This window comes from Mustela putorius, unplaced genomic scaffold (assembly GCF_011764305.1).
Source record: "Mustela putorius furo isolate JIRA1106 unplaced genomic scaffold, ASM1176430v1.1 tig00003913_pilon_pilon_pilon, whole genome shotgun sequence".
Classification (NCBI taxonomy): Eukaryota; Metazoa; Chordata; class Mammalia; order Carnivora; family Mustelidae; genus Mustela; species Mustela putorius.
The window spans coordinates 8,407,850-8,524,425 of NW_025422060.1; the positions used below are offsets into that span (position 1 = coordinate 8,407,850).

A 116,576-nucleotide genomic window follows, 5' to 3' on the forward strand; every position below is an offset into this window, starting at 1 on the left:
TTGTGGGGCCAGGAGAAACGTCTGGAATGTGCTCCCTGGTTACGTGTGTACGTGCAGGCTTGGCCTCAGTCGTTACCCTCCACCTCACAGAAAGAAAATGAAGCTCAGAAGGATTGGATGACAGTCCCACAGAGTGTCAGGAATTCAGTTTCCACCGCCAGGAAAAATACCCTACAGGACGACTTAAACTTCCCGGCGCTAGGGGTCGCCAGAACACTTGAGTTTATCTAAAGGAACCCAAGTCTTCACCGGCCGGAAGTTCCTTTACCCCCAACAAAGAGGGAACGCCGTCACGTGGACCAATCAGATTGCCCTACGCAAGGCCGGCATTTCGCTAACTCATCCCGGTTGTCCTCGCCAAGAACGCTGATGTTAGCCAATCAGCGCGGCCTGAAGCCGGCGTGCGTCTGGCGTCAGAGGTGGGGTGGAGCCAAGTTGGAATTTTGGCGGGTCCGGCTGTAGGACGCGAACCGGCTCGGAAGAGGGTGAGAGAAGTCGGAGTCTGGGTGTGGGGGTGACCCTCCGGCAGCTGGGAAGGGCGGCCGCCACGCGGGTCTGTGGGAAGGTTGAAGAGCTCCGAGGGCGAGCAGCGTGGAGCCCGGGGAGGTCAGGCGGGCGAGACTGGAATTGGGCGAGCTCGGTGTCCGAGCGGCCGGGTGGGCGCCGGCTGAGGAGCGACCGAAAGGTAGGGAGGGGCCCCTCTCAGAAGCACTCGGGAGGTGCCAGGCGTCGGGCCGTCGTCTATACTTAAGGGGCCGGATTTGGTTTTTTCCTGAAGAAGGCTTTTAAAATGCCTGCGAAATGCGTGCCGTGTGGACTTAACATTCATTTTTTTAAAAATTCATGATTTGCTAATAGTCCTTGAATGTGTGCCTCTGCCGGCCTCCAGACATAAATTATTTATGAATTATTTATGCCCGCACGAAGCTTAGAATCTCAAGAGAGTAACATAACAAACAGGCACCCCGCAGTGGAAAGTGTAGTAAAGTCGCGAAAAGGCTGAGGTGTGAGAGGGTGCCAACGGGGCCGCTCGGGTAGGGTGGTGTGGAAGGCTCAGAAAATCGAAGCCTACGGGGGAGCCGAAGGGATGAGAAGGAGCTAGGGGAGCGCTTTCTAAAGAGCCGGAGACCTGAGAGCGCTCAGTGTGTTCGGGAAGATGAAGGCAGTCTAGTCTGAGGAGAAATAGGCAAGGGACAGACTATCCATTTCCTCATAGACTTTTAAATTTGGTTCAACCAATGAAAAATCACTAAAGAGGTCTTTGGGGGGTTTTGTTTTGTTTTGTTTTAATTAGAGAGAGAGAGCTCCTGCAGGAGAAGGAAAAGCAGATTCCCCACTGAGTGGGGAGCCCCCCATGGAGCTGGATCCCAGGACCCAGAGATCATGACCTGAGCCAAGCCAGACGCTTGAGGGACTGAACCACCCAGGCCGCCCCTTTAAAGACTTTTTATTGAAGGAATACCAGGATCCAATGTACGTTCCTAGAAAATTACTAAGAAAAGAAAAGATTATGGTGGCTGCTGTTTGGAGAAGAGATAACAAAGAGACCAATACCAGAAGCCCAGGCAGTAGGTTCAGGGAAAAGATAGAGCAGTATTTTGGAGACAGACCTGATGGCAGTGTTGGGTGGTCCTGAATGTGAGGGTGAGGTAGAGTACACAGCTTTGAGGGGGAAAGGGCGGTTGGTTATAGAGATAATACAACGGTTGGATAACCCTCAGAAAGCTTATAGTCCAGCAGGTTTCCCAGGAGACTCTCAACACAGTGTGGTGCACATGGTACTTCCATAGAAATATTTGTTGAATAAAAAGAAAGCATCATAATTAATACTTGATATTAGACATACCAAGGTTAGCTGTAAAGCTCATCAGTTAAATAATAGCTTGGGAAATTTGTACTTTTTTCTTGCAGTTATTAAAATTAATTTAATGGGGGTGCCTGGGTCGCTCAGTCATTTAAGTATCTGCCTTTGTGTCAGGTCATTGATCTCAGAGACCTGGGATGGAGCATGTTTCGAACCTGCTCAGCAGGGAGGCTGCTTCTTCTTCTCCCTTTCCTGCCCCCACTCCCCTTGTGCATGCTCTCTCTCTCAAATAAATAAAATCTTTTTTTTTTAAAAAGTCAATTAAATGAAAGAAGGGCAATGCACAGAATAATATGATTTTACCCTTCTTTTAGCTCTGCCAACACTGAGTTTTGCTGAGTAGTATTGAATTGAAATCCTGATGTGACTAAGGCTGCAGTTGAGTAGAACCATCCACTAGACTGCCATGGATAAGGTTGCCGTCACATGTGTCATAGTAAATAAAATGGGATCGTAGCCCTAATATTTAGACCACTCTCAATAATACTTGTTCACAATCCGTCCCATCGGTGTAATCTAGTACCCTACAAAGGGTACATCAACTGAGTTTCTAAAACCATAGTTGAAAGTCAAGGTGAAGGGAGATGGTGTTGGTAGGTGGAGATGAGAAGTGGTCAGATTCTGGATGAATTCTGAGCTTCAAGCCTGTAGGATTTGTGAGATCCTAGATTTGTTGCCTATGAGTTGTGAGAGGGGACAATCAAGGGTGACTTTTCCCGTGTTGATTTCATAGCCTAGCCAAGATTTGACATTACTGCCATCTTCTGGGCACCTGAGTCTCCTTGGAAGCTCTCAATCACAACTCCTCTTGACAGCATGGATGGTAAGTTCTCTTTATTTCATGGAAAACCACCCTTTTGTCCACAGTCTTATTTATTTTACTTGCAAAATAGTGAAAATAGGTATACCCCACCCTCAAGTATTTTCTCAGTGGTTCAGAGAAGATCTCACTTTAGTCAGTGAATGTTATTTGTTTCAATCAGGTGGGATTTTTATCTCCTGGCAGCATTGATTGTCTTTCATAATAATGATAGTTGGCATGTACTTACAATGTGCCAAGCACTATTCTAAGGTCCCTACTTATATTAACTTCCTTAGTCCTCTGAGCAACTGTATTTTTTAGACTGGAAGACAGATGGTTAGTAATTTGTCACGGGTGAGATTGCCAGAGCAGGGATTGGAACCCAGTTTGACTTCAGAGTTCACAATTAATAATGAAGTCTGTTGAAATGGTTTTATCTAGCTCTGGGTTAAACTCTTATAGTCCTTTCTAATTTTATACCCTGCCCTTTTCAAAAAAGTAGAACCAAATGTTGAAATTCCTCACGCTATAATAACATGTGACATTGATTGTACCTTTGGTAAAATAATAGTGTCCTGTTTCCAAAAATCATCAAAATGCCTTCTGGGCAGTTAATTTAATATAAAGTATAATTATTTGCTGGGAGACAGTTATGAGAGTAAGTGGTGAATGGTATGTGTTCTCTAAGAAATCATTGTATCTAATAAACATTGATTTGATTAGCATGGTGTTAATAATTTGGTTCAGTACAGATGGAATCAAAGCATTTACTGGTTCTGGGCATACATGGTTGAACAAAATCCTTGCTTCTATTCTAGTACAGAGAGCAAGATTGTAACAAATAAGTAGGAAAATATCAGGTAGTTGGTACAATGGAAGGTACTAGAATGAATTTGTATGCTGAGAGAAATGCTCCAAAAGACAGGAAATAATGGGTGATGTGGAGATGAGAGCTGGTGCTTATAGGCTTAAGTCCTTGAGGAGCTAAAAGGAAGAGGGTCCGGTGTATAAATGGAATGAGGAAACACGGAGATTAGGTCAACATAACATGGAAAAGACAGGATTTTCTGTGCTGACTGAGTTAAACCAGGGTGGGCGGTATCACGGGATTAGACCTGGTGCTCTCATGAAAGAAAATGGGTTCAAGGAAGGGTATGGAGCCACTTGGCCACATTTGTCACCTGGGACTCCCAGTGGTATGAGCCAAGGCCTCTTGGGGTGTGCTGTCTTCCATAGCTGGTAGCCAGACAGAGGGGGGCCTCTTGGCTCTATTGAGGGAATGTGGCTGTCTCACCCAGAGCACAGGGAGCCAGATTGCCTCTTCTCTCTTCCTGCACCCTGCAGTTGGAGTGTTGACTCAGCAATTCAGATAAATCATTATGCAACCTCTGACTTTAAGCTTTAGACCCTTTTATCAGATTCTAGGCCACGAGTTTGGCTACTGGCTGTTTTCCATCTGCTAAGAGTGCAGAGTAGTGGAAAGAATATTGGTTTGCTGGTCTAGAGATCTCCATCCTTTTTTTTTTTTTTAAGATTTTATTTATTTATTTGACAGAGATCACAAGCAGGCAGAGAGGCAGGTGGACAGAGAGGAAGGGAAGCAGGTTCCCCGCTGAGCAGAGAGCCCGATGTGGGGCTCGATTCCAGGACCCTGGGATCATGACCTGAGCTGAAGGCAGAAACTTTAACCCACTGAGCCACCGCCCAGGCACCCCTAGAGATCTCCATCCTAAGTCAGGCTCCTGTGCTGACCTGTTTCACCATATGGTCCTGAACAGGCCTTTGACCTCTCTGTACTTCAGCCCTTATCTTTGAGGTGAAGAGGGTGTGTGAAATAGCCTTAATGTCTCTGCTTTAAAATGGCTCAGATTTATTAAGGACTAATGCCCAAATAGGGGGGAAAAGGAGGGGCACAGAAAATAAACAAATCAAGAAAGAAGAAATCCAAAGGGCCAATAAACATAATTCTTTGCCTTCCGAGAATTCCGGAAATGCAAATCAGAACAGTGAGATGCCTTTTAAAATCATCCATCAGACTAGCAAGAAATTTTAAGTGACATATCAGATATTGGTGAGATGGTAGGAAGAAATGGTACTTGCATGCAGTGCTAGTGAGGGTATAACCACTTTGGGACTAGTTTGTCAGTATCTAGGAAAGTTGAAAAATGTGCATATGCAATAGTCCAGCAATTCCACTTCTGATAGGTATTTCCAGGAAACTCACACATATTGCAGGACACATTCGTGGTTGCTGGATAGTTTGTGATGGGAAAGAATTGGAAATGGCCCATATATTGGATTGGATTAAAAATATGGAGTGGATTGGATTAAAAATATGAGTTAATAAAATGTGATAGTTTTACTATAGAATGCCCTCTAGTCATTGAAAGAAGTAAACTAGAACTCTATGTTTTGATTTAGATTAATTATACATGCAATGTTGAATGAAAAAGTGAAAAGTAGACTAGAAAGATATACCAAAATTACAACACTTAATTGCAGTGGGGCATGGAGGCAGTGGAAGGAATTGGCCAAGATTTGGCACAATAAACTTCATAAACTTTTTTTTTTCTTAAGTCATGCAGTGTAAAGGCAAGCAAACATGACAATGGCCAATTCCGGGTGATGAAATATAAGTACATTTTATGTAATTCTTTGTGTTTTCCCTACACTTGAAATTTTTTTTCCTCAAATAATTGAAAAGAGCCTAAATGTATGTTTAGTGTGTTTTTGAATTATTCCCATTATTATGGATTGGGTTTCTTGGAAGTTGGCATGCAGGCAGGTGCTTATCAGCTGAAGTAGCACAGGTGAAAGGACACAGCCCTGTGCATGGTGCACTGGGTTCACTAAGCAGATACCAACCTCTTCCTCCTTAGCCCGGTGCCCTCTAAGCACCTGGGGAGATGAAAGATGGACACAAGAACAAGAGTTTTACCAGGCAAAATGGTGAATCAGCAGAGTCATTTCAATTGCCTTATTAATGGTGTATGTTTTAATTCATTGTGCTTGTCATTGTTGGTTTTTCTCAGGTACGTTTACATTCTGTCATTCTTCTTTCTGCACAGGGGAGGAAGATGATTTGTCTCTGCTGACTGCGCTGCTAGAGGAGAATGAGTCTGCCTTAGATTGTAATCCAGAAGAGGGTCACCCCTTGACCCAGGGGGATGGCGAACCCGACGCATATGATGAGCTCTTTGATGCAGATGGTGATGGTGAATCTTACTCCGAGGAGGCTGCTGATGGAGACCTGGAAGAGACTGAAGAGCGAAAGGAAAATTTGGCCACTCTCTTTGGAGATATGGGGGACTTAACAGATGAAGAAGAAGTTTCCACACAGCAATCACCTAAAAATAGAGTCCTTTCCGCTCCTGCTCCCAATCAGGGAAAAACTAATCAAGAGTTGCAAGGTGCCCTAACTACTTGCTCTTCTAATTTCAGAATACACTAGATGGGAGCCAACAGTTTTCATCAAAATAGCTGCTGAGTCAGGGTGGTGATAAATGATTTGGCCAAAAAAAGGGTGGGAATTAGTAGATGAGACATTTCAGGCTGCAGAGGCCCCTGTCCCAGTGTCAGCCAGCTATAACTAGTCCTTCCCATAATGGCTCCACCAGCTTTCGTGCCTATTACAGAAAAATCTTCACTTAGAGGTTTATATGCGTGTAGAGCCAGGGGTAGGACTGTAGGCTTCTCCTTCTATTTGGGCAGGAGGCCATTTATGAACAGAAGCTTTGAGGAGTGCCCTTTTCTAATTTGTGACATTGTCTCACATATTTTGAAATTGTAATCAAATTCATTGGTTGTCTATTTCTTCTAATAGAGGAGCCGCATTTATTGCATTAATTATGGTATTCACTTTATGATATAATAATCATTCCCTGACACCTAAAAACTTGTTGGGAATATGCTTCTGTGATATTTGTTAGTAGTACCAGTTTGTAACTAGCTTAGGTATTAGAGGCTTGATTACTGAAAATACGAAGTTTATTTCCCTGAAGAACCTCTTTGAAGTACCAAAGTTAATGGTAGTTCTCAATATGTGACTATATTGTGGGTCTCAGGGTTTTAAGGTGGGGAGTGGACACCAAAAATCATTCCAACATTTTGATCATGTATAGTATTTCTTCTGCTGTGGATCTTAAATCAATACATTTTTTCTTCCCTAGATGAATTAAGGAAGTTACAAGAACAGATGAAATCCTTACAGGAACAGCTAAAAATAGCAACACTTAAGCAGCCTGCAAGTCCTTCCCTTCTGCCTAAATCTGGTAATCAAACTGTAATTCTAGGAATAGTGTGCAATTCTGTTGTTAAGAAATTATAGCATTTTTTCTGCATTCAGCTGCTGGTAAAATAGACTTTGAGCCCCTTTCTAAATTTTCTTTGTGAATTTCTTTTTCTTTTAATAAAGTAGAGAAGTCTCCACGCTCCCCTCTTAAAGAGAAGAAAGTTCAGAGAATTCAGGAGTCAACATGCTTCTCTGCAGAGCTCGATGTCCCTACTCTACCAAAAACCAAGCGAGTGGCTCGGACACCAAAGATTTCACCTGCAGGTATAGTAGTCAAGGCCTCTCTGGTTTTTCACTACTCTTGCTCTATTTAAAAGTCAATTTGACACTGTCATATCTGTGTGCCGGGGGCACTGTCATACCTTTCTGGTTGGGGAGGGCCAGGGGTCTATCTTATCTGCCCATTGAGAAAATTAAATTTGTTGGGAATGAGAGCCATGTGGTATATTTTGTGATCTTTCCTTACATCTCAGAGTGCTTAGAAATTCCTTAGATAAAGAGTAGCTATATTTACTAAAAGAGTGAATTGAATTTTTTTAAACTCTATAGTCTTCAGTTGACTTGAATTATAGTTAAGTATAACCACTGGATTTAGTTCCCAGGCAATCCAGAGATTGACTCTTTGGGCCCCTGAGTTCAAGCACAGATTCCTTTTAAAATGGCTAAGTTTTATTTGAAGCCAGATTGTATTAAAGCAGAATACATTCTTTAGAAAAGACTTCTTTGCCCAGAGTAGAGACATGTACTCAAGTATAATTCTGGTTCAGCCCACATGTAAGCAAGCACAGATAAAATGAAAAATATCTATGACCCCCATGTATTGATTTTGTTGCACTGCCTCAGTTTGCACATGGTAATACTTTGAAAGATCTAAGACAAAATGGTCTGGTTACTCAGAGTAAACAGCATATTATTGATCACTCATGTTCAAAAAGGCCCTTTTAAATAGCAGTGGCATAAGACACAATAGCAGAGAATAACAGCTTCTCCATATTCACATTTGAAACAAATTATATATTCCATGTATCCATTTATGAATGGCATCCTTCCCTTTAGGACCTTTGACATTAATAAGGTGTTTCATTAAGTAGTATCCAAAGTTAAGTTTTGAGGGGGTGAGGCATGGGCAGGCTTTCTAGAGATTCTAAAGTTCTAGGGTTGTCCTGACCCTGGAAGCTTATGATGATGACCCAAAGTCTCTTTGAGGATAAAACAATACAGTGTTATTTCAGAGAAAATACATTTATTAAGGAAAATATCCAAAATATCCTGACTTTCAGGAACATTATCAAACACTTCTGAAGTAAGAAAACTAACTATATTGGGGATATTTAATGCAACCAAGTCAGTAGAATTCCCTGGTCCCCCTAGTTCCCCACCCCCTTCCCCACCACCACCACAAATGAAATGAAATGGAATAGAATGGGATGAGATGAAACCAGAGACAAAGAAAGGGAAGCTAACATTGGGTTTTCTTTAGGTCACAGTTGATCTACACACAAATCACTAATTGATCCCTGAAGGAGGGCTCTTACTCCCTCGTGGAGTCTACCACAGCAATCTGTATATGGGGAATACTCAGTCAATGTCATTGCACAAAGGATTTGTATTTGAGAGCAGCACTATAATATAGGCGCCACCTGTTACATGTGACTTTTTAAGTTTAAATTAGATTAAATAAAATTAGACCTTCATTTCTTTGGAAACACTATTCCATTTTAAGTGCTCAGTGGCCCCATATCAGACTGCATCAGTGTATAACCTTTCCATTGTCACAGGAAGTTCTTTCGGGCTACACTGCAGAAGTTTGGAGGATAGTACAGAAATGGTCTTGTGGGCGTCCTTTGTTCTCAAGATTTTATTATTGTATATGTTGATTTTAAAAGAAGCAATTCTATAAAAACAAATTTTGTAAGGATCAGTGGGATATTTTTTCTTTTAACTTTTATGTTAATTTTCTAGAGCCCAAAAGCACATCTTCAAAGATGACAAATACACCTCCCCAACCACTCCGAACTACTCCTGGAAACAAACCTAGTGGGTTGGCCAGAGATCACAGCACAGGAACCCCCAGGAGTTCAGGGGAACCGGCTCAGGCAGTGGTCTCCGTGGAAGCCTTCTCAGGCCTGAGGCTCAGGTCAGTAACTGTAGAGCCCTCACATTTGGTTCTTATGGCATCACTAGATGCTTTGTCTTCCTTCCCAAGGATTAAGCCTTTTTGAAATAATGTGTTTGTACAGCAGATCCACTTAACACCAATATCTCTTGAATTTGGCAAAATTTGGTGTTAAGATGAGCCATAGCATTCAGTACAGTTTGATTGTGAAGTGTTTAAAGAATGTATTTTCATTTATTCATTTAATATGAATATCTGTAAAAAGGAAGTGGACAAATAAATAATAGTTTATTTAATCAGAAACAGTGATGGAGACTATATTTAAGCCCGTAAAGGTATATACAATTTAACCAGAATAGTAGTACCTTCTTGTAACTAATGTTAAGAAAAGTATCTGTGCTCTTTTTCCTACAATGCCAGGTAATCTCTTAATTAGAATAATAATCGAATCCTTGCTGGTTTCTTGACCCAGGCGGCCCCGAGTGTCTTCCACAGAGATGAACAAGAAAATGGTTGGCAGAAAACTGATCAGACTATCTCAGCTCAAGGAAAAGATGGCAAATGAGCAGCTAGAAGAAGTAGACTGGGTGACTTTCGGGGTTATATTGAAGAAAATCACTCCACAGAGTTCTAATAGTGTAAGCCTACTGATTTCTTAACTGCTCCATCACAAGCTGACCATGGGTGCTCATGTTCATGATTTCTCTACCTTAAGCCTGTCAGTATTTTATTTTGAGAATGCTGCTAGTAAGTTCGCAGATTGCCTCACCATAGTTGGATTGCTGTCTAAAGGTTAAATTTGTAAAGAATGCCCTGCAATAATAAGACCTGGTTGTACAGAGTCCTTGGGCTTTTCATTGTATTATTACTGCTGCATTTCACTTGTCATTGTTTTGGGGGTACATGTGGTGGCCCCTGTGACACTGTCATCCCTCTTGTGGGAGAGAAGCTGAGTTTCTAGATGCTCCAGCCTAGAAGGAAGAGGTCAATCTCAGAAGTTCTGAAATTGCCATCCTGTGGCAGCACAGTGGATCTTAGAAAAGTTCTAACAGGTTTTAAAATCGCACTTGACTGAGAGGTAACGGGAAGATGAGTTTGTGGCCTGGCAACTCAGAAAACCTGGGGCCTGAGCCTCAATCTCCCTAGCTATGTGAACTTAGGTTGATCTTTAATCTTTGAGAACGTCCATTTCCTTCTTTGTAAAAGGAAAGAATTGGCTTTTGGTTAGACCAGAATTCTCACTGAGCTCTCAAATACTATGCTTAATCATATTCAATCCTGATTTCATTCTCTAATTGAGATCTTGGTCAACCTTAGATTGTTATGTGGGTCTTGATCTAGCCCTCTAACTGTCAAGGTGAATGTGAACACATCTGGTTCATTTGATTAAGTTCTTCATTGTGTCACAAGTGGCTATAATGAATTTGAAATGACAGGTGTGAAATTTTATCTGAACCCTTCCAAGAAAGACCTTGTACAAATTCATGGAAACATAATTATAACACTTGTATCCAGTCAATAGCTCACCATAACCTAGGAGCACACCTGTTCTGGGATACCTGTGTGAAATAGTTTGATTCAATATTCAGATTTATTTGTTTAAGTAATAACTGTGAAAGTAGAAATTTTTATATAAATGGTTAGCATTTTGAGTTGCATTTCTTCAGATATGTAATGCTGCTGAAATTTTACAGTTAAACGTAACCAGCTGTCTTTAAATGATACTTTTGTTTTTCTTCTAAACTAGGCAAAGATTGAATAGCACAGAGCTGACATCTTTTTATTAATATTAATAATATAATTAAGCAGTGGTAAATAATAGATCCTTTAAATTTATATCAGTAAATTATTAAATGGTAGTGCCACAACCTCCTCTGATCCTTTTAATACTCCGTGTGTGTGTGTGCGTGCGCGCATGTGTGTATAGTTAGAAAGGTCATACTATCCCATTGACTATTTAGACCTGAGAATTAGAGACTTCACTAACATTGCTACTGACTTGCCTTACTTCACCTTCATTTCTAAAATGAGAAAGGTAATAAATACTAAAGCCTAGAGAGAGGTTTAATTTATAATGAACAGACATTCTCAAGATTTTATAGTCAGGGTGGTTTATATTTATATATGCTTTCACAGTAGAGCATTTGGACCATAAATGGAGACAGTATAGCCCATTGTGCAAAATTTATTAAAAATAAGAATAAATATTTGTTCCAGGGGAAAACTTTTAGTATCTGGCGACTGAATGATCTTTGTGACCTGACACGGTGTGTGTCATTGTTCTTGTTTGGAGAAGTTCACAAAGAGCTCTGGAAGACTGAACAGGGTACTGTCATAGGGCTGCTCAATGCAAACCCCATGAAGCCCAAGGATGGTTCAGAGGAGGTAAGAGTCTGTTTCCATGGCTTCTTTCATCCTTCCTTCTTTACCTCCTTTCTTCCTTCTTTCCTTCTTTCATTTTTTTCTTTCTTTCCATCCTTCCGTCTGTCCTTCCTTCCTTCCATCTTTCTTTCTGTCCTTTCCTTCCTTCCTTCTTCCTTTCTCTCTTTCCCCCTTCCTTCTTTCCTTCCTTCCTTCTTCCTCCTTCCCTCCCTCTCTTCCTTCCTTCCATCCTTCCTTGTCTTTATAGCTTAGCCAAGTTCTGTTAAAAACTTGTCTACCTCCAGATACTGAATCAGGTTTTTATATATCTCCACTAATTTGACTTTTTGTTTGTTCCTCACCCACCAATATTCTGAATTTCCACCTACTCTTAAGTGTTTCATAACAGCTTCTTTTGTTAAATCTTTCCACATCAGCTCCAAGTTTCTTGGAGTGTTTTGAACTATTCTGCTCAGATCTCCTTACATCTCTCTCACAGATCTCCATTGGGAGCATCAAGCAGGCAGGATTTTCTAGTTGACAGGACTTCACTCCATTAGTTGTACAGCTGTAGCTGCAACTTAGAATCAGAATGATTTTATCTTCTTAAGCAGCAGTAGAGTTTTCTCTGCTATTGCAGACAGAGATCTGTGAGAGGCAGAGTTATTTCTCTTCTTCCTTTCACCATAGAATGGCAACAAATCATCTGTTGGTTCAAAATGTGTTTAGAAACAATAGAGAAAAACTTCCCTACAGGGTTTTTTGTTTTTGTTTTTGTTTTTGTTTTTGTTTTAAGAGTTATTTATTTATTTTAAAGAGAGAGAGAGCCCAAGCCAGAGGGGCAGAGGGAGAGGATTTTAACCCGAGCTGGATGCAGGGCTCAAGCTCATCTCCCTGAGATCACAACCTGAGCCAAAACCAAGGGTCAGATGCTTAACTGACCAGTCAGGCGCCCACACTACAGTTTGTTTTAATGGTAAACATTGGGGTGTGGTTTTCTCCCATAATAAATAATCCCAGTGTAGACAATGTAGTGATGTCAGGACCAGTGTCTGTGAGCCTCTCAGCCTTCTCCTCTTCCACTGGATGGCTTTGAAACTCTTTCCCTTACATCGCCATTCAAGGCAGGAGTGAGCCAGCACCACCGTCTGCTTTTGTTGGGAACTCCTGTGTCGGTCTCTTTGGCCAGAACACAGTCCCATGACCACTGCTAGCTTCAAGGGATGCTGGGGAAATGAACAGGATCCGTCACCTGCAGCTGAGCATTGGTCAGCCCAAGTGAGATCCAGATTCTATAGCAGAGGTACAGGAGAGAATGGATATTGGGGACAGAATTGAACATGTCTTCTATTCCTCCTATTCCTACAGCTGTTTTGCAATGTCTGGTTTCTAATTCCTGTAGACTGCTAAAGTCTTGCTAACTCCCACCAGCCAGCCTCTTACTTATTCTTGCCAATGAAAGGCATACCTTTGTGGGCTTTTAACTCCCGCCCTGTGTCTTCTCTGCAGGTGTGTTTGTCTATTGATCATCCTCAGAAGGTCTTGATCATGGGTGAAGCTCTTGATCTGGGAACCTGTAAAGCAAAGAAGAAGAATGGACAGCCGTGTACACAGACTGTCAATTTGGTTGGTTTCCACCCTGTTGGGATGGTTTCTCCTGGAGATGGGATCTAATGGGTGTAGATTGTAGATAGCCTAGTGGTAATAATCTGTTTGCAACAGAGTTTCCTACATAACAAGAAGCACCAAAGTAAGAAAAATTCAGTGTGTAGTGAGTAACTGCCAGTTTGAAAAACTGAGGACAAGGGAAGGGTTTAATAAGGTGATCTTTTACTGCCAACTGCCTAGGAAGTATAAAGAAGATGGAATTTGAGTTTGCCCTCAATTCTGAGCAGTGCCAGAGACCAAACACTGTAATGAAATGCACTGAAAATCTTATTTTAATCTCTGAACTCCAACATGTATTTTCTTAGAGCTTTTTAAAAAATAATAGTCATGATAACTTGAGATATAATTCCTGTATCGTACAGGTCACCCTTTTAAAGTGTACAGTATAGTAGTTTTAATACTGAGATGTGCAGCTATCATCACTATGTAATTTCAGACCCCTTCTCAGTACCCCCAAAAAACCCCCATACTCATTAGCAGTCATCTCCCATCACCCTCTTCCCCCAGCCCCTGGTGAGCACTACTCTGCTTTCTGTCTGGATTTGCCTTCTCTGGACATTTCATATAATGGAATTGTACAGTCAATAATGACCTTTTGTGTCTGGCTTTCACGTAGCATGATGTTTACAAGATTTGTTCACGTTGTCACATGTGTCAATACTTCATTCTTTTTTGTGGTTGAGTAATATTGCATCATATGCACAGACTGCTTTTGTTTATTCTTTAGTCAGTGGTCCTATTATAAATACTGCTGCTATCAGCAATCTTTTTTTTTTTTTTTTTTTTTTTTTTTTTTAAGATTTATTTGTCAGAGAGAGAGAAAGAGAGCACAAACAGGGGGAACAGTAGAGGAGGGGGAAGCAGGCTCTTTGCTGAATAAGGAACCCAGTGTGGGACTTGATCCCAGGATTCCAGGATTATGACCTGAACCGAAGGCAGACACTTAACTGACTGAGCCACCCAGGTGTCCCTGCTCTCAGCATTCTTGCACAGGTTATTATGTGGACGGATGGATGGATGTTTCCAGTTTCCTTGGGTATATAACCTGGAATTTCTGGGTTGCGCCATAACCCCATGTTTCAGCTTTTGAGAAGCTCCCAGACTGGCTTCCAAAGTGGCTTTTACATTCTCACCAGCAGAGAGGAGGGTTCGGTTTTTTTCATATCCCCGGCCAACACTTGTTTTTGTCTTGTCACTGATGACAGCCATCCTAGTGGGTGCGAAGTGGTGCTAATTAGAGCTCTTTGAACAGATTAAATGGCAAGTTTTTGTTTTGTCTCCTTGTAGTTCCCTCATTCCTGCCTCACAGATGAGCTAGTGAGCAGGAAATAGCAGGAGGGAAATAGTTGGAAAAAGAGGTATCAGCAGGAAGTGCCTGACATATTTCTACATAGCAGTGCAATCATTAAAAGCCCGTTTTTGCTGCTTCTAAGAGCCACCCAATGAAACATTAGCACGTTTCCCTTTTTTCCTTCACCGAAGGGGTAACATTGTCCAGGAGGCAGCCAGAGGAAAATAGAAAAATTTCACTAGAACCTAATGTTTATTTATTTATTTTTTTAAGAGAGCTAGAGGGAGCTCTTAGGGGTTGAGGAGTAGGAGGAGAGCCAGAGAATATTAAGCAGACTCCACCCTCAGTGCCAGCCCGGAAGCGGGGCTTGATTTCACGATCCTGAGATCATGACCTGAGCCAAAATCAGGAGTCAGACACCTAACAGACCGAGTCACCCAGGCACCCCAATGTTCTTTTATTCTTAAATCAGTTTGTATTGAAGTAAACTTCATATAACCTACAATTAGCCATTTTTAAATATACACCTGAGTGATATTTAATATATTTACTCTCATGTAAACACCAGCTCTCTACTTCTGAAATCTTTCATTATCCCACAGAAACACACCATACCCATTAAGTAACCACTCCCTACCTCTCACCTCCATCCCTTGGTTATGTCGCCTTTTGTGTCTGACTTCTTTCACTTAGCATAATGTTTTCAAGGTTCACTCTAGAAGCTGATTTTATTTCCATAGTAGCAAAAGGGCATATGCGGTGAACAGTATCACTTTTTCTTTCACCCAACTAGAGTTTTTAAGTGGAATTTCATGGAAGTCGCTGCATAGCTGTACACTCATTAGTGCCCCTGAAGCAGGGAGAAAGGAATAGTGTTTTTTTTTTTTTTTTAAGATTTTATTTATTTATTTGAGAGAGAGAGAGAGATCACAGGTAGGCAGAGAGGCAGGCAGAGAGAGATGGGGGGGAAGCAGGCTCCCTGCTGAGCAAAGAGCCCCATGCGGGGCTTGATCCCAGTACTGCGGGATCACGACCTGAACCAAAGGCAGAGGCTCAACCCACTGAGCCACCCAGGCACCCCAGGAATAGTGTTTATTGACACTGTCCGCTGATGTGTCACCGTAGCCCTGAGACAGCTGCTCTTCCTTTTGCAGAATGACTGTGAGTACTGTCAGTATCACATCCAAGCCCAGTACAAGAAGCTCAGTGCCAGGCGAGCCGACCTGCAGTCCACCTTCTCTGGAGGACGAATTCCAAAGAAGTTTGCCCGCAAAGGCACCAGCCTACGAGAACGACTGTGTCAGGATGGTTTCTACTATGGAGGGGTTTCTTCTGCATCGTATGCAGCCTCAATGTAAGACATTCTCTGGGGAATCTTTCAGGACAGAGATCTTGCTTCTCTACTTGTGAGAATAAACCCAATGGTTGTACTTTTCTGTAATGGTCCTAGAAGACTTGTACAGGTTTTATCTTTCATAAATTCATGGGCTAGAATAAGGTAGACAAGGATCTCCTTTATTTCCAGGTAGAGAGGAAAACATGGAGGCACAGATATTAGTTAAATTTTGTCATGATAGTCTTTAACACAGCCCACACTTCTTATTTTGCTACTAAAGTAAGTAGTACAACTTTGTCAGGTCTGATTGTATGGCCATTAAAAGTATGTTAATTCCAGTGTTGGCGTCCATTAAGTAAGTCATTCCCCTCCTGACTATTACAGTGAGGTGGCAGATCTCTTGGAAGCCACATTTAACTCTGAATTAATAGCAGTAAAACCTTAAATAGAGTGGAATGCTGTTGAGTCAGACATTCATGGCCATGTTCTGGGGATCTTGGGCCCTCCACAGAGTCCCCAAAGTAGGTGATCAATGGCCTTGCCACTGTAGGGTAGAAAGCATATCTGAGGACATGACCGGTGGGAACCTGTCTCAAAGGAGCTACCCCTGGTCCAAGAACAAAATAGTTTGTTCCCAGGCAAACAGAAATTGGGCAAGAAGACTCTCACCTCCTACCTGACTTGTTATATCAAACCCATTTTTAAGATTTAAAGTAATGTCTATATTTTTCCGAACTGCAGAAACCAATAGTCCTACATTATAAGAATGTATCTGTATATATGCAGTTCAGCCAAAAGGAGATGATAAAAACTAGGTGTAATTCTGCTACTGAGATAATGATTAGTTCCTTGCTATATGTGAACACATGCATACACACTCACACACACACAGAGCTGTATATGCTTCTAGATGTTTTTTTCCCATGTGTATAAAATTCCAGTAATATAAAGTGAGATAATACTGGACCTATACTTTGCAACTTCTCTGCCCCCATAAAATAATTAATACTTTCCTTTTTGAATATGCACTTACAGCATTATTTTTGATGACCACATAGTCTTTTACATGGCTGTGTGATAAAACTATTCCCATAATGCTTAATGGATAAACATTAATCGTGCTTCTAACTTTTAACATTGCAAACAATATTTTAGCCCATTAATATTCTAAGTTTTTACCTATTCCTTAATTTCTTTAAGATAAATTCCAGACCACTTGATCAAAGTGGTGTCATATTTTTTAAATTTCTTTTGCCATCTTGCTCTTCCGGAATGGCCTCCACCAAATTTGCAGGTTGCCTGACATAATGCATTCACCAGCTATGCTGTAGGATTGTGGTATTAAGACAGTTCTACAGTGCTTTGAGAAACTTTGATAGTTTGTAATAAATGAATACTTCTGTGCCTTTACCTCATCAGAGCATTGAATTTAAGTGACTTTCCTTTTGGGGGGTGACTCTTGTCATTCCAGTGCAGCTGCTGTTGCTCCTAAAAAGAAGATTCAAACCACTCTGACTGATCTGGTCGTTAAGGGGGCAGACTTGATCATTCAGGAAACCCAACAAAAACTTGGTAACTGTTTCTTGATACTGTATTTCTTTCTGCAGATTAAATATGTAGTCTTTAGCATTGAAATGAAAATGGTCACAGTTTTTCATGCCCTAAGTTATAAATATCCACTCATCACTATAGCTAGTGAGTGATGTGGCCTAAGCTGAAACAATCTGCCTTGCTTTGCAGCATGTTAAGGGAAAACATCATATTAATCATGGCCGAGTCTTTGAGTAGATGCTTTATAGATTTTCTTGATGTATCTGCTCTAACTCTTAATGGCCAATATTAAAATTGGTAGTATCAGGTTCCTGGTGATACTCATCAGTTACCTTCTCATTAAAAAAGGTGTAAGTCAAAGAATGGCACCTCTGCCCTTTTCACTGGGAACTTTGTTCCTAACAGTGGCGAGGGCCTAGGACAGACCCTACCCATAGCAAACGTTCTGGATGTAGTGTAGGAAATGACTATACAGATACTGGTGTCCTAATCATCACTTGAAATAAGATTTATTTGTCACACCTTTGCAGTCCTACTAGTCTACTTGAGGCTAAGGATTCTTTTTTTCTTGGCATTATATCTACTACATTTACAAATGACTAAGTTGTGAATGTAGAGTTTTAAAAGTAATGTCACATAATCTCAAACTGCCAAAACTTTGAATCCTCTAAAGCTGATATTTGTATATTCCAGGAATACCCCAGAAGAGCTTGTCTTGCTCTGAGGAATTCAGGGAACTAATGGACTTGCCTACGTTTGGAGCCAGAAACTTAAAACAACATTTAGCCAAAACCAGGTTATCAGGTAGAGTCACCTGTCCCTGCTCTAGCCCCACGTCTGTGCTCTCCTGGCCCCTCAGAGCCACTCAATCTGTAGCTTGTGTTTCAGGGGTGATGGGGAGCTCGAAACCTCCTTTCCAGTCTGTCTCAGCATCAGCCCTCTTGAAGCAGCAGAAGCAGCACATGCTGGAGATGAGAAAGAAGAGGTCAGAAGAAATACAGAAACGGTAAGAATAACTATTTTAATATCCCATATTTAGATCTCCGGGATCCTCAGAATGTCTTAATGGGTTTCCATTTTTGAAAGTTCAAAAGTAATTTTAACTTAACCTAAGAAGATAGCCTTTTGAGTTCTATGTTTCTGACCATCGAACCTGAGACCAGGTGGGACAGGTTACAGTAATTAACACTCCAGGGAAAAAGAGAAAGAAGGAACCCTCGAAGAAGGTTTTGGAAAAGGGGAAAGCGCATGTTGACCTGTTTCCTTTCATTTCTTAGTTCTACCACAATTCATTTGTAACTTACAGGCTAAGCCAATAATTTGCAGTTGTTCAGGTAGATGGTAAAATGAGGCACTGAAAGTGGAGAGTCATTTTAGAAGCAGAAACAAGTGGGAAACAGTGCAGAAGGTAGATGAATCAAAGATTCTTGCACTCAAGTTACCAGAATAGTGATAAGAGTAACTATCTACAGACGTGTCACGTGTGTGAAGATGTGTACTGCACAAAGACAGTGTCTCACTCAGGCCTTAGCGTAATCTGTGAAGGGCTATTATCCTTGTTTTATGAGTCATGTAACTGAGCGCCAGAGAACTGGTTGGTGATGGAGTCCGGTTTGGACTCTGACCTGTTCTGCCCCCATTAAAACGGTTATCCCAAATCTGGGCCACTGAAAGATAGATGGTCAATAAACAGGAAAGTCAACTTTAAGTCACCAGGAAACTCTTTGGAAAAGTCCAGAACATAGATTTGGCCTCAGGCAGGTGAATTTGAGGTGCTGATGGAATATCTCTAGAGGTGTTCTTCATGTCACTACAGATGATGTAAACAGATAATACTTGGAATTGTGGCCTTGTGTGAAATAGGGGTCACCTGCTCATTTGAAGGTATTACAGTTGGAAGTTTTTCAGAATTTTACTAGCCAAAAAAACATCTCTTTGGTCAGGGTCTCACAGGGAGGTTACAGGAGTGGGCATGTGGTAGTGAAAACAATCCTGGTCTGGGATTACCCCGTGCTAGACCTCAGCCAGTCACTTAAAAGCAATAGGGTCTTGGGCCTTAATTTCTTCATTTATTAAATGAGAGTTCCGGACTGCATAGTTTGTGGCAACTGTTGTTTTTTAATAGGCTTTAAGACTATTTACCAAATTAATCACCATGCAAATTATAGGTTCTTTCTGTGAAGGACTTTCAGATGTATCCCAGTAAACTAAAATACAGAGAAATTCCATGAGTTCCTGAAGGTCCCAGCTAACCAGAGAGCTAGGAATACAGCCCACATCTCACCTTCAGGGCTGTGTTCTATAGAGAGGCACCCACTAGAAAGCCAGTTAGCAAAAATAGTGATCAGTTCTAAACTGGTGAAATTAGAACTTATCAATGAATAATCCATTAACCAGAGTTAGTAAAGCCAGCATGTTCTCAGTGTGTGCTAATCTGAATTCTTGACCAAGAAGCAGCAACTATTTTATTAATGACTACTTATCAGCTGGTGGCCTAGCCTACAGTGTTCTAGTCTGCATATCTGTGGCTGTGTATTTCTTTAAAGATTTCTCCAAAGCTCAAGTGGGGTCAAGAGCCCAGCTGTGCCACCCTCCTCTCAACGGGCCTCTTCTCAGTCTTTGCGAATGGGGGCTGCGTTGCCCAGCCTGGAAGGAATGCCAGCAACACAGATGCCCAAGCTTGGGCGAGGCATCTCAGAAGGAGATGATATTCTCTTTTTTGATGAGTCACCACCACCAAGACCAAAACTGAGTGCTTTAGCAGAAGCCAAAAAGGTAAGTGGCATCTATTTTCAACATTTGAATTTGCATCCTGTAGGACATAGCTGGAGTTGCAAACTTTTTGTATCTTTGATCAGGAAAGATAAACAGTAACAGCTATTTCTTGACAATGATAATTAGAGTCAAAGGAATTTCAAGTGATAATGGTATCAACATTGATTTAATCCAAGCATGTTATCTGTTCTCAACACTGTTCCTTGTGAGGCTGAGGGAGATGGCCTAAATGCTGGCTAAACCAAAGGAAACAAATTCTGGGACTTGTTAAGGCAAGATTGTAAAATGGTTGTTAAAGAATCCTTCTTTAAAAGAAACCTTACAAAATAATATCTTGGGGTATCTGGGTGGCTCAGTCGTTAAATGTCTATTTTTGGCTCAGGTCATGATCTCAGGGTCCTGGGATCCAGCCCTACTTTGGGCTCCCTGCTTGGCGGAAAGCCTGATTCTCTCTCACCCAGTCCCTCATTTGTGTTCCCTCTCTTGCTGTGTCTCCCTCTGTCAAATCTTTTAAAATAAATAAAAGAAGTCTTACACAGGAGCTAAATTACTCTGATTGACATGGAAGCTGGGAGTGCTCAGAACCCCCCTCTCCTCTTCCTCAGCCACTCTAAGCCCTAATTCGAGCCTGTCTTCTCTTTGTTCTAGTTAGCCGCTGCACCACGTGAAGGGCCAAGGCTTGTTATAAGCCAAAGCTGCACCTGCAGTAATGATAGTGATAACAAGAGCACATGTGATCTTGGGGTAATGAGTTTGAGCCCCATGTCAGGTATAGAGATTACTGAACAAATAAACTGTAAAACAGAACAATTGCACATGTACCCGTGATATAGACACACATGTTTAATTGTAAAACAAACTTCCACAGTGTTTATGTGATTCCTCTGTCGGTCCTGAAAGCCCACACAGTATAAGTGATGTTTAACTTAATATTTAAATAAACTGAAATTTTATTAGCTTATAGACCTGTCTCCATGCTTTACAATTTTAATAACTGGGTTAATAATGTTAGGCAAAAAAAAGGTATATTTTGCTGATTTGTATTTGAGAGCAGAATTCCCTGGATTAATAACTAGAAAAAGGACATAGGGTGACAGATATCTGTCTCGTAATTAAGATTTTTATCTTTTTTTCCTAGTTAGCTGCTATAACCAAATTAAGGGCAAAAGGCCAGATTCTTACAAAAACAGACCCAAACAGCATTAAAAAGAAGCAAAAGGAGCCCCAGGATGTCCTGGAAGTAAAGGAACGTGTAGAAAAGAACACCTTTTCTCCTCAAGGTACTGGGGATTTCAGAGTTAGTAGTGGGAAAGGCCACCATCTGTGAGGAGGTGTTCCAAACCATAATCACCATCCCTGATACTGGAAGTCATTGTTTTACTTAAAGTGGCCTCTCTGTACGATACCTAAGTAGAATCTCTGCAAACTGGAATGGACCGTTTTCTATAAGCACATTAAATTGAAATGAAATTATGCATAATCTAAAAACTTGAGAAAAAGATTACTCATGGATCTTTACACAGATATATTAGTGTAAAGATTTACTTTGAAAGCAGTGGAATTTCTTTGTTTGCAAATTATCATTTTTACTTTGAAAACGCTGAAGCTGGCAGTAATACTTTACCATCAATTTATTTAAAAAGATTTTTTTCGATGTTACCTATCATCATAGTCCACTCCTATCTTAAGGTGAAAGAGATTCTGATCCAGTGGTCAAATCTGCCATTCCCCATATTCTAGACCCTACTTCTCAGTTTACTCCTGAAAAGTTTTCCTCTGCTGGTACCTAGTGGGGTAAATGAAGTGTGAGGGGCCTGACTGGCAGATATGGAGAGAACTAGAGGAAACTGAGTTCATAAGACTGCCTGGCTTTCCAAAATTCCTCTGTGACGGCTACTGTGTTTCCTTTCTTCTCTAGCTGAAGATGAATTAGAGCCTGCCAGGAAAAAAAAGAGAGAACAACTTGCCTACATGGAATCTGAGGAATTTCAGAAAATTCTAAAAGCAAAATCGAAGCACACAGGGTTACTTAAAGAGGTAAGAGCTCAAAAGGTCAGAAATGATAGAGATACCTTCCAGACTTGAGGCACTTTGTTGTGAGACTAAGAATCTATTTCTTTGACCTCAACCAAGATGTATTATATGACTGAGTTAACTTTGAAGAACAGGAATATTTCTGATAGAATTTAGCTTTGCCTCTGTCCTTGAATTGAAGAATATCATTTATCATTATTTTAATGGACCTCAATGTTATAAAAAATGTTGCCTCATAATTATGGCTTTGCATTGATGTTTAAGCAGTTCACCACTATAGGTGTTCTTTTCTGTCCTGCTATACGGGGAGGGATTTTTTTTAACCCATTCATGTATTTTTATATTGTGATTTCAAATACTGTAAGTCAGTTACCAACCCATTGGGAGTAGTTGCTCCCAAAGCCATGTATTTCGGATTGCTCCCTTATTACCCTGAAATAAGATTCTTGGGTAATATAAATTAACCTAACTATAAATTTCAAGAATATCCTATGTGTTATGTAAAGAAGGAAGGAAAATACTTATATTAAAAGTATATAGTTGATTATGTTAATATGTAGGCATAACTATCCTAGAAGTAATAATGAAGATTATAAGAAGATTATAAATGTAAATGAGACAATAGAAATGAAGTCTCCTTAGGTGTGTTGTTTTTTATTTTTTATTTTTTTGGTGACTTAAATACCATGGGTCTGTTTCTTTGACAGTGTAATTTTTTTTTTTTTAACTGCGAATAATCCAAGGAACTTTTGAAGACACCAAACTACAGTTGTCCTTCTATATACACAGGAGTTGCCTAGTTGTACTCTTGATATATTTATTCAATGTATATTTGAACCATGCACAAATATTGTAGGGTTGTATATAAAGCAGTAAGATTTAAGGGTTATAATTGGGTTTTTCATCCACATGGGTGGATGACTTCTAGAACAGTCAGAAGAATCCTTTCATATGGAGGGACTGTTCTGTGCATTGTGGGTGCAGCTTCCCCGTCTCTGCGAGTAGCAGGGGTAACAGTCGTTTGGATGACCAAAATAAAGTGCTCCTGCCAATTTTCACAATGTCTCCATGGGGGCAGTACTGTCCCTATTTAGTGCTAGTGCACTGAGTGCTTTGCTCTTCTGATAAACTACTGACTAATGAGACAGTTATGTATCCCACCATTCTACCAGACCTGAAATGTGACCAGGAGAGAAGCTGGGGCCAACCTTGAGAGGCTGTAGAGCTGAGCTCCTGGCCTCTGTGGCCACCAGACACCTCGGGCCTTGTGCAGCTGTTCTTACTCCTGAGCTGTGACCACCTTCAGCTGTCAGTCTCTCTCTGCCCTCACACCTACTCCCTGTTGTTCCAAACAACCAAGGATTGCTCCTGCCAGGTGCTTGGTCTGGCAGATAGTATGGAATAGACTAGGCTGTCATGCGTGGGGAGGCACTGAATACCTTCCTTGGCTTGAGTCTGTAGTGGCGTAGGAGAAATAATTTCCTTCTGATGCACACTCTTGATGCGGTGATGCTGTTAATGATGTTAGTATTTTCAGTTTGTACTTGGTATTTTAAAAATCGCCAGATGATTTCATACTTGTTTTTGGAAAAATAAGAGCTTATGTCTCCTTGTGATCATCTTTTGGTTTGCAGTTTCTTGAGCTCTTATCAGGTGTCCTCATAACAGCTTGTCTCTTCGGTGGTTTTTATTATGATTATTGAATTGGTTCCTGAATACATTTTAGATTTGGTGCAAGGTCTTTTGTATGCCTTGTCGTTGCAGGCTGAGGCTGAGCTGCAGGAATGCTATTTTGAGCCATTGGTGAAAAAAGAACAAATGGAAGAAAAGATGAGAAGCATCAGAGAGGTGAAATGTCGAGTAGTGACATGCAAGACGGTGAGTGGAGATTCCTCTACCCCTGGGCCCTGTTTGGAGCTGTTGTGACCTCTAGTGACTCAGCGCAACATGGAGATATATGGGATATGGGGCCATGTCTTGTGTTTGCAGTCCTGCACAGGTCATTTATTTATGCTGGAAAGCAAGCTGCTCATGACAGCCAAGAACCTGGCTGCCTGCCCGCTTGGCCTCCAAGCTCTGGTGGCAGAATGTTGGTGGTGAGATTCTCCTCTGATTTGACCACAGCTCCTAGTTCTGCGGGCGAGCCTTATCCTTTGGACCCAAGTTCTTCTGACCTATGCTTCTCAAGTTTCTAGCACACCCTCAATCCACAGCTCACAGTCCTGGGACATCAGTTGAATGATTTCCTTTGGCATCACCTGTTAGGACCAATTACTATTAACCCTTTGTACTCAGGGCTTAAACTGCTAAATTGAATCTCAAGGCAAAGGATAAATTGCATTATTTTCTATGTTTGCAGAATTTTTACACTAAGTCTATTAGAAGATGATATACCCTCCATCCTTGAACACTGATAAAATAGGACCAAAAAATATTTCTTGCAGAACCGTATCCTTCCATTACCACTCATTTTATCCTGCCTGACTCATCTTCCTCATAAGCACATGTGAGAGAGAGGAGGAAGAGGCTTAGCTTACCAAGTACCATTTTCTCAGTCTTTATTCCTTTTCAAACCTCAACATTCTCCTTTACATCTAGGGGATGGCCCTGAACCAGCTGTCACTAAAAGGTAGGGATTCCTTGAGAAAATTCAGAATAAGTAAACGTTTTTCCTGAGATAACAGCTTGTACTCTGACAAAACAGCAAACCTAAGGACATAGCTGGTGTGTTTGTCTCCCATTGCTGCTCAGACAAATAATTAACCACCTTAATAGTTTAAACACAACTTTATTATCTTGCACTTCAATAGGCCAGAAGTCTCTGTCGGTCTCACGAGGCTATAATCCAGGTCTGGCAGGACTGTCTTCCTTCTGGAGGCTCTAGGGTAGAATCCATTTACTTCCCTTTCCCTGCTTCTCAATCCCACACATATTCTTTGGTTTGCAGCTCCTTCCTCCATCTTCAGAGCCAGCCATGGCAGGCCGAGCCCTCTTCTCACATCCTCTGGCCTCCTCCCTGTGCATCCCACTTCTGCTTTTAAGGGCCCTTATGATTCCATTGGGCCCACCAATCCAGGATCATTTCCCAATTTTAAGATCAACTAACAACTCTGGTCTCCCTTTGCCATGTAGCCTCACATCCTCATAGGTTCTAGGGAGCAGGGTGTGTAAGTTCTGGGGGTGTGGGAGGCTCTTTTGCCTACCACAGCTGGCATACCACTCTGCTCTGTACTTTCGGAGGCTGCCAGAACCAAAAGTTACTTACCTAGACTCTGATTACCAGAAACCACGGTGCTCTGTCCCAGCAGCTCTTTCAGTATTCATCCATCATTTCTTTCTTTCCTTCTTTCTTCCTTCCTCCCTCCCTATCTCTCTCCCTCTTTTTTTCTTTTCTTTCTATCATATGATTCCATTTATGCAAAATTCAAAACAGTCAAATGAATCTCTGCTGCTAGAAAGGAGGGTAGTGATTACCCTTGGGGTGCGGGGGGAGCAGTGCCTGGAAGGGGGTGCAGGGAGGGCTTCAGGAGTGCTAGGGGGTTTTGTTTCTTAGACTGAATGCTGCTTATTGTTTCCTATACTCTTCAGTCCTTTTGAGGATCAAAATTACAAGTGAATTATTAATATCTCTGCTTGGTTCTGCTGCTTATGAAATAGGAGTAGTAATAAGCTTACATCCTATTCTGAGGCTTTTTAAGAGGAAATAAAAGGGCTACTGAAGAGGCCCCAGTGTCCATGTCCTATCACCAAGCAATGGCAGTAAATTTGGGACAGACCTGATGAAGCTATCGAAAGGTTTCTGGGGCTTTTGGTTTGATGTTACAGAAAGTTATTGTGTACTTCATGCCTGATCAAAAATTGTGGCAAACATAAGAAAAAGTGGCATCAGTGTGTGAGACTGAAGAAATCGCTGCAGCTAGTAGATAAGATGGTTGCTCTGCTCACGGCTGCCTGAGCAGTGGCGAGAAAACAGAAGTCCTCATGGAACAGACCACCCTTTTAGCAGCTAGCGAGTTTCTCCTTCGAGGCTCTTGACAGATGTGCCCTCCCGTTGGTTTTATGCAGTGTGCCTATACCCACTTCAAGCCTTTGGAGACCTGCATCAGTGAGCAGCATGACTACCACTGGCATGACGGCCTAAAGAGGTTTTTCAAGTGTCCTTGTGGAAACAGAAGCATCTCCCTGGATAGGCTCCCCAAAAAGCACTGCAGGTAGGAGATCTCGCCTGGCATTCTTAAATCCTCTTTTCAGTTCCCATTTATGCCATTCTGCTAGAACACTGGACAATCTGTTTTAAGGTCAGGCCTTATTTCCATGACTCTTAAAGCTTCAGGCCATCCCTAAAAGCTCATGGAGGGAAGGGATCCTGAACTCTTCAATGCTTTATCCCCAATACTTAGTATACTGCGTAGCCCATAGGGGGTCGTTACAAATGTTTGTTGAATGAAAGACAGAAATCATTTCTCTGAAGGTCCTGGAATTGCTGGGACAAGAACTAGGGAACCAGAACCAGGGTAGAATCTTAGAGCGATGAGCTAACTTCTGTGGCTGTTTTTGCCCTGGGAGGTTTGGTGGCCTCAGGGCCAGGCGGGGAGCTGAGAGTCTGGGTCTTGTCCTGGTGGAGGGCCACCTGTGGAACTGTTGATGGAGATTGGGGTTCTCCCACAGTGGTCGATACACCCTTTAGGATATTTATTTCATTCAGGTTTTCTAGTTGTTCTCCGAGCACTAGTCTAGGGACTAAGTTGTATGCCACTCAGAAGTAGAATTAAGATCACATTACATGAATAAAACAATTTTGTGGGGACTAATGTCTTTTATATATGAAATCATCCCTTTTTAAGATCCTGGAGTATCTTTCCATTTATTCATCCTATCCTCTATGGCTTTTATAAATTTTTTAAATTATCTCTACAGAAATATTGAGTATTCTTAATTCTTAGATGTGTCATCACTTTTGTTGATACTGTGAATGGCAACTTACTTTCTAGTGTATTTTTTAGTTGCTTACTGTCGGTGTAGAGAAATATTATTAATTTTTTATATGGTGAACTTGCCTCTGACAAGCTTATCAGACTCTTAGGCCAGCAATTTGTTGATTTCTCTACATAATTATCATTTGCAAATAAAGACAGTTTTACCTGTTTTGTTCCCATCCTTACACCCTCTATTTTTTATCTTTCCTGATAGGGCTGGTCGGACCTCCAATACTATTTCCATTTCTTGATCTTTATCTTAAAGTGAATGTATCCTTCACAAATTTCTCCTCCAAGTATAACCTTTACCAACTTAAGGAAAATCCTTTTTATTTCCAGTTTACTATGATTGTGGGTAGGTAACTTCTCTTCATTGTATGATCTTATCCTTTAGCTTATCAATGTGTTAGTAAATTGAAGAACTTCTTTCTTTATTTTGAATATTAACCCCTTGTCTGATAGATGGCTGGCAAAATTTTTTCCTGTTCTGTAGGTTGTTTTTCACTTTGTTACTTGTTAATTTTGGTGTGCAGAAGCTTTTGAATTTAATGTAATCCCATCTATTGATTTTTGCTTTTTTTTGCCTGAGCTTTTGGCATTGTGTTCAAAAAATCATGGCTAAGACCAGTATCGATGAGCTTTTTCACTACATTTCCTTTGAGGAGTTTTATGGTTTCAGGTCTTACATGTAAGTGTTTCATCCATTTTAAGTTAATTTTTGTGAGGGATGTGAGATAATAGTCCAATTTCCTTGTTCTGTGTATATTTCTCCAGTTTTCCCAGCACTGTTTGTTGAAGAGACTATTCTTCCCCATTGGGTACTCTTTTTTTTTTTTTTTTTTGGACAGAGAGAGAGATCACAAGTAGACAGAGAAGCAGGCAGAAAGAGAGGGGGAAGCAGGCTCCCTGCTGAGAAGAGCCCAACACACAGCTCGATCCTAGGACCCTGAGATCATGACCTGAGCCAAAAGCAGAGGCCTTAACCCCCTGAGCCACCCAGGCACCCCGTATAATCCTTTTAATGTGTTCTTGAATTTGATTCACTAATGTTTTTTGTTTTTTGGGTTATTTTTTTAAAGATCTTATTTATTCACTTGACAGACAGAGATCACAAGTAAGCAGAGAGGCAGGCAGAGAGAGAGGAGGAAGCAGGCTCCCTGCGGAGCAGAGAGCCCAATGTGGGGCTCTATCCCAGGACCCTGGGATCATGACTTGAGCCGAAGGCAGAGGCTTTAACCCACTGAGCCACCCAGGCAACCCCGAGTCACTAATGTTTTGTTGGGAACTTTTGCATCTATATTCATCAAAGATAGGGACTCCTGGGTGGCTCAGTTGGTTAAGCAGCTGCCTTCGGCTCGGGTCATGATCCCAGCATCCTGGGATCGAGTCCCACATCGGGCTCCTTGCTCGGCAGGGAGCCTGCTTCTCCCTATGTCTCTGCCTGCCATTCTGTCGGCCTGTGCTCGCTCTCGATCCCTCTCTATCTCTGACAAATAAATAAAATCTTAAAAAATAAATAAATAAAAATATATTCATCAAAGATAGTTTGTCTACTTTTTTTTTTTTTTTAAGATTTTATTTATTTAATTGACAGAGATCACAAGTAGGCCAAGAGGCAGGCAGAGAGAGAAGACGGAGCAGGTTTCCTGCTGATCGGAGAGCCCGATGTGGGGCTCGATCCTAGGACCCTAGGATCATGACCTGAGCCGAAGACAGAGGCTTTAACCCACTGAGCCACCCAGGTGCCCCTCCTTCTCTGGTTTTGGAATCAGAGTGATGCTGGTTTATTCATTATTGGTCTGTTCAAATTTTTGGTTTCTTTTTGATTCTGTCTTAGGTTGTAGGTTTCTAGAAATTTATCCATTTCTTCTAGGTTATGTAATTTGTTGGCATATAATCTTTCATAGTCATCTCTGATGATTCTGTGTATTTCTGTAGTATCAGGTGTAATGTCTCCTCTTTGATTTCTAATTTTGAATCTTCTCTTTTTCTTAGTCTAGCTAAAGATTTGTCAATTTTGTTTATCTTTTCAAAGAATCAGGTCTTAGGCTTGCTTTCTTTTCTGTTTTTCTGGTCTCTTTTTCTGATCTTTATTATTTCCTTCTTTCTGCCACTAAATATGGACTTCTTTTTTCTCTTTTTCTAGTTTCTTGAGTATAAAATTAGATTATTTGAGAGATTTCTAATTTATTAATAGATATTCCATCCCTTCACTTTAAACTTTGTATGTTGTTAGAGCTGAGACGTGCCCCTTTAGGCAGCATATGGTTGGGTCGTTTTCCATCCAGCCAGCCACTCTGCCTTTTGATTGATGGATTAAATCCATTTAAATTTAGGGTGATATTGATGGGTAAGGATATACTACTGCTATTTTATCTTTTGTCTTCTAGTTGTTTGGTCTCCCAAAGAAGATTTTTTTTTTTTTTTTTTTTTTAAGATTTATTACTCTTGAGTTCTTCAGCCATCAGACCTCAAAATGCACTAAGGTTGTTTTTCGGAGTTTTTTGGGGGGGTGTTTTTGTTTGTCTTGTTTTTTAAAGGATGGTAATTTCAAAAGCCAGGAAACTAGGACTGACCCCCTAGCCAGAGCCAGCCCATTAGTGTGGTTTGGACACGTTCTGGAGGTCTGGGACCACCGGACGACCCTTCCTTGGCAAAACAGGGCTCGGACATGAGCTTCTGGGCCAGGAGCCTGTGTGGTCTTGCTCTCCCCCTGGCCCCTCCGGGCCTCTCCAGCTGCTGCTTCCACCATCAGAAAGGGCAGCTGTGGCAGCCGGCAGGAAACTATAAGGCAGAGGTCAGATTTGCAGTTTCCAACATTATGTCCTCAGGTGGGCTGCAGAATCTTAGCACCAGAAGAGCCTCTGCCTCTGTTTGTTTCTGCCTACTTTTATAAGTTGGTGGTTTTCCATGGTGATTTGTTCAGTCTCCCCACCTTTTATATTTTGTGTCTCTTCTCTAGATCTTTGCCTGTGGTGACCATGAGGTTCACATAAAACATATTTTTGGTAAAATAATCTTTTCTCTGGTGTCAGCAATTTGTCTTCACCTATAAAGGATTCATCTTTTTTTCTTTTCCCCTTTTATATTTTATGACACAAATTATTTCCTTTGTACTGCGATGTCATCACCAAGTAGTAGCCATACTTTAATTCTCTTTTCCTTGAATCTTTATACTGTAATTAAGAGTTTAATATGCTATTCTAGTTAAGGGTTAACAGTTTTCTAATTCTGAATATCACCTTAATCGGAGTTTTGTGTATTTCTTTTTGTTTCAGCTCCAGGAGCTTTTAGCATTTCTTATTATAAGGCAGGTCTAGTAGTGGTGATGTCCTCAGCTTTTATCTGGGAAAGTCTTTATTTCTCCTTCCCATCTAAAGGATAACTTTGCAGAATAGAGTATTATTGGCTGGCAGTTTTTAATCTTTGAATATTTTTCATATGTCATTCTACTCTCCTGGTCTGTAGAGTTTCTGCTGAGAAATCTGATAGCTGGATACTTTGTAGGTTGCTATCTTTTTTTTTTCACCCTGGTTGCCTTTCAGATTTTTTCTTTATCATTGACTTTTGACCGCTTTAATGTAATTGTTTCTTGGAGAGGTCTTCTTGCATTAAGTTAAGAAGGCATTCTACTAGCTTCATATATTTGTGTATCCAGTTCCTTCACCAGGTTTGGAAAGTTCTCAGCTATTACTTCTTTAAATAAACTCCCCTTTCTTGTCCTCTCTTCCCCTTCTGGAATACTCATCATTCTTACATCGGCTTTTACACTGGGATCTGTTTCGATGTGGCATCTCAGAGGATTTTTCTTTTTTAACATCTTCATTCTCGGGCGCCTGGGTGGCTCAGTGGGTTAAAGCCTCTGCCTTTGGCTCAGGTCATGATCTCAGGGTTCTGCGATCAAGTCCTACATTGGGCTCTCTGGTCAGCAGGCAGCCTGTTTCCTTCTCTCTGAGACTCTCTCTGCCTGCCTCTCTACTTATGATCTATCAAATACAAAATAAAATCTTTAACATCTTCATTCTCTCACCTCTTCCACCTAAATCATTTTTAGTTTCCTGACTTCTAATTCACTAATTCTCTCTTCCATCTGATTTGCTGTTATTTCCAATATATTCTTTTGCAGTCTTCATCTTATTTAATGAGTTGTTCTGCTCCAGAATTTGTTTGGCTCTTTTTTAGAATTTCTTCTGTGAAGTTCTGTTCATTAATCCTGAGGCCATTGAGTTGCCTTTCTAAGTTTTCTTGTAGTAGCTCACTGAATTTCTTCATAAAAGCTGTTTTAAATTTTTCATTGGTTAGATCGCACTATTCTTTAGTCTCATTTGCTGGAAAATTGTCAGGTTGTTTTTGTTTTTATTTTTTATTTATTTTTTTTTATTTTTTAAAGATTTTATTTATTTATTTGACAGAGAGAAATCACAAGTAGATGAAGAGGCAGGCAGAGAGAGAGGGGGAAGCAGGCTCCCTGCTGAGCAGAGAGCCCGATGCGGGACTCGATCCCAGGACCCTGAGATCATGACCCGAGCCGAAGGCAGCGGCTTAACCCACTGAGCCACCCAGGCGCCCCTGTTTTTATTTTTAATACTGTACAACAATGGTTTTTCATGGTGCCTGTTGAAGAGTGTCTCTGTGATTGCATTTGTAATACTGAACACCTATCTTGGGCTAAGTTTTGTTCACTCTGATTCTGACAATTCAACCTGTATTTAGGAGCATTTTCTTATTTTCTTATTTTCCAGAAGGTGGCACTATAGCACATGTTTTTGGTTTCTCTAGGCTGTGAGCACTTAAAAAAAAAAAGAGGGGGGGCAGTGGCCAACTCAGGGGAGTTGTGTACTTAGCATTTGGGTATTTGGGTGAGCCCAGAAGTCCATTGGCCAAATACCTGGACAGGAAGGAGGAGACACTTTCCTGGGGTCCCTCCAGGGGACCCTGTAGCTGTAGAAACTGCAGAGTGGGTGGCTGACCCCCACTCAGCACCTTCACCCTCCACCTCCTGCCAAAAGGGTGTTGCTGACTTGCCATTTCCATGACCACTCTCCTCCTTTGCTACCCTCTCTGCTCCCATCCACCCTTGGTGACCTGGATGCTGTGCATACGTGCTTTTTTTTTTTTTTGCAGGGGTCAGGGATTATAGATGTCTACTTCCTTGTAAACCAAAGGGGGAGAGAGGAAAGGAACGGCTCACCTTATGATAGTGACATTACTTCCAGAAGTTTCCTTTCATTCTTTGGGTAAACCCTACTTGATTTATTTATTTATTTATTTAAGATTTTTTATTTATTTATTTGACAGACAGAGATCACAAGTAGGCAGAGAGGCAGGCAGAGACAGAGGGGGAAGCAGGCTCCCTGCTGAGCAGAGAGCCCAATGCGGGGCTCCATCCCAGGAACCTGAGATCATAACCTGAGCCGAAGGCAGAGGCTTAACCCACTGAGCCAACCAGGTGCCCCCTTGATTTTTTTTTTAAATCTGACATCCCCTTTATCCATTCTATCTCCCCACCAGCCTCCCCTCTGACAGCCACCAGTTCTCTGTATTTAAGAGTCTGGGTTTCTTTTGTTGTTGTTCTTGTTTGTCTCTTTTATTCTTTGTTCATTTGTTTTGTTTCTTAAGTTCCATATATGGTATTTGCCTTTCTCCAACTGATGTATTTCACTTACTGTTACACCCTCAAGATCCATCCATGTTGTTGCAAATGGCACGGTCTTATTCCCTTTTTTATGGCTGAGTAATATTCTGTTGTGTGTGTGTATGAGTGGGTAGGTGTGTGCTTCCATAATTTGGTTATTGTAAATAATGGTGCAGTAAACAGGGGTGCATATATCTTTTCAAATTAGTGATTTCATTTTATTTGAGTAATCCCAGTAGCAGGATTACTAGGCCATAAGATAGTTCTAATTTTTATTTTTTGAGTAAACTCCATACTGTTATTTTAGTTTACTTTATTGTAGGAATACGATATACAATACATATACAAAGTTGGGTTAATTGACTATTATCAGTAAAGCTTTGGTCAGCAATAGGCTATTAGTAATTAAGTTGTGGGGGAGTCAGAAGTTACGTGAGGATTTTTAACAGCGTGGGGGCGTTACCCCTATCACCATCTTGTTCAAGGGTCCACTATATATTTGTAAGTGAATTAGACCTATTTTGTTCTTTTGTTTTTATATAGGCCTTACCTGGTTTTAGAACAAAGATTATATGAGACTCATAAAATAAACTGAGCAGCTTCTGGAAATAATTTATATTAAATAGCGATTATTTCTTAAGGTTTTAATAAATCTCAACTGTGAAGTTATTTAGGCTTAGGCCCAGACCCAGGTTTTAGGGCCCAAGGTGGCTTGATAACCATTTCAGTTCATGGTCCCTTCTGCCAATTTCAGCTTTTTTTTTTCTCCTTTTAATCATTTCATTTAGGTTTTTAAATGTATTGATGTATGGTTGTTCCTAATAAACTTTCATTGTTTTTATCCTGTTTCTTGTTATTTTTTATTAATAGACATTTACTGTATTTTGTGCTATTATTTTTCTTCTCTTTTAAGATCAACCTTGACAGAAGTCTCTTTATTCTCTTTTTCTTTTCAGAAAACCATCTTTTAACTCTCTTAATATTTATTGGTTTTCTTTCTGTTTACTGATTTCTGTCCTTAATCTTTCTGCCCTTGTTTTTTGGGGTTTGTTCTGTATCCTTTTGCCAACATCAGTTAATTGCTTATACTCAGGTTACTCAGTTTTTTTCTTGTTCCTTCATCAATGTGTTTAAAGCTACATGTTTCCCTCTAAGTACTTATGCTTTAGTGTCACCCACAACGTTTGGCCTATAGTTAAAAGTATTTCTTGGGGTGTCTGGCTGGCTCAGTTGGAGGAACATGCAACCTTGGGGTTGTAAATTCGGGCCCCACATTAGGTGTAGAGATTACTTAAATAAATAATTTTTTTTTTTTTTTTAATAAATGAAAGATGGGATTGGGAGGGAGACAAACCATAAGTGACTCTTAATCTCACAAAAGAAACTGAGGGTTGCTGGGGGGAGGGGGGTTGGGAGAAGGGGGGTGGGGTTATGGACATTGGGGAGGGTATGTGTTTTGGTGAGTGCTGTGAAGTGTGTAAACCTGGCAATTCACAGACCTGTGAATAAAAATATATGTTTATAAAAATATATTTATAAAAAAATAAAAAAATAAATTAAAAAATATATGTTTATAAAAATATATGTTCATAATTAATTAATTAATTAATTAAAAGGATTTCTTAATGCCTTTGATGATTTCCTGTTTGACCCAAGGGTTAGTAATGTTGTTTAAATTTCAAATATATGGGATTGATTTTTATTCTTTTTTAAAATAATTTCTGACTTTATTGGCTTATTCTTAAAGGACAATTTATATGAGTCTTTGGAATTTGAGGCACTTTCAAGATCACCTTCAGTCTACCCAAGAATGTCTCACCAGGATAGTCTCACCACCTATTTGCTTGTTTGTTTGTTTTTTGGGTTTTCTTTACTTCACTCCAAGTGTCTCCAGACTTGATTGGGGTTGGGGAGGGGACCCAGACCCCATGCTAGTTTATTATCTTGTCGGGGGTTGGTTTGTGAAATTGCTATGATCTTGATTATAATTGTTGAAAGTATCTATCTGTATATTGATACTTGATTTCTCCAAAATATTTTATGAGCTTATGTAAAACATTTACTTAAGAGCTTATGTAAACATTTGAGTATCAGAAAAATTCCGTTAATAAGCAGGAAGTACTACTCACAAATTGAAGAGCAAGATGCTTTTCCATCCTCCAGGTGGCGCTGTGACTTTGGTAACAACTGCTTTTCTAGACTTTTTTTCTTGTCAATTCATGACCTGGAGCAGAACGGGACAAACTTTTTCTGTCAAAACCCAGATAGTAAACATATTTTGCTTCGTGAACCAGGCGGTCTGTTTCATAACTACTCAGCTTTGGTGTTGTAGCTCAAAAGCAGTCATAGGTAATACAGAAACGAGTAGACATGCTATGTTTCAATGAAACGTTCTTTACAAAAGCAGGTAGCAGGCTGGATTTGGCTCATGGGTAGTAATTTGTTGACCCCTGACTAGAATTGCTCTTATATGTAATTTCATCATTGATCTACCAATAGTCTAGAAAATTTCTCTCAGTTGATAATGAGCTAGTCTCTAGACAAGGTAGGTGGTGCAGAGGCTTAGGACCAAGGCCACTAGTATGCAGACGGACTCTCAGGGCTGGAGTAGCCTAGACTTTTAGGAAGTAGGTTGAAGCAGGTAGGGCAATCCCCTGTGCCCTAGAGCCTCTCAAATCCAAGAGTGCCGGCAGCCATATTTCAGTGAGTTAACAATTTCTTTTGTTTGTTTCAGCAGAGTGAATATCATGGAAAATAGACTTTCTCTGTAGTAGCCACATCTCTGCTCAGGGTCAGACTCACATAACATGTTAAAAACCAAGAATAAGAGTCTCTAGGCCCTTTGAACAATAAGAAGTAAACATCTTTAGGTTTGAAAGAGGAGAAGGATTAGGCAGATCAGGAGGAAGAATAATTCTTTCTTATCACAAGCTTTTAGATCCAGAAGAGGGGAAGGGAGAAGTCTTTAACTGTATGGCATCAGAGGGCTAACTTCCTCTTCTGAGTCTTTTCCCAATGCCCAGCAGGGGAAACCAAGCTTGTGTGCATCACCTGCTGTGTGCATACCTTGTATACTATCACTGAGTGTTCCATCTCTGAAGTATCTAGCTTTTGACAGATTTGAAGACCATTTCTCAAATCACTGGAATGTGTATTTTCAGTAGCATTAGAGCACAGCCTGTAATATGAGTGTTACCTTGATCATCTTCTGTTTGAATGGGGAATATTCTTCCTGCAAGTGCAGTGAACCCGGTTGACTATGCATCCCAGCTCACTACTGAGTAAATCCCCTTTTCTGTTTCAGTAACTGTGGCCTTTTCAAATGGGAACGAGACGGAATGCTAAAGGTAGGTCGTTTGCAAGGTGACCAGTTTTAGTAATCCATGCAAAAAATGTTGAACCATTTCTCACTAAACTATTTTCATTTTTCTAGGAAAAAACAGGACCAAAGATAGGAGGAGAAACCCTGTTACCACGAGGAGAAGAACATGCCAAATTTCTGAATAGCCTTAAATAGCCCTGACTTCAAACAGGTACTTATGGCCTACATGGCTTCTTATGGCTCTGGAAAAGGAAGAGTGTTCACTTTGTTTGCTCCTGATTGACATAGTCCAAACAAATACTTGTTAAGCTTACACGTTTTGCCTACTTATTTTCTGTTGTGTTGGTTTGATATCAAATTTAACATTGACCTTTAGGTGGTAAATCAGAATACCATCACCTTCCATGTTCTTGCTATTGATGGCTGCATTCATGTAGATTTTTTGTTCAGAAACTGGAAGGTAAACTGAGAGCTGTGTTTCTATGTATTTTGGGTATAGAGTGTGCAGTGTTGCTTCTTAATCAGAGTAAAACTCTGGTATTTATATGGGCACACAGAAGCAAAAGAATGCCTCTTCTGGGGTTCAGTTTTCTTACCTAGAAAATGAGGAAGCGTGGAGTAAATGATCTTGAAGTGTATCTTTCAGCACTCAAATTCTTCAGATAATATGACTTTTCCCATATAAATAATTATACTCATCAACCTTGACATAATCTTGATATTTTGACATCAAGCTAGGTTCCTTCTTTCATTTCTATTTTTACCTCTTGTTTTGCAAATTAATTCACTGACTCACATAACATTTAATTCATATCTATATGGTTCTCTGCCCTTACAATATTATGGAGCTCTTTAATAGAAACACTAAAATCTCATCATTTTAAAGTATGACTTTGTCTAAATATGACTTAAAGAAATTTCAAAACCTGTAACTAAAATGAATGCAGAATTTAAGCTGTGAACAATGATTGAAAAACAGAAACATCTCAGAACTCAGGGAGTTTGAGATTTGCAGATATAATTTATCATACACATGAAGAGTTAGAGGTCAAACCATGTGCAAATTAGCACCCCAAAAATGCTGTTTAGGAGATTCCTCTGCCAGGCAACCTGATTTTCCAAATTGAATGGTGATATCATCCTAAGATTGAGTAAATTGGTAGGATTATTGTTACATTGGGATTTAAACTCTAGCTAGAAATAAATCAGGTTTCTGCCAAGATGGTATTATGGTAGCACACAATGCTTATAGGAGCTGGTTGTGGGAGATACTTGATTTAGATTTATAGGGGACAGAAAAAAAACATGTACATGCCTTAAATTTCATCAAACTCTGTCTACTCAATATGAGTAGAAGGTGCTGTGTCTGACACTTGTGTTATTCCTAAGGTTATATTACAAAAGCTATATTTTTAAGAGGATTTCCCTTCCCAAGAGGTGTTTGTTTTAACTTTTAACTAATGAAGAAAAGAGCAAAATGTTTATTAATTCTTAATAAGGACCAAAGGCACTCAAAATGGCAATATTTTTAATGGCTCATTTAGAATAGATTTGTTTATCCCATAAGCTTAAAATAGAGCTATGTATTTGAAGAAGGTCACAGCTGAGAGGCTGCCAAGGACCTGAACTCCAGGCTGCTCCTTGAGCAATCCCCTTCTCATGAAAGAAACGTATTCCTTTTTGAACCAAGAGTACCATCAGAGTCCCTGTTCACTTGTGTGTCATATATAAGAATTGTAAGGTACTGTAATAATTTAAAAATCATTGAATTACTTCTCAGTTACTCTAGATCTTGGGAGCTTTCATTGGAGGTCTTAATGTGCTTTTGTAGATCAGTGATGAGAAGGGGTGGGTGGGCCAGACAGGGACGTACTTGCTTGCATTGAAATTATGATTTGTCAGTGAGATCAGTCTTTTAATCCTATTATCTTTATCAGAGTATTAAATTCTTTTATTTAAATCCAAAATATGTATTTAGTTTTTCCTTACCTGTCATTGGCAATGTAGGGCTTATTGTGTAATCATGTTGTCATAGGCCATCCAAACAGAGTAAGTACGCAGTGACCTAAATTAGCAAACAGAAACTTTGTACTGCATGGGGAAGAAGTTGATTTAGATGTTCTAATTGATTGTCACAGCAGATTATGTTTGTGCTGTGCTTTTTTTCTTTCTTTCTTTTTTTTTTTTTTTTTTGGAGAGCACACAATCGGGGGCAAGTTTGCAGAGGGAGGGGGGAGAATCTAAAGCAGACTCTCCACTGAGCTCAGAGCCTGATACAGGGCTTGATCTCATGACCCTGAGGCTGTGACCTGAGCCCAAGTCAGGAGTCAGGAGCTTAAACCACTCTAACCATCCAATTGCCCCTGCCTTTTTTTATTTAGAGGAAACAGGTGGCTTATCTTTTTTTAATCACCTTTCTCTTGAGTTTTGTTTAAATATATTTTCTCTTCCAAACAACAGAAGGAAGATTGAAGTAATTTAGATAACAGTGATATAGAATAGCAAATAAGGAGCTTTTGAGTGATCAGTGTGGAATGCTCCTCAGAGGCAACTTAGAAAGTTTAAAAATTTTAAAGTTTTCAACATCTAAAAAACATTACAAATTGACCGATCCATAGCCAGGTGGACAGGAAGAGATTTCATGAACTGGGTCGTGTAAAAATTGATGACATATGGAAAGTTTGATTGTTTATTGTGGATTAAATGTGTCTGAGAACATGGATTTTTAAGTCCAGAGTGTAAATCTGTTTGCCTAAGTATGCATTCATAGCAGCCCATTAGAGCTCTACTTGACAAGTAAAATAGACATCTATGATCCCATGAGTAGAGATTTGGAAACAATACAGCTCTCAAGGATGGATGGCTCAAAAAATGAAATTCCATATTCACCAATATTGAAGAAAGAAACAGTGATATAGCTAAGGAAAATAATAGGCTCAAATTGGAAGAAATTGGTTAACTTAATAGCAGTTTGTGGAAAAGCTGTGAAATTTTTAAGAATTAAGAGAAGCCAAAAGACACCTGGGTGCTTAGGGTGGCTCTAAGGTGGCTCTAAGATTGCTTAGTTGGTTGAGACACCAACTCTTGATTTCAGCCTAGGTCATGATCTCAGGGTCCTGGGATTGAGCGCTACATCAGGCTCCATGCTCTGCTGGGTATCTGTTTGAGGCTATGCTTCTTTCTCTTCCTCTCCCCCTCAACCCTTCCCTGCTCAAATAAATAAATATATCTTTAAAATAAAAAGCTAAGAGTATAACCACAGTGTCAAACCATGTAGATCAAAATGGGAACATGGCCTGCTGTGTCCTGCACAGGTCAGACCATATTGACTTACTTTTTTTTTTTTTTTTTAAGATTTTATTTATTTATTTGACAGAGAGATCACAAGCAGGCAGAGAGGCAGGCAGAAAGAGAGAAGGGGGCAGGCTTCCCATGGAGCAGAGAACCTTATGCGGGGCTTGATCCCAGGATCCCAAGACCATGACCTAAGCCAAAGGCAGAGGCTTAACCCACTGAGCTACCCAGGTGCCCCTTGACTTACCTTCTGTAGAAAAGCCAGATGACAGTAATCAAGATGGTAAAAATTCAAAACCATTTCAGAAAAGGACAGAGCTAATAATATATGTATAGTTTATTTTTTTTATTCACAGTAATTATATTTTGTAAAGCCATCACTAATGGAATTAGCAGATACTGAGTCACTGTACCTAGCAGGGAATATAAGTTTAGGTTTCTAAGAGCCTCTTATCAGATTTTGGTCAACAACCCATACATAACCTTGTTTTACATGTGTTTCTGTTTAGACACCATATTTAATATATATTGTTGATATATTAACATGGAATTCAAAGCAAACAGCACTATACATCATGACTGAACGAAGCTTATCTAGCACACATATCTTCTCTAGATGGCACACACAGCCTTCTTATATTAAAGAACCCTAGACAGCACTTCGAGCATTATGCTTGGGGCCATTTGGAATAGCAAGATCATCCACAAAAAGCACAAAGTCTGAAAAACATGAACAAAAAGGACATTTGCTTACAATATGAGGGCTGAAACAAACAAGAATGTCACTTTGTTTGACCCTGTCTGGGAATGTGTGCATTGGGCAACTCATATTTTTCATTGCTCTTCACATCCATAAATGACCAAAAAGACACCCCAAATATTGATTATTGATTTTGCTAATAAATTTTAGCAATTATGGGAATCCACAAATAATGAGCAACTGTATAATTTTTTCTAAAACAAGACCAGATAGTGTCCCCATTTTGCAGATTAGGAAATTGAATAAGGATTTGAAAATGTAAGTTGAAATTCAGATGGGAATAAAGGCTGTGGTAATGACGCTTGAGCAAAGACTTCTCTTGGTATTTTTCTTCCCAGTTTTAGTATACATGCTGTCAAAGTAAGCAAATATTGGTCTCTTTCTTAATCAACTTTATTAAGGCCTAAATTTCACACAGTAAAAGGCACACATTTTAACTATATGATACTATAAAATATTGATCAACCTAGACACCACCACAAGCAAGATGTAGGACACTTCCATCCCATGAGTGACTTATGCGATTTTCTCTGTCCTCCCCCACTCATCACAGATCCATGTTCACATGGATCATAATTTCTGCCCTTCTTGTGAGTCTCACTTAAATAGAATCGTGCAGAACACACTCTTGTATCTGGCTTTATTCATTCAGCATATTTCAAAATACATCTGTGTTGTGGCATATATTAATAGTCCGTTGTTTTTTTTATTGTTGAATATTTTAGTGGCTGGATAGGCCCCACAATTTATTTATTCACCTGTTGATGGACATCTGAGTTGGATTATTTTCAGTTTTGGGCTAAATACTCTACCAGTATTCAGGTAGAAGGCTTTCTGTGACTATGTGTTTTTTTCTCAGGTAAATACCTAAGAATGGGATTTCCAGGTCAAATACTATGATGTATGTTTATATGTATGTTTAGCTTAATAAGAAACTGCTAAACTAGGGGTTCCTGGTGGCTCAGTGGGTTAAGCATCTGCCTAGGGCTCCGCTCATGATCCCAGGGTCTTGGGATTGAGCCCTGCGTCGGTCTCCCTGCTCAGCAGGGAATTTGCTTCTTCCTCTGCCCCTTCCCCCAGTCCTTTGCTCATGCTCTCTCTCTAATGAATAAAATCTCAAATAAAAAAGAAAGACACTGCCAAAATATTTTCTAAAGGGGTTGCACTAGGGCGCCTAGTTGGCTCGATCAGTTATGTATCTGACTCTTGATTTTGGCTCAGGTTTGATTTCAACAAGATCAAGCCCATGTGGGGCTCCACACTCAGCAGGGAGTCTGCTTGGTATTCTTTCTCTCCCTCTGTCTCTCCCCCTGCACATACATGTGCACTTTCTCTCTCTAAAAATAAATTAATCTTTAAAAATGTTTAAAAATAAAGGGGTTGTGCCATTTTACACATCCATTAATAATGTGTGAGAATTCAATTTGTGCCACATTTTCACCAGTATTTGATACTGTCAGTCTTTTTAAGTTTTAACCGTTCTAATAGGTGCGTGGCAGTATCTCTTCGCAGTTCGAATTTACGTTTTTCTCATGACTATTGATACTGGCATCTTTTCATGTGTTGTTGGCATTCCTGTATCTTTTTTGGCAGAATACCTGTTTACTGATTGATTGAGTTGAGTAGGAATTCTTTCATGTATTTTTTTTTTAATTCTTTTTTTTTTTTTAATTTCTTTTCAGCATAACAGTATTCTTTGTTTTTGCACCACCCCCAGTGCTCCAAGAAACAAATCAGATTAACACAGAGGAAGGGAAGGAAAAATAAAATAAGTTGAAAATTGAGAGGGAGGCAAACCATAAGAGACACTGAACTCTAGGAAACAAATTGAGGGCTGCTGAAGGGGCTGTAGGTGGGGGGATGGGGTAACTGGGTGATGGGCATTAAGGAGGGCATTTGATGTAATGAACACTGGGTATTGTATGCAACTGATAAATCACTGAATTCTTACCCTGAAACTAATAAAAATAAATAAATTTTTTTAAAAAGTGTTCTTCCCATATTCTGGATACAAGTGTTTTGCGGATATATGTGTGATGAATATTTACTCCCAGTGTGAAACTTGCCTTTTCATTTTCTCTTAACAGTGTCTCAGAGTAGGTTTCTACTTTCTTGTAGTCCATTTTATCAGACGGTCCACTTTTAGTTCATGCAGTTTGTCTTTCAAACTTCTTTACCTGCCTTGGCAGTCACAAAGATGTTCTTGTAGGATATTTTATTATAGTTCTAGCTTTCACTCTTCCATCTATGGTCCATTTCAAGTTAATTGTTGTATAAGCCATGAAGTATAATGGTTGAGGTTCATTCTTTTCCGAATGGACACTTATTTACATCACTCAGTGAAAAGATGAGCACTTCCCCCATTAGATTATTTTCCCTTCTTCATCAGAAATCAGTTGATCCTGTATTTTGGGGTCTACTTCTGAACTCAGTTTTGTTACAGTAATGATATATGCATACAGTGTGTGTCAATCCTTATGTCAGTACCATGCTATCTTAATGATTATAACTGTAACAAGTGTTGGTATCAAGTAGTGTTAGTCCTTCACCTTTGTTATTTTTTAAAATTTGTTTTGGCAATTCTAGGGCCTTTGCATTTCAGTGTCAATTTTAGAAGTGGCATGCTGATTTCTACTTGGGGGGGGTGGAAATCCCTACTGGAATTTTTATTAAGATTGTGTTTTAGGAACATCTGGGTGACTCATTAAGCATGTGACTCTTGGTTTCACCTCAGGTCAAGATCTCAGGGTATGAGATTGAGCACTCATCAGGCACCACCCTCAGTATGGAGTCTGCTTGAGATTCTCTCCACATGTGCACACACTCTTTTTCTCAATCTCAAATACATAAGTAAAATATTTAATAAAAAAAAAAGATTGTGTTTAATATACAGATCAATTTGCAGAGATTGACATCTTAAGACTTTCTATCTGTGAATATAATACATCTCTCCCTTTATTTAAGTCTTTAATTTTTCTCAGCAGCATTTAGTAGTATTTGTGCCTGTCTCAGCATATGAAAAGCCAGTGTTGTGGTTGTTCTCGCCTTTGTGATTCCTTTTATGATTGCAAGATGCCCTTCAACAATAACCATCAGTAAACTTTGAAAAAATAAAGGTTTATAAATTATAACCCCTGGAAATCACATAGCATACCAAAGAGCAAGATCTCATGTAGAAGGGTTCACATGAGCCTCAGGCTCTGCTTTCACTGGGGTCGGGGTTGGGATTAGTATTTCATGGGCTCACGCTTTACGGGTAAGTTTAAAACATATGAGTGGGGTTTTAAAGTCCCTGAAGAGGAAAAACAAGTGGCCAGTTATAAAAATCAACTGAAATCTCAAAAAACTGTCAGGAGAAGGCGGAGGTGGCCTGGCTCTTCAATTTAGTGGTCTAGCTGGCCATGTGTATGTCCAAGATAGCCATCTTTCAAGTATATAGACTGTATTTATATTATGTCCTGTTTATTTCTAAACATCTTAACAGTTTTGATGGTATTGTAAGGGGTACTTTTTGCACTGCAATTCTCAGTTATTACTTGCTAGTATATAGAAATACAATGCATTTTTGTCAGTTGACCTTGTATCCTGGGACCATGTTAAACTTATATATTAGGGGGCGCCTGGGTGGCTCAGTGGGTTAGGCCGCTGCCTTCGGCTCGGGTCATGATCTCAGGGTCCTGGGATCGAGTCCCACATCGGGCTCTCTGCTCGGCGGGGGGCCTGCTTCCTTCTCTCTCTCCCTGCCTGCCTCTCAGTGTACTTGTAATTTCTCTCTGTCAAATAAATAAATAAAATCTTAAAAAAAAAAAAAACTTATATATTAGTTTAGCAGCTTTTTTATAGATTCCTGAGGATTTTCTACATGTTGAATCATGCTGCCTGAAAAGTTTTAACATTGCAGTTCTTGTCTATGACTGATGTTATTGTTGTTCCTATTCTAAAGAGGAAAGCATTTCCTTTCACCATTAAGTATCAAAGCTTTCTGAGTAAGGTTTAACAAGAAGATCTATAAATAATAGTGTGGGTTTTGTTTGTCTTCTCATGCATCCCTTAGTGATGTTATCAGTTGAGCACCAGTGAGTTTGACCTTGAGAGGGGGAAGTCATGTCAAGTCCTGGGTTGAGTTCATTTTCAGGTTGTGCTGAATTTTATCTTCACATAATTATGCCAATCATGCCAAAACAACAATGGTATCTGTGTCATTTGGGCAGTTAGTGTTAAAGGTACAGGAAGAGTGTCCTCAGTGATTTAATAAAGGAATGAACTGTTTTTTTGACCAGTGACTTCATGATACCAATCAAAGAATATTTTAGGGTTATCACTTTACAAAATATAAAACGTCTTGCCCCTCAGTACCACAATTCTGCACTGGGTGTGTGATAAACAACCAATATGAGCTAATAAAATCTTAAGCTAGTGTACCCTGACCTCATTGCCTCATATTAATGAGGCTACATTTTTATTTAGGAAAGTTTTACATCTGGGGATCTGTTCCCTGAATGATTCATACTCACCAGTGTGTCATTTGAGATTCGTTATTACTGCTCTAAATTAATGAGAAATTATGTAGAAAACAATTTTTCCCCTTTGTTTTACATATTAAGTGAATTCTTTTCAGACAGGTCTGCTCATACACTGTCATTTCCATAAGAAGCTTTCTTTTTATGACTTTATGAAAACTTCTCAACTCTAGCTATGCAGATTTTTTTAATGGTAGAAAGTTGCCTTAATGAATAAAGTGAATGTCATTGGTCAAAAATGAATTTTAAATTTAAAACATAAATGTGAAAAAAAAAACAAAAATGAAAAAATATAGCTAGATACTTTAAAGTGCACAGATCACTTGAAGGATACTTAAGACTGGGAATAATGGTTTTCTTTGGGAGGCAAAAGGACACTATATTCTTTTCTGTCCTTTAAATTTTTAAACCATATGTATATATTACCTAATCAAAATATTCTCAATTTAGGGATGCCTGGGTGGCTCATTCATTTAAGCTGCTGCCTTCGGCTCAGGTCATGATCCCAGGGTCTTGGGATCAAGTCCCACTTGCTCCTGCCGAGCAAGGAGCCACCTTCTCTCTCTGCCTCTGCCTGCTTGTGCGCACTCTCTCTTTCTGACAAATAAATAAATAAAATCTTTTTAAAAAATTCTTAATTTAAAAATTCAAAATAATTTGCAATCTCTATGATCTGTCCCACTCAGTTTCTCAGGAATAAATAAATAAAATGTTCTTTTAGAAAGTGTTCATACATTGTAAGATCACAGTGTATACCAAAGTTACCAGTTGTGAACTAGAATATCCATATTTTTTTTTAAAGATTTATTTATTTGTCGGGGAGCACAAGCAGGAGCAGCAGGCAGAAAGAGAAGCAGGCTACCCCGCTGAGCAAGGACCCAGATGCAGGACTCAATACCAGGACCCTGGGATCATGACCCCTACCAAAGGCAGACGCTTAACAATTAAGCCACCCAGGCATCCTAGAATATCCATATTTTTAACCAGTTTGCTTTTGGACAAATCCCTTAAGAACTTCTAAATTATGAAAAACTTGTCAGAGAATTAGAGTATAATTGGTTGAAAATGAATTAGAAATGAGCTACCCAACCAAATTAAACTGATAAAAGAGCATGTACCATGTTTTTTAATTAAAAAAAAAAAATTCTGAGGCTCACAAAAATGACCACTTCCCCCCCCCCAAAAAAACCTAAGTAAACAAAGACATATGATAATAATTTCTAAAAATCTCCCCTGGAGCATATGCACACACTCCCACCCCTCCCCAGCCCACCCCCCCAAAAAAGAAGTAGGAAAAAGCAAATGGCAACATAAAAAAATAGTGATTTAAAAATAATGAGTTTTCGGGGCTCCTGGCTGGCTCAGTCAGTTAAGTGGCCAACTCTTGGTTTTGATTCAGGTCATAATCTCAGAGTCTTGAGATAGAGCCTGCCTCGGGCTCCGTGTTGGTCATGGAACCTACTTAGGATACTCTTCCCTCTCACTCTGCCCTTTCCCCCACCCTGTTTGCTCTTGCTGTCTCTCTTAAACAGTAAATGAAAAATTTTTAAAAATAATGTTTTCAGGGCATGAGGCTGGCTCAGTCAGTGGAGCATGCAACTCTTGTCTTGGTTTTGGGGTTGTGAGTTTGAGCACCGTAATTGTGTATAAAGAGAACTTAAAAACAAATAAACTCTTAATAAATAAAGTAAATAAAAGTAATATATTTTCACCAATTCATCCTTTGACAAATTTGTTTTCAACCACTTGCCTAGAATCCCTAAAGGACCAGGAAGAGTAATGAAAGAATAGGGAAGTGTCCAAAAGGCCACACTTTTGACAAGGCCAGTCTCTAAAAATACAGATTGCTCCATTATTCACTTCCTAGTAAATGTGGCTGTCCAGATTCCCGATTGTGTTACCTTTGGCATGTTTCTCCTTGCCAGGAAAAATGACTGTGATTGGTTTTTAGTGAAGGAATTCAGGGCAGAATTTGAAAATGCTGAGGTATAATGGGACCCTTGTTATGGATGGGGGTAAAATGAGGTAATAGATTTATTTTTTCTGCCAGAGGTCTTTATCTGGAGCCAGCATTCCAAGCATAGCCATTAAAGAGGCAAGGACAGGCTGTTTTATTGTTTTAAACTGGCTAGTCAGCCAAACTATTCTTGATTCTTGTCATCTGCCTGGCCTCAACGTCCCTTCCTGCAGGTGTGGGTGGCTGTGGGTATGAGTCCATCAGCGGCCCTCTACCTGGTTGTTGGCCCTCTTACTAGAAGGCATTTGGGTGTGTTATAACCAAAAGGACCCAAAATGTGGCTCCTCCATTTTTATGGCTAAGGTGGAGAGCAACGCTTTGCTTTATTTTTTTTTCTATTGCACAGCTTTGTGTGTAACCATACTCCTTCCCTCTTGTAAATTAGGATTACCAACTGAAAGGCTCTTGGATCTGGCCAAGCAGAAGGGCAGCTTCGTGTGGGTAAAGGGCCAGCTCACCTGTCCCCCTGGGCCAGCAACCTGCAGTCCTGCCTCCGGTTCAGAGCTAGCAGTCAGCCAGGCTGCATGGCTGGTGCCCAACTCCTAGCCGCAGCTGGTTGGCTTGCCATGTCTACTCGCACTTAGTAACCCAGCTAAGTACATGCCGCTCGGTAGGAATTTCTCTTCTAGGTGTGAGATGAGGTGCTGAGAGGAGCCCCACCCACAAGAACAAGACTGAGGCAGAGGTCTATCTGGCCAGTTCGCTAGGGCTCCCTGTGCTGCCACTCTCAAGGGTGCAGTAGGAAGCAGATGGGGCCCCTGCATACATCTCCAGCCCAGTATTCCAGAGAGAAATACCTCTGACCTTTGTTCTGCCCAACTTGACTGAGTTCTCCACTTAAGATCAGAAAAGGGAGATAGCAAACAGCAGAATTCCATTCCTTTCTGTTGAGATTTATGTTCTGAAACTTTGAAATATTCATTCTCAAATAAATATCAGGTAATGAGTAAATAGTAAAGAAATTTTGAGGCAACTGCAAATTTTTTTTCCTGATGCCAGTTTCCTCCAGTGTGATCGTGTTCTCTTTTAAAGCTGTTGGGTCCTTTCAGTGAAGGCTGCGGAGAAAAGCAGATTTCCTAAAGAGCCTTTCTGTTGAAAACAGGCCGAAAGGCTGTGGGGTAGCTGGTGGAAATGTGTGGCTCCTGCAGATGGGGTGTGATTTGGAGACTAGAGCTGAAGGTGACATTTTCTGTCTGAGGAAACACCATGGACAGTGTATCCCGAAACAGTTCCCCATTCCCGACCTTTCTGCCAGTATTCTCAGTTTGCTTGTTTAAGAAAGGACCAGCAGAGGTGTCCAGTGACAGAAAGCACATATAATTTCTTCAAAGAGAAATCTGATTTGTCCAGTTTAACGTGTGTAAGTTATGACCCATCATTTCTTTTCAAGAAACCTCTTTTACTAATAGAGGTAAGTTAAGTCTGGCATAGTCACTGACATTCACGGGGAACAAAGACACACGCAAACACTAGGCCATATGATGTAAATACAAAATAGGGCTTACTGGAGAAAACTTAGGAGCACAAACAATTCTCTAAGCACCCATTACCTCACAGAGAAGTGTGCTTAAGCTGGGAGAGCTGCACCAGCTCCACCGTGAAAAGGATTATAGTAAAAAGGACTCGATTCCATCATGCTCTCCTTGCTTATGGAAAGAACCACAGAACATGCCTGTGACAACTTAATAATGAGCTACTTGGTTGAGGCAAATACTCTTGCTAGACTTTGTTAGAAAGAGGGAGCTTCCAGAACTCAGCTTTGGTACCAGCCAGTTCCTTGTGACCAACTCAGATCTGCTAAGTAGTTCCTTTCTGCACTGATTGTGGAGCCATCTGGATTTGCATAATTAAGTGTTATTTTGCCTTTAGAAAGGATGGATTATGTGTGTGAAAAATAGACAGGAAAAGTGGAAGAATACATACCAAACCACCAACAGGGCTTACTTCGGAGTAGAATTAAAGAAGCAAAAAGGAAAAACTCATGTGTAATGTATTTCCCTTTTTTTTTTTTTTTTTAAGATTTTATTTTTAAGTAATCGCTGCACCCGATGTGGGGCTTAAACTCAGAACCCCAAGATCAAGAGTTATACACTCTATGGATTGAGCCAGTCAGGTGCCGCCAGACACCCGGTGTGTAATAGATTCTCTGTTGTTTGAATTTGCTACATTGACCACATACTTAAATGAAATAATTTTACAGGGGAAATGTTAAAAAAAAATTGGGTGACGATGAGTAAACATGTGAAGAACATTTTTAAGTAGTGAACTAGCAGTTCTCCATTAAGTATCATGTGCGTGTTTTTTCAATTCGGAGGGAAGTTTTCTTTACTCTCCTGGTTTCCTTATGGAACCATTCAAGTTAGATCCAGTTCAGACACTCACAGACTGCAAAGGTACAGACTGGTAACACGACTTCAGAGTACACTCTTCGGAGCATAATCAGAGGATTCCGGAGGCTCGGCTACCTATCTCCATGCTTTTTTTTTTTTTTTTTTTTAAAGATTTTATTTATTTATTTGACAGAGATCACAAGTAGGCAGAGAGACAGACAGAGAGAGAGGAAGAAGCAGGCTCCCTGCTGAACAGAGAGCCCGATGTGGGGCTCGATCCCAGGACCCTGAGATCAGGACCTGAGCCGAAGGCAGAGGCTTTAACCCCCTGAGCCACCCAGGCGCCCCACCTATCTCCATGCTTAAGGCAAATTCAACACAAGTGCTTCATCAACACAAGCACAGAGAAAAATGGGCACTCCTGTGGCTTTTGTCGTGCTGGGACTTGGACCCCAAGCCTGAGTCTGCACAGTATGAGTCCCAGGACTCCTGAGAAGAAAACGGCTCCTCTATTCCACCTGCCTGGGTGACAGTGTTTAATGATAGAGCTTTCCCTATGCCCTTCTTACCTTCCCAAGGCCGGTTCAGCTCCTGCTTGAAGTTTGTGTGAGAAAATACGGTGCTGACTAGATGAGGTGATCTGGAATATGCATGATTGTTTCACCACTAGATTTTATCAGCCTTTTAAAAGATTACTTAAAAATACATACATTCATTATAAAATGGCCTGCTCTAATTGTGCCAACTCTGGTGGGGTATTTTTTTTTTTAATATTTTATTTATTTATTTGACAGAGATCACAAGTAGGCAGAGAGGCAGTCAGAGAGAGAGGAGGAAGCAGGCTTCTCTCTCAGCAGAGAACCAGATGGTGGGGCTGGATCCCAGGACACTGAGACCATGACCTGAGCTGAAGGCAGAGGCTTTAGCCCACTGAGCCACCCAGATTCCCCTCTGATGGGGTATTTTACCACAGTGAACAGCTTCTCCTTAAAGCAAAGTCCATCTATGCTGCTCTGGGATCCCAACCTCAGAAACAGGCTGGACCAGCAGGCCAGGGACCCAGGTCTCAGGGGAAACAGAGGGCCCCGGGGTGGAAACAGGGAGATGGCTAAGATGGGGCAAAAGGGGCGCTTGTAGTTCATCTAGAGTCCTCTATCTTCTAATGCACTGTGTCCCCACAGAAGTGCCTGTTGCAGTTGTTCTTGATTGTTCTGCATTCTCAGTAGGGAATCCCTGAGGGTAATGGAAAGCAAAGATAAAGTAAGATAGATGGTAAGTCCGGGGCAGGCAGTGGGGTGGTCAGGAGAGAAGAAAGGGTTGCTGTTAGATGCTGAGTTGGGTCCCCCTCCCTCCTTAATTCAATATGACTGGTGTCCTTAAAAGAAGGTAGAACATACGACTCTTGATCTTGAGTTTGTGAGTTCAAGCCCCACATTAAGTATAGGGTTGACTTTAAAAAAAAAAAAAGTGATATCAAGAAGAGAAGAGACACATACACATAGAGGCAAGATGCTGTGAAGACAGAAAAGGCCCTGTAACAACAGATGCAGAGATCGGAGTGACGCTGCCACCAACCAGGGAGTCCTGGAACCACCAGAAGCTGCAACAGGCAAGGCAGGATCCTCCCCTAGAAAGGAGCACCCATGGCTCTGCTGACAGCTTGAATTTGAACTTCCACCTTCCAGAACTGTAAGAGAATCCATTTTTATTGTGTCAAGCCACCCAGCTTGTTACACAATGCTATGGAAGCCTTAAGCTAAGGCCTACAGGCACTAGGAGGGAAAATGAGGTAATACCAAAGCTAAATTTCTTCTGCTTTATAGTTTTGGTTACAGCTGGCCTTGCTATAGCTCTCCCTTTTGATTTGATGTAGTTAAGAAACCACAGTTGAACCCTGAGACTCCTCAGAGATGTGAGGAAGCATCTGGGCTCAGTAACAGTCCTGGAGAATGGTCTTAACCTAAACAATTGTGTTAACATTTCTCTTTCACTTGTGTGACTTGCTGAGACGGGCTGAGAAAACCATGAGCAGTATCCCTTGAGTTCAGGCTTTCAAATGCCTAAGTCAGTGAGTAATGGGTCAGTCAGGATCAGGGAGACAAGTTGGCATGACTCGGTTTGAGATTTCACAAGATGATACACAGCGACGACTCAGCATTTTTATTTCTAAGCTGTAAGCAAACGTCATCTTTTCTCTTTACTGTGATCCTTTGCATTGTTCTACAGGACAGGAGTCTTACCGTGGGAACAATGGCTAAGTAAGGGGAAGTCACTGTGGGTTTGGTGCTAGGAAGCCCCACAGGTGTTAGCCCGCCTCTGAAAATTATCTGCAAAGAAGCAAAAGCCAGGGTATCTTAATCCATCTGAGCAAAAGGCGTGTTTACCACAGCAGGCCACAAGTTGAGACCCTTTGAAGGCGCCTGTTCACGTGGAAGTGTTGTTCAAACACCTGGAGTGGGTATGTGAGTTTCAGGCTCCACCGTGGTCTGTCAAGATGAGATCAGATGTGGTGGCGGTTATAGAGATATGATGGGTACAAGCCATCATAGTGCCACTGGCGCCACTGCTCAATAGCTTCCCGGCTTCTCTCTTCTTGTTCTGGGGAACGGAGATAAAATGGTCGTGTTAGCATGGAGAGGACTCTGAGAGCCACCAAGTTCTTGGCAGCCATCTATCCAAACTACCTACCCTGTGGCGACATGAGCAAACAGTGCAGAACAGAATGTCCGAGTTTAAAGACCTGACAGAATGCTGGGTCACTTTGGGTGCCAAGTCCAGTCAGGAGACAGAGCTGGTAGGCAGTAGAGTCAAGATGAAGACCTATGTCCCCGCCTGTGCTCTTTCCCTTACAGAGCCCACAAAGCAGGGAGAGGCAACAACAAAGAAATGAAGTACAAAGAGAACTGAACAGTAACAGAAAGAGACAACAGGCTTTATGGTGAAAAAATGACATCATGAAAGGAAATAACTGTCAACTTCAAGTGATGGCATTATGAGTAATTTTTTCTCAGGCTTTAAAAATAAAATTATGTTTTAAGAACTATCCAGAAAGGGGGTGGGTGAAGCAAAGTGGAGGGAAATTTGATAATCGTTGATTCTGGGTGGTGGTTATATGGGGGTTCACTGAACTATATACTTATCCATGTGTCTGAAATTTTTCCAAGTAAAAGGGTAAAAAGAACAGAAGGGAGTTTTTAGTAAGAAAGTCTTGATTTTGCTGTCTTTAATCAGACATGTCTCTGGGTAACAACTTTGTTCAATTGTAAGATTAGGCTCCTGATGCCAAGTCCACACTGCTTGTTTTTGTTAGGGACCATAAAAGCACAAGCAGATTTCGCAAGTCCCTCAGTGTGTAAAAAGGCAACCGTAAGACTCCTCAAAAGGTAAACAGCATTACCACATAACCCAACAATTCCACTCCCATGTATATACCTAAGAGAAGTGAAAACAAGGACAAATAAATGGACAAAGAGTTATACAAATACATACACATACATATGTATTATTCAGCCATAAAAAGGACGTTCTAATAACATGCTACAGCATGCATGAGACTTGAAACACGTTCAGTGTTAATGTGTCTATGCCAGACACAAAGAGACGTACTGTGTGATTCCACTTCTATAAAATACCTAGAACAGACAAATTGGTAGAGAACAAAATGTACTAGAGGTGAGCAGGGATTGTGGGTAATGGGGAGTTAACTGTTGCGTAATGGGTACAGAGTTCATCTCTGAGGTGATGCAAGGGTTCTAGGAATCCATAGTCTTGCTGGTGGCACAACATTGTGAATGAGCCAAATGCCACTGACTTGTCCACTTAAAAGTGGTGACAATGGCAGATTTTATGTAAATTTTACCACAGTTTTTAAGTATTTGTGGAAAATGTTGGGAGGAAAGGACGTTCTAACAGAAAAAAATGGTATCAAGGATTCAGACCCCCAAAAGTTGTACTTTTTTTTTTTCCAAATTTGGGCTTCACCATCAAAAAGCCTGTGAACCTGACATTGGTGCTAGTGAACCTCATTCTCTGGAGCACTGGGCAAACAGGACTGCCTGGTGACATCAGGATGCAGAGAAAATGTGTGTCCGTGTGGTCCTTAGCCCTCTTGAGAGCAGATGCCCTCGGCAAGAAGGACCCCTTGTTACAGCTGGGTATTCAGGCATCATGGCTGCTGTGTATGTTTCCTTCCTCTATGAGCTTGGAGTCGGCGCTACCCTTGATGCTGGAAATTGCCTTTGGGACTTAGTACCCCAGGACAGCCTGGAGCTTAGAGTGAGGCCCCAGCTGGAGCTTTGGGTCTTGTGACCTTTCTCAGGCCAGATAGATCGGCTATTCTTTGCCAATCTTGAGAGCATGATTTTGGCATAGGAATTGATTTTATTTTTCTAGGTCATGCCGCTTTCTTCACATACCACTTCACTTAGACAAAGGGAAGTTCTCCCTGGCAAAGGCCCAAACAGCATGGCTTTTGTGTAAGGGACCACCTGTGGCTGAGCACTTTTAGCCAAGCCAGGTGTCATGTGGCCAAGCCCAGATGGGGCTTCCACCTTCTGACTTTGAAGGTGGAAGCAGACTTTGGCTCCCACACAGACCTCAGGGGTAGGAGCTCAACATACTGTTTACCCTGACACTTCCAGACTCAGAACTCAAAGGCATAAAGGCATCTTTGCCTCATCAAACTGGTGGTTTTGAGTAGAGAAAGAGCCAGGAGCCACAGCTTTCCCAGAACAGCTCCAGTGTCCCAGATGGGCTGATGGCCTGCAAGATTGACTTCTCAAGCTCTCAGGAAGGTCACCTGCCTAAACTTATGCCTTCGGAAATTCTAGGCCTTTCATTTATCCACATTCCTTAGCATTTGTTCTTAAGGGGTGGGGACAAACCTGCAGCTGCTGCCATTTATTCTGAGAATAGGTGATATGGTCAAATGAAAAATCGCCAATCAAAAAACGGTCCTGACTGTGGAGTATGTGGGGGCATCAGCGAAGGACTGAACGTGCTGCCTTGGAGGAGAGGTTTCACCAACCCAGCTACCACAGTTGGTGCTGTCGCTCAGAGGGGTCAGAGGTGAGGGCAGAGGAGGAGAATTGAAATGTGTTTCACATCAACATTTACCCTCTGGCAGGCTGGACCTGCTTCACCTCTGCCTCCTTTCTTTCTCCAGCTGCGGGGGCACTGGGGCAGGGAGGGCATGCCCTCCTTACCTCACTCCTCACTCTATTCCACTGCAGGGACTAATTCCCAGATGGAAGAAGGTCCCCCAAGACCTCCATGCACCCGATCATCCTTCATTTGTAAGAACACTTCTTGGCTGGCAAACACCTTGGCTCAAATCCCTGACTAGCCATGGCACCTTGGATATTCAGGCACCCTTTCTAAGCCCGAGTTTTTTAAACAAAAACAAATTTTTAAGACCCGAGAGGCTGGGTATAAGGGTTGGGTGGTTCAGAGCAACATCTGACAGAGCCGGTGCTCAACCAGTGACAATAGCTCCAGTGTTACAACTCCTCTAGGGCCCGCGGCCTGGTTGGAGGTCTTCATCTCTGTGAGCAAGGCCTCAGGCCCCCCGATTGCTATCTTTCCGGCTTTGGTAGAGGACTGGTCATCCCTTGAGTGCTGGCCCCTCACCCTAATTCATTGTGAAAGGGAAAACAGTGAGTGTTCTCCAAGAAGATGCTAGGTATGGGGACTAGAAACATTTACAAATGCTCAAAATAAAGTCCTATTATTAATACAGTGAGTTAACAAAACAAAAAAAACCCTGAAGGAATTTTTCAGGCCACATACTCATATTTTAAATGCCTCTCCCCAAACTCTCCACCAGGGTAAACAACTGTCCAAACAGAAATATTTTGCCTCTGAGTTACAACATCCTAGCACTATCCCTCCACCCCAGGATGTTCCCAGGAAAGCTTGAATTGGTGGGATTCAAGCCCACCACCTGTTTGCAGGGCTCAGGTGCCACCTGTGAGCCAGTGGGCATGACCTGCAGCCCCTGAGTACCAGGTGATTTTATCCTGTTCCCAAGAGAAGCCCTCAGAGAATGTTATCTCCCAAATCAACCAGAGCATACAAGCCAGGAGGCTCATGACATCAGAATGAAAATCACGGACTTTCTGTAGCAAAGGTCACCTAAACTGGGGCCTTTTGTCCAAACTCTCATACATTCGGTAGCTTGCCCAGGAGCATTTTCTTCCGGAAGTGTGGGGGAAAGACCAAACAGAAATAAACATAAATATACACTCTGGCCTGCTAGCCTCGGCCCTAATAAGTATTTCTATGGGGTTTTGGTGTGAGTGACACTTGATGACACTTAATTGATGCAAAGTGCCATCCCATGCCATGGAGTCTGGTTCAAAAACAGCACCTCCCTCTGCCCCCGCCCAAGCCCACACCCAGCTGTCACCTCTGAGGCCTTGGTGAAATCAACATTGCCTGAGCTGGGCCAGGAGCTTATCTGCCCTAGGGCCGAGGCAGGGAATCAAGTGTGTCATTTGTTGGCAAGAGACGCTGACACAAAGCCGAGGCTTAACCGAGGCTTAAGAAAGACAAGAGCAGTTGTGCAAAGCATATAAAACTTAGAGCGTGCCCAACACTGTGGGTGAGTTGCTTTCTGAGGTCGGATTTCCTGGTTTGGTTACAACGGTCAGATAAGATACTGATTATAGGGGTGCCTGGGTGGCTTAGTCAGACACTTAGTAAGTGTCTGTCTTTGGCTCAGGTCATAATCCCAGGGTCCTAGGATTAAGCCCCACATCAGGCTCTCTGCTTGGGAGGAGCCTTTTGCTCCCCCTGCTTGTGCTCTTTCTCTGCCAAATAAGTAAGTTAAATCTTTAAAAAAAAAAAAAAAAAAAGATACTGATGATAGTGAATAGGTGAATGGAATGAAGCCAGAATGAGTAGTTCCTAGAGCTGTTATGTTGCTGTGAATCCAGGGGAGTGGAAAGTGATTTTGAAATCTTTGCAACACACCTGTAACCAGAGCTAACCCACTAGCATAGGCACTAAGACAGGGAACACGGGCCACCACCTTAGTCCCCAAGTGGAAGAAGATATGATCAGCCAAAAATTCCCAGAGCCAGTGGAAATCTAGGGGTTGTGTCCTCTTCCGTTCCTTCTCAAGTTCTGTAGCCATTTGTGTGACTTTCTTCCTTCAAGACTCCAGTAGATGTGAACTGAGGAAAGAGCCTCTCTTACCCGTCCCTCTTCTAATTCAAATTTAGGGAAAAGTGGAAGCAACTTTTTATTACCCCCCAAAGGCCCACTTCCCCGAAGACACTGGCTGAAGAGCTCTTACCATCTCTTTGCTCCTCCACGAAGTTCTCAAACTCATTCCTTTGTTCCTCGTAATATTCTCTCCGCAGCTCATCAGCCCGCAGTTTCTGCCTGTTCTCCGCTGGGAAATGGCAAGAAGCAAGATTTGCCTCCAAGAATGGGGGCAGAGGCACGCATTTAGGGGGACAGGAACACTGATCATTTGGCCTGAGAAACTTGAACCTGGTGGGGAGAGGTGGTTTGGGGGGCTTCGCGAAGATGGTTTACTCTTGGCACAGACTTTAAAACTTGAAGGAACCAGGAACTCACCCCATCCAAGCACCACATTTTGCAAATGAGAAAAGCAGTTTAGCTTCACTCATAAAATCAGTGGTGCATCTGAGTATACTGGGTCAGTTCGAAACTAGAAATCCAATTTAGAAATGAATTCTAGAAGGAATAATCAGCTTAAAGTTTATTTCACATTGGGGACGCCTGGGAGGTTCAGTCAATCAAGCATCTGCTTTTGGCTCAGGTCATGATCTGAGGGTCCTGGGATCAAGTCCCACATTGGGCTCCAAGCTCCCATTGGGCTTTTCCCTCTCCCTATGCCCCTCCCCTGCCTGTGTTCTCTCTCTCTCATGCACTCCCTCTCTCCAAAAAAATAAATAAAATTATTTTAAAATAGTAAAGTTAATTTCAAGTTAATACCTTCAAGTCCATCTTTGAGCAGCTGTCACAGCCAAAATGTGTGCCAGGAACAGATTAAAAAGGCAAGTAAGAAAGATTCTGTCCCTCTATTTTAGAGGCCTATAATCCAGATAAGGAGAAAAATACAAAAATATCATACCCAGCAGAATGGCTGCTGTGATAGAAATGTATACAGGGCACAGTGATGTTGGGGATGAACAAATGAGGTAGGAAGATCTGAAAGGATCCTTGGTATCCATGTTGTCCTTAGGCTGTTCCCTCCCTTTGTGTGGGCTGGCCTTAATGATTCTCTTCTAATGAACAGAACTTGGCAGACATGATGGAATGTGGTTTTCTTCTTGGGCATCTCGTTCTGAGCAAAGCCAGCTGCCATGTTGTAAGCGGTCTTACGGAGAGGCCCACTCATGGCAAGAAAATGGTGGCCTTGACGGATAGTCAGCAAGGCATTGAGGCTTGTTTGAAGGCAGATCTTGCAGTTGGGCCTTGAGAGGACTACAGCCTGGAATAGGTGCTGAGCCTGAGACCCCCACCTAAGGCATATCTGGACTGCTGATAAATACAGTAAATACGGTTTTAAGTTGCTAAATTTGGGGTCCATTGGCACACAGCAATAGGGAATTGGTACAGAATATGAGATGATCAGGTAAACTTCCTGATGTTGAAGATACTGACTTCTGGTATCCCTTATTTTGTAAAGCAATGCATTCTAGTAAAGTTGGCTATAAACATTTTTTTAAAAATTTTATTTATTTGAGAGAGAGAACAGGGAAAGGAGAAGGGCGAAAGGGAAAGAGAATCTCAAGCAGAATCTACACTGAGCATGGAGCCTGACGTGGGGATTGATCTCATAACTCTGACCATGGCCTTGATCTCATGACCCTGACCTCGAGCAGAAACTAAGAGTCGGACATGGTAACATTGGGGCGCATACCTCTGTGGTCAGAAGAAATACCCCCAGTGATAATTGAAAACTGTCACCAAGAATGTATAAATATGGTGACCATTCCTTGCCAGTTGAACAGTGAAGCCCCCCAGCAGCACCTTGAGCCCCAGCGGGAATCCCCTCTGCCCCCCGACCCCACCCAAACACCATATCACACTTCACCAGCAGGTGCAGCTGATCCTCACTTGCTTCAATTTAGCCTGAAAAATATCTTTCTAGATTGGGAGATCTTTTGGTGTAAAATAGTTTCCAGGTTCATCTATTTCTAGCCTTAAATCTTGACCTCTTTGGTATGAGAGCTCTGGTTGTCTGAAGGAAATTATTGAAAACTCTCTTAGTATCAAAACAATTGCTTTTAACTGGGCTTCAACTGGACAAATCCACAACAGTAGGAAGGCCATGTCTGGTGCAGGAACTGTCCCTCAAGGACACCTCACACCCCTCTGGTATGATCACATCAAAGGGGAGACCGAGACACCTTTATCCCCATCAGCTTAGCTGTGCAGGAGGAAATCGGAAGACCAGTGATGATGGAAGCAGAGAAACTGAGGAAGCCGTTGGGTTCCTGCCCCACCCCATATTACAGTGGTGCTAGGACAAACAATGGAGCGTTTCTTTGTGCAATAATTAATACCATGAACCATCTGAAATGTTTGAAAGTTAAGGGGCCTACCATAATAAGTGAATTAATTAAATACCTATTATTTATATTACATTATTTTTTTTAACTCAGAGTAAAAAATCCAGTTACCTGTGAATTGGTCTCAGTGCAGATTTCTTAGGTAAATCCTACGCTTTTCCCACACTATGTCTTTACCGATATAATTGTAGGACTCTTGAGTCTGGCAGAAGGAATTGGTTCTCCAGTCCTTCCCCCACACTTACCCCCCTTGCCCCATATCCACACATTTCTTAGGAGGGAATTGAGGCTCAGAGAGGTTCAGTGACCTAATCAAAGTCACACAGTTGTCAAGGCATAGCTTGGGACAAACCAGAGCCCACACTCACTACTTGGCCCAGAACACACCTTTCACCTTATCATCCCCCTTATGACCCACCCTGAGCTCCAATGTTGCTTCAGGTCCCAGAAACCCCATGGGGTTGGGAGAGAAAGGGGTTTGGAGTGTAGGAAGCAAGTGCTTAATGAGCCATCACCAATTCCTAAAGAAGCATCTTCCATTTCTATGAACTTCAAAAAAGAAGCCATCTTCCCAAATTGCCTTTCTAGGAGTACGACAAATGGGGCCCTTGACTTAGCAAGGGCTAGGAACAATTTAATTCTTTGGACAAAATACCACACTGACATATCTGGACTGCTGATAAATACAGTAAATACGGTTTTAAGTTGCTAAATTTGGGGTCCATTGGCACACAGCAATAGGGAATTGGTACAGAATATGAGATGATCAGGTAAACTTCCTGATGTTGAAGATACTGACTTCTGGTATCCCTTATTTTGTAAAGCAATGCATTCTAGTAAAGTTGGCTATAAACATTTTTTTAAAAATTTTATTTATTTGAGAGAGAGAACAGGGAAAGGAGAAGGGCATTGTGCATTGTGCACATCCCTTCTCAGCTTCTGTGTTTCATTCTGAGTGCCTCCTGTCATCCTAAAGGAACCTCCTGCATCTTCACCTTGAAGCTTAGAGATGTCAGGTGCCTATTTCCTGGTTCCAGATTCCAGCCTATCTTTGTCACTTGCCTTTCACACAGCCTGAGACATAACTGAGCATTGTTCTCCTGTCCATGCATGGGACACGGGCGCATCCTAACGTCCTCACCAGGCTGTCCTGGACCACCACAACTGACACACACAGCTTCTGTTTGAGGTGAGAGACCTCTGGCTTCATCACACTCCTCGTGGTTCTGAATCAGCTTATGAGGATGGAAACTACTTGCCTTTCCTACAAGAAGAGGCTGCTTCTCTGATTTCCATCAAGAACTGCCCAGCCTTCATCATAGCCCTTCCTGTGTTTCTGGATGTTTGCTAACTTCTCAATCTCAAGTTGGGTGAGGCCTGGAGATTTTCCCAGTGTAATTCGTACTTATCCAGTTGGTTGGGGGCTGGGGGAAAGGAATTTCATCTCCACACATTTTCATCATTTGAAAACAGTCCTGTTATTTTTACTGAGCAAGTAAGCCTTGCTGAGCGTGCCGAGGGACACAAAGAGTTTATTCAGACACACGCGCAAGTAATGAATCAAGCCACAGACTCAGAGACAGATCTCAGAGTCCTTGGAAGAATCTAGTTCAAGGGCAAAAAACTCAGATGCCTTCAAGGGTCAGCAGGTCATGAAATGAGGGTCCCTGCCAGGCAGGGGAAGCCAGGGCCTACTTCAGACTGAGAGGGGGACACACTTCCAAGCTCAGAAGCCTTCCAGAGGCATTGGAAACCAAAATAAAAAATGAAAACAAAAACCACTACTGGCTGAATACTACAATATCAGGGGCTTATAAATAAGGAAACTTGGGGCCAAGGAGAGGAAGCTGTCACCAACTCCACAGTCCCAGCTCCCAGTCCCAGGCGCCCTCTCCCTGCCTCTAGTGCTGTTGGTAGCTGTTGCGCATGAGGCGCTGTCTGATACCCCCAGAAAGCACACCTAGATACTGTGTTCTCTCCTGACTAGAACCTATTTCTGCTTACGTTTGAAACTACCTGATATTGGGAGGCATCTCAGTCTCTATTGAGTGCTTTCGATGTAGCACTACCCCTTTTCATTCCTTACCCTGTCGGTGTAGTCCAAGATGTGATCTGCAGCTGAGGAAATGTGGAATTCCTAATTCAGAGCCTCCATCACTTGGATACCCAATGGCCTAGGTGGAGGCCCTCCTTGGTCCCCTTGTAGTCCCCACAGCCCAGCTGACTGTGAGAAAGGAATGGGAGGTGCAAGCAGAAGGCAGACCTCCAGCAAACTTACCGTTGGCCTCGTCTCGGGATTTGGGGGACCGCTTGCCCCGCTTCTTGAGGAAATTGGAAGCATCTGATTCCTGCATGAAGATCTTCTGTTTCACATCTAAAACCCGAGAGAGGCCGGTCACAACCAACCCAGGCTTGCCAGGACCACCACAGTGGCTGGCCTCCCTGCCTTGCACCCCTGGGTGACCCTTGCACTCACCTTCCTGGACATCTTGTCTTGCCACCTGCTGGGTACCCACTGACGCACCAGTCCCCTCCTGCAGCACTGTGGGAGAGCACAGGGTGAGGGACACAGCACCTCAAAGGGAGCCCTCACCCAGAGCTGGGCTGGGAGAGTCCTTCCCCACCACTGTGACTTACCAGACCCCAGTGTGAGTCCCTGGAACCCTCACATCCCAACCCCAGAGCAGTCTCCCCAGGAAACCACTAAGTAAGCTGTTCTTTCTATGTTGTGTTACAATACACACACACACACACATACACACACACTCACACACACACCAGGCACAGCCCTCTTAACAGTAAACACCCCCTCTTTCTACCTGGACCAGCTGAACAGCCTCACTTAACGCCAGTCCTCTCCATACTCACTGGTCAGGAGCACAGCAGCTGAGAGACAGGAGGCCAGAAAGAGCTGTCTCCAGGCCATTTTTGGAACGGCTGAGGCTCTGTTTGGGAACCACAGGACAGAGAGGGTTCTACAGACCCTGAAGCCAGCCACCAGATTCCTCACGTCTGTGCCAGGCATGCCAGGAGGGAGGGAGGCAGGAGACCTGGATGCCCCTTGGGGGGGGGCATGGGAGGGGTCTCAGCTGCGGCTTCCATTGGCTGCTCCTCCTGGAGCACTGGAGATGTTTTTGGCGTCTGCAGACCTTTACAGAAGCAGAGCCTGTCGTTGTCCAGCCCCAGCTGAGACAGTTTTGGAGTGGCCTTTCCAGGATTCCACACCCAAGGAGCTGCTGTTGGAATGCCCAGCCCTTGAGTCCGCGATTCGAAAGACTCAAAGAGATCCTGGCATCGCTTCAGGGGAGGTGGGGACCCTCGTCCTGGAGGCTGAAGCCTGTTAGGGGAAGGGAGCGGGCCTCAGTGGGAGACTGACTGAGATATCAGGCAAGGAAGTACCAGAAAGCCTAGAAGACCCCCTCAGGTAACCCTCACATAGACACACAGGCTGTTACAACAGTAACCAGAGTGTATCCCCCAGCTGATGTTCACTGTCAAAACACAGACCTCTGTGGTGGGGTCCCAGTGCCTTTCAAGACTGAGGAAAAGAGGCAGTCTGCCTTTCACTTCAGAGGGGAAACAGTGCACAGTGTGTGAAGAGCCCACAGCTGAGCATGTGTCTCTAGAAGGAGACAAAGGCACAACTCATGTAGGAGAGGAAGTGAGTTCCCAGAAGTGGGAACACCAATGGGATCAGAGCTCTGTAGGGCCATCGGAGTGTAGTCCCTTTGAAGATATGTTCTTGACATTGTCATTTATTATGAACAATCCTCAACTCTTTGTTACTCGTTGAAGAATTGTACTTTGAACATTGCTTAGAGTTTTCTTAATGGCAGCCATCACTAGACCTAGAGCACAGCCCACACCTACCTGAATGCGTAGGGAGAGGAGGGGAACCCATGGGAGTCATGTCCCTCAATTGTCTCTTCAGTTAACTTCTTGGTCATACTTGGCATGGCAAAGCTAAATGAGGCCATTTTGAGGAAATGCAGGCCATTTAATAATAACAGAACCCAGGAACATGGAGAGTGGGAGATAGGCAGGACCGAGGTCACAGGAAGGAGTTTGGTTTCCATCTTTGTGAGGTAGCTTAGTGTGTAGACTATAAGCACAGACCCTGGCCAGGCGCCCTGGACTCAACTGAAGCTCTAGCCTTGGCCAGCTGCATGGCATTGGGCAAGTCACTTACCTCTCCATGCCTACTCCCTTCCTTTGTCATACAGACCGATGTAAGGATTGGCGGTAACACATCTGAAGTCAGAATGGTGCTTGATGCACATGAAGCATTGGATATGTTTTTACTATCATGACACAGTCATGAGCCATTGAATGATTTTGAGCAGACAAGTGACAGGAGGGTTTTTTTAGGAACACTATCATCCCAGTGATGTGGAGGGTGGGAGGGATTAAGCACTAGGACTTAGGGAAGGCTTTTGCATTAATCCAGGTGGGAGATGGTGTCAGCAAAAGGCAGGAGGAGCAGGAATGAAGAAGACAGAGCATTTCAAAAGACTGAAGAAAGAAACTGTAGGGCTCAACTGATTAGCTAGGGTCAGTGAGAAGCTGGGAAGTATGCATTCAGATGAGTCCCGTGTTTCTGGTTTGGGGAACTGGCTGATTGGATGGCAAGACCATTCAATGAGGTGGAGAACACAGGAGGAAGTTCGAAGGACATGCATTGGACAAATCAAGTATCTGACACTGCTGGGATCTTCTAATGGCAAATCCAGTGACCTTCTCATTTTCCCACAACAGTAATTTTGTGAATATGTTAAACCATCACCACAATCAACTGTAGGACACTTTCATCACCCCAAAAAGACATCCCATACCCATTAGCAGACATTCCCCAATTATTTCAACCCCCAAAGCCCTAGGCAACCACTAATCTACTTTCTGTCTCTGATATTCTTGTTCTGGGCATTCCATCTAATTGGAATCATACAATCTGTGATGTGATTGTGACTGTATTCAAGGTTCATTTCTGTTGTAGCCCACGTCAGTACTTCATTTCTCCCTGCTACAGAATAATATTCTGTTGTACACATATGCCATATTTTATTTATCCTTTCATCACTTAATGGGCATTTGGGTTGATTCTACCTTTTGACTATCATAAATAAGGTTGTTATGAACACTTTGTGCACAGTTTTGAGTGGACATGTTTTTATTTCTCTTGGGTAAATACCTAGGAGCAGATGTTAGGTCATATGGTACCTTTGTACTTTTGAGGAACTTTCACATTATATTTTCCAACTTCATTTACTCATCTTCCTTCTCAAGTGTTCTGAGATCTCTTTGAAGAGAAGTTTCTATCTTACTCTATAGAAATGATGCCCAGCACAGAATAGGTACTTCATAAATGTTTATTGAATTAGCTAGTGAAAATACTCTTGAGTGAGGGCATTAAAAGGGAACATTTATAAGCTTATTTCAGTGGGCTATTCATAAGAAGATACCCACACAGGGACCCAGAATTTCTAAGTTAACATATCACTGGGTCCAGGATTATTCTCAAGCAGCAGGAACAAATTTTGTGGAGCACTTATGGATTGCCTTAGAGGATGGCCTAGTTGGCTTTAACATTCTCCTTAACTTGACCAAAGTTTAGACAGTTTTCTTCATGATGATAGGCCCCTGACCTCCCTTTTATTAGAGTATTTACTTTAGAAAACTGCAACTGTAACTTCTTTCTCTGCTCCTTTGAAGTCTATGCAGATCTCTTCTCCTAGTCTCCTGCTGCTTTTTCAATCTAGGATTGTCTTTCTTAGGGACCTTGGGACTTTCTTTTCAAAACGAAAATATCAAACTAGATAGCACCCCTGTCTCCCAATCTCTGTGGGAGGAAAAACATCTGGCTTTGGTGGGCACCTTGCTCCAATTGTGAAGGGCAGTTCACAATTCCCCCCACCCCACCTCTTAAAATCCCTCCAGGTCCTTTCTTCAGTGAAATTGAGTTTAGCATCACTCCTCTGTTGCATACTCCTCTAAAAATAAATAAATGTGTCATATATATATATATCCCCCTTCCCATTTGATAGGGAGAATTAAGGATTATACCAATAGAGGGACTCATGACCCTGGGAACTGGGGGATCCCCAGAACTCAACATCCTCAGGAGTCCCCATAACAAATATAGATGAGCATTTTTCCTGCTACCTCCTCAGGTCTCAGGAGTAGTGAGAATAAAACACCTTAGACGGAATGTGAAGGCTTGTTTCTTGAGCAAGAGTGACAGTTTACGAAAACTGTTTCAGTGTTTTTGTTGTGCCTCCGGAGCTGACTGTGTTGACACAGTTGGGTGTGGAAAATGAGAGCTTCGTGAGTCAGGACATGTCTGAAACCTTCCTCGTTTCTTATCTTCTTGTAAAAGACATCATTTCTCTAAGTGCCTAGCCAGAGTGTTATGGAACTTCTTAGTATATGTGCTGCCGAAGCAAGCACTGTTATGGAACTTCTTTACAGCTTTTCCCCTCCCATATTACAGAATATTATTAGTCCCTATGAAAATGGTTTCTAGAGGTCTCCCTGAAGAATTAAGCCTGAGAGGAGATGTCTGTATTCAAAAAAAGGCATGGAACATTCTATAGCTGCATAGAGTACTGCTAGGAGAATACCCATGTCTGGGTTGATATCAGCAGGCAAGCACTCTGATGGCTATACTATTACTAAAATATTAAAATACTTTCCTGTTAGTAGATAAGTTGTCACTTTCCTGAGCCATCTTCCCAAAGCCCTCTACTGCCGCCAGGGCTCCATGCTCTCCCCCAGAACCCATGCTTTCCACAATCCATTCTTGAAAGGGGTGATGTTTGGCCCAGCAGGGAGCCTGCAGAACGCTGCTCTGCTCCCACAGCCAGCCTTGATTCTGATTGATCAGTGCCTGTCCTGTGCCAGCTAAATGTTTCACCGATCACTCTGAACTCGGGGCTTTCTGATTACTCACTGTTTCTCTGAACTTGCCTTGTATTTTGTCCACCTCTTCTCTTTGTCACCTCTGTTCTGTTTTCTGTGTGATGTACTACCCCCAACCACTGTCAAAATTTCCATACCATGGGCGCCTGGGTGGCTCGGTTGGTTAAGCACCTAACTTTGGCTCAAGTTATGATCTCAGGGTCCTGGGATCGCCCCGTGTCCAGCTCCATGCTCAGCGGAGAGTCTGCTTCTCCCTCTCACTTTGCCCCTCCTCCTCCTCCTTCTTCTTTCTTTCTCAAATAAATAAAATCTTTAAGAACAAAAATCCCATACCTACTACAAAGCAGGGCATATGTTAGGGATATGTGTGAGAGATGGATATGTATCAACTGGAAATGTTTTCAAAGACTTGGCCACATGGTGTCGTAATGGTTGTTGACAAGAGGAAGCTGTAGCAGTGTAGGCAACCAGATGACCCTTTATGGGAAGAAGTCCAATGCTAAGGATTTATTGCTTTAGGACATGATAATAGCTTATCAAGTGCAGCTACTTTAGATCCAAAGACTTGACCTAGCTAGCAAGACTTGGGTATATCTTACTGAGGCCGGATTCCAGCACAAACCCCAGTCTCACCAGGCCATCACCCCATGACCAAATTCCCAAGATGCAGCCAAAGCAGATCCCCAACATAGAGCAGGGTAGAGACTAATTTTCTGGACTGTACCATAATCCTCATATGGAGAGACTCAAATATTTTCACCCTTGGATGGATGGAGGTGCATTCACTTTGCTCTGAAGGTCTAGAGATAGGGATCTCACATTTGACTATACATTCAGATCTCCCTGGTGCTGTAAAAATACATAGTGCCTGGACCTCAAACTTTGTGTGTGTGTGTGTGTGTGTGTGTAATCAGTAAGTGCTGATTCAAAATCCCCGAATTTATTTTTTGCCATTTGCCATTTTTTGAGGTATAATTGACAAACGGAAGTTGTCTGTATTTAACCTGTACAACTGTGTTGATGTATACATTGTGGAATAATCATCATAATCAAGCTAATTAACATCCATCATCCCAACTTCTAAGGTTCTTGTTCAGTTTATGTGAAGTCTGAGCACCAATATCTTTTATAAACATTTGAGATGGTTATAATGAACAGCTAAGGTTAGGAACAGCTGGTGCAAGTATATATATCTACTGATCATACATGTGTACATATGTACATGCATATATATACACACACATTCAGAGACTGATCCGAATTTTTTTTAAAGATTTTATTTGTTTGAGAGAGAGAGAGCAGGATCGGGGGAGAAGGAAACGCAGACTCCCTGCTGAATGGGGAGCCCGATGGGGGGGCTCGATCTCAAGACCCCAAGATCAAGACCTGAGCTGAACTCAGATGCTCAACTGACTGAACCATCCAGGTGTTCCTCCAGTTTTTTATTAATGTGTGTGTGTGTGTGTGTGTGTGTGTTGAAAAAACTTGTAATGGGAGTGGTCTTGATTTTCTTCCTTTAGTTTTTTGGGGGTTCTTTTTTTCAAGTTTTGTACAGTGGTCATACAATCATTTCTAATCCCAAGGGAAAAAGCCAAAGTGCTATTTTTAAAATAACTTTGCTTTCTAGATCAAGTTCAGCTCTCTGAATGAGCCACTTCAACACCCATCTGATTTCTCCCCACTGAATTCCTCCCAGCCTGTGACCACTCCAGTGCACCCATCCCTTCATGGAGACTACAGATGCTTGCTCTCTGTTCCTTGTTGGTATCATGCCTCCCCCTAGCCACAGAGTGCCCAGAGGGCAGGGTCTGGCATGTCTTTGCAGGAATATAGGTATTATTGATAACCTGGGCCTGAGCTGGTGCCAGGAGTCCTTCAGTTCTCTGAACAAAGGCGTTCTCTCTCTGTCTCTGAAGAGGAAGCACAGAGCGGCTTTCTGGTCTCCGGATGGGCTATCTAGGAGAACGGAAGGGAAAGGATGCATTGGCATGGTCTGTGGAAGAACATACAAGTGAGGTCTGTGGGATAAGAAGTGTGGGCCAAGCTGGCTAGGGTCCCTGTCTGTCCAGGAATCTGGTGAATGTATGGCTTGTATTCTGAGCTCTCCTCAATTCTGGCAGCTTGGCACGTCTGAAGGCAGACCCGGGGAGGAGAGGAACTGAGCCATGTCAGGAAGTCTGGGCAGCGATGAGAGGAAAATAGGTACAGAGGGCCCTGTCTTGCCATCCTCGTGGGGATGGCTTTGAAGGCAAGCCTCTGTGGGGGCTCTACTAGGCTAAGTCCTGCATGGCAGGCCTGGGAAACCAAAGGGACTGGAAATGGAGGTAAGACCCCAGCCTTCTTCCTCCTAGTAGATGTCAAAGTGCATCTAACTTGGAAGAAGAAAGCATCATCTTTTGTGACTTCCCAGTTGTACCCCAGCACTGGGGAATATATTAGGCTGTAGCTTCCCTAAAGTTTGGACACACTAGCACTACAAAATGCTTGAAGATAAAAGGGTTACAGAGTCAAATAAATTTGGGGACCAGATTCACAAGGCAGAAGCATATTAAAGATTCTGACAAGTCCTGCAGCTGGAAAATCCCAGCATCCCTCCAAATTTAATTGACCATACCATCTTTATTCATGGAGCACCTATTTAAATATAGGGCCTGCTTTGGGAAGATCTGAATTGGTTACTTTATGGCAAGAGAGTCCATAGCTAGAGTGGTAACTCTTTGTCAGTAACTCAATTCCATTTCCAAGAAAAGGCATAAATTGGGGTACCTGGCTGGCTCAGTCAGTAGAGCATGTGACTCTTGATCTCAGGATTGTAAGTTCAAGCCTCATGTTGGGTGTAGAGATCACTTAAAAATAAAATATTGGGGTGCCTGGGTAGCTCAGTGGGTTAAGCCTCTGCCTTCGGCTCAGGTCATGATCTCAGGATCATGGATGGGATCGAGGGATCGAGCTCCACATTGGGCTCTCTGCTTAGCAGGGAGTCTGCTTCCCCCTCTCTCTCTCTGCCTGCTGCTTGTGATCTCGATCTCTGTCTCTCTCTGTCAAATAAATAAATAAAATTTTTAAAAAATAAAATAAAATAAAATCTTTTTTTAAAAAGAAGAAAAAGCATATTTTAATAAGTATTACATATTTGGGTCACTGCCCTGCCCTCAAATAATACACTGGCCAATTGACAGATAAATAACTAGAAACAGTTATTTTTTGTTTTTTTTTTGTTTTTTGTTTTTTAATTACAACATAATAGGCTGTGAGCACCAGTCATTGATAGGGACAAAGAATTGTCTAGGAAAGAGAGTGGTCACTGTAAGCAGGAAAGCTTCTAGCAGAGTACCGGTATAGAGAAAGATGCAGGTTTTTGAAGGATGAACACAGAAGGCCTCAGGAGGGAGAACCAGGGGAAGCATTCTAAATTGGGGTTATTTGCTTTTTATAAAGCAAAAAATCCAACACAGGAAGGATAAATATAGATGTGGACACACAGAAGAAGGAAAATCGTGCCCCTCATATGTCCAACTTTGGACCAGATTAGAAAGATTAGGGTAATCTGTTCTGACCAGTGAGAATATCAGAAAAAATGGCATCTCATCCTATGACCTACTTAGATTCTGATTACCAGCCTTTTGAAACACAGCCCAACTCAGGGCATGGAGCTCAAAAATCATTTTCATTTGCATATAAACAAAGCCTTAAGCATATAATAAATCTGTCCTAGAAACAGCAGCCCTTGACATCTCATTACATGTACACCATCCTTCAGGCCATCATTTCTCCTGACATCTCTGGGAACTCAGAGCAAGTGACAAGCCATGGCCATTGCTGCCAGGGCAGGCTCCTGCCCCAGCCCTCTGCTGCCAGACAGTCCCCAAGGAAGTCTGGCTACCTGGCTACCCAACTGGCTGCCTAGCTCAGGAGCCTAGCTCTTAATTTGTTTTGATTTTTTTTTTTTTTTCTGTTTTTGCTGAAGTAAAGCAAGGGAAGTGGTTACTCTAAGATCTTACAGAGTCTTAACAGCATGAATTGTCAATAATGATAAAATTGTTAAAATTGGAAAAGAAAACAAAGTCCCTAGGCCCCAGATCCTTGCCACTTTCATGTCTTGGAACAGCTGATTCTAGGAAGGGCAACTAGAGATGGACAGATAGAGAAGCAGCTGCTGGAAGCCTGGGCAGAAAGGAGGCCAGTCCTTGAGCTCTCATCCTTATAGAAATAACTGGGGAGCGAGAGAAGCAGAGACTGGCTGTCATGTGGCACAAAGAGGATGGGGACAGAGTGTTCCAAGTATATGAATAACTGTTCAGGAAAAAGATGAGAGGGGCGCCTGGGTTGCTCAGTGGGTTAAGCCTCTGCCTTCGGCTCAGGTCATGATCTCAGGGTCCTGGGATCAAGCCCCACATCAGGCTCTCTGTGCAGAGGGGAGCCCACTTCCCCCTCTCTCTCTGCCTGCCTCTCTGCCTACTTGTGATCTCTCTCTCTGTCAAATAAATAAATAAAATCTTAAAAAAAAAAAGATGAGAGCGAGCTTATGTGTGATCGCACAGGGGGTCTGTCTGGCCTCCAGGCCAGAATCACTACATTTGATTCTCAGGACAACGGTGGGGGATTATCAGCATTTCAGAGATAAGATCGCTGAGGACCCCCTTTTCCTCACTGGGGTCCTACACAAATTTTAAGAACAAGACAGAGCAGTAGGTGAAGGTTGAAATGTCGCCTTTACGGCTCAAAATCGAGAGTGTAAAGAGCCAGCAATGAAGACCAGTTCCGGTTGTTCCACATTTTCACCAACATCTGGTAGTGGTACTATTTTTAATTTAGCTGGTTGAGTGAGTGTTAATAAAACTATATCACATTATGGTTTCGGTTTGTATTTCCCAGATGACTAAGGATGTTGAGCACTTTCTCATGTTCTTATTGGCCATTTGTATGTATTCCTTTGTAGAGTTTCTGTTTAAGTCTTCTGCTCATTGTTTTTTTATTGGTCTGTGTTATATTAAAGATTGTTTATGTTCTCCATACAATATATTGTCAGTTACAAATTGTTAAATACTTCATTCAAGGTTTCTCTATATTTTTATATGAGTGTTATATAATCCACCTTGAGCTGATTTCTGTGTATGGTATGAGATCGGAATCAAAATTCTGTTTCTTCTCCTTACAGATATCCAATTGTTCCAGCACCATTTGACAAAATTTTTTCCTTTCTCCATAGAATTGCTTTGCTTTGCTGCATCTGTCAAAAATCACCTGTCTCTGTGTGATTATTGTGTTCCTTTGATCGGTTTGTCTCCCCTTAAGTCAATAACAATTGTCTTGATTTCTATGACTTTTTTAGGTCTTAACAGTGCATGGCATAAGACCTCCAACTGTTGTTTCTTCTTTTGTTATTCTGCATGCTTCTCTACTTCCATATACATTTTAGAAGCACTTTAGGGAGATTGATTTGGGGAGAATTGCAATCTTAACAGTATTGGGTCTTCCAATCAGGGGCATAATATTCCTTTCCATTTATTTTGATCCTCTAATGCCTTGCAACAATGTTTCATACTGTTCTGTAGAGAGGCTCTGCACAACTTTTGTTGAATTTATCCCTAAGTATTTTATGGGTTTTTTAAAATAGAATTTAGATTTTTTATTTTCTGTTTACCGCTAATATGTACAAATGCTATATATTTTTGTGTTGACCTTTTATACTGCAATCTTGTTCAATTTCCTTTTTACAGTAGGCTTTTATAGATACTTAAGGATTTTCTATGTACGCAGCCATGTTGTTTGTGAATGAGTTTTCCTTCTCTCTTTCTAATCTGGATGCTTTATGTTCCCTTAGCACAGCAACTGAAGTCTATGGTAAGAGGTTGCTTAGAAGTGGAAGAGTACCATTTCGGGGAAAGTGTAGTGTCTCCTCACTAAGTGTGGTGTCAGCAGTTGGTTTTCTGCAGGTGTCTTTTATCAGAATGAGATCATTTCCTTCTACTTCTAGCCTGTTCACTGGCTTGGCTTTTCATTACTGTAACTGGCTTTTTTGTCAAATGTTTTTACTGCCTCTACTGAGATAATCCTATGATTTTTTTTTCTTTTATGATATGATAATATGATAGATTACCTTGATTGACTTTCAAATGTGAAGCCCACACCTTATATTCCTGTAGTAAACCCTACTTAGTGATACTAGATTATCCTGATTATTTTCTGCTGAATTGTACCTCTCCTATTTTATTTAGAGTTTTGAGGTCTGTGTTCCTGGCAACCGGTCTGTAGTTACTTTGGAATATCTTTTACTGGTTTTGGTGTGAAGGTAATGCTGGCCTCCTAGAATGAGTTTGGGAGTATTCTCTCCTCCTCTTCTTTCTCAGAGACTGTGTGTAAGATCTCACATCATCTCTTCTGCAAATGTTTGATAAAATTCACTAATGAAGATATCAGAACTAACAGTTTTCTCTGAGCCTGGAGTTTTTTGTTTTTTGTTTTTTTTTAAAGATTTTATTTATTTATTTGACAGAAATCACAAGTAGATGGAGAGGCAGGCAGAGAGAGAGAGAGGGAAGCAGGCTCCCTGCTGAGCAGAGAGCCCGATGCGGGACTCGATCCCAGGACCCTGAGATAATGACCTGAGCCGAAGGCAGCGGCTTAACCCACTGAGCCACCCAGGCGCCCCTGAGCCTGGAGTTTTATGGGAAGTTTTAAACTACAGCCTCATTTTCTTTAAGATAGATATATGGATATATGGCTATTCAGATCTTCTATTTGATGCCAGCTGCCAGATTTATTGGCAGAAAGCTGCACCTAATATCCTGTTCTTAATCTATTCCTGTTTCTGTGCTGTGTATTGATGACCCTCTTTCATTCTTGAAATCGGAAACTCACATTTTCTTTTTATTGATTTTATTAATCTTTTCAAAGAACCAACTTTGGTTTTCATTGACCCCCCCCACTGCTTGTCCATTTTCTATTTAATTGACTTACACTCTTTATTACTTCTTTTGTTTCATTGTTTTTTAGCTTCTTAAGAGGGAAGTTTAACTCTAATAAGCTTATTTCTTTTCTTCTTTCTTCTTTTCTAATATAAGCATTTAAAGTCATAGAGTACTCTGTCAGTACCCCTCTAGTTACATATCACAAATTTTGATATGTTGTGTTTTGTCATTTGTTTCTAAATGTTTTCTGAACTCCCCTGTGATTCCTTTGACCCATGTGTTATTTAGAAGTATGTTGTTAATTTCCAGATAGGGATTTTCCAGATAACTCTTGCAATAAAATGTATGGTCAGAAAATCAATTTTACATGATTTCAGTCCTTTGAAATTTATGGAGAGTTGTTTTATGGCCAGCACTTAGTGTATGTCGATAAAAATTTGGCTTCACTTTGATTTCTGCAGTTGTTGACTGTCATGTTTTTTCAACATCAAGGTCTAAAAAAAAACTTTTGAGGAACGTCTGGCTGGCCCAGTCACTTGTACATGACCCTTGATCTCAGGGCTATGAGCTGGAGCCATGTGTTGACGTAGAGCCTACTTTAAAAAATTTTGTTTTTTAAAAACTGGGATTCTTCTCACACCTTTTAAGGTGGTAGCTACAGTTTGCTTATACATTTAAATAATTACAAGTGACTTTAGGCATATTATAGGCATTCACATTTTTAAGTAGAGTTACCATATTGCTCTTTTAAATATATGGAAGGGAATCCAAATACAGTAGTGATTTCACAGCCACCATCACCCATTTTCTTCAAAAAAAAAAAAAAAATGCATGACCATGTTCTTCTTTAACACTTGGAAATTCGGTATACTTCCCTCTTCCTCCTTGAACCCTTATTTGCAATCTGTTGGGCTGATATGGCAAGTAGCAAGACCCTAGAGCCTTTCCATTCCACTTCTTCACAAAGTATTTTCCTAATGCTGTGTATCTTTAAGCTTGTAAGTAATTTATTTATCACCATATCACACTTCTCTATCAGTGTTTTGTGTTTTTTGGTGTTTGGGGTTTTTTTCTGAAGCCATAATCACTGGTGTTAGAATTTTTCTTCTGGATTGAGTTGTCATTATAGTTAATATTAGTGCATAACTGATCAAACAACATAATTACTACTTACTAAATTAGAAACAACAGTTGATGACTTGTAGGTGTTTCATTAAACACTTCATTGTGAAATGAGTGTCATTGTTTGCAAATTAGATTATATATGTGTGGATGATTATTCTTTTTAGGTTGGGACAAGATTCAGCAACAGTATTTTTCCTCTTTTTTCATTTTTATTGATAGAAGAACTGATGGAACTGATGAACTGATGAAACTGTATTTTTCTTGTAAATACATAGATGAGACAAGGATTTTTAGTACAGTAGCTGTCACCCAATTCTTTTAAAGTCTTCTGAGTTATAAGCCAAAAATCTCTAGTGATCTATCATGAAATATTATTTATAAAGACCTACCAGCTGACAGGTCTATTAGGCCTTCTTTCAATTTTGATGAAAACACAGAATTGGAAACCACTGGAGTTGGAAAAGGATTTGTTACCTGTCATTAAATTCATTTGTTCTCCCAGTTTCTGGAAAATAGAATAAGGATTTTATCAAGACTTCTAAAATTATTTATTATTAAATTATTATTTGCTTATAAAATATTTTTAAAGATTTTATTTATTTATTTATTTGACAGACAGAGATCACAAGTAGGCAGAGAGGCAGGCAGAGAGAGAGAGAGAGGAGGAAGCAAGCTCCCTGCTGAGCAGATCTCTGCTCAGCAGGGAGCCCGATGCGGGACTCGATCCCAGGACCCTGAGATCATGACCTGAAGCGGAAGGCAGAGGCTTCAACCCACTGAGCCACCCAGGCGCCCCGCTAATAAAATATTTCAACAAAAATTTCATCACAAGCATAACTCCCGTTAATTTTATAAAACACTGGGAGCTGTGTATTTTGTCCATTGCTTCAGAGGACATCCCACCAAACCAGAGCAAAGAATATTGTGTTGCTCCATTATAAAATCAAACCAGCCCCCTGCAGTCTTGCTGTCATCAAAAGTCTGACTTTTTTTTTTTTTTTTGATTAAATAAATTTGCGAATATACCTACTAGGACAGCCATCTTCTGAGTTCTGCTTCTAAGATAAGTAGATAAGGCATGGAGCCTTACCTTGGGTTTGCCTCTGTGATGAAATCAATCCCCTTGCCTGCGGCTTTTCCCTCTGACATTCTTTTGACTTTATTCTCACCAGAAGTTCCTCAGAGCAGATAATTCTGAAGGGTTTTACTCCCTGGAGCAATAAATCTCAATAAGGTTCAGAAAGATTTTGGAAGGTCTTTTGTTAGATGTAGAAAGGAGAACCCACACCTCTATCCAGGCACATTCTAGGACAGAACAGACTTGGGAAGAGAATGTATGGCAATTGGGACCTAGGTCTTGATCTTCTTAAAATGGTCTGTGACCTACACACCAAGCAAGATCCCAGGCACCCTGTTCTGAAATTCTCTGGCCTAAGAAGCCTAAGGCAGATGCAGATTTACAGATGAGGGGCAGGAAAAAGAATGAGTGCGAGAGGCAGCAAAGGAACTGTCAGTGGGTTAAAAGATTTCAAAGAGGAAGGTGAGTTCATGGCAGAAGGAACCACATGCGTCTCGTCAACATGGGGCCCCAGTCTCCGAGGGATCTCGACAAGTTTGGAAAGTGCTTTTTTTGGAGAGGCCCAGAGCAGCTGTGCTGAGGTCTCTTGGGTGAATTTGGCACAGGAAAGTGTGAGTGCCCTAAGGTACCAGGGGTCACCCAGCTCCTCCTCGCTCATCATCGGCCATCAGACTTCCAATTCTTCCATGTCTTAAATACCATCTGGGGCGCCCAGATGGCTCAGTGGGTTGGGCCTCTGCCTTCAGCTCAGGTCATGATCCCAGGGTTCTGGGATTGAGCCCCGCATCCAGCTCTCTGCTCAGTGGGGAACCTGCTTCCTCCTCTCTCTCTCTGCCTGCCTTTCTGCCTGCTAGTGATCTCTGTCTGCCAAATAAATAAATAATAAATGAAATCTTTAAATACCATCCACTCTAGTCCCCTTTTCCCTGAATACATTTGCCCTGATAGAGGCTATCATTTCACACCTCTAAAACTGGTTTTCCTGCCTCCACTCTCATTTCTCTCTCTTATCCTGCAAACTACTGTCCCAGTCACTTTTCTGCATTGCAAATTTGATTGCATCACACCACCACCCTCACCTCTCCACCTCTGCCAGCAGAGCCAAGATTTTGTCCAGTCCTCTGTCAGTCATGGGCTTCCAGGACCCCTGGACTCCATCTCCTTGCTAATCATTCATTTGGGAAAGGATATATGAACTTGAGGAGTGAAAGGAAGTTCCCTGGAATGGTGAAGATTCTGGAACAGGATCTTAGTTTTTAAAAAGAGACACAAAGAGAAGCTCTTGGCTGGCTCAGTCAGAAGAGCATACAACTCTTAATCTTGGAGTTGTGAGTTTAAGCCCCACATTGTACAGTGTAGAGATTATGTAAGTAAAAAAGAGAGAGAGAGAGAGAGAGACACACACACACACACACACACACACACACACACACACGGAGACACAAAAAAGAGAGGTAATTCTTTTCTGCCCCTGGATGCTTTGTGAGGATGCAGTGCCTGAGGCCACTGCAGCCATTTTGTGATCATGAGCAGCATGATGAGGCCAGAATAGGAAACAGGTGAAAATAACCTGGACCTTGATGACACTGAGCATATCGTGCCCTTACTCTGGGCTTCCAGTTATATGAGTTAATCCGTTTTGTTACTGGTTGCCTCCAGAATCAACTTTTCTTGTTCCTTGCCACCAAAAGCACCCTTTATGACTCACCACTGAACACTGAGTAAATTCCAGGTTCCTTTGCAAACCAAAAAAGTATTTTCATCATCTGCCCTGTTTTACCTCCCAGTCCCCCCGCCCCCACCCTGTCTTCCCCTCTTTGCTCTGGCATATCACACCCTGGCCGTGCCATGCGGATTCTCCCATTTTTCACAACCTCTCTGGTGAGCAACTTCTCCTTCCCCACCTGGCAAAATCTTTTTAACTTTTCAAGATTATTCTCAAGCACTCCTGTCTCACCAACACCTGCCTTTCCTGACCTCTCCAGGTTAAAGACACTTTCTCTTCCTTGTGGCCTCACTTCCCCCCTGCCCTTCGCCGTCCTTTTTCCTTATCCTTACCTCAGTTTCAGGACCAGCCTCACCCCAAATATTTCGATTTTTACACTGTTCCCCCTTGCCCCCGCCCCCCCCCCACCGCCATCCCCCTTCTCCAGTAGACTCTGAATTCCCTGAGAGCAAAGATCACCTCTTCCTCAGTTCTGTTGCTCCCAGGGGTCATGACAGTGCCCAACAGGGCATGGTCATCAGGTACATACTTGCTGCAGGGGATTTATGTGGAGACCTTGGCAGAAAGCCGAAGAAGCAGCAACAGCGTTCAGACTAACCTGAGGGAAGGAGGCCTGAACGCCAGGATGTGGCTTAAGCATGCAGGTAACACAGGCGCCCGTGCTGGTGGGCATCTGGGTTTCTGTGTTGGAGTAGCATGAAAAGGTGTCTGTGTGGACAGTACCAGAGTCAACAAGTGGGTGAATGCGGGCTTGTGTGAGGGAAGTCTTCTGTGTACGGGCATGTGAAAGGGAGTTTGTTCGTGTGACTGGGAGAGACTGTGAGACTGTTTGGAGTGCAGTTCTGAACGCTGAGTCAGAAGTGTGGCAGGAACATATGTAAATTTTTCACATCACTCAAAAGTGTGGTCAGCCTAAGATCTTCTAAAGCTGTCTTTGCCACGTTGTAAGTCCTAGTGTCCAATTCTCTAATTATTGCATTTCCACACACCCTGCCTAAATTTCCCACATCCCTTCCAAGTTACCTGAATTTAATGAGGCAAAGTGTCTTAATAAAAGCAGATCATCACCTGTTTTAATATATATAATACATATAGGACTCTAGTGTATAAAGAAAATAATGAGGAATGAATGGAGACAATCTGAGGGTCTACCAAGCCCTGAATGATGCAGGTGTTTTTGCTTTTGTGGTTTTTGTTCTGAGGAAGATTTCTGGTCCCATCAGAGCAAAGAGGAACCAACAAATAATAGGGGCCTATGGGTCACCCTAACTGAAGCTGGCCTGGGGCATCCCTCTTCCCTGCCCAGTTCTAACAACATCCAAGTCACGGTTGTTACTGACTTAAGGGTGGTTTTCTTTGTTTTTAGTAGTAATATGGACCTCATTTTTTAAAAAGATTTTATTTATTTATTTGACACAGAGAGAGAGAGATCACAAGTAGGCAGAGAGGCAGGCAGAGAGAGGGTGGGGAAGCAGGATCCCTGCAGAGCAGAGAGCCCAATGTGGGGCTCGATCCCAGGACCCTGAGATCATGACCTGACCTGAAGGCAGAGGCTTAACCCATTGCGCCACCCAGGCACCCCTGGACCTCATTTTTTAAGATCTTCTTTGCTAAAGTGAAGTCTGAGTAGTCTTAACAAACAACAAGAACAGAACAAAATGTAACCAATGCTCTTACTTCATTCCCTAACTACCCACCCCATGAAGCTCCATCTTGTAAATGAAGAAACTGAAGTCTAAGATGTGGAGGGACAAGCACAGCGAGTAAATAACGGAGCCGGGATAGCACCTCTGGCCTGTCTGCGGAGGATTCCTAAGGGAACCTCCAAGGAAAGCTGAGGACTGTTCTGGTTTTCTTGTGGCTTCTCTGGCGCTGTCGTTGGTCTGGGACATGACCAGGAAATGCAGGTTTTAGACCATGAGGAGAGACTCCAAGGCACCTGGTGAGGAGAAAACTGTTTCTTCAGAGGGTGAGCCACCCCTGCAGGACTGAATCACAAAGCTCCCGGAATCTGTGCTGGACTGTGTGCAGAATGGACTGGATTGCCTCTGCTCGGGCCGGACTGGCACCACATGGCCCTGAAGGCCGGAGCACCCATCTGTGGTTGGACTTCATGGGTGGCCCCTTTTGAAATCTTCCCAAGTGGGGAGAAGCCTTTGCCATCAGATTATTAGGGTGGGGTATTTACTCCTTTCTAGTATCTTAGGAAACTTGAGTGTGTTTTCTTTTCTTCTGCATTAAATTTGAGTGTGTTTTCTTTTTTTTTTTTTTGGTATTAAATGTTTTTATTTTGTTTGTTTTTTTTTTTAAGATTTTATTTATTTATTTGACAGAGAGAGATCACAAGTAGGCAGAGAGAGAGGAAGGGAAGCAGGCCCCCCGCTGAGCAGAGAGCCCGATGTGGGACTCGATCCCAGGACCCTGAGATCATGACCTGAGCCAAAGGCAGCGGCTTAACCCACTGAGCCACCCAGGCGCCCCTTTATTTTGTTTTTTAGGATTTTGGTAAAAGATACACATAACGGAGGAGTTACCATTACATTACCATTAAGGTTGTGAGCGCCTCAACCATTAGACTTAGCCCTTTCTACACCCATCACCCCATTCATGTAGGCCTCTCTCCAGTTTCCCAAACTGAAACTCTGCCCCTATGAAACACTAACGCCCCATCCTCTCTGCCTCCAGCCCCTGGCCATTCTGCTGTCTCTATGAATGTGACTGCTCTAGCTACCTCATAGAGTTGGATCATGCAGTGTTTTTCCTTGTGAATGGCATTTTTTCTTTGGCAGAACATCCTCATGGTGCATCCATGCAGTCACATGAGTCAGAATTTCCTCCCCCTTTAAGGCTGAATAATATTCCACTCCGTGTGTACCCATCGCGTTTGTCCATTCATCTCTTGATGTACAGTTGCTTCTGCCTTTTGGCTACTCTAAGTAATGCTGCTGTGACACAGGTATACAGACATCTCTTAGAGACTTTGTTTTCAATTCTTTTAGATGTCCACCCAGAAATGGAGCTGCTAGACTGGATCGGTGCTTTTTTTTTTTTTTTTAAGATATTATTATTGATTTGAACATGAGAGAGAGAACAGAAATGCAAGCATGAGTGGAGGGAGGGGCAGAGGCAGAGGGAGAAGCAGGCTCCCCGCTGACCAGGGAGTGTGTTGTGGGACTTGATCCCAGGACCCCAGGATCATGACCTTAGCTGAAGGCAGAAACTTAACTGACTGAGCTACCCAGGCACCCTGAGTGCGTAATTTTTTTTTTAAGATTCTTTTTTTAAAGATTTTATTTACTTGAGAGAGATAATAAGTAGGCAGGGAGGCAGGCAGAGAGAGGGGGGAAAACAAACTCCCCGCTGAGCAGAGAGGCCAATGCGTAGCTCGATCCCAGGACTCCAAGATCATGACATGGGCCAAAGACAGAGGCTTAACCCACTGAGACTCCCAGGCACCCCCCATTATTTTTTAATGCAAGTTTCTTTCTTTCTTTCCTTTTTTTTATTTTTAAAAGTTAGTTTGTTTTTAGTAGTCTCTAAACCCAATGTAGGGTTCAAAATCCCAACCCCAATGAATGCTCTTCCGACTGAGCAAGCCAGGTACACCTGGATCAGTGCATTTTTAATAGAGATGTGTTTCCTAGCAAACAGACTGTCCTGTTTGCTTTTTTCCCTGTCTTTGCTTCACCTAACCCATACCTCTTGTTCCTCAACCTTCATCCCCCACACCCTGACACGCTTCATTGGGACTACTAGCTACTGCTAACATTATTTAAGGGAGAAGCTGATAATGCTAAGAAATCATTGGATCAGGGCAGGGTACCTGATCTAAAATGTGTCAGTGAGCTTCTTTTCTAGGAATCTGGAATTTATTTTATCTTATTTTAGTTTATGTTCTTTTTAGTTTATTTTACTTTATTTTCATTCCAGTAGAATTAATATATAGTGTATTAGTTTCAGGTGCACAATATAGTGATTCAGCTATTCTGTACATCACTGGTGATGATCACAACAAGCACATTACTCAATCCCCTTCACCTATTTTTTACCCACCCCACCCCACCCCCCAGCAAGCAGCAGTTTGTTTTCTATAGTTAAGAATCTGTTTCTTGGTTTGTCTCTCTTTCTTTTCCTTTGAGCATTTGTTTCATTTCTTAAATTCCACATTTGAGTGAGAACATAGGGTATTTGTCTTTCCCTGACTTATTTTGCTTCACATTATACTCTCTAGCTCCACGCATGTCATTGCAAATGGCAAGATTTCATTCTTTTTTATGGTTGGTTAATATTCCATTGTGTATATACATCGCCTCTTCTTTATCCCTTAATCAATTGATGGACACTTAGGCTCTTTCCATCATTTGGCTGCTATAAATAATGCTGCTATAAACAGGGGTACAGTAACCCTTTTGAATTCGTGTTTTTGTATTTGGGGGTAAATGCCCCAGTAGTGTGATTGCTGGATCTTAGGGTAGTTCTATTTTTAAATTTTTGAGAAACTTCCATACTGTTTTCCAGAGTGGCTGTACCAGTTTTCATTCTCGCCCATACTTGTTTTTCCATGCATTTTTTAAATTTTAGCCATTCTGAAAGGTGTGAGGTGATGTCTCATTGTAGTTTTGATTTGCAGATCCCTGAAGATAAGTGTGTCGGGCATCTTTTTTTTTTTTTTTGAGATTTTATTTTTATTTATTTGACAGAGATCACAAGTAGGCAGAGAAGCAGGCGGGGGTAGGGGGGAACAGGCTCCCTGCTGAACAGAGAGCCTAATGTGGGGCTCGATCCTAGGACCCTGGGATCATGAGCCACCCAGGCACCCCGTCGAGCATCTTTTCAATCGTCTTCTTGGCCATCTGTAAGTCTTTGGAGAGATGTCTGTTCATTTCTTCTGTCCATTTTTTTTAGTTGGATCATTTGTTTTGGGGTGTTGAGTTGCAGAAGTTGTTTATATATTTAGGATACTAAGCCTTCATCAGATATGTCATTTGCAGATACATTCTCCCATACCATATGTTGCCTTTTAGTTTTGTTGTGTTTCCTTTACAATGCAGGAGCTTTTTATTTTGATGTAGTCACAATACTTTATTTTTGCTTTTATTTCCCTTGCCTCAGGAGACATATGTAGAAAAATGTTGCTATGGCTGATGTCAGAGAAGTTACTGCCTGTGCACTCTGTTAGGATTTTAATGGTTTTCTGTCTCACATTTAGGTCTTTAATCCATTTCAAATTTAATTTTATAAATGTGAGAAAGTGGTTCCAGTTTTATTCTTTTGCATATAGCTGCTCAGTTTTCACAGCACCATTTGTTGAAGAAAATTTTTCCCATTAGATATTCTTTGTGCCTTATCCAAAATTAATTGACCATATAATTATGGCTTTATTTCTGGGGGGTTTATTCTGTTCCATTGATCTCTGTCTTTTTTGTGCCAGTACTATACTGTTTTGACTACAGCTTTGTAATATAACTTGAAGTCTGGAATTGTGATACCTCCAGTTTTGTTTTTCTTTTTCAAAATTGTTTTGGCTACTTGAGGCCTTTGGTGATTCCATATAAATTTTAGGATGGTTTAAATTTGGTGAAAAATGCTGCTTTTAGCATGTCCTAATCATCTTTACATGATTCCCTGATAGGGATTGCAAGGAATCTGAAATTTAAACAGAGATTTTCAGTGTCTGACTACTCTGTTGGACAGGAGAGACATAAACTCAGCACTGTGGGGAAAGCCCATTTCTAGCATCAGCTGGGACCCAGGAGAAGCTGGTTTGTGGGGAGAGAGGTTGAAGCAGCTGTGGGAGAAGGGGAGACTTGGATTCCCTGAAGCACTATGTCCCTGTGGTCTAACTCTCTCCATGTCATGGAGTGACCCGGGATCCTCATCATAAAGGTCCCCTTGTGCTCAAACTGGTTCTGCAACCAAGGTTTGAACTTGCCCAACTCAAACAGATTCAGACTTAATGACTTGCTTCTGTATTAGTATCTGCTATTTTCTGTAGGACAAAACAAATCCTCAAACCCCCTTGCTTATTAGCCTAGTGAAATAAAACACATGCAAATGACTCTTGGTGGTAAATAGAGTCATTTGCATGAACTTTTAAGAATTAATTTTTAACTACTGTAATATATGAACACATTCTCTTTATAGAAATTAAATTATTATAGATGTTTATATAGAACGGTTTATATATAACAGGAAAGTACCATTAGGGGTTTTTAATTCTCCTTTCTTGGTTAACAATCAGTAAATTGCAGACACATGTATGAGCCCAGAGACAAACCCCCTCCACCACCCTTTGAGCTGAGGGCTCTCATAGCCCAGAGGTGAGTTCCTTGAAGTCAGAAAGCATGCCTAATCATCTGTACATGATTGACGTCTAGTGTATGCCTGCATACAGAGTGTTGATAACTGAATGAATGAATGAAATCAGGAGATTGGACTACATTATCCTTAAGACCTTCTCTGTTATGTCTTATATATTCTGACTCTATAAACTATTCATTCCCCACTATTTATCAATGGATTGCTTGACACAGTTTCTGTGCATTCAATAGAATCCTTTACAATACCAACTACCATGAACATGATCAATATCTATATTAAAGATTACTCTTACTGTTTGCCAGTGTTGCATTTCAAGAAATACAAGTTAAATTGTGGAATAGCTGAAATTTTGGAAAAATTTGAGGTTCTTAACATTATATGGAGTAAAATCATTCACTAAAAGTATATAAATGGTCATTTAATGCATTATTCCAATGACAAAGTGGCAAGGACTCTGCAGCCCAGTTGTTGAGGTTCCAATTCTGGCCCCACCACTTGCTAACTGTGTGACTTTAGGCATGTTACTTAACCTTTCTGTGCTGAGTTGTCTCATTTGTAAAATAGGGATAATGATTGTGCTTTGACTGTAAAATTGTTGCAAAAATTAAAAGCATCAATATGGGAAACTTAGGTGGCTCAGTCAGTTAAGTGCCCAAATCTTGCCCGGTCAGGTTATGATCTCAAGGTCATGAAATCAAGCCCTGCATCAGGCTCTGCACTGGGCATGGAGCCTGTTTAAGATTCTCTCTCTCCTTCCTCTGCCCCTCCTTCTGTTCTCTCTCATAAATAAATAAATAAAGTTTTAAATAAATATATATTTTAATATATATATATATTTTTAAGCACCAATACAAGTTCAGGGCTTACAACAGTGCTCGGTGCATAGTAAGGCATAATATAGGTGTTAGCTGCTGCTGCTTTTAGTTAAAGCAGAAGTTGAAATTATTCAAACATAATCAACTGCCAAGGCACCCCATACATGGTACAGACTGGCCACAGAGGAACCTCAGAGGTTAACTTCCTTAGAAGTGCTTAGAAGGCCAGAAATACAACCCAAAAGCACAGGGTATCCTTGCCCTGATAGAAGGGGAAGACTCAGCAGTTAAATTGCTAAACTGCCTCCTCACTCTTCCTCCCACAGCAGTGACTCCAGGAAGCCTCTGTGTAAATGCCCTAGGATAAAGGAACAGGCTCTTTGTTGTGACACACTGGCCATTTGCCATGCACTCCCTGCCCTTTCCTGCCTGAGGTCCTTGCCTACCTAAGGGCTGGGACATCCACACATGCCTGGGGGGCTCAGTTGGCTAAGCTTCTGCCTTTGGCTCAGGTCATGATTCCAAGGTCCTGGTATCAAGTCCTCCTCGTGGGGCTCCCTGCTCAGTGGAGAGCCTGGTTCTCCCTCCTCCCTCTGCCTGCTGTTCCCTCTGCTTGTGATCTCTCTGTCAAATAAATAAATAAAATCTTTAACAAGAGTTGGGACATCCACTTCTGCCTCCAGCCCTGATGTTTAAGGAATTGAGACTAAGATAGACATTTCCCATTGCATATCCTCCAAGCTTCACCCAGGAAAATAAAACACAGCCCATGGTTTTCTTTGGAACTGTGAGTAAAGAGCATCTGTACAGGGACGCCTGGGTGTCTCAGTCGGTTAAGAGTCCACCTTTCTCTCAGGTCATGATCCTAGGGTTGGGGAACAAGTCCTGCATCTGGCTCCCTGCTCAGCTGGGAGTCTGCTTCTCCATCTGCCTGCTGCTCCTCTGCTTGTGCTCTGTGTCTCTCTCTTTGACAAATAAATAAATAAAATCTTTAAAAGAAAATAAAACAGAAAACATTGCTTTCCTTACCTTATGTGGTGCTCTCTGATTTCTTCTCTGTTTTTTATTTTTTCATTCTATTTTATTTTAAAGATTTTTTTTTTTTTTTTTTGGACAGAGATCACAAGCAGGCAGAGAGGCAGGCAGAGAGAAAAGCAGGGGAAGCAGGCTCTCTGCTTAGCAGAGAGCCTGATGTGGGGCTCAATCCCAGGACCCTGAGATCATGACCTGAGCAGAAGGCAGAGGCTTTAACCCACTGAGCCACCCAGGAACCCCTCATTCTATTTTATTTCATAATTTTATTTAAAAATAGAAGTTATGGGGCACCTGGATGGTGCAGTCGGTTGAGCGTCTCACTGTTGATTTCAGCTGAGGTCACAGTTTCAGGATTGTGAGATCCAGCCGGCGTTGGACTCTGCACTGGGAAAGGAACTTGCTTGATTCTCGTTCCTTGTCCCTCCCCTCCCTATGCTTTCTTTCTCAAAGGAAAGAAAAACAAAAAAACCAGGGGTGTGACCTACTGAAGTATTGGCAGTGACCCCATAATGATTCATCACCCCAGCCCTAAGAATGCTGCACCAGGCCAGAGCTCCCAGGGTCCATGGTGTGCTTCCCAGATGATCAAGGATGAGCCTGTATCACTCGAGGACTGAGAGAGGCACCTAGGACAAGCCTGAGAGAGCAAGCAGAGACACAGCCCTTCCCTTCATCAAGTTCACAGCGGGTTTTACTATTCCCCAGCAGGCAGACTATGAAACCCAGATGGTGTGGCTGTTGTAGCAGATGAAAACATTTTGTCCATCTTCTTTCTTTTTGCTACCTGATCTTGCTTTGAGGCAATCCCACCCCACCATGAAGTATGGTCTTAGGGCAGGTGGCAAACAGAACCAGGAAGGCCCCTCCTCTGTTTCTACCTCTGTGGCAGCCAGGCATGGCATGTGGCTCACACTCTGTGCCCAGGGCTTGTACTCCAAAGCTCGGGCCCAGAGAACGGGGCAGTGGACGTGGGTGAGGCGGGACGTCCATCACCATCGCCACTGTGCTGTGCTCCTGTCCATGGCACACCTCGACACATAGCATTTCCCTAAGTCCTGGAGAGCCTGCTAACACGGTCTGATTTCTGTTTCCCATTCTTAGGGTCAGCTTCTGTCCTTTGCAACCAAGATTGCTGGTGGATACAAATGTGCATATTTAAGCAGTGTCCTTGGGTGCTATGTATCACCCACCCCATCTTAGAGCATCCTCCTTCTGGGCTAAATTTACACCAGAGGACTTAGGATAAGTCTTCAAAGGCTGTCCCAAAGTTAATCTACATTAATAATTGGCCACATCAAGAAAGAAAAAACAAACAGTTGCTCATCGCATAAGAAAGCAAACTGTGCCTTGCATGGGGCAGGGCCAGGCTCACAACACCTTCCTGTTCATCTCAAAGAAACAGGGAAGTGCTCTGAAGCATTGTTCCCACACCGCCAGGCAGAGCTTTTTGTCAAGGTGCATGACAATTGTTTGCGTTCCTAAATACAGAGAGTCATCTCGTGCGGGCTAGGCAAAGAAGAACCCCAGGGTTAAGTCTGGCAGGTATCTGGCAGATATCTGCAGATTTCTGTGAATAGAGTTTTATTGGATCTTAGCCACACCTCTTTACTTAGCTGTTGTCCCTGACTGCCCTCCTGCTATAACAGCTGAGCTGAGTCCTTGGGACACAGAGAGTATAATAGCCTCTGAAGGAGAAAATATTTACTATCTGGCTCTTGATAGTAAAGAGCCAGATCCTTCACAAAAAAAGATTACCAGCTCCCAAACAAGGGCAGAAATCCCTAAAATAACCAAGAGAAAGGCTGTATTTCTGAGTGTCCAGTTTCTAGGTTGTTCACAATTTCTTCCTGTTCATTTTTTAAAAAGATTTTATTTATTTATTGAGAGAGAGAGAGCGAGAGCACAAGCTGGAGGAGGGTCAGAGAGAGAGGGAGAAGCCGACTCCCCACTGAGCAGGGAGTACGAGGTAGGGACTTGATCCCAGGACCCTGAGATCATGACTGAGCCAAAGGCAGATGCTTCGTGGAATATTACTCGGCCACAGAAAAGAATGAAATCTTACCATTTGTGACAACATGGGTGGAATGTGCGAGTATTACGTTACGTAAAATACGCTGGAGAAAGACAACTACTATATTTCACTCCTATCTGAAATCGAAAAAACAAATAAATAATAAAGCAAAATAAAAACCCAAGAAACCCAAACCAACAAAATTACTCTCAAAGATACAGAGAATAGATTAGTGGTTACCAGAGGAGAAGCAGGCATGGTGTGAAGGAAGCCAACTGTATGGTGATGCTTGGTAACGAGATTTGTAATGGTGATCACACTGTAGTGTATATGGATGTTGAATTACAAAGCTGTACATCTGGACCTTACACACACACAGATATCTATATAATAGATATATATGTATATATGTATATAAGTGAACAGGGGGATGTCTTAGTGATGTCGAGCATCTTTTCTAGTGCCTTTGGCCATCTGTCTCCTTTGGAGAAATGTCTATTAGGTTTCCTACACTTTTTTTTAAATCAGGTTATTTGTCTTTTTGTTGTTGAGTTGTATGCGTTCCTTATGTATTTTGGATAATAACCCATTATCAAATATACGGTTTGCAAATGTCGTCTCCCATTTGGTAGGTTGCCTTTTCTTGTTAATGGTTGATGGTTTTCTTTGCTAGGCAGAAGCTTTTTGGTTTGATGGAGTCCCATTTGTTTACTTTTGCTTTTGTTTCCCTTGCCTTTGGAGTCATAACCACAAAGATGTCACTAAAGCACATGTCAAGGAGTTTATTGCCTTGGTCTTCTTCTAGGAATTTTATGGTTTCAGGTCTTACATTCAAGTCTTGATTCATTTTGAGTTAATTTTTGTGTGTGGTGTAAAACAGTGTTCCAGTTTCATTCTTTTGCATGTGGCTCTCCAGTTTTCCCAGCACCAGTTGTTGAAGAAACGATCTTTTTTCCATTCTATGTTCTTGGTTCTTTTGTCATAGAAGAATTGTTCATATATGTGTGGGTCTTTTCAGGGTCTCAATCTGTTCCATTCATCTGTGTATTTGTGTTAGAACGAGTAACATACTCTTTGACTATAGCTTTGCAATATAGTTTGAAATCAGGGAGGGTGATACCTTTCTTTTTTACCCTTAAGATTGCTCTGGTGGTTTGGGGGATCTTTTGTGATTCCATACAAATTTTAGAATTATTTCTTCTACTCTGTGAAATATGCCATTGGAATTTTGATAAGTATTGCACTGAATCAGTAGATTACTTTGGGTAGTGTGGACATTTTAACAATATTTTTCATTCTTCTCAACCATGAGCACAAAGTATCTTTCCATTTATTTGTGTGTTCACAAATAAAAGAGGATTCTTTCTATTCGCTTTGGTGTGCGCTTTGAGTACCTCCTATAGTCCTTTGAGGTTAGTCTCCAGGCAAAGAAAACACTCTCCCAGGGTAAATCCCCGTTCCACCCACTGTGAAACCAGCTGTTCCTCATTCTGCCCAGATGCCCCATAGTCCCCTTCCAGCTCTTCATTTTGCCGCTGACCTTTGCTCCCACCTCTTCCAGGTGGATCCACACAGACCAAAGGATCCGTCCTAACTCATCCCAGCGCTGTCTTTGTTCCCCATCTAGTCCCATTACAAGGAACGGATGATTGGGTATTTGTGAATGAATGAATGAACAAGAGGAACACAGATAAAATGGGCAAAGAATTGTTTCCTGATTGACTCATTGGCATGCGCTCAAAAATGCATAAGGGAAGTAACAAATTGTGCTATCTGGTTTTCCTATTGAAGTTTATTTTTTCTAACTTATTTACATTTGAAATTAGTTTGAAAAGGCTTTTTGGTGGAACAGGGCTCCATACATGCTGTTTGCACAGACTTTCCTCATGTACACTTTATGTCCAATTATTCTATAAAGCAGTTTCCTTGAGCCCTGTCAGGGATACTCTTGCCTTCTTCAGCTTCCAGCTGGACCTGAACTTAAATAGGCTGCCCTCACAAAGAACCTGACAAAAACAGTGAAACTCTTTAGGAAAACCTGTGCTTAGCAGATTAACAAGAAAAGGACTCTTGTTATTTCTTAGCAAATTATTGTTTTTAAAAATCAAGACTATGGCTCTTTGCTGCCCCAGCTTGTGTACAAATCTGGCACTGAATAAATCTGGCCCCCCTCCATGAGGCCCCAAGGTGGCTCAGTGGATTAAGCCTGTGCCTTAGACTCAGATCTTGATCTCAGGGTCCTGGGATTGAGCCCCTTGTCTGGCTCCCTGCTCATGGGGCTCTCTGCCTCTCCCTCTGCCCCTTCCCACTGCTCAGCATGTGTGTGTGTGTGTGTGTGTGTGTAGGTCTCTCTAAAAAAAAAAAAAAAATCAAATATTCAAAATAAAATAAATACTCCCAGTTCATGCCCACTAGAAACCTAAACTATCTAAAATTGTCCCTGTAGTTTGAAAGAGTTTAGGTTTCGTTCATAAATGCAGAGGGTTTTCAGCTGCCTTACCCAATAAAAAATAGCAGATGAAGCCACCTCAGTCTTCCTTCTTCAAGAACAGAGAAAAACAACTTGGAAAGATCTGATCTTGTTTTTATAAGGAGGGTGCCTGGGTTGGAGAAGTCATGCAAGGAATCCTGTGTCAGAGCACAAGCATCTCCCTTATTTCTACTCCACCATGCCCTTCATTACATATGCCTGTGTTAGATGGTGTTCTAGATCTGAGAAATCTCTCGTGCCATGAAGTCAGGGGGTGGTGGGTTTTCCAGAAGAGGGATGCAAGAGTCCACGTATCCTGAGTTTCAAAGGATACCTTTCTGCTTGGGTAAAGAGCTAACTGAATCAAAGAAACTGATTGAACACACATAAATTAGACAAGAAACACATTTATTAGCTGCGACCCCCAGTTTTCCTGAAAACAGTAATCAGCCACTGTAACATATCTTTCTCCATGAAAGCAACAGGTCTGCACACAGAACTAACCACATACCAGCAAGTACCTTATCCTCATGTCATGATTTGGAGAACAAGCGATAGAAAAGATTAGGATAGCTTGTTAAATAATTTTCCCCAGACACCTTGATTTGTTCTGTTTTCTCTCAAAGAGCTCAAGCCGACGGCTATCTCATAGGTTGATCCTCTTTCCTTTCACCAGCCGCACTTGAAATCTAAGCACATCCTGGAAATAAAACAAAGCACAGTCAGTGGATGGAACATAGGGATCTGTTCAGCATGAGACAAAGTAGATTTCTAGCATCTACCAACAGTTAAATGGAAAAACTCTGCACAGTAGTCTATCAACTGGTAAATAAACCATATTCTAAGACTTCAAATAATGTACTTGCCCACATCTAGAATAGTATTGACCAAACTAAGAGAGCAAGTCACCAGAAGTTCAGCCTGTGTTATTTGGCACTGCTGTTGACCACCAGGTGTCTTCAACTGGCTGAACACAGTGTTTGGTCACAACAGTCCACACTGCCCCTTGTCCTGCGTTCCTTTAGACACTGCCCCATTTACAGTGATCTGCTCCTACGTGCAAGTGATGTCATGAGTTATGGCTTGATTTGGGATTTCTTTTTCCTTTGTTCTTAATAAAACAACTCAGACTTTTTTGTTTCTTGTTTATGTTTGAGCGAACTGCTAGGTCAGGTGGAAAAAACGGTTTGGGAATTAGACCTGACTCCAAAATGTACCTCTGTCACTTACATCACACAGGCCAACCACTTGGACATTTCAGTTTCTCCCTAACTGTGCAGAGTGAGGGGTTCCTGGGTGGCTCAGTCAGTTAAGTGTCCGACTCAGGTCATGATCTCAGGGTGTTGGGTTTGAGTCTTGTCTCGGGCTCTTCCCTCAGTGAGGAATCTGCTGGAGATTCCCTCCCTTCCCCTCCTCTCTCCCCCCTGCTTGCGTGCACTCTCTCTCGCTCAAATAAATAAAAAGATCTTAAAAAAAAAAAAATGGGAATGACTGATCCACGGGGATTTGTGAAGAAAGTAAAACTAGAAATATGAAAGAGCTCTTATAACTCACAAAGGGCTATGTAGCAGAAATTAATATCATTATTCTAAGTAAAGTTGAGGAACTATATCTGCAAGACTAACATTTTCAAATAAGTACAGGTGGGGCACTTGGGTGGCTCAGTCCGTTAAGCATCGGTCTTTGGCTCAGGTCATGATCTCAAGGTTCTGGGATCCAGCCCCTCAGTAAGCTCCCCACTCAGCAGGGAGTATGCTTCTCCCTCTCCCTTTGCCTGCCTGTCGCCCTTCCTGCTCTCTCTCTCTCTCAAATAAATGAAATGAATTCAGAAGGCAATCACTTACTACCCCAAACATAATATATGCTTTTTTTCTGCTTTAAAATTCAGAGTGTTGCACGGAAGCCCCACTTGACAAAATATGATGCACTTTAAGCACTGGACCAAGGGAGGAGCACAGAGGGTCTACCATCTACGGTGTGCAATGAGAGCCTTTGCAGATGTGGGATAGAGTCATAGATGCTAAAGGGAGAAGGGGCAAGGGAGAAGTCAGATTCTTAAGCTGGGAAGGAGTTTCAGAAGATGACTCCTAATGGCACGGTAACTTAGTGCTGGTGTATGGTACTCTTCAGAGTACTGGAAGGCCAGAGTTATCATGACGCTCCGTCTCCTTGGGGGTCTCCCCCATAGGAAATGCATGTATTTATGATGAATGCAAATTAAAACATAAGATCAGCTTCTTGGTTCAGTGGCTAAAATGGACTCATTCACAAAGAAAATATGTTTATTTTTGCGTTGACTACAGTTTGTCTGGTGACCATCATCATCAGCTTTGAATGTTCTAGTTACAAAGAATTTACAAGTGATGTGTATTAAGTAGAAAGGCTACGAAATAATGTCTCTATCCCCCACGGATAAGCATCAGTGGTTTCTGAAGTCTGCTCCATGAAACTCCAGATGCCAACTAAGCCAAACAAAACCTGCTTAGGAATGGCTTTCTGGGAGTCTCCTTGGATTTGTAGATACGTCAATACTCTGCTCTATACAAATAAAGGAGGCCTATGGGTGAGAGCCCAAGCCTCTAACTTTCCTTCTGTGTGTTCAAGAAGGTAGCCTTCGTCCTTCACTTGCTCTCCTCCAGATCTGTTTTCTGTTTCCACCTGTCCATCCTGGAACAGAATAGCCTGCGTACCACAGGGTGGCCAAAGACATAAAAAAGCATGGGGTGTTCAGATGCCCCGGCTGGGGACGTGCGTACAAGCTGAAATTCCACTATAATTCTTAGTGGGTCTCAGCAATGCTTCTGCAAGGCGCTCTAAACAAAGCATGTTATACTTCTAAATTACAACAGGTATGAGAGTTGTTAAGCATCTGAAGAAAAGAAGACAAAAAAGTCTTAACCTATCATCTCAGAAAAGCATACCTGCAGCCTGGTGTCATCTGGAAATCCATATAATTTTTTTCCTATCGGTAAATAATCCCTCTCAGTGATTTCTTGACTGGTGCCTTTCACATCAATGTAGTGGCAGTCCGCCCCGGCGAAATGGCAGGAAATTGCCTGTAGAGAGTGACAGGGTTAATACTGGGAAAAAACCCATTCCATTAACACCAGCTACCGAACAGGGAGATTTCCTTTAGAAAGTCAGCTATTTCACTCAGCGTTTGATTTCTAGAATGTTCCATGCTGTTCTGTATTAGTCTCTTCAGGGTTCAGGATCTCTTTTTCCCCAGGTACAGTTTAAGTCTGACTGAGAAATACAAGAGGTTTTTAGCTCCCTGCGATACTTGTTTTTAGAAAGGGTGGGGAACATAACAACATGAGTAAGAGGACTTCAACTTTTCAACATGTCAATTTTCTAGTGTGTGGATGTCCTCAAGTCCTAAACAGGAATGTGTTCCAGGGTTCTTCACCATTTTCTTAGGGAAGTTAGTTACTCAGTTGAGTTTGTGGTAGTTGTCATTTCAATGGCTATGGATCATGAAAACAAACAATAACCCACAAAAATACCTTGCAAAGGACAATAATATACACACCACCCCTTTGTAATAAAATGGACACTTTGAGTCCAATAGCATCACATACGATCTCCATCTTCTTTCTGTCTGAAGGTAAGTTGGAGGTTACTTGGTTCTCTCCATTCTTGAAAAAGTTATAAGCTAATCTAAACTTAAAACTCACTTTCCTAGTTTCAGGTTAGTTCTCTTGAGGTGACTGCCTACTGAAGGGACTGCCTGCTTTGCCCAGAACATGGAATTTCTATGCAGTGGAGTCACAAACTCCATTTTTTGTTTCTAATGTATTTATCTTTGGAAAGTACAGTGATGGGAATGCATACCTTCCGGTATCCTTGAGTTCTGTTCCAACCAGATCCATGGATGAGCAAAGGATGAAAGAAAACAGTGTCTCCCTTCTCCATCACAAGATGCACTCGGGGGCAGTTTTTATCATAGTCCTGAATCCCGTAGAACATTATGTTAACTCCTCCCTAGAACACATAAGAGAAACAAGACTATATTTGAGGAACCCAATGATTAAGAATTTTGTCAATGACTCATTAGGAAAAGCAAAGGTTTTGTAAGTTCTGCCAAGAGAAAGACAAAAAAAGATTCTTCAAAGCAACTGTAAATATACAAAAACTTCTCAGACATCTGGTTGTAAAAATCATGGATTTGGGGGCCCAAATGAAGAATATGAAATTTCCACTTATCCTTCATTACTAAATTATAAATGAATATCTAGACCAACTTTGCATTTTGCAGTTAACATGGGAGATCCCCTTTCCAGCATGAATCTGTAATCCCACTTTCCCCACATGATATTCTTCTCCCCCGTAACTTTGCCTAAATCATTCTTCTATTATTCAGGAGTACCTCTGAGAAGCAAACTGTTTTCTCAGGCCAGAAGAGAGAAAATGTTCAAGTCTCCTCAGCTCAGAAAGCACTCATGTCACAACCAGAGTAAAGAAAGAATAGTAAATTACAACACTGTGCTTTTTTAGAACTACTTCCAATGTTAGCTATTGCTTTAAGTAATGGTTATGGGGGGAGCACAGTATCTTAGTCCCCTTCTTAGTCTGTCCCACATTCTTCTGGGGGTTGGATTCTTTCCTGCCAGACAGTGTTGGGCCTTTCATCCAGTGCCCTTCTCTCCTGGCTAGGTGCACATGTAACCTATGCAAATTCAATCTGACCTCCCACTGTTATCACTTTGTATCTGAACAGAGGATCGATCAAAGGCATTGGTCATGGTCAAGGATCAACTACCCCCACCAGGTGCTCCATCCTGAACTCCCACTGACATACTCCCACTTTCCTGCTTACCAGAGCCTGCCGGCCTTTCCATCTAATCAGCATGTGCTGCGACCCTCCAAACACACCCTTTGGCTTAAGTCAGCCGCAGCCCACTTCTGTTGCCTGCAACAAACTCCCTAAACCTCAACTCAGTTTTTCCATAATCCTCAACAGATTATGAATCTCACAATTTCAGATTTTATATCAGAATCCAGACTCAAAGATTTTCACTTGGCACTAATCCTTGTGTAAGAATTCTAACTAATTGAGACAAGTCCTAAAAGCCATATTCTTTACTTCCTACAAAAAACCCACATGCATTCTTCCCACCTGAACAACACATGCTTTTCTGGGGTTTTCAGAATTTATTGTCTGAGGCCTACAACACGCATAGTCTCCTCTCTGGTTTCTCTGCCTCTGGACTCCACACCTTCAGTATCTCCTGCTCTAGATCTCAGGATTATCATTCTTGAAGAGCCGATTTGATCTTACCATTCGTGGGCTCAAAAGCATTCAATAGTTCAATCAATAAACCATGCAACCGGCAGGCAGTGCAATACTACTCTTCCTTCCCCAGAGCCTTCCCTGGTCTCTCTAGCAGGAAGGAGATGATTCCTCCCTTGTCTTTATACTGAGATCTAGCGATCAGTGGGTAAGAATTACTTGGCAGCTGATACATGCGTCTGGTGTTGTGGGTGTTTAATCTGACCTCTGCAATGAAGCTTGATGATTTTAGATTCTACACAGTGCCTACCACAGTTCCCCCCACTGGTCAGCTTTCCAAAACTTGTTGAAAGAAAAATGATTATTCTACCTGACATCTTTGAAATTTCCCTGATCCTGGTTGCAAAACCAAAAACAATGTTTTGCTAAGAAAGGAAATCATCTCATTGTTAAAGTTCTGTATGGAATCAGATCTAAAATTAAAACAATAGAGCGCGTGGGTGGTTCAGTGGTTTAAGCCTCTGCCTTTAGCTCCGGTCATGGTCTCAGGGTCCTAGGATCAAGCCCCGCATTGGGCCCTCTGCTCAGCTTCCCCCCTCTCCCTCTGCTTGCCTCTCTACCTACTTGTGACGTCTCTCTCTCTGTCAAATAAATAAATAAAATCTTCAAAAATCAATAAATAAAAATAAATCAGAACAATAAATATTCTGGTTAAGATTTACCTTCTAAGGGCACCTTGGTGGCTCAGGGAGTCAGGTATCAGACTCTGGATTTGGGGATCAGGTTATGATCTCAGGGATACAAAATCAAGCTGCATGTTGAGCTAGTGTTCACCAAAGTCTACATGTCTGTGTTCCTCCCCCTCTGCCTCTCTCGGACCAAGCCACCTCTCACAAGTATCACGAGCAAATATCACGAGTTGTCTCCCTTTATCCCTGTCTCTCTCTGTGTTTGACTCAAATAAATAAATGAATAAAATCCTAAAAAAGAAAAGGAGGGAGGAAGGAAGTGACGGAAGGAAAGAAGGAAGGAAAAAGAAAAGGAAGGAAGGAAGGGATTTTTACCTCCCACGTGGGATAAGCATGTGGCTTCAGGTCGCCTTTGTGACTGCCCGGGAGCACACACAGGCAGCCATTGTTCCGGTCGATGTGCTCCATGGCTGTCCAAGCAGCAACTATGTTATTGCTGGGCCTGATGGGGAAATATTGCAGATCCTGGTGCAAGGGGTGGCGGGATGTCTTCTTGCCTGAAACAGAACCTGCTATTAAACCACATTTGAACCTCAGAATTCATCTCCTCTGCCTGAAAACCAGATCAGTGTCTATCCCTTCAGAACCCAAAGAAGTGAAACCACACTACAGACAATCAGCCTGGAGAGATAAGCACCAAATTAGAATATCAAATCAACAGCGTGACTCCAGATCCTACCCTTTTTTCCTGGGTTTCTGAAAGCCAGGGATTCCCACCATTCTCTAGCAACTCATAACATGTTATGATCTCTATTGTGCTTTATTCCTTAGTAACTCTGGTTTGGGCACGGAGCCTAGCACTCAAAGAAAAGTTTTTCAATTGGAGAGTAACCAAATTTGAAGTTCCCTGTTAGCCCTCTAAGTGGCTGATACAAACACTATCGAGTAACTAAATTAATAAAAGGCTTCCAAGAAGTTCTTCACAGAACTAAGAGCACTTGGTGAACAGTCATTATGTAGAATCAGAGATCACAGAACCACATTTACATGGTTCCCTGTTTTGCACTCTGAACTTGATACTGTTCCCCTACGCCCAAACTCAATGTCTCTAAGCAAGACATCCAGGGTAGGAGAGATTTCATGGTGCTACACTACAGGCTAGTCACATAAAACTCTCCTGGCCTCAAAAGTGGAAAACAATAAAGAATTCTGAAGGACCAATTTATTACTGCTAGTAGAGAAGAATTTCTCAGCATGGACCAAGAGCTGTTGGCTTAAAAAAATGCAGATTCTTGGGGGTGCCTGGGTAGCTCAGTCAGTTAAGCATCTCTTGATTTCAGCTCAGGTCTTGATCTCAGGGTTATGAGTTCAAGTCTCGGGTTGGGCTCCACGCTGGGCATTTAGCCTACTTATAAAAAAAAAATTATTTTTTAGTGCAGATTCCTGGGTTTTAGCTTCCAAATCAGTTTCTCTGGGAGTGAGATCTTAGGAGCTATATTTTAGCAAGCACAAGATATTTTAAGTCAAGTGATGTATGTGCTTTATAAGAAAGCTTTAATTTTGAAGATAATAATATCTTCAATCAGGAGGACAGAATTCACACCATCATTGGTGAGAATAGTTAACAAAGCTTGGGGACAATAATTATAATAATAAAAGCCTATGGTTTATGTGCAGTCATGTTTATTAAACCAAACTTTTGAGCAGCAAGCCAGTCAGTTGTCCAGAAATCCAACAATAACCTTAGTCAGTGTTAACATCTGAAATCGTTCTTCTACCTCACTATTGTTATGATGTATGCTATTTTAAGACAAATAAAAGGACATATATATATTTAGTTATCCAAATTTAGCAGTTACACACAGAGCTAGAGTTAGAACACCTTAAACTCTCTCTTTTCCTCTTTTTTTTTGGGGGGGGGACTTCTCCATAACAAGTAAGAGCCCTTTACCAGTATCTGGAGGTTTGTTTATTAGCATTGTATGCAGGGCCATAATATCAGGTCCAGTGAAGCACTCCACATATTTCAGAATCTAAGGGAAAAGAAGAAAAAACGTTTGATAAGAAATCCAATGCACAAAAGTGGCACAAAGTACAACTATCTATACAAGAGCCAAGATGCCTTCATTCAGCACTTGGTAGGAGCACCTGAGTTGTTCAGTCAGTGAAGCTTCCAACTCTTGATTTCTGCTCAGGTCACGATCGCACAGTCACAGGATCAAGCCCTGCACTGGGCACTTTGTTCGGTGAGGAGTCGACTTGGGATTCTATCCCTCTGCCTTTCCCCTCCAAATATATATATATATATTAAATATATAAATATATATATAAAATATATATATATATATTAAATATATATATATATATTTAAAACCCACTCAGTATTTCACAACATTGCAAACTCAGCTTGAAAACAGGAAAAACTTGTAAGTCTGCAAGACTCTGAATTAAACAGGCTTTTCCAAGCCAGTTGGAACCATAACCAATTTTCTACATGGGAGGCATGTGGGGATGCCTGTGTGGCTCAGTGTGTTAAAGCCTCTGCCTTCGGTTCAGGTCATGATCCCAGGGTCCTGGAATCGAGCCCCGCATCCGACTCTCTGCTCAGCGGAAAGCCTGCTTCTCTTCCTCTCTCTGCCTGCCTCTCTGCCTACTTGTCATCTCTGTCTGTCAAATAAATAAATAAATAAATAAATAAATAAATGAAAAAATCTAAAGAAAAGAGAGAGAGAGAGAAGCATGTGTTTCTCTGAGCAATCAACTGGAAAGGGCAGAGATAAACCTTCCTTCAACTGGAACTGTCCATAGTTGCCCAGCGAACAGGCAGCTTCCTCTCCGCCCCCAACAAGACTCTTCATAAGGAGGGACCATGAGGGGGGCCTGGCTGGCTCAGTAGGTAGAGCATGCAACTCTTGAGCTGGGGTTTGTGAGTTCAAGCCCCACGGCGAGCATAGAGCCTACTTAAGAAAAAAACAAGGGACCATGAGAGGCCCCAACATGCGCAACGGCCATGCGTAGCCCAGAGGAAAAGAGAAGGGCAACTGGGGTGCTACCTCTTTACCTCTAAGCCACCGAGGGAGGGGACATGCAGAAAGGAGGCAGCGGTGTGTGTCGACTACCTGCAGGGGGCTTTATGCATCAGCCCACCTAAACCACACAGCGATTCCTGAAAAGTAATGCCTCCATGGATGAATAATCCTTTAAAGTGAACACCCCATGCAGATAAGCCCAAAGCTAATAAACTGCCCTTGTTTGTGGAGCCAATTCAGTGAAATTGAATCTTCAATTCTGTCTGACTCCAAAAAATGAAGCATGTTCTACTGCTTTCTCATTGTTTGATCCTGTGTAGAAGGAATATTGGCAACTTGAGCAGGAAATGCTTGAAATGAAACCAAAATCCTAGAAGTCAGGCCTCCTACTTGTTTGTTTATAAAGCATGTCAACTTTTGCAATTTCCTTAGGCCAGTATTTTCTTTCTTTCCTTTTTAAATAATCCCTAATCCCACCAGGGGGCTCAAACTCAGATCCTTGATCCCAAGGTCCCACAACTAAGCCAGCCAGGTGCCTCTGACCAGTATTTTCTAAACCTCAGTAACCCTCAAGAGCCATTTTACCATTTCCATCATACTTTACAGAGGTGCCCAATATAGGTAGCCAACAATTTTTCCAAATTAACTTACGTCTTATCCTGATTAATAATATTCCTGAGGTTCTAGGTTGGATGTGCTGGGTATTTTTTCCAATACACATTAAAATAAATACCTAACTACTAAAATTGGGACCCACCTCCTAAAAATCATTGCATGAACCAGCAATTGCGTGGTTCAGATTTTAGAGCGGTGGGAAACCTGGATGTCCCGGTCGTGCTAACTCTACCCTGTGCTGCCACTAACGTCAAGATTTTCCTCCTTGATGGATGCACAGAACTTTCATTTCCATAGCAGGACTTGAGGCTGGGAAGTCATATCCCCTCCTGTCCCCCACCCAAGGGGCTGGACTTCATAGCTGGCTTACTTGTACACAGTGTTTTTTATGCGGCAAATTTTCTTTATTTTTAAAATTATTTTAAATGTGGTTTTTTAAAAGATTTTATTTATTTGTCATATTATTTGCCAGAACAAAAAAGAAAGCAGTAGGTAGAGAGAGAAGAGGGCTCCCTACTGAGCAAGGACCCTGATGTAGGACTCCATCCCAGGACACAGGGATCCTGACCTGAGCCCAAGGCAGGTACTTAACCAACTAAGTCACCCAGGTGTCCGATTTAAAAAAATATATTTTTTAAAGTTTTAAGTAACCTCCGCAACCAGCCTAAGGTTCGAACTCACAACCCAAAGACCAAGAGCCACATGCTTGGGCCACTTGGGTGGCTCAGTCGGTTAAGCAATTGAGCCTTGGTTTCAGCTCAGGTCATGATTCCAGGGTCCAGAGATCCACCCTATGTCAGGTTCTGTGCTCAGCAGGGAGTCTACTTGAGATTTTCTCTCTCCATCTCCCTCTGACCCTCCCCCTCCACCCACCCCTCCTCTCTAAAATTAATGCATACATCTTAAAGAAAAAAAAGTAGCATGCTTTACCAATGGATCCACCCAGGTGCCCCCATGGGCAAATACTCTAATAGCACTTGGGGTTATAATTTCTAGCATGTACTATATGCAATGTGTCCTTTAAAACCATTCTAAAGGGCGCCTGGGTGGCTCAGTGGGTTAAGCCGCTGCCTTTGGCTCAGGTCATGATCTCAGGGTCTTGGGATCGAGTCCCACATCGGGCTCTCTGCTCAGCAGGGGGCCTGCTTCCCTTCCTCTCTCTCTGCCTGCCTCTCTGCCTACTTGTGATCTCTCTCTGTCAAATAAATAAATAAAATCTTTAAAAAAAAAACCATTCTAAATAAATCGTTCATAAACTGTGATACATTTATGCAATGGGATGTTACAAAATAATTTAAAAATATAATATAAATTAATATATAAGTGATATAGAAGGATGTGTAAGATCTACTATAAGTGTAGAAACTACACTTGTAAAGTGGACAACCCGTATGTTCCCATGTGACACAAAAGGTGGGGGGGTAGACAGATACACCTGCAGAGCCATGAGAGACTTCTAGTTGAAGATACCAGAAAGTGTGAGTGGGGCTGGAGGGTGGGAGACTTTCCTTTTCATCTTATGCCCTTCTGTACTATGTGGATATTTTTGTAAACTTGAACTACTCTTAAAAACTATTGATTTTTTAAAAAATGAGTTTAAATCTGAACACAAACTTAAACCTCTACTGACCAGTTCATTAGACAAAAAGAAACAATAAATGGATGTCCAGTGAATAGAATCTGCAGTGTCCCTCCTGTTGATATGCCCATACCCATGGTGAGAGAGCCTCGTCTCTAAGGCAGAATTCCTGCCCTTCGCAACCAAGAATAATGACCAGACTCCAGAAGAGGGTTCTCCATCTGCCCCCGACTAACATTTGGAGCTCAATAAGTCATCATTTGGGGAGGGGACTATTCTGCACACAGTAGGATCTCTGGGCTCCATTAGCAGCAGCTCACCCACCCACCATGCCCACCTCTACCCTGACAGAAGCACACGGTCCCCACCGTGTGCCAACCCAACACGCTCCAGGCACCGCCAAATGTCCGCCTCCATTTGAGAACCACTGATCACCAGCCACAAAACAGAGGGGCCAGATAAAGTGTAAGCAATTCTAGAGGCAAGCATGTAGGTGCATTATTCATTTAAAGAAAAAGAATATGCAGGAAAGTTCTCGAACCTCAGGGAGAGTGCAGTATCTGAAGAGTTCCTCATCTTCTTGGAAATCTTGGATCTTTGAAACCATCTTTTCACTTGGAATAAATTCTGATTTTGGAATGCTTACATCTCTCATTATCTTCACTCCCTGTGGTTTCACCTCCCCTTTGCAGATTCTTTCAAACTCGTTCCTAGAAAATTAAATTGGCAGATGATGTCATGACTGCAGGCTCCAGGCACCTGTCTGGCCAGTTCTGTGGAAAGAGTCTCAGAGATAGAGCAGGGGGTGTCCCTGCACCAGACTGACCTCCAGGTCAGGCTGAGTAGTTCTGAGGATGGAGAGAGAAAATGACCAGCGCAGCAGCCCCTGTCTCCTCACTGTGAGGCCGGAGCTCACTGCGGGGACTCCCCTATTCCTTAGCCTAACAGAACAGTGAGGAACCGTCTGTGATGTGGTGTACCTGAGTAATAACGGCAAATAACTTCTCTCACGCTTACCATGGGCCAGGCCCCGTTCAAAGGCATCTGTGTGTACTTCACCTTATCCAGACCTCACAACAACACTGGGGCATAAATACAATTAACATCCCCATTGTACAGGTGTGAAAACAGGAGTAGAAAGTACATTGCTCCAGGACACACAACAGGAAGTAGTCTGGCTAAGATGAAAGCCAGCCAGTCTGGCTCCAGAGCTCATGTCCCTAACCACTTCCCGATGAGCCAATCACCGAAAAATACCTGAACACACACGCTAATCCTACTCACATTCCCACTGCAAACACAACATAGTTTTGTACAACATCAAAGTTTTGTACTGTACCGAAAGCGTTCAATATCAGCATCAGACACCAAATTTCTAATGACGAGAAACCCATTTTCTTCATAAAACTTTCTCTGTTCTAGGCTTAGAACATTATTATCCCGAGTATACCTAAAGGAGAAAAAGGAATTACAAATAAGTATAAGTGAAAAATCACCATCCAACAACATGTATCAAGAGCCTGAGAAATGTTCATACTCTTCCACCAAGCATTTCTACTTTTTATTTACTCTAAGAAAATAATCTGAATTTTTTTAAACAAGTCTAGAGGGGATGGTTTATCTATTTTTCTTTTTTTTAAGTAATCTCTATACCCAATGTGGGGCTCGAACTCACAAACCAGAGATCAAGAGTCACATGCTCTTCCCACTGAGCCAGGCAGGCCCCTAATCTGAACATTTTTAAAAGGTTTAAAACTAAAATGTTAACTACTACTGTTACCAAAAAATAGAAGAATAATGAATTATATCTGCTCAATGGGATAGGACACAAGTCTTAGAAATGAAGAGCTTGGTGCCCCTGGGGAGCTCAATCAGTTAAGCGTGGACTGGTTATTTCAGCTCAGGTCATGATCTCATAGGTCTGAGATCAAGCCCCCAAATGGTCAATGGTCTATGAGCTCCGTGGGGAGACTGCTTGAGAGTCTCTCCCTCAGCCTCTCCCCCAACTTGCAATGTATGCACTTTTTCTCTTAAATAAATAAATCTTCTAAGAAAATGAAGAACATATAACAGCATGTACAGACTTACTATAATAAAATACACTGAGATTTGTGTAAAACCAAGACACAGGGTATCTGGGTGGCTCAGTTGGTCGAGCATCTGCCTTTGGCTCAGGTCATGATCCCAGGGCCTTGGGATCAAATCCTGCATCGGACTCCCTACTCATCAGTGAATCTGCTTTTCCCTCTGCCCCTCCGCCCTGCTCCTGATCTCTCATGCGCGTCTGGTCTCTCTCTCTCTCTCTCTCTCTCTCTCAAATAAATAAATAAGATCCTAAAAAGGGTACTTGAAAAAAATGCAAATAAAATTTTAAAACACAGTTTTTAAGTGATTGCTTCTATGTAATGGAATTGTGAATGATTTTTCTTAATTCCTTTTCTTCTCTTTCAAATTTCTTCGATAATGACTACGTATGGTTGTTCAGGTAGGAGACAAATTCAATACATTTTATACTTTAAATTGTCTAGATCATATCTTCTCAGAAGAAATCAAAGTGACAAAATCCAAGTAAGTGCATAGCATATGCGCAAACTCAGATCACCCAGTCCATTCTTCCAGATTGGAAATGTGGCTCTATGAGAAAATTCCATGGCGATCGATGTCTTCCCCTACAAAGGTAATTTAAGATAAACCAAAGACACTACCTAATACAGCAACAGGACCACAAGCCATAGGCTAACTTAAATGAGGTATAACATTTCTGAATTTGAACACCTCTGATATTTTTCCTCTTTCTGAAGTTTAAAATACATATAAATTACAGTCATCTTCAAAAATTTTCCTAGTTCGAATTAGAACTTCTGGCAACACATGATTTGTATAATGAATTTATTTTTAAGAATTTATTTATCCTGGGGCGCCTGGGTGGCTCAGTGGGTTAAAGCCTCTGCCTTCGGCTCAGGTCAAGATCCTAGAGTCCTGGGATCGAGTCCCACATCGGGCTCTCTGCTCCGTGGGGAGCCTGCTTCCTCCTCTTTCTCTGCCTGCCTTCCTCTCTGCCTACTTGTGATCTCTGTCTGTCAAATAAATAAATAAAATCTTTTTTTAAAAAAAAGAAACGAATTTATTCTCTGTAGAGATAGGAAGAGAGAGAGGGGGCAGGGGCAGGGGCAGGGGCAGAAGGAGAGGGTGAAGCAGATTTCCTGCTGAGCACAGAGCCTGACCCATGACTGATCGATCCCACAGCCCATGAGATCATGACCTAAGCCAAAATCAAGAGTTGGATGCTTAACCCAGTAGCCACCCAGGTGCCCCTGTGTAATGAATTTTCACCAGACAACATGAGATGTGTTTTATATCTTAATTACCACTAGGAAATGCTTTATACACATTGTATAGTTACTAATGACAATTCGATCTACTTACTGGAATTGTGGAGGATGGAAACTGTTAGGAGAAACAGCCCCTGAAGTGGAGTGAGCTACCTAGGGAGGGAATTAAGGCAAATAAAATGAAATTGAGGAGTCAACTTTTTCTCGAAACAACAGTCTGCCCTGAATTAGCTCTCATCAGGGAAGACTGGGTTACACACATAGCTGCGGACAGGCACGCACGGTTGCTTACATCGTCTCATTTCACAGAGCCCAGAGGAGGGACTGGAAGTCCCAAGACCTTTATCACCATCCCTGCTGCCCAGAGCAGGAGAATGAGACTCACAAGGCTCAGTAACTGGGTCCCAGATCATCCAGCAGAAAATGCCTCAGGCCAGACTCGACCCATACTCTTGACTTCATAGCTTCCACTGATTTCTTCCACTTACTATTCCCTCCACTAAACTGCCAAGGAAATAAAAATTATAAGGTTTAAATCTAGCAGTACGAAGAAATGTGCTCTTCCAAAGAGAAATTGAATTTAGTGGGAATCCATTCTGAAATACAAGAAACAAACAGTTTGGCTTGTTACTCTTCAAAAAAAAAAAAAATCTCTATTAAATAAACAGTGGCGAGGCTTTAAAGTATGAGCCACATAGTTTATATAATTTTAACTTTTGAGTATAACTTTTAGTATAATTTTAACTATCTTAAGATAGAGCTAGAAATTCCTTCTAGTTTTCTATCCAGAGAACTACAGCAAATTTACTAAACCTCTTCTTAATTTTTTTCATTGTTTCTTTAGCTTAAGGAGGAGTGTAAGAATGTCATTATTCTTAAACATGTTATTTTTGTCTTGTCTTTATGTAACTGGGGACAGTATAATCCTGTTTTCCTAGGCAAAGAGTTAATGACCTCTGTCAGCTACTAGCAAGATGTGGTGGCCAGAAGGCAGTATTTCAGTCCACAATTCTTCTCCTTCCATTGTGGGTTCTGGTGGTGGTGACTGCTTTCCTCAGAGAGTTTTTTCAATGATGTGGAAATGTTGCATGTCCTTAATATATAATGTTAGTAAACATGATAAAAATGGGTGCAAAAAGCTATCTATACAGATGGCTATAATTATGTAAATGCACAGAAAAGAAACAGACCAAAACATTGACGAATAATGATCCATGAGAGTTGGAATTATAGGTCATATTTGTTTTTTTCTTGATGCATCTCTGCATTAAAGATGCATTGTGCTTTATGCTTTAAAAGCCCTGCCCTATGCCAGAACCCACATCTCCTTAGAACCAGTTAAGGCTGGGAAGAGACGGCCACGTGATTTGCAGGATTGTTTTCAAGCCCCAACCACACGCACGTTCACTGACTGTTTCTGCAGAGTTGTCCAATACCAGAGCCCCTGGCCTCATCTGTCTATTTAAATCGAAGAGAATAAAGGGGCGCTCAGGTGGCTCAGTGGGTGAATGCCTCTGCCTTCAGCTCAGGTCATGATCCCGGGGTTCTGGGATTGAGCCCTGTATCGGGTTCTCTGCTCCACACAGAGCCTGCTTCCTCTTCTCTCTCTGCCTGCCTCCCTGCCTACTTGGGATCTCTGTCTGTCAAATAAATAAATAGAATCTTTTTAAAAAAGAGAGAGAGAGAGAAGAAAAGAAAAAGGAGAATGAAAAGGAAAACTGCCCCTAGCCATATTTCAAGTGCTCAATGGCCACATGGGGATCCTAGCAATGGATCTGGATAGTGCTGGTGTAGAACATCTCCACCATGGCGGAAGGTTGACAGGATAGTGCTCTTCTAGGAAACGCAGATGAAAAAGCAGCTCTAAACTCAACACTATTAGAGAAGCACCAACAGGATCCGAATATATTTTTTTAAATTACTATTATTTTTTAAGTAGGCTCACTGACCAGCAGTGAGGGCTAGAAGTCAGAACCCTGAGATCAAGAGCTGAGCAAGAATCAAGAGAGGTCTCAGGGACTGAGCTACCCAGGCACCCCAGAATTTTCATAGTAGTCACAGACTGGACCTGGAAACCTTCATTCTGGTTCCAGTTATCTCCAGTCCCCACACGTTGGTGGTTCTCACCGGTGGGCATGTATCAGAAACAAGTGAGAACAGATTGCTGGGCCCCACTCCGAAGTATGGGGAGTCCTCATGAGCCTGGGAATCCGCATGTCTAACAAGTTTCCAGGGGAAGTTGTTGCTGGTCCTGGGAACACACTTTGTCAACCCCTGGTTTCGGTAATTAAATGTCTTTGGTCAAAAGTTTTAATGTCTCCTGGCCTCAGTTTCTGTGTTTTCACTGGTCAAATGAGATTACATAATCGCCTTGATCTGCGACGGGATTTTAGGTGGGCAGTGGTTCTGCTACATCGTGGCTGGAAGTAAAAGTAAAATAAAAGTAAAAAGAGACATTCGTAGAAGCATTTTTAGGAAGGAGTTCAGGATCCTGCACACAGCAAAACACAGCCTAATCCCATCACTTACGGGGAAATCCCACGCAGTGTCCTCTTTGCCCCCAAAGTACCGCCTGAAAGAGAACACTTAATCGGAGCAGGAGAAACAATTCCATAAAGCATCTGACGTCCGTGTCCCGTAGTGACATTTTCCGGGATTCGACACGGGTGGCGCACACATCGCCGCCGCGAGTAACTCCGAAAGAACAACCGGGAGACATTGTATCCACTCCTGCGGGGCTCAGGGACACCCTGGCGGAGCAGCTCGCACAGCTCTCCTCAAGGAAAGAAGAGCCCGAGGGTGCGGGCCGGTGCCTCCCTCCCTCCCCGCGCCCCAGTGCGCTGCTGCCTGAGTGTCCACCGGCCCGCCCACCCCGGTGCTCCAGGCAGCCCGGCGCTCCAGTTTAGGAGCGACTGGGACTGTGCGTCGCGCGCCTCGGACTCTGGGCGGTCGGATGACGCGCGGCCAAGTGCAGAAAACGCCACACTAGCTGAGAGCAGGCCCTCAGGAAGAACTTCCATCTCCCGGGCAAGGCAGGGAAACAGGCCCCAGGAGGGCCGCGATGCCTGGGGCGGCGCCACAGCAGCCCCTGAGGCCGGCACTGTCACGCGGCCGCCCAGCGAGCAGGCCGGGCCCCTGGCTGGGATCTTGGGGCTATCCGCACTGGGAACCCTCCTGCCCCGGCTCCGCTGCCTCCCTGCCCCTGGGCGCCCGGAACAGCTGACACCAACGCCGGGACGCTGGCGCGCAGGAAGGGGCAGAGTCCGCTGGGCGGCTGTGCCAAGAGCCCTGGAGGCCACCACACTTGCAGCCCGAGCCACGCGCACCGCAAAGGATACGCCGACGCCTGCCGAGCGCTGGCCGAGGTGTCCCAGCACGACGCGCAGGCGGGTGCCTGCATGGGACTGGTTCATGGCTCCCTCGAGGAGACGAGTCAGCCGGACCTCAGTCTTCCCTCGGGGCGGCGGGCGGGGCGCCGAGCCGAAGGGCCTGGCCGAGCGCTCGGAACTCCGGGAATTCCGCCTTGTGCGGGGATGCACGGGGCCTCAGAGTCCACGCACTGGGCCACCGAGCGGAGCGGACCTCCTCTCCGCGCGTCCAGCCCCTCCGGGATCACAGAGATCCTGCCACACAAAGCAGGGAAACTGGTTTTGAAGGGCTTAGCAACCGGGTTAGGTTGCCCAATGAGAAATGAGCCAAACATGACCCACCTTCCCAAACTGTCAGTCTAGTTTATTGCACGAGTCGGTCTCTCTGCTGCCAAAGTAGCATTTCAGATGTTCAGCCCTGGAAGTAACGTGCTGTTCAGAAAATGCGTTTAATTTATTGGGAATCCAGTGTGAAATATTAGAAACATGTAACGTGCTGTTAAAAAATGCGTTTAATTTGTTGGGAATGCAAGTGTGAAATACTAGAAACATATTGGCTTTCATTGAAAAGGAAAAAAAGGTACATGAAATAAATGACTTTGTGAAACACGTATGATCCACATAGTCTAGTATTATTTTAAATTTCCTTAAGAATTACAAGTTCTAGGGGCGCCTGGGTGGCTCAGTGGGTTAATGCCTCTGCCTTCAGCTCTGGTCTTGATTCCAGGGTCCTGGGATAAAGCCCTGCATCAGGCTCTCTGCTCCCTAGGGGTCCTGCTTCCTCCCCTCTCACTGCCTGCTTCTCTGTCTACTTGGGATCTCTGTCTGTCAAATAAATAAAATCTTTTTTAAAAAAACACTATAAGTTCTTTTTATTTCTTTCTAAGTTTATTCGAATAATCTCTACACCCAGCATGGTGGTCAAATTCCTGACCCCAGCGTGAGGAGGTATGAGGTCTACCAACCAAGCCAACCAGACGCTCCTCCCTTCTTCCCTTCCTTTCTCCTCCCTTCCCGTCTCCCCCCCCCTTCTTTCCTTCCTTTGCTCCATCTTCCCTCCCTTCCCTACCCCTTCTTCCTTCTTTCGCTCATTTTTTCTCTTTTCTCTCTTTCTTTTCTTTTCTCTTCTTCCCTTTCTTTCCTTCTCTTTCTCTGCCTCTTTTTCTTCTTTTTCCAACAGTGTAAATACTTTAGGGACAAGTATACAGGATTCCGGCCACCATCATCAAGGTCATAAACGTCCATCACCTCTCTGAGTTCCCTCCCAGACTCTTGCCCTCATTATTTCGTGTGCATGTGGTAAGGACACAGCCATAAGATCTACTCCCTTAGCAAATTTTCAGTAGAGAATGCAGCTACGGACGCTCTACTGTATTGTAGATCTCCAGAACCATTTCCCTAGCACACCTGAAACTTGGTAGCCTTAAACCATCCCCTCTCCGCTCTCCCCTCCCTCCACCCCTGGTAACCACCATTTTCTCTGCTTCTGTGAGTTTGACTCTTACATTCCTCCTATAAGTGGTAGCGGGTAGTATTAATCCTGTGACTGGCTTATTTTGCTTAGCATTGTGCCCTCAAGCTCCTTCCATGTTGTCACAATGTCATTTGTTGTCACAAATGGTAGGCAGGATCTCCTTCCTAATCAGGGTTGAATCAGATTCCATCGTGTGTGTCTACCGTATTTTCTTTATCCTTTCACGTGATGACAGACGCTTGGGTTGTTGGCATATCTTGGCTCTTGTGAAAAGTGTTGCAATGAACATAGAGGTGCAGATATCTCTTTGAAATCTAAGTTCAGTTCCTTTGGAACTGGAATCCAGTGGAATTCCTGGATCATATGATAGTTCTATTTTTAATTTTTTGAGGACCTTCCATACTGTTGTCCATAATGGCTATAAGAACTAGAAATTCTTTCTGAAATATCTTTCCCATCTAGTCTCTGCAGGTGACTGACACAGCATCTCACTGTTTCTTTCCTCTCCCTCATTTTTCTCATAATTTCTTTGTCTTAAAGAGTAACTTCCAGAATGTCTCACTTTATAAACATCTTCTTTCTTTCTTTTTTTTTTTTTTGAGATGTTATTTATTTATTTATTTGGGAGAGAGAGAGAAAGCAGGGGAGGAGCAGAGGGAGAGGAACTGGCAGACTCCGTGCTGAGTGCTGAGCCAGAGGCCAGGCTGGATCTCAAGATCCTAAGATCACCAGCTGAGCTGAAATCAAGAGCCAGCCACTTCACGCATTGAGCCACCTGGATGCCCCTAAACATGGTATAGTTTCTGAAGGGATGTCTTTAGGTAATGTGGGGAAACTGCCATACTCACGGAGAAAAGCAGGCCAGGACTCAGGAATTAGTTTATTAGGTGCTGCCTATTTCCTCTGAGGCTGGGTGGACAGTCATTAGCATCCAGAGCAAGGCCAGCCCTTTTGATGAAGTTCTTGAACCTAGGTGAGGGTCGGTGGGGTGAGGTTCAGAGCTGACGGCTAAGAAAGAATTCTTAAGACGTCTTTGGTGCAAAAAGGTTTTTTATTAGAGCATGGGGATAGGACTCGTGTGCAGACCAGACGGAGATGCTGTCCTGGGGATGTGAGGAGTGGCTGGTTATATACACAGGAGTTGGGTAGGTGAGGACAAAGGGGTGTTCAGAAGGGCCATTGGGGTAAAGAAGACTGTCAGGATATTGAAGGCCAGGTTACTGTCAAGCCAAGGCCACTTTCCCTCTAATGAGGCACTAACATAAAGACAATGGGGAGGCTCCTGGTGGAATGTTACATTCCTGCTATCAAGCGTCCTTGTTAGTGAGATTTAGGTTTAGAAGAAATGTAACTTTATTTACTTTTCCTTCTGCCTCAGCCTCCTTCAATTTTTATGGAGGGGTGGGTGACGTTAGGGCTTGAGGAAAAGAGTTATGTGCCTTTGGAAATTGGACTATTGATAAGGTAACTTCCTTGTTGTAAATCTCAAGGACATTTGCAAACCAAGGAAGAATCCTGTGTTGCAGGATTGTGATTTCTGCAAGTTAACCATTTGTTTTTCTTTTAGGGCAGCCAGAGGTGCCTGAGGAATGTCATATGTATTACGGAGGCGAGTGGGTGGAGAGGGGGTGCAAGGTGCCAGCTTTTGCTTTGTCCTCAGCCAGCCTCCTGCTCCCTCATCATCCCCCCCCCGAACAATTTTGACCCTTAAATTTTGACCCTTAAATATTTAAGGTAGTTGAAGGTGGAAGGTCTCATCTTCTGTAACTTCTTCCTGCTGAATAGGGGCATAGAACTGTCCCTACCAACTTTGTCCCTACCAACTCAACATTGATCAGTTGAGGAACATATAGGGGAGTTACGAAAGGTGGAGGCAGCTGAATCCAGCGCTGACAGTGAAGAAGTGTCTTTGCGCGTGGTAAGTATCATGTCATTGTGAAATCATTGCAGCAATGGAGTCTTGGCACCAAGTAGAGAAACAATGAACAAAGCAACATATTAAGATTAATAAGGTGATAAGAATGAGAAGCCCAAAAGATTTTTAATTGTTGGCCATAGTCCTCCTTCAAACCAGGAAACTAACCAATCACTGAGAGAGAGAGAGAGAAGGATCTTGTAGAGCTTTAATCTGGGTATTCATATCTTTTATTAGTCCTGTGACATTTTTGTGATAGTCTGGGATGTGCACACAACATTCTGTTTTGATAATTGCGCATGTGCCACCCTGTGCTGCTGTAAGGACATCTAATGCCATCCTATTTTGTAGGATTGCCTTGCGTATCTGTGAGACTTTGGTATTAAGTAGGGAGATGCTGTTTAGTGAATCATTGAGTGTCTTTGTAGTATATTTTTTAAGGGTTTCTACATGCCACATGACTTTCTCTAGTCCCGCAGATGGAACAAAAATGGATGCTAAGTTATCATACCATTTAAAAACAGATCGTGTCTATTTTTGCTTTAAATTGGGGAGATTAGTTGGGGTGCTGATGGTTTTAGTAATGCACCCATGAATCCAGGCAAATCCTAAAGTACAGCGACCTATCCACCCTGGAGGATGCCAGGGCCACAGGTTAGTCCACATACCCAGTAGGTTCCATTTGGAGCTGACCACCTAATGCCAGGTTGCCTTACCCAATCAGTAGCAAACCAGTCAGTAGCCTGGAACACTATTACTTGGGAACACATTTCTAATGATAGCCATCCTAGATATTGTGTGTTATTTGTCCAAGTATCATACGTATGATTTCTTTGTTCCCAGCATAAAACTGCCTTTCGACTGAGCCATCCAGTCATGGGTGTGGGTCACAAATATGTATCCCAGGTTTGATATATACCATCCTCAGTATAGCGATAAGGAGGGTTTTGTAGCTTAGACCCTAGTTGGTGGGTATTAATTTGTGAGCTTGTAAGGTCAGTTAGGATTTTAATAGTTTGAGAATAGGAAAAAGTTTGGTTATGTCCTGGTGAATTCCATGTTTTACTGATCATGGGCCAGGAAGAAACATTTTGATTAGTAATAGATTTATCCCGGTACGTATTGTCTCCATTTTTTATATCTGAAATATAATTTTGCAGAGAACGCCAATCAGTGCCCTGTAAAGGGGAAACCCACCAGGGTAACCCAGACATACTTGAAATAGGCAAAATTCCACATATCCAACAATCCGTTTGATTTTGTAGTTCAGCAAAATGCTGTGCCCAGTGTAGAAAGGACTTGTCAGCTGAGATAGGTGAAAGGAAGATAAAGGGAATATATACAACCTTTTTTTTTTTTTAAGATTTTATTTATTTACTTGACAGAGAGAAATCACAAGTAGATGGAGAGGCAGGCAGAGAGAGAGAGAGAGAGGAGGAAGGAGGCTCCCTGCTAAACAGAGAGCCCGATGTGGGGCTCGATCCCAGGACCCTGAGATCATGACCCGAGCCGAAGGCAGAGGCTTAACCCATTGAGCCACCCAGGTGCCCCTACAACCTCCATTTTTGATTGAAGAGAAGTTTGAGGTCTTCTCTGGGCTTGCAGGAGTAAGAAGTCACGTTAAGTTTGTTTACTGGGTTCCTGTGAAGGAGGCACAAGTTTTATTCTAGATATCTGAACCCATGAAGAATGTCCTCCTAGTTTTACTGCAGTGGGAGTACATAGTATGACCCGATATGGACCTTTCCATTTTGGAAGTAGGTTTTCTGTTGTATCTGACTTCCAATTTTTTTTTTAAGATTTTATTTATTTATCTGACAGACAGAGATCACAAGTAGGCAGAGAGGCAGGCAGAGAGAGAGAGAGGAGGAAGCAGGCTCCCCGCTAAACAGACAGCCTGATGTGGGGCTCGATCCCAGGACTCCAGGATCATGACCTGAACTGAAGGCAGAGTCTTTAACCCACTGAGCCACCCAGGTTCCCCTGACTTCCAATTTTTTAAGTAAACCATGTCTCCGGGATTTACATGCGGTGGGTTTTCAGTTATAGTTAAATCAGGTTTGGAGAGTATATGATTAGTATACTCATTGAGTAACTTATGAATTAAACCAGCTTCCAGTGAATAATTTAGTAAGGCATTATAATCTTCATCTAATAGCAGATCTACAGAAAGAAATGGTTTTCCATATAATAACTCAAAAGGGCTGAGCCCTAGAGGTTGTTTTGGAGCAGTTCTCATCCTGAGAAGTCCTATTGGTAGAAGAGTAACCCAATTTCCCTAGGTTTCTAGACTAAGTTTAGTAAGATGATGTTTTAAAGTATGATTAGTTTTTTCTACTTTCCCAGAGGATTGTGGATGCCAGGCTGAATGTAAGAAATATTTAATTTTTAAGGCTTGGGCTATTTGTTGAGTTATTTGAGCAGTGAAAGGACCATTGTCACTTTGAAGAGATCGTGGAAGGCCAAATCTAAGGATAATTTCTCACAACAAAATCTTAGTTACTTCTACAGCTCTTTCAGTTTTACATGGAAAGGCCTCGACCCATCCGGAGAAAGTATCAACAAATACTAATAGATACTTACAGCCTTTGCAAGGTGGCATTTGTGTGAAATCAAGTTGCCAGTCCTCTCCTGGATAGGATCCACGCCTTTGGACTGGTTTTAAGAGATGGGAAGGGCGAACTGCACCTTCCAGATTTACTTGGGCACAGATAATACAGGGTTGGCAAACCTGTTTTATTGTGGCTCTCAAATTTACTCCATCAAATATATTTTTAATTGAATGTTTTAAAGCAGCTTTGCCCAAATGAGTAGCCTGGGGCAAGCTCTGTATTACTTCCCATTGGCTATTTTTAGGCATAAAAATATTTTCCCTCATTGTTACCAAGCCAGTCCTGTGCATTTTTAGCATATCCTCGCTCTTGAGTAATATGAGTTTCTTGGTCTGAATAGACTGGCGCTATGGACTCCATTGGGGATAAGACTGGTATAAGGCTTAATATCTGTTTACCTTTCATGGCTTCTTTAGCTGTATGGTCTGCTAAATTGTTTCCTTTAGATTCTAAGGTCATATCATTTTGATGTCCTTTGATGTGAATTACTGCCACCTCCTTGGGCAGGTGTACAGCCTCAAGAAGGGTTATGATCTCAGGCCCATATTTGATTCGGGAGTTATGGCTTGATAGCAATCCCCTTTCCTTCCAAATAGCCCCATGGGCATGTAGTACCAGGAAGGCATATTTGGAGTCAGTATAAATGTTAATTCTTAGGTCTTTTGCCAAATGAAGAGCATGAGTAAGTGCTATTATTTCGGTTTTGGGGGCAGAAGTGTTTATTGAAAGAGGTTTTGCCTCAATTGTTTTAATTAAACTAACTATAGCATATCCAGCCCTTTTTTCTCCCTTATCCATAAAGCTGCTGCCATCAGTAAACCAGTTATCATCCGCATTTTCAATAGGAGAGTCCTTTAAATCCAGCCTGCTAGAATAGATAAGATCAATAATTTCTGAGCAATTATGTTCTATGGAGGTAGGATGGTTAGGTACAGGCATCAGAGACGCTGGGTTTAAAGTTTGACAGGTTTTAAGTATTACTTCAGGCGTATCTGAAAGCATAGCCTAGTATTTACTAAGGTGGCCTTCCATCATCCATTGGTGGCCCTTAGTTTCTAAAACACTCTGGACCTGATGCGGAGTCGTCACTGTCAGGGACTGTCCCATTGTGAGCTTTGAGGCTTCTTCTACTGGGAGGGCTGTGGCAGCCACTGCTCAAAGACAAGCTGGCCACCCTTGGGCTACATTGTCAAGTGACTTTGAAAAGTAGCCCACTGGCCTTGTTTCATTCCCTAATTTTTGGGTGAGAACTCCCAAGGCTTGGCTTGGCTTTTCTGCCACATATAGAGTAAAAGGTTTCTCCAAATTTGGTAATGCCAAAGCTGGAGCTGACAGAAGTTTAGTTTTTAATGTTTGAAAGGCTGTCTGCTGAGCTTTAGTCCAGAACAAAGGTTCCTCATCAAGGCCTTTAATTGAGTCATATATTGGTTTGGCTAAAAGTCCAAACCCAGGAATCCACAGGCGGCAAAAACCTGCGATACCTAGAAAAGTGCTAAGTTTTTTTGTTTTTGTTTTGTTTTGTTTTGTTTTGTTTGTAGTTGGAGGCTCGAGATCTAGTATGGCCCTTTTTCTATCAGTAGATAGAATATGGCGACCAGGTGTCAGTTCTTTTATCCTAAATAGTGTAACTTTTTTTGAGATATTTGTGCCTTTTTAGGGGATGCACAATATCCTCTATCTGCCAAAAAGTTAAGTAAAGTTATAGAATTCTCATCAGATGTCCCTTTGTGGGACTACAGATTAAAATGTCATCTACATATTGAATTATGGTCCCCTTAGATAAGGATACATCATGGAGATCTTTGCTAAGTCCAGCTCCAAATAGATGAGGACTGCTCTTAAATCCTTGTGGTAAGACTGTCCAGGTTAACTGAGCAGCCTGTGAGTTTGAGGGTGAAGTCCACTCAAAGGCAAATAGCGGTTTTTCTCACTTAATGGGATGCAAAAAAAAAAAATGCATCCTTTAAGTCAGGTACTGTAAACCAGTTGGCATCACCAGGGACATGGGTGAGACTAGTATACAGATTTGGCACTATGGGATGAATAGGCATCACTGTCTCATTTATCTTGTTCGTAAATCTTGTACCATCCGATATTCTCCATTTGGCTTTTTACTGGTAAAATTGGGGTGTTATAAGGAAAGTGACAAGGCTTTAATATACCATGTCTCAGAAACTTATCAATAAGCAGTTGTAACCCAGCTTTGGCCTCAGGTTTTAAAGGATACTGTTTCTTATGAGGTATATTGGCTGGGTCCTTTAAGGTCACCTTGACGGATTGGGCTGTAAGAGCCCATCCTGGGATATCACAATCCCAGACCTGTGGGTTTACTTCCTTCCAGACATTGAAAGGGATAGTAGGGTATGGACCAAGTTCTCCAGACGTTAAAGAGAACAAACCGTCCTCTTCTACAGTAAGAGCAAATCGGCTACCCAGTTTATACCTTAAGCCTCGTCCGAGTAATGGGGTGGGACAAGATGGAAGGACTAGAAAAACATGAGTTACCAATTGACTCTTATATTTACAGGTTAAAGGCATTGTCTGATGGCATGTTTTAGTTTCCCCCTCTATGCCAACAATTTTAAGGCTAGAAGGACAAGTAGGGCCAGAGTGCTGAATAAGGACAGAGTAAGTGGCTCCACTATCAAAAAGATAATTGATAAACTTACCTCCCACATCCAGGGTAACCCGGGGCTCAGTCATCTTGATGACAAAGGGAGCCGGACCAGTCTCAGGGCCCCGTCATGCCAGTTCCTCCGGCATTGACTCTCAGGCAGGGAAGTGAGTTCCTGTCTCCTTCTCTCTCTGGAGACGAGGACAGTCTCTCTTCCTATGTCCTGTTTCTTTACAGACAGGACATGGCCCTGATGGAGAGTGCTTGTTCAGACATCTTTTGCTCCAGTGTCCGACCTGGCCACACGTATAGCATGTGGACTTACCTAGTTCCTTTCCCGCTGCCAGTCCCTTCTTTTGCCCCTGGTTAGTCTGGTTCTGTGAGGAATCCGCAACAGCGGCAGCCATTATTTGAGCCTGTATCTTACCCTGCAATTTAGTCCTCTGGTCTTTTTCTTGCCTTAAGGCCACATCTCTATTGTTAAAGACTTCGGTTGCTACCTCTAATAGGCGCTGGGTGGGCGTTTGCAGACCTAGAGCCATCTTAGTTAGTTTTCGGTGGATGTCGGGTGCCGATTGACTTATAAAATACATGTTCAGTATGGTTGTTCCCTCAGGTGAGGCTGGGTCCAGATTCGTGTATTTACGGATGGCCTCTACCAATTGCCCCTGAAATAGGGCTGGATTTTCATCAATTCCTTGTATAACTTCCTGAAGTTTGTCAAAGTTTACAGGTTTAGAAAATCCTTTTTTTATTCCTTCTATCAAACAAGTGATCATATGGTCCAGTTTTTCTCTCCCTGAACTATCCTCCTGATAGTTCCAGTTCAGCTCAATGTTAGGGACAGCTGTACCCCCAACTGGGTAACGGCCCCTGTCTCTCATTGCCAGTTCATCAGCTAACTCCTGTGCTCCCTCCCAGATTTGTCTCTTTTCCTCAGGGGTGCAACAGCGAGTTAAAATGATAAATATATCCTTCCAAGTCAAATCAAACATAATAGATACTTCCTGAAAGCCATCCATAAATTGAGAGGGATTTTCAGAGTACCGTCCTAATCGTTGTTTTATCTGAGCCAGGTCTGCCATGGAGAATGGGACACGGACTTTAATTGTGCCTGTTTCCCATTGGTAACTTCCCTAAGAGGATGCATCCCATACTTAGATGGAGCTCCTGGTAAATAGGGAGTCCCGCTCCTGGTATGTTCTGTGGGGCTCAGGG

The 116,576-nt window shown here is 42.2% G+C and overlaps 3 protein-coding genes across 7 annotated transcripts; 1 reads left to right on the forward strand and 2 right to left on the reverse strand.

Annotated features, from left to right (window-relative positions):
• Positions 1-407: 407 nt before the first annotated feature.
• Positions 408-41,817, forward strand: MCM10 (minichromosome maintenance 10 replication initiation factor). 5 transcript variants are annotated; one of them, XM_013047049.2, is made up of 21 exons: positions 408-485; positions 2,598-2,687; positions 5,735-6,076; positions 6,836-6,937; positions 7,081-7,221; positions 8,920-9,094; positions 9,546-9,711; positions 11,291-11,458; positions 12,944-13,060; positions 15,548-15,747; positions 17,201-17,301; positions 17,974-18,084; positions 18,169-18,286; positions 19,827-20,055; positions 21,194-21,335; positions 21,974-22,092; positions 23,854-23,967; positions 26,155-26,300; positions 36,005-36,047; positions 36,134-36,233; positions 41,759-41,817. In XM_013047049.2, the coding sequence occupies exons 2-20, from the start codon at positions 2,681-2,683 to the stop codon at positions 36,215-36,217; spliced, it is 2,625 nt and encodes an 874-aa protein (XP_012902503.1). In that variant the 5' UTR covers positions 408-485; positions 2,598-2,680; the 3' UTR covers positions 36,218-36,233; positions 41,759-41,817. The 5 variants fall into 5 exon arrangements, with proteins under 5 accessions (XP_012902503.1, XP_012902501.1, XP_012902506.1 ...); XM_013047047.2 differs by lacking the exon at positions 41,759-41,817 and having other exon boundaries at positions 36,134-36,335; XM_013047052.2 differs by lacking the exon at positions 41,759-41,817 and having other exon boundaries at positions 7,084-7,221; positions 36,134-36,335.
• Positions 41,818-51,088: 9,271 nt separating this feature from the next.
• Positions 51,089-61,577, reverse strand: UCMA (upper zone of growth plate and cartilage matrix associated). Its single transcript, XM_004774891.3, has 5 exons — positions 61,360-61,577; positions 60,968-61,033; positions 60,770-60,865; positions 56,241-56,339; positions 51,089-51,541 (listed from the first exon to the last, which is right to left on the reverse strand). Exons 1-5 carry the CDS (start codon positions 61,514-61,516, stop codon positions 51,444-51,446), a joined length of 516 nt encoding a protein of 171 aa, XP_004774948.1. The 5' UTR covers positions 61,517-61,577; the 3' UTR covers positions 51,089-51,443.
• A 27,712-nt stretch (positions 61,578-89,289) lies between these two features.
• Positions 89,290-107,023, reverse strand: LOC101676398 (phytanoyl-CoA dioxygenase, peroxisomal). Its single transcript, XM_045069122.1, has 9 exons — positions 106,714-107,023; positions 103,470-103,528; positions 101,383-101,493; positions 100,585-100,753; positions 96,772-96,853; positions 95,196-95,377; positions 92,733-92,882; positions 91,820-91,954; positions 89,290-89,598 (listed from the first exon to the last, which is right to left on the reverse strand). Exons 1-9 carry the CDS (start codon positions 106,786-106,788, stop codon positions 89,545-89,547), a joined length of 1,017 nt encoding a protein of 338 aa, XP_044925057.1. The 5' UTR covers positions 106,789-107,023; the 3' UTR covers positions 89,290-89,544.
• Positions 107,024-116,576: the final 9,553 nt, after the last annotated feature.

Excerpts from the sequence above, each read along its gene's own strand:
- MCM10 (XM_013047049.2), top strand. Across the intron at positions 17,302-17,973 it reads GGAAACCCAACAAAAACTTG|GAATACCCCAGAAGAGCTTG; the intron begins GTAACTGTTTCT and ends TGTATATTCCAG. Across the intron at positions 20,056-21,193 it reads CTTTAGCAGAAGCCAAAAAG|TTAGCTGCTATAACCAAATT; the intron begins GTAAGTGGCATC and ends TTTTTTTCCTAG.
- UCMA (XM_004774891.3), bottom strand. The coding sequence starts at position 61,516 with ATGCCTGGCACAGACGTGAGGAATCTGGTGGCTGGCTTCAGGGTCTGT. Across the intron at positions 61,034-61,359 it reads AGCTGCTGTGCTCCTGACCA|TGCTGCAGGAGGGGACTGGT; the intron begins GTGAGTATGGAG and ends GCTCTCCCACAG. Across the intron at positions 51,542-56,240 it reads CGTGGAGGAGCAAAGAGATG|AACAAGAAGAGAGAAGCCGG; the intron begins GTAAGAGCTCTT and ends TCCGTTCCCCAG.
- LOC101676398 (XM_045069122.1), bottom strand. The coding sequence starts at position 106,788 with ATGAACCAGTCCCATGCAGGCACCCGCCTGCGCGTCGTGCTGGGACAC. Across the intron at positions 101,494-103,469 it reads TTCCATCCTCCACAATTCCA|GTATACTCGGGATAATAATG; the intron begins GTAAGTAGATCG and ends TTTCTCCTTTAG. Across the intron at positions 95,378-96,771 it reads AAACAAACCTCCAGATACTG|GCAAGAAGACATCCCGCCAC; the intron begins GTAAAGGGCTCT and ends GTTCTGTTTCAG.